This window comes from Salmo trutta, chromosome 31 (genome assembly GCF_901001165.1).
Source record: "Salmo trutta chromosome 31, fSalTru1.1, whole genome shotgun sequence".
Classification (NCBI taxonomy): Eukaryota; Metazoa; Chordata; class Actinopteri; order Salmoniformes; family Salmonidae; genus Salmo; species Salmo trutta.
Window position 1 is genome coordinate 27,990,552 of NC_042987.1, and position 123,469 is coordinate 28,114,020.

Sequence of the window (123,469 nt, forward strand, 5' to 3'; positions counted from 1 at the left end):
TCCCCGTTTCTCCCTGGGCCTTCTACCAAATAGGGCTATCTTCTGTATACCACCCCTACCTTGTCACAACACAACTGATTGGCTCAAACGCATTAAGAAGGAAAGAAATTCCACAAATTAACAAGGCACACCTGTTAATTGAAATGCATTCCAGGTGACTACCTCATGAAGCTGGTTGAGAGAATGCCAAGAGTTTGCCAAGCTGTCATCAAGGCAAAAGGTGGCTACTTTGAAGAATCTCAAATATAATATATACTTGTTTAACACCTTTTTGGTTACTACATGATTCCATATGTGTTATTTCATAGTTTTGATGTCCTCACTATTATTCTACAATGTAGAACATAGTAAAAATAAAGAAAAACCCTTGAATGAGTAGGTTTGTCCAAACTTTTTACTGGTACTGTACATCACAGAAGACTGAAATATAACAATTGCGCAGTGGTCTGAGGCACTGCATCTCAGTGCAAGAGGTGTCACTACAGTACCTGGTTCAAATCCAGGCTGTATCACATCAGGCCACTAGAGGGCAATTTGGTCATTAGACTGCAGGAAAGGCTACCTGTTTATTACTTTTGTACTGGTTATAAAATATACAGAAGTCATCTTTCATTGCAAAAATCTAGATGCTGAATTTACCACAGTGATCTAAGGATTTTCATAGGCTCCGATGAACTCAAAAGGTAAATTTGGTTAGGGTTCCAAAACAATAAAAGAAAACATGATTTGATAACCCACCCTTGATTATTTTCTAACCACACAATCTGAAGTACATGAAAGAGCTCAGTAGGGTAAGCCTACTTGAAATGCTGGCTGGGACAATTTCTAGAGGCATTCTACATATCATCCCTTTAATACTTTTACTGAAATACAATGGATTTCTTTTAACAATGTCCATTTTTTGAAACAGTGGAAGAGATTGCCAGAGCCTTATTGTTTGCATTGTTCCTCATCGTCATGTCAACAAGCTTTGTAGGTTGGCCACCTTTGTGAAAACAGTGTAACTTCAATGGGTGAGCGAGGTGAGGGGAAATATTTTGAACAAAAATAGAAATGCAACATGTAAAGTGTTGGTCCCATGTTTCATGAGCTAAAATAAAAGATCCCAGAAATTTTCCAAAATGCTAAAAAAGCTTATTTCTCTAAAACGCTGTGCACAGATGTATTTACATCCCTGTTAGTGAGCATTTCTAATTTGCCAAGATAATCCATCCTCCTGACAGGTGTGACATATCAAGAAGCTGATTGAACAGCATGAAAATTACACAGGTGTACCTTGTGCTGGGGACAATAAAAGGCCACCCTAAAATGTGAAGTTTTGTCACACAAGACAATGCCAAAGATTGCCTCAAATTTTGAGGGAGCGTGCAATTGGCATGCTGACTGCAGGAATGTCCACCAGAGCTGTTGCCAGATAATTTAATGTTAATTTCTCTACCATATGACACCTCCAAGGTTGTTTTAGACAATTTGGCAGTACGTCCAACCGACCTCACAACTGCAGATCAAGTGTAACCACGCGGGATCATTTGAGACCAACTACCCGGACATCTGATGAAACTGTGGGTTTGTACAACCAAATAATTTCTGCACAAACTGTCAGAATCTAGTCTCAGGGAAGCTAATCTGTGTGCTCGTCGTCCTCACCAGGGTCTTGACCTGACTGCATCGGCATCGTAACTGACTTCAGTGGGCAAATGCTCACCTTCGATGGCCACTGGCACGCTGGAGAAGTGTGTTCTTCACAGATGAATCCCATTTTCAACAGATGGCAGACGGCGTTGTGTGGACGAACGGTTTGCTGATGTCAACGTTGTGAACAGAGTGCCCCATGGTGGGGTTATGGTATGGGCAGGCATAAGCTACGGGCAACGAACACAATTGCATTTTAATCGATGGCAATTTGAATGCACAGAGATACCGTGACGAGATCCTGAGGCCCATTGTCGGGCCATTCATCCACAGCCATCACCTCATGTTTCAGCATGATAATGCATGGCCCATGTTGCAAGGATTTGTACACAATTCTTGGAATCTGAAAATGCCCCAGTTCTTCCATGGCCTGCATACTCACCAGAAATGTCACCCATTTAGCATGTTTGGGATGCTCTGGATTTTCGTGTACGACAACGTGTTCCAGTTCCCGCCAATATCTAGCAATTTCACACAGCCATTGAAGAGGAGTGGGACAACATTCCACAGGCCACAGCAGCCTGATCAACTCTATGTGAAGGAGATGTCGCACTGCATGAGGCAAATGGTGGTCACATCAGATGCTGACTGGTTATCTGATCCATGCCCTTACCTGTTATTTTTTTAAGGTATCTTTGACAAACAGATGCATATCTGTATTCCCAGTCATGTGGAATCCGTAGATTAGGGCCTAATGAATTTCAATTGACTGATTTCCTTATATGAACTGTAGCTCAGTAAAATCTTTGAAATTGTTGCATGTTGTGTTGCTCGTCATTAGCTGGTCGCGCTTCTTTGTGCCGACGTGGAACCAGTAATTACTAACTGCGTGTATCGCCGGGACAAATAAATGACTGCACAAGAATGAAAGTGCCAAATCAAAAGAAAAAAACAAGCCTTTATTTGTTATTTATACATTTAAATCGTGTGTTTTATTAATATTTGATACATGATATCTATTTGATCACACAGTACATTTTACAATTTTGTGTTTGAGAGCTGGCTTTCTGGTTGTTACGTCATTGATTCCACCCGGACTGTTTTAGTGGCTGGACAGTTACAGCTAGCTAGTTAGCGTAGCTGCTACAGAAACAAAATCCCGGACCCCGTAGCAAACAACTTCTCATGTAACTTTACACATCTCTTATACTGAGCTAAATTTATACAATTTCAACGAAGGGAAGAGTTTGTGGTCAAGATGGGAGTGCCGAAATTCTACCGATGGATTTCAGAGCGATACCCTTGCCTGAGTGAAGTTGTCAAGGAACATCAGGTATGATATCGATATTCTACTTTGCTATTTAATAACGTTACTGTTGCAGCTAGCTAGCAAGCGAAATATAGCAGGCCTATAACGGGTTCATACCCACGTATTGCTGTTTCCAATCTGCTGCACTCGCTACTGACATGATTATTATGGTAATACATAACCCAACATTTTATTGTAAATATTAACATAGCTATAGCTAGTTAGCCAACCAATAGTTACCAAGTAATTTCGTGTTTGACTCCATTTCCCTCAAGGTACTTATTTAGCCAGCCAGTTTGTTACTCCTACCAGCTCCGTTTAGATTATCATAACAATGAGTCTACAGTGTGTGAATAAGGCCTATGTTAGCTAAGTATACTTTAAGTTTGTCTAGTAGCTAAATAGAACATTATTCTGAATAACACATTGCAGTCGTCGACCTGATACAACACTGTCGAGATCACTGCCAGGTTAGCCCAAATGTATCGCCATCAGTGGTGGAAAAAGTACGCATTATATTAATAGGTGCGTGAATTGGACCATATTGATGTCCTGCCTGAGCGTTCGAAATGTAACGAGTACTTTTGGGTGTCTGGAAAATGTATGGGAGTAAAAAATACATTATCTTTAGGAATGTAGTGCAGTAAAAGTTGTCAGGAATATAAATAGTAAAGTACACATACCCACAAATAGTAGTACTAAGTAGTCCTTAAAAGTATTTGTATCTAAGTACTTTACATCACTGATTGGCAGGTATGGAGTAGGGAGTGGAATGTTGACCTCAGGCCACAGTAAAACTCTGTGACCATCTGCCCTGAGTCATGCTGGGGTTTAGCTACATGCGTGTTAACTCTGCATGTTAATGTTTCCTAAATAATAATGCACTTCTTCCTACTGTTTCCAGTTAATCCCACTAGATCATTTTTATCCTCAACTCATAAATACACATCCTCCATTATTCAAGGATTGACGCTATTATCCACTTGCTATAGGTTAATAGACATACTACTCCAACATCCCCCTTTCCCCCTCTCCTCCAGATTCCAGAGTTTGACAACCTCTACCTGGATATGAATGGCATCATCCACCAGTGCTCCCACCCCAACGACGAGGACGTCCACTTCCGTATCTCGGAGGAGAAGATCTTTGCGGACATCTTCCACTACCTGGAGGTGCTGTTCAGGATCATCAAGCCCAGGAAGGTGTTCTTCATGGCCGTGGACGGAGTGGCTCCCCGGGCCAAGATGAACCAGCAGAGAGGCAGGAGATTCAGGTAATGATCATGATGATAATAACTTTATTTGAACTTTATGTGCTGTATCTGTGACAGAGTGGCATAGGGATGGATCACACATCTTCATTAACGTGTTTCTTGTTAAGGTCGGCCAAAGAAGCAGAGGACAAGATAAAGAAGGCTCTAGAGAAAGGAGAGGTCCTACCCTCTGAGGCCCGCTTTGACTCTAACTGCATCACACCTGGTATGTAGCCTACTACACAATCAATCCACTTCTACACCTATCTATCTGTCAGCTCATACCCTCATCCAAATCCTAGGTTTTAGGATGTAGGTGTCATGAATGAAGGTGTTTGTATTCATTAGGGCACACCATAGCAAAATGTTTTCCAACAGAAAAGGAAATTAAGCTTTTTTCTTATTATTAAGTTCCGGTAGTCCCTCCCAGTTTTGGTCTGTTTTCTTTCGTTTGGTGCCTAATGAATACGACCCATCATATCTCTCCTGTAGGGACGGACTTCATGGCCAGGTTACAGGAGCAGCTCAAGTACTTTGTCAACAGTAAAGTGTCCACAGACAATGCCTGGAAAGGAGTTAACGTCTACCTTTCTGGACACGAGGTGAGGGCTGGGGGCTCTGTGTGTATGTCTCTGTGTGTGTTTCTGTTGCACATTTCCCAGATTTCCTCACAAATATTTCATAGTGTGTGTGACTTTACGTGTGTTTTCCTCGGTGACTGACTGTAACTAGGGCTGTGGCGGTCATTACATTTTGTCAGCTGGTTATTGTCTCGGAGCTCTATGGACTGCCGGTCTCACTGTAATTGACCGTTAATTAACAAACACATTTAGCGTCTCTAGGTCTCCACACATACAAGCCGCTGATGCCTGCCTTTCAAAACGTCAACATTTTAAGAAGTCTAATAAATTAATAGAATATACATCATCACAGTAAATCCATTATTTTAGGCAGGTGTAAAAAAACACTGAAATGAAGAAAATGTATTTCAGAAGAATATAATATTAGTTGGCCTGCTGTATGTTATCTGACTATGCGCCATGACATAGGCTGTAGGCTTGTTCATTTAGCAAACAAGATATGCTTATAAGTCCCATGCCATTATGTTATATTATATGATTTTATAGTAAGAAGATTATAAAATAGATGCTGAATAAAATAGAATGCATATTTTTCCATTCTGGAGCTAGAGTACGCATATGAAGTGGCTATGTTGAGCATAAAAGTGATAATTTGAAACGGGTCCTACAGTGCATTCGGAAAGTATTCAGACCCCTTTCCTTTTCCCACATTTTGTTATGTTACAGCCTTATTCCAAAATGAATTAAATGTTTTCCCTCATCAATCTACACACAATACCCCATAATGACTTAGTGAAAACAGGTTTTTAGAAATGTTTGTAAATACCTTATTTACATAAGTATTAAGGCCCTTTGCTATGAGACTTGAAATTGAGCTCAGGTGCCTCCTGTTTCCATTGATCATCCTTGAGATGTTTCTACAACTTGGAGTCAACCTGTGGTAAATTCAATTGATTTGATATGATTGACAGTGCATGTCAGAGCAAAAATCAAGCCATGAGGTTGAAGGAATTAGAGCTCTGAGACAGTCCATAGAGCTCCCAGACAGGATCGTGTCAAGGCACAGATCTGAGGAAGGGTACCAAAACATGTCTGCTGCATTGAATGTCCCAAAGAACGCAGTGGCCTCATCCCTACAGTGAAGCATGGTGGTGGCAGCATCATGCTCTGGGGATGTTTTTTAGCGGCAGGAACTGGGAAACTAGTCAGGCTAGAGGCAAATATGAAAGGAGCAAAGTACAGAGAGATACTTGATGAAAACCGTCTCCAGAGCACTCAGGACCTCAGACTGGGGCGAAGGTTCACCATCCAGCAGGACAACGACCCTAAGCACACAGCCAAGACAACGCAAGAGTGGCTTCGGGACAAGTCTCTGAATGTCCTTGAGTGGCCCAGCCAGAGCCCGGACATGAACCCAATCCAACATCTCTGGAGAGATCTGAAAATAGCTGTTCAGCGACGCTCCCTATCCAACCTGACAGAGCTTGAGATGATCTGTAGAAAAGAGTGGGAGAGACTCCCCAAATACAGGTGTGCCAAGCTTGTAGCGTCATACCCAAGAAGGTTCGAGGGTGTAATCGCTGCCAAAGGTGCTTCAACAAAGTACTGAGTGAAGGGTCTGAATACTTATGTAAATATATCAGTTTTTTTTATTTTTAATAAATTGGCAAACATTTCTAAACCTGTTTTTGCTTTGTCATTATGGGGTATTGTGTGTAGGTTGATGGGGGGGGGAATGATTTAATCAATTTTAGAATAAGGCTGTAACTTAACAATGTGGAAAAATTCAAGGGGTCTGAATACTTGCTGTATGCACTGTATATGCTAGCCTTAGAGTTATTTGGCAACTTTAGTTGTTAATGATGAAAACCTTCAAAAAAAACGGAAAAAAATCTGTTCAGGAACATCGATAGTGACATGTTTTTCCAACAGAACATATTTGATTAAACTATTGACAGCCCCTTTCTCTGCATTCTGGAGAAAGGAATGAAGGAGAGTGGGGAGGAGATGGAAACGCGGTGGTAAAATATTCTGTAGCTAAAGGTAATGTGTCAGCCTATTAATTTGGAAAATATAAAATTGCCCTATTACTTGGCTATTCAAAATCAAATACAAATTCACTATAATTGTTGGTTAACTCTGAATTTGTTTAATTTAGGCTAGACCAATTATGTACCAAAGATATCTTAAATCAGTTATGTTTTTCTGCCTTCAGTAATATGCGGGTAGGCAATGTATTTTATAACGATCATTATTTGAATTCAGTTTTATTTGCATAGGCTCATATATAGGCCTACGCATAATTCTGTAATATGCATATGGTGTTTTGAATGAATCATCACCTTAGAAAGCGCAGTCCATTTAGTTGTTTGAAACAACATCCACAACGACCATGTTTTCCACTCAGTTTCAACCTGTTGTTGAACTTCTTTCTTCAAATTGATCCTTCTCAGACGGTAATACGGTCACCTCAACAGCTCTGACTGTTTCCCTCTCAGACGGTAATACGGTCACCTCAACAGCTCTGACTGTTTCCCTCTCAGACGGTAATACAGTCACCTCAACAGCCCTGACTGTTTCCCTCTCAGACGGTAATACGGTCACCTCAACAGCTCTGACTGTTTCCCTCTCAGACGGTAATACGGTCACCTCAACAGCTCTGACTGTTTCCCTCTCAGACGGTAATACGGTCACCTCAACAGCCCTGACTGTTTCCCTCTCAGACGGTAATACGGTCACCTCAACAGCCCTGACTGTTTCCCTCTGACGGTAATACGGTCACTTCAACAGCCCTGACTGTTTCCCTCTCAGACGGTAATACGGTCACCTCAACAGCCCTGACTGTTTCCCTCTCAGACGGTAGTACTGTAAGCCTGTTTCCCTGTCAGACGGTAATACTGTAAGCCTGTTTCCCTGTCAGACGGTAGTACTGTAAGCCTGTTTCCCTGTCAGACGGTAGTACTGTAAGCCTGTTTCCCTGTCAGACGGTAGTACTGTAAACCTGTTTCCCTGTCAGACGGTAGTACTGTAAACCTGTTTCCCTGTCAGACGGTAGTACTGTAAGCCTGTTTCCCTGTCAGACGGTAGTACTGTAAGCCTGTTTCCCTGTCAGACGGTAGTACTGTAAGCCTGTTTCCCTGTCAGACGGTAGTACTGTAAGCCTGTTTCCCTGTCAGACGGTAGTACTGTAAGCCTGTTTCCCTGTCAGACTCCAGGAGAAGGAGAACATAAGATCATGGAGTTTATCCGCTGGGAAAACACCAAGCCAGACCACGACCCAAACACACGCCACTGTCTCTATGGCCTGGACGCTGACCTGGTGGGTGGCCTGTGTGTGTGTGTGTGTGTGAGAGAGAGATGGCACAGATGTGTATCAGGGAGGGTGTGTGATATGTATGTCTCTGGTCATTTTAGTGTCAGAGTTTTTTACAGTTCTCTTACTATGTACACACTCTGGTATGCTGTGATGTTAGGTCTGTTGTGTTAACTATGATATCTCTCTCCTCTCCTACAGATGATGTTAGGTCTGACCAGCCACGAGCCACACTTCTCCCTACTCAGAGAAGAGGTCCGCTTTGGAGGGAAGAAAAACCAGAAAAGGTGTCTGTGGGCATGTGCAAGAGAGAGTGCTGTGTATTTGTGCGTGTGTGTGTAAGCCAGAGGTATAAGGATGGGCACTTATTCCAATATCTGAACAGACGTTGGTATTCGATTACTTGTGTGTTCATTTTTTTTGAGAAATGGTAATTACAGGCACGCACATAACGGGGGTTCCTCAAGACCTGACACGGATCAATGCAAAACATTCACCAGAAAGCTATTTAGTTCTATCAGGGCGAAATTCAGACTTCTCTTTCACTGTTGCTGTTAGCCTAAAACTACCTGAGAATAGCAGCATGTCCGCTGGTGTTGTAGCTCACCTCTGCCCTCAGTATTTGCATCATTCTGATTGTTCAAGAGTATAAAGGATTTTTAAAATTATATAATTATGCTTTTTTTATAGAATTGACTATCCTGAAAACTGAAATGTCATAATATTATTTTAATAGTGAAATATACTGAACAAAAATATAAACACAACATGCACCAATTTTGAGTTATAGGTCATAACAAGTCTACTTAGTAACTTTGCTGTATTTTTGTTTATTTCTCACCTTGTATATTAATTCCATTCTTTTTTACTTTCTAGATGTGTGTCTTGTTAGATATTACTGCACTGTTGGCACAAGGAACATTTCGCTACACCAGCAATAACGTTTGCTAAACGTGTGTGTGCGACCAATAAAATTGGCTTTGAAATATGTATTTCACATGAATGGACGGGGTGCACCCGCTGGGGAGCCAGGCCACCCGCTGGGGAGCCAGGCCCAGCCAATCAGGATGAGTTTTTCCCTACAAAGGGGCTTTATTACAGACAGAAATACTCCTCAGTTTCATCAGCTGTCAGAGTGACTGGTCTCAGACGATCCCGCAGGTGAAGAAGCAGGATGTGGAGGTCCTGGGTTGGCATGGTTACACGTGGTCTGCGGTTGTGAGGCCGGTTAGATGTACTGCCAAATTCTTTAAAACGACATTAAAGGCAGGTTATGGTAGAGAAATGATCTGGCAACAGTTCTGGTGGACATTCCTGCTGTCAGCATGCCAATTACACACTCCCTCAACTTGAGGCATCTGTGGAATTGTGTTGTGTGACAAAACTGCACATTTTAGAGTGGCCTTTTATTGTCCCCATCACAAGGTGAACCTGTGTAATGATCATGCTGTTTAATCAGCTTGTGGATGGATTATCTTGGCAAAGGAGAAACGCTCACTAACATAGATGTGAACACATTTCTGTACATTTTAGAGAAATACGTTTTTGTGCATATGGAGCTGTTTCAGGGTTCTTTTATTTCAGCTCATCAAACCTGGGACCAACACTTTACATGTTGCGTTTTTATATTTTTGATCTGTATTATTTCCAATCCCCATCCCTAGTAACCAGTATGTATTCTCCTCCTGCAGAATAACTGCTCCAGAGGAGACAACCTTCCACCTACTGCACCTGTCACTATTTAGGGAGTACATAGACTACGAGTTCTCTGAAGTTAAGGTAAGACACATTCATACATTAAAATCCTGCTGGAGTGTGACCAATACAGTAGATGCAAAATATACTCCCCTAGAAGTAATCAAAACACACTATCAGTTCTCTATGAATGGTTTGAATAACAAGATTGTATGATTGGTTGTTCCTTACAGTAAGATCTCAACCTGTTGGTTATTTCTCAATAAGATCTCTTTCAATTGGTTGTTTGACAGAATAAGATCTCATTTGAGTACGACCTGGAGCGAATCATAGATGACTGGATCCTGATGGGCTTTCTTGTTGGAAATGACTTCATCCCTCATCTTCCTCATCTTCACATAAACCACGACGCCCTGCCTCTTCTCTACCGCACCTACATCAGTGTGCTGCCAACACTAGGAGGTGAGAACACACGGACAAGCTCATAAATTAGGGCTGACCCCATTTTGTCGACTGGTTTATTGTTTGGTCAATAGGCTGTTGGTTGACCAAGATTTTTTTAGTCAAGCAGTCGCAAATATATATATTTATGGCACACAAGACACCTGTCTGATTCGCGCCTGTCTGATTCGCGCCTGTCTCGGTGGACTAATCCATTGCGGAGGCCGTGTGAATGCCGCAGTCTAAAAAGAACAGTGTAACTAAGATGCACAGCGGACATCTCTCTCCAGAATGCGCTCTCTCCCGCCAATTCCTGCACATTCATTGTTTCATAACTTCATTGTGTGAATAGTTTGACCTTTGATTGTTAGTCTGTCAATTCCACATTACTTTTATCTACAGTGGTACATTTCTTGCTACTTCCCATGATTTCTAATCTACAATGTTTGTTTGGTTACGGTGATTTGTTATTGCATTCTGTATATACTGCTCAAAAAAATAAAGGGAACACTTAAATAACACATCCTAGATCTGAATGAATGAAATAATCTTATTAAATACTTTTTTCTTTACATAGTTGAATGTGCTGACAACAAAATCACACAAAAATAATCAATGGAAATCCAATTTATCAACCCATGGAGGTCTGGATTTGGAGTCACACTCAAAATTAAAGTGGAAAACCACACTACAGGCTGATCCAACTTTGATGTAATGTCCTTAAAACAAGTCAAAATGAGGCTCAGTAGTGTGTGTGTGTGTGTGTGTGGCCTCCACGTGCCTGTATGACCTCCCTACAACGCCTGGGCATGCTCCTGATGAGGTGGCGGATGGTCTCCTGAGGGATCTCCTCCCAGACCTGGACTAAAGCATCCGCCAACTCCTGGACAGTCTGTGGTGCAACGTGGCGTTGGTGAATGGAGCGAGACATGATGTCCCAGATGTGCTCAATTGGATTCAGGTCTGGGGAACGGGCGGGCCAGTCCATAGCATCAATGCCTTCCTCTTGCAGGAACTGCTGACACACTCCAGCCACATGAGGTCTAGCAATGTCTTGCATTAGGAGGAACCCAGGGCCAACCGCACCAGCATATGGTCTCACAAGGGGTCTGAGGATCTCATCTCGGTACCTAATGGCAGTCAGGCTACCTCTGGCGAACACATGGAGGGCTGTGCGGCCCCCTAAACAAATGCCACCCCACACCATGACTGATCCACCGCCAAACCGGTCATGCTGGAGGATGTTGCAGGCAGCAGAACGTTCTCCACGGCGTCTCCAGACTCTGTCACGTCTGTCACATGTGCTCAGTGTGAACCTGCTTTCATCTGTGAAGAGCACAGGGCGAATTTGCCATTCTTGGTGATCTCTGGCAAATGCCAAACGTCCTGCACGGTGTTGGGCTGTAAGCACAACCCCCACCTGTGGACGTCGGGCCCTCATACCACCCTCATGGAGTCTGTTTCTGACCGTTTGAGCAGACACATGCACATTTGTGGCCTGCTGGAGGTCATTTTGCAGGGCTCTGGCAGTGCTCCTCCTGCTCCTCCTTGCACAAAGGCGGAGGTAGCGGTCCTGCTGCTGGGTTGTTGCCCTCCTACGGCCTCCTCCACGTCTCCTGATGTACTGGCCTGTCTCCTGGTAGCGCCTCCATGCTCTGGACACTACGCTGACAGACACAGCAAACCTTCTTGCCACAGCGCGCATTGATGTGCCATCCTGGATGAGCTGCACTACCTGAGCCACTTGTGTGGGTTGTAGACTCCGTCTCATGCTACCACTAGAGTGAAAGCACCGCCAGCATTCAAAAGTGACCAAAACATCGGCCAGGAAGCATAGAAACTGAGAAGTAGTCTGTGGTCCCCACCTGCAGAACCACTCCTTTATTGGGGGTGTCTTGCTAATTGCCTATAATTTCCACCTGTTGTCTATTCTATTTGCACAACAGCATGTGACATTTATTGTCAATCAGTGTTGCTTCCTAAGTGGACAGTTTGATTTCACAGAAGTGTGATTGACTTGGAGTTACATTGTGTTGTTTAAGTGTTCCCTTTATTTTTTTGAGCTGTGTATAACATTTTACTGATAGTATAGTGAGTAATGAACTTGGTTGTCTTTTCTCATCACCAGGATACCTGAATGAGAATGGCCACCTGAACCTGGGTAACTTTGAGAAGTACCTGGAGAAACTGTCAGAGGTAAGAGAACCAGTAAACATCCACTATCAGTGGAATTATTTCATTACCATGCATTTCTGATTGTCAGTCTCACTCTTTCTCACACCTGTTTCGCAATCTCTCTCTACCCTTTCTCTCTTTGTCTTCTCTCTCTTCCTCTCCCCCAGTTTGACAGGGAGCACTTCAATGAGGTGTTTGTGGATCTGAAGTGGTTTGAGAGTAAGGTGGGGAACAAGTACTTGAACGAGGCGGCAGGGCTGGCAGCAGAGGAGGCTCACTGCAAGGATTCCAGGAAGAAAGACCTGGTGAGACATGACCACACACACACACACACACACACACACACAGATTCTACAAATACAGATTTTACAGATGCATGTATGAAGATCTTGCTGACCTGTGTGTGTGCAGAAAGACTCTCTGTGTCTGGCTGCACTGGATGAGGGCAAGGACAGAGGCCCCAGCAGAGGTTTTGAGGAGGATGGGGAGGAAGAAGACATGTTTGAAGCAGAGTTCCGACAGTACAAACGCACCTACTACATGACCAAGATGGGAGTGGAGGTGGTCTCAGAGTGAGTTGTATACCAAACCTTCTCCCAACATTCTCGAAATATTTTCCTACGACCTCTAACGGTTTTGAAATGCTCTTACAAAAGTTTCTGGCCCCCAAGCTGGGGTTACCTTGAATGTTTTTTTCCCTTGTTGATGAGCAAAGACGATGGCATTGTAGAGCTGTGACTGGGGCTGTTACAGTGACTGTATTTCCGCCACACCGGCAGACACCAGTCATGACCGAAGTCAGATTCCACGTGACTGAGTCACGGTAACTAGGCTTCTCCAAGACTGCGCCCTGATGCCGCTGGTGGTCATTAGCAAAGATTATCAGTAGCCTACCAAACTTTCTAACAGCCAGCCGGTACTCGGCGCTCCCTTTAATCACTCTGACATAAATACAATTGAAAATCGAATCAAAAAGGTAATAAGAGGCCTGGAATAGGATCACCTGTTGGGCATTGAGAGCCAGCTCCTCATAGCTGGTGGATGCATGGAGTTAAATAAGTGTTCCTCTTGCTTAACATTTCTATGGGCTATGCTGTTGCGTGAGAAAGAGGAGGATTCTATTCAGCTTTCTGAAGGCTAGGACTACTATATTTATTTCTTATATTAAGCTCATTGTTAATAAGCTGTATAAAGAATATATACTAAATTGATATATTCTTTCTTCAGCTTAAAGAGCGTACACCTAATATGTTCCCCCTGTTGAGGAAGTTTGTTATGCATTAAGGTTGAACCAAAAGATTACATGTAACAAATATGAAATGAAATACAAAAACAATTAAATACAGTGAGGGGAAAAGGGTATTTGATCCACTGCTGATTTTGTACGTTTGCCCACTGACAAAGAAATGATCAGTCTATAATTTTAATGCTAGGTTTATTTGAACAGTGAGAGACAGAATAACAACAAAAAAATCCAGAAAAACGCATGTCAAAAATGTTATAAATTGATTTGCATTTTAATGAGGGAAATAAGTATTTGACCCCTCTGCAAAACATGACTTAGTACTTGGTGGCAAAACCCTTGTTGGCAATCACAGAGGTCAGATGTTTCTTGTAGTTGGCCACCAGGTTTGCACACATCTCAGGAGGGATTTTGTCCCACTCTTCTTTGCAGATCTTCTCCAAGTCATTAAGGTTTCGAGGCTGACGTTTGGCAACTCGAACCTTCAGCTCCCTTCACAGATTTTCTATGGGATTAAGGTCTGGACACTGGCTAGGCCACTCCTGGACCTTAATGTGCTTCTTCTTGAGCCACTCCTTTGTTGCCTTGGCCGTGTGTTTTGGGTCATTGTCATGCTGGAATACCCATCCACGACCCATTTTCAATGCCCTGGCTGAGGGAAAGAGGTTCTCACCCAAGATTTGACGGTACATGGGCCCCGTCCATTGTCCCTTTGATGCGGTGAAGTTGTCCTGTCCCCTTAGCAGAAAAACACCCCCAAAGCATAATGTTTCCACCTCCATGTTTGACGGTGGGGATGGTGTTCTTGGGGTCATAGGCAGCATTCCTCCTCCTCCAAACACGGCGAGTTGAGTTGATGCCAAAGAGCTCCATTTTGGTCTCATCTGACGACAACACTTTCACCCAGTTGTCCTCTGAATCATTCAGGTGTTCATTGGCAAACTTCAGACGGGCATGTATATGTGCTTTCTTCAGCAGGGGGACCTTGAGGGCGCTGCAGGATTTCAGTCCTTCACGGCGTAGTGTGTTACCAATTGTTTTCTTGGTGACTATGGTCCCAGCTGCCTTGAGATCATTGACAAGATCCTCCCGTGTAGTTCTGGGCTGATTCCTCACTGTTCTCATGATCATTGCAACTCCACGAGGTGAGATCTTGCATGGAGCCCCAGGCCGAGGGAGATTGACAGTTCTTTTGTGTTTCTTCCATTTGCGAATAATCGCACCAACTGTTGTCACCTTCTCACCAAGCTGCTTAGCGATGGTCTTGTAGCCAATTCCAGCCTTGTGTAGGTCTACAATCTTGTCCCTGACATCCTTGGAGAGCTCTTTGGTCTTGGCCATGGTGGAGAGTTTGGAATCTGATTGATTGCTTCTGTGGACAGGTGTCTTTTATACAGGTAACAAACTGAGATTAGGAGCACTCCCTTTAAGAGTGTGCTCCTAATCTCAGCTCGTGTAGGATATATGAAATGGATTTAGTGTGATGGTGTAGGATATATGAAATGGATTTAGTGTGATGGTGTAGGATATATTAAATGGATTTAGTGGAATGGTGTAGGATATATTAAATGGATTTAGTGTGATGGTGTAGGCTATATTAAATGGATTTAGTGTGATGGTGTAGGCTATATTAAATGGATTTAGTGTGATGGTGTAGGATATATTAAATGGATTTAGTGTGATGGTGTAGGCTATATTAACCTGTTGAGGACAGACGTTCCGCCTGCGGAACCCCTAGCCAACAGCCAATGGCATTACACGGCGCGAAATACAAAACCAACTAAAATACCACAATTCAATTTTCTCAAACAATCAACTATTTTACACCATTTTAAAGATGAGACTCTCGTTAATCTAACCACATTGTCCGATTTCAAAAAGGCTTTACAGCGAAAGCAAAACATTAGATTATGTTAGGAGAGTACATAGACATTAAATAATCACACAGCCATTTTCCAAGCAAGCATATATGTCACATAAACCCAAACCACAGCTAAATGCAGCACTAACCTTTGATCTTCATCAGATGACACTCCTAGGACATTATGTTATACAATACATGCATGTTTTGTACAATCAAGTTCATATTTATATCAAAAACCAGCTTTTTACATTAGCATGTGATGTTCAGAACTAGCATACCCACTGAAAACTTCCGGTGAATTTAGTAAATTACTCATGATAAACGTTCACAAAATACATAACAATTATTTTAAGAATTATAGATACAGAACTCCTTTATGCAATCGCGGTGTCAGATTTTAAAATAGCTTTTCGGCAAAAGCACATTTTGCAATATTCTGAGTACATAGCTCGGCCATCACGGCTAGCTATTTTGACACCCACCAAGTTTGGGGCTCACAAAACTCAGAATTACTATTATAAAAATTGGATTACCTTTGCTGTTCTTCGTCAGAATGCACTCCCAGGACTTCTACTTCAACAACAACATGTTGTTTTGGTTCCAAATAATCCATAGTTATATTCAAATAGCTCCGTTTTGTTTGTGCGTTCAGGTCACTATCCGAAGGGTGACGCGCGAGCGTATTTCGTGACAAAATAATTCAATATATTCCATTACCGTACTTAGAAGCATGTCAAACACTGTTTAAAATCAATTTTTGTGCTATTTTTCTCGTAAAATAGCGATAATATTCCAACCGGGCAACGTTGTATTCATTCAAAGGCTGAAAGAAAAAAAATGGAGTAGTCTCGTGAACGCGCATCTCACTCTCACTGTCCCCAGGCTGACCACTTACAAATTCTGCTGCTGTTCTTTGCCCAGAGACAGGAGACACACCATTCCACTTTCTGGCGGCTTTAGAGAGCCAATGGAAGCCTTAGAAAATGTCACGTTACAGCACAGTTGCTGTATTTTTGATAGAGATGCAACAGAAGGACAACAAATTGTCAGACAGGGCACTTCATGTATGGAATCTTCTCAGGTTTTGGCCTGCCATATGAGTTCTGTTATACTCACAGACACCATTCAAACATTTTTTTTAACTTTAGAGTGTGAATATGCATATTCTAGTTTCTGGGCAGGAGTAGTAACCAGATTAAATCAGGTACGTTTTTTATCCGGCCGTGAAAATACTGCCCCCTATCCCAAAGAAATGATGGATTTAGTGTGATGGTGTAGGATATATTACATGGATTTAGTGTGAGGGTGTAGGCTATATTACATGGATTAGTGTGATGGTGTAGGCTATATTAAATGGATTTAGTGTGATGGTGTAGGATATATTAAATGGATTTAGTGTGATGGTGTAGGCTATATTAAATGGATTTAGTGTGATGGTGTAGGATATATTAAATGGATTTAGTGTGATGGTGTAGGATATATTACATGGATTTAGTGTGATGTGTAGGATATATTACATGGATTTAGTGTGATGGTGTAGGATATATTACATGGATTTAGTGTGATGGTGTAGGATATATTACATGGATTTAGTGTGATGGTGTAGGATATATTACATGGATTTAGTGTGATGGTGTAGGATATATTACATGGATTTAGTGTGATGGTGTAGGATATATTACATGGATTTAGTGTGATGGTGTAGCATATATTAAATGGATTTACTAGACTTTTTAAAATGTAGACGTTCCTAAGGTCCATCAGTGGCTGGTAGGCTGTGTGTGGAAGCCAGAGATGCTCAGCAAACATGTTTGTTAATTAACGCTCGGTCACCGTGAGACCGGCGGTGATTTGCATGACAATCACCGGCTGACACAATTTCATGACCGCCCTAGCCGTGACAATCTTTTAAACTTTTTTTTTTTGTATTGTTTTCAGTGAGTTTCTAGCCAACCAGGCATTGTGCTATGTGGAGGGAATCCAGTGGATCTTACATTACTACTACCATGGAGTCCAATCCTGGAGCTGGTAGGTTCCTGTCTCCCCTTTCTCCTGTCTCCCCTTTCTCCTGTCTCCTCTCTCCTGTCTCCCCTTTCTCCTGTCTCCCCTTTCTCCTGTCTCCTCTCTCCTGTCTCCCCTCTCTTTCCTCTCTCCTGTCTCCCCTCTCTTTCCTCTCTCCTGTCTCCCTCTCTTTCCTCTCTCCTGTCTCCCCTCTCTTTCCTCTCTCCTGTCTCCCCTCTCTTTCCTCTCTCCTGTCTCCCCTCTCTTTCCTCTCTCCTGTCTCCCCTCTCTTTCCTCTCTCCTGTCTCCCCTCTCTTTCCTCTCTCCTGTCTCCCCTCTCTTTCCTGTCCCCTGTCTCCCCTCTCTTTCCTGTCCCCTGTCTCCCCTCTCTTTCCTGTCTCCCCTCTTTCCTGTCTCCCCTCTCTCTCCTGTCTCCTCTCTCTCCTGTCTCCCATCTCTCCTGTCTCCTCTCGCGCGCTCTCCTGTTGATCTCTGTCTCTGCGTGTGTACTAATACCTCCCTCTGTCCTAGGTATTACCCGCACCACTATGCCCCCTTCCTGTCAGATGTGCGGAACATAGCCCATCTGAAGTTGACCTTTGACATGGGCAAGCCCTTCATGCCCTTCCAGCAGCTGCTGGGAGTCCTGCCTTCTGCCAGCAAAGACCTGCTGCCCCAGAGCTATAGGGTAACAGACAGACGCGCACATAGCAGCATTGTGGGGACCTATGACACACACACTTTCCCATAACACACACACACACACAGTTCTGATAGCTGTGTTTTGTTCTTTGTGCAGCACCTGATGACATCAGAGAATTCTAGCATCATTGAGTATTACCCTCTAGACTTCAAGACAGACCTTAATGGGAAACAGCAGGAGTGGGAGGCTGTGGTGCTCATCCCCTTCATCGACGAGGTACGTACACACACACACATAAATATAAGTAAATGACATACTTCATACATGTCTTATTTTGCTTATTTATTTGCACGTTTCCTTTCCAGAGATGTTTGCTTGCTGCGATGGAGCCTTATAACGATCACATGACCAAAGCTGAGAAGGCCCGCAACCGCCACACACAGTGTGCTGTGTACAGCTACGACGCTGAGCTAGACTACCTCTCTACCTCCACCCTGCCTGACCTGTTCCCCAACATCATGCACTGCCATGTCAGGTGAGACACACACACACACACACACACACTGGACACACTCGGTTATACACACGCACCTACCATGAGGCTAACATACAGTGATGTGATTGGTGGTTTCCAGAGTGACACCGGTTCCCATGGACGCGTGGCACGTGTCGTTGAGCCACGTGGGGCGCAGCATCAACAGCAGCCAGCTCTACTTCTGTGGCTTCCCCACCTTAAAGCACATCAGACACAAGGTACCACAGACAGACAGACTACAGTTCGCTACAGTAATAGCTAGGCTACTTTGATGATGTCTCTGTGACAAATTGCAAAGTGTGTGGTGTTTCATGAAACTTGTTCTCTACAATACCTTGCTACAACAAGTGACTACTTTGTTTAAAAGTTTCATCATGTCACTGTAAAGAGGCGCCGTTTCCGTGGAAACGTTCTCAACTGTGCGTTTGGTCTTATTGATCTGAATGGCCAGTGTTCAGTCCGCTGTTCTACAACACTCTAAAAGTGCTTGGTTTTGTCTCGTCTTATGTCAGCTGTTGTACCTGAACCTGGCCTTAGCTTCACATTCCAGCTCAGGCTTCGTCCATGTTATGAAGATGGATATTGATTGTGCACCTGCCGCTTACTCCAAGCTGGGCTTGTAACTGTGCGTTCATGTCGGAGTGGTCGAACAGCGAGCTCTTCATTGAGACAATCTATCCCTGGGCCATTCACTGCCACATCAAAATGAAACCAAGTTATCCTGCATCTTCAGCGGGCTATGTTGGGAAATGGGCTGTTAAAGGTGCTGTCTTTCTTCCGCATATCGTTTGTCATCTTTGGTGTGCCTATCAATGCACAGGCCCTTCCCCCCCCGCCCACTACTATCGGTAAAATAATTGTATTAAGTCATACAAAAGTTTTACTGCTCTTGGAAGTTTCAAATGCATCCTTTTCATTACTGAATGTGTAGTGTCAACAGTTATCCTGGGTTGAACTCAGTTGACCGAAGTTAGCTCGCTAACTGTTTTATCATGGCTGCCATTTACACCCCAGTATTGACAAAGATGATCGTTTTTTTCCAATCTTAGAATCTGAATACTTTGTATGTTTCATCTGTAGATGTGAAATGTGTGTCTTCTGTCTCATAGTTCTATAAGAAGAAACATGGAGTGGTGGTGTTCCAGCAGAGCAGCCGAGGAGAGAACATGATGCTGGAGATCATACCTAGCAAAGAGGAACCAGTGAGTGAAGACAGTCTTGTTTCTATGAAGAGTCAGACTGTTAGATATACAGTATGTGTCTGGAGCAGAGTAGTAGATATTGTTTTTCACCCCCTCCTCCCTCTCTCTATCCCTCTTTCTCACCCCCCCACCCCCACCATTTCAGGTGTGTGACAATGTGGCCTCTCTGGTCCTGGGTCGGTCTGTCTTTGTCAACTGGCCCCACCTAGAGGAGGCCAGGGTGGTAGCAGTGTCTGACGGGGAGAGCAAGTAAGAGTCACACTCAGTTCTCTTCATGTCTAATGAGGTCTGAACCACAGTACTAAACCTGAACTGTCCCTCAAAACCAAACACCTCAGGCTCTGGCCTCAGTTCTCATTAGACTATAACTTTGAAGTACACCGAGTTGTCAATATTCATCAATGTCTGTCTCCTTCCACTTCCAACCCTCCTTTCCCCTACATTTTCTCTCTTCTCTTTCCCTCCATCACTCATCCGTCCCTCTCAGGTTCTTCCTGGAGGAGCTGGCAGGGATGCAGAAGCTGTACGACAGGGACTCTCCTCCCCCCACTAAGGTCACCTACCTCAGTGACAAGGAACAGAAGGACTGGGTTAAGGACGTACAGGGCATCACTGAGCAGTAAGCATCTATTTGCCATCAAAGTGGAATAGTTTCAGTGAGGTATTGTGCATGTTTGATTTCTGCACCCTCTTTGGTAGAACACTTCTGAGTCTATTCCATTTTCTTAACTTGACTTTTATTTCACCAAGAAGTCCCATTTTGGTCAGAAGACCTCTTCCTCTAGGGAGACCTGACCACTCTCCCTACCATAATACCTCTGTTTCTTTCTCTCTCTCCTCCCACCTGTCTCCCCTCTCAGTTTCGGTAAGCGTAAGGGCATCACGGTGAATGAGACGGCAGTGGTTTTGTATACCCAGCTGCTGACAGGCAGGAAGTATGTACCTGGGCAGAGCGGACAGGTGCACCTGGAGAAACAGTGGGCCAAGCAGACACTGCCCTTCCCCTACCAGACCATCGTCAAGGTAAGCACAGGCGCGTACATACACAGGAAGACCTACTACACACACACACACGCACATGCTAGAGCTGGGCGTTATAGACACAAATCCATACTGTGATGAATTGGTGCGATAAGGATAAATAAAACGTTTAAACATTAATGTTGGGGAATGATCCTTTAAATAATACTAGTCTGATGGTTGGAGCCATCAATTGTCCCATAAAAGTCACCCTTATTATCAGACTTATTTCAAACCTTTCTCTGGTATAGGCTGCTTATCGTAATGAACAATATCAGGAAAGTGCCTACGATAAGGATGGTCGGTGTCTCACACACAACTCTCTCTCCCTCAGGACATCAAAGCCTTTGACTCGTCGTCCACTCGCTTCAAGACTCTGGAGGAGCTGTTTCCCCCGACGACCACGGTTTTCATGGTGGGGAACCCCTACTACGGTGCCATGGGAGAGGTCGGTACAACTTTGTTTCCTGTCTCTACTTTAATGCCAGTTGTTGTTGTTTTCCATTACCCTTTCCTCCTCTTAAAAACAATAGTCCTGACGAAGCTAAATGTGTGGAGTCATGAAATGAGAAGCCTTTCATGCTTTTCCCCTTTGGTCACACAGGTGCAGGAGTCCAGTGATGTCATCAAAGAGGGACGGGTGCGGGTGGTGTTCTCGGTGCCCTGTGAACCACCGATGGAATCCTTAATACAGAACCAGCATGTAAGTCATTCTCAAAACAACACCTCTCTCACACTCCTCCCCTGCCCCACCACATTACTAAACATGCACCCTTTCCAAGCTCACCCTCCTCTCTCTGTCTCTCTCTCTGTCTCTCTCTCTGTCTCTGTAGAAATACTGTGTGAAGTACAGTCCTGGCTACGTTCTGGCCTCACGCCTCGGCATCACCGGCTACCTCGTCTCCAGATTCTCTGGCAGCATCTTCGTCGGCAGAGGATCCAAGAAAAAGTCAGAGAACAATTTTCAGATGACAGCCTATTCTCTATTTGATTCACTACTGTTGATAATATAGGTTGGTTTGTATGTGTCTAATAAACCGTGTCTCTCTCCCTCCGTGTCTTCTGTTCTCGCTCCGTGTCTTCTATTCTCCCTCCGTGTCTTCTGTTCTCCCTCCGTGTCTTCTGTTCTCCCTCCGTGTCTTCTGTTCTCGCTCCGTGTCTTCTGTTCTCGCTCCGTGTCTTCTGTTCTCCCTCCGTGTCTTCTGTTCTCCCTCCGTGTCTTCTGTTCTCCCTCCGTGTCTTCTGTTCTCCCTCCGTGTCTTCTGTTCTCCCTCCGTGTCTTCTGTTCTCCCTCCGTGTCTTCTGTTCTCGCTCCGTGTCTTCTGTTCTCCCTCCGTGTCTTCTGTTCTCCCTCCGGATCTTCCTGTTCCTCCCTCCGTGTCTTCTGTTCTCCTCCGTGTCTTCTGTTCTCACCTCCGGTCTTCTGTTCTCCCTCCGTGTCTTCGGTTCTCCCTCCGTGTCTTCGGTTCTCCCCTCCGTGTCTTCTGTTCTCCCTCCGTGTCTTCTGTTCTCCGTCCGTGTCTTCTGTTCTCCCTCCGTGTCTTCTGTTATCCCTCCGTGTCTTCTGTTCTCCCTCCTGTCTTCTGTGTCTCCTCCCGTGTCTTCTGTTCTCCCCCGTGTCTTCTGTACTCCCCTCCGTGATCTTCTGTTTCTCCCCTCCGTGTCTTCTGTCTCCCCGCCGTGTCTTCTGTTCTTCCCTTCCGTGTCTTTCGTTCGCCCCCGTGGCTTCTTATTCTCCCTCCGTGTCTTCTGTTTTCCGCTCCGTGTCCTTCTGTTCTCCCCTCCGTGTCTTCTGTTCTCCCTCCGTGTCTGTCTGTTCTCCCTCCGTGTCTTCTGTTTCTCCCTCCGTGTCTTCTGTTCTCCCCTCCGTGTCTTCTGTTCTCCCTCCGTGGACTTCTGTTCTCGCCTCCGTGTCTTCTGTTCTCCTATCCGTGTCCTCTCTGTTTCTCCTCCTCCGTGTCTCTTCTCCCGTGTCTTCTGTACTCCCCTCCTCCGTGTCTTCTGTTCCTCCCTCCGTGTCGTCTGTTCTCCCTCCGTGTCTTCATGTTCTCCCTCCGTGTCTTCTGTTCTCCCTCCGTGTCTTCTGTTTCTCGCTCCTGTGTCTTACGGTGTCTTCCCTCCGTGGGTCTTCTGTACTCCCTCCGTGTCGTTCTGTTCGCTCCTCCGGGTCTTCCTTTCTCCCCTCCGTGTCCCTTCTGTTCTCCCTCCGTGTCATTCTGTTCTCGCCCGCTCCGTGTCTTCTGTTCTCACTCCGTGTCTTCTGTTCTCCCTCCGTGTCTTCTTCTGTTCCTCGGGGCTTCTGTCTCCGCTCCGTGTCTTCTGTTCTCGCTCCGTGTCTTCTGTTCTCCCTCCAGTGTCCTTCTGTTCTCCCTCCGTGTCTTCTGTTCTCCCTCCGTGTCTTCTGTCCGCTCCCGTGTCTTCTGTTCTCGCTCCGTGTCTTCTGTTCTCGCTCCGTGTCTTCTGTTCTCCCTCCGTGTCTTCTGTTCTCCCTCCGTGTCTTCTGTTCTCCCTCCGTGTCTTCTGTTCTCCCTCCGTCCACAGTCCCCATGGGGAGCAGAAGGCTAACGTGGGTCTGAACCTGAAGTTCAATAAGAAGAATGAGGAGGTGCCAGGTTACACCAAGAGAACCGAGAAGGAGTGGCTCTATTCTGTCGCTGTGGAGGATCTGATGGCTGAGTACTTGGATAGGTGTGTGTGAAACAGCATTGTGTGTGTTATTATTAGTGTGTGTGTGTGTGTGTGTGTGTGTGTAACCTGCCTTGTGTGTCTCCTGTAGGTTTTCTGAGGTGTTTGACCTGGTGTCCAGGAACAGTCACGACGATGTCTTCTACGAGGACGACATCTGGCCCGGAGTGGACCAAAACGGGTAAACATATTCATGCATTTAACATTCATCATTTCCACTGTCATACAGTCAGGACAGTTAAACTTGTCTGCTTGCAACACTTACACACTTAACACTTGCATTCAGATGTTCTTAAACACTCATAGAAAACACTAGGAGTAAGTTGGTGTGTAACGATGAAGTAGATCATAACAGTTCTAGTAATAATGAGGGTAGTGGTGATGGTAGTGGTGATGGGGATGATTTTCCGGCAGGGCGGAGAGGGTGAAGGAGATCACTTCCTGGTTGAAGACCCACCCAGTCGCCGACATCGCCCGGGCGTCATGTGACCTGCAGATCCTGGACACGGCCATCGTGGAGCAGATCGAGGAGGAGGTGGCTAAGGTAACTAGGGGCTGTCAATCATTCATCTGTCTTCCCTCGGCTCTGTCATCAATATTCTCTGTCAATCATTTATCAAGCATCCTTCACTCATGCTGCCAAACATACCCTCGTAAAACTGACTATCCTACCGATCCTTGACTTTGGCGATGTCATTTACAAAATAGCCTCCAACTCGACTCAGCAAATTGGATGCAGTCTATCACAGTGCCATCTGTTTTGTCACCAAAGCCCCATATACCACCCACCACTGCGACCTGTATGCTCTCGTTGGCTGGCCCTTGCTTCATATTCGTCACCAAACCCACTGGCTCCAGGTCATCTATAAGTCTTTGCTAGGTAAAGCTCCGCCTTATCTCAGCTCACTGGTCACCATAGCAGCACCCACTCGTAGCACGCGCTCCAGCAGGTATATCTCACTGGTCAACCCCAAAGCCTATTCCTGCTTTGGCCGCCTCTCCTTCCAGTTCTCTGCTGCCAATGACTGGAACAAACTGCAAAAATCACTGAAGCTGGAGACTCATATCTCCCTCACTAGCTTTAAGCACCAGCTGTCAGAGCAGCTCACAGATCACTGCACCTGTACATAGCCCATCTGTAAATAGCCCACCTACCTACCTCATCCCCATATTGTTATTTATTTTGTTGCTTCTTTGCACCCCAATATCTCTACTTGCACATCATCATCTGCACATCTATCACTCCAGTGTTAATGCTAAATTGTAATTATTTCACCACAATGGCCTATTTATTGCCTTACCTCCCTAATCTTACTACATTTGCACACGCTGTAAATAGATTTTTCTATTGTATTATTGACTGTATGCTTGTTTATTCCATGTGTAACTCTGTGTTGGTTGTGTCGCACTGCTTTGCTTTATCTTGGCCAGGTCGCAGTTGTAAATGAGAACTTGTTCTCAACTGGCCTACCTGGTTAAATAAAGATGTCTACTCTTGCTGTGTTTTTCTATGTATCATCACCTCTACCCTTGTTTTTCTATCAGTGAATAAGGTGGATGGACACACACTACTCGACAAGCCTTTCCTTTACTGTCAATGATTCATTGACTTTGTTTTGTTAGTGTTCCTGTAGTCCCTCTAACCTCCCTCTGTTTCTCAGGTCAAGAAGAGCACCAAGAAAGTGCGTGTGACCGTGAAGCCACATTTACTCTTCAGGGTGAGCATGTCTGTTACCTGTGTGTGGAGAGGAAAATGTAGGACTTTGTCTGTGTCATATATAGTGGGTGACAAGGACATTAAAACCTCCATATTGGTCCAACACACACAACTTCTCTAAATCCTGTAATGTGTGTGTGTCTCTCCAGCCCTTAGAGCAGCAGCACGGTGTGGTCCCTGACCCGGATGCAGAGTACCACCTGTTTGACCGGGTGGTCAACGTCAGAGAAAGCTTCTCTGTCCCCCTCGGCCTCAGAGGAACCATCATCGGCATCAAGGGAGGTGAGTAGTCACACACCCGCTGTCTGGTACGTCTCTCTCATATACAACACACCCACTGTCTGATACGTCTCTCTCTCATATACAACACACCCGCTGTCTGGTACGTCTCTCTCATATACAACACACCCACTGTCTGATACGTCTCTCTCTCATATACAACACACCCGCTGTCTGTTACGTCTCTCTCTCATATACAACACACCCGCTGTCTGATACGTCTCTCTCTCTCTCTCTCATATACAACACACCCGCTGTCTGTTACGTCTCTCTCTCTCTCTCTCTCATATACAACACACCCGCTGTCTGTTACGTCTCTCTCTCTCTCTCTCTCATATACAACACACCCGCTGTCTGATACGTCTCTCTCTCTCTCATATACAACACACCCGCTGTCTGTTACGTCTCTCTCTCATATACAACACACCCGCTGTCTGTTACGTCTCTCTCTCATATACAACACACCCGCTGTCTGATACGTCTCTCTCTCATATACAACACACCCGCTGTCTGTTACGTCTCTCTCTCATATACAACACACCCGCTGTCTGATACGTCTCTCTCTCTCTCTCATATACAACACACCCGCTGTCTGTTACGTCTCTCTCTCTCTCTCTCTCATATACAACACACCCGCTGTCTGATACGTCTCTCTCTCATATACAACACACCCGCTGTCTGATACGTCTCTCTCTCTCTCTCATATACAACACACCCGCTGTCTGTTACGTCTCTCTCTCATATACAACACACCCGCTGTCTGATACGTCTCTCTCTCATATACAACACACCCGCTGTCTGATACGTCTCTCTCTCATATACAACACACCCGCTGTCTGATACGTCTCTCTCTCTCTCTCTCATATACAACACACCCGCTGTCTGATACGTCTCTCTCTCATATACACACACCCGCTGTCTGTTACGTGTCTCTCTCTCTCTACTCCTCATATACCACACCCGCTGTCTGATACGTCTCTCTCTCCTCTCTCTCTCATATACAACACACCCGCTGTCTGATACGTCTCTCTCTCTCTCTATAACAACACAACCCCACTGTCTGTTACGTCTCTCTCTCTCATATACAACACACCCCCGCTGTCTGTTACGGCCTCTCTCTCTCATATACAACACAACACCAACACACAACCCGCTGTCTGTTACGTCTCTCCTCTCATCATATACAACACACACCCTACTGTCTGTTACAGTCTCTCTCTCATATACAACACACCCGCTGTCTGTTACGTCTCTCTCTCATATACAACACACCCGCTGTCTGTTACGTCTCTCTCTCATATACAACACACCCGCTCTCTGATACGTCTCTCTCTCATATACAACACACCCGCTGTCTGTTACGTCTCTCTCTCTCTCTCTCATATACAACACACCCGCTGTCTGTTACGTCTCTCTCTCTCTCTCTCATATACAACACACCCGCTGTCTGATACGTCTCACTCTCTCTCTCTCATATACAACACACCCACTGTCTGTTACGTCTCTCTCTCTCATATACAACACACCCGCTGTCTGTTACGTCTCTCTCTCATATACAACACACCCGCTGTCTGATACGTCTCTAAAGCGATGTTAACCTCTCTCCCGTGGCAGCTGATCGGGAGGCTGAGGTGTTGTATGAGGTAGTGTTTGATGAAGAGTTTGCTGGGGGACTTACTATCAGGTACAGTCTGTCTGTGTTCATTGTTTCATGTCTCTGTTAAGTGTTTCAGGCCTTGACTCAAAACATATTTTCTTTTAGGTTATGTGTTTTATATGCCAAGTACCTGTGTTTTGTGACTGTGGTTTGTTGTCTGATCTGACTGTTGTTCTGGGTGACTGTATTCTGCCTGACCGTGGTCTGTTGCCTGACCGTGGTCTGTTGCCTGACCGTGGTCTGTTGCCTGACCGTGGTCTGTTGCCTGACCGTGGTCTGTTGCCTGACCGTGGTCTGTTGCCTGACTAGGTGTGCGTCGGGCCGTGGCTACAGGCTGCCTCCGTGTGCCTTAATCAACTTGAGCCATGGATGCCGCTTTGAGCAGGGTTCCCACAAACTGACCGCCATCGTCAAGCCCCAGCCCGCCGCCTCCTCCCACCACTCTCACAACAAGGAACAGCTGTCTGGGCTCAACCACTCACCACGCTCACCCTTCATACCCACACAGGTAGGACTGGAGTAGAGCAAATTACACCTGTACTCATGTCACACACACACTCTCAAATAAGAATGGTTTAAATCTCTCACTCATTAGACTAAACCAGAATAGATCCTAGTGAATCGCCTCCAACTTTCTCTGTTTCTCACATTTTCCATGCATATCTCCCCCTCTCTGTATGTCTTGATGGAAACAACATTTCTCCCTCTCGCTCTCGCCCTCTCGCCCTTTCTCTCTCTGTCTCCGTCCTCTCTCTCTCCCCCTCTGTCTCTCTCTCCCCCTCTGTCTCTCTCTCCCCCCTCTCTCTCTCTCCTCTCCCCCTCTGTCTCTCTCTCCCCCTCTGTCTCTCTCTCTCCCCCTCTGTCTCTCTCTCCCCCCATCTGTCTCTCTCTCCCCCTCTGTCTCTCTCTCCCCCTCTCTCTCCCCCTCTCTCTCTCTCCCCCTCTCTCCCCCTCTCTCTCTCCCCCTCTGTCTCCCTCTGTCTCCCCCCCTCTGTCTCTCTCCTCTCCTCCTCTCCCCCTCTCTCTCCCCCTCTGTCTCCGTCTCTCTCTCTCTCTGTCTCTCTCTCTCTCTCTGTCTCTCTCTCTCTCTCTGTCTCTCTCTCTCTCCTCGTCTCTCTCTGTCTCGCCTCTCCTCTCTCTCTCTCTCTCTGTCTCTCTCTCTCTCTGTCTCTGTCTCTCTCTCTGTCTCTGTCTCTCTCTCTGTCTCTCTCTCTGTCTCTGTCTCTCTCTCTGTCTCTGTCTCTCTGTCTCTCTCTCTCTCTCTCTCTCTGTCTCTCTCTCTGTCTCTCTCTCTGTCTCTCTCTCTGTCTCTCTCTCTGTCTCCCCCTCTGTCTCCCCCTCTGTCTGTTTCTCTCAGCAGCAGAACGGCAGACAAAACATTCTCAGGGCAGACACTCAGGGGAACAAAAATGTGCACCACAATGCCCTCAGCCAGAAACACCAGCCGAAGGTAAGTCTGTGTTTGTTCTCTCTGGCTCTCTCTCTCTCTGTGTTTGTTCTCTCTCCTCTCTGGCTCTCTCTCTGTGTTTGAGTTTTTCTCTACAATGCCACATTTCTCTGTGGTGGAGTGTGTAACATCAATCTCTCTGTGGGTGCAGGGTAAAGATGAGGAGTTCAGTAATGTGTGGCAGTCTTTGCAGAGTTCTGGATTGCCCCAGAAACCCCCAGCCCACTGGCAACAAAATAATGTGAGTCCATTCATAAGTGTGTCTGTACCAGTGTCAATGTGAAGTGTTGCCATACTCACATTGTGAGTGTAGTAGTGTTTATTGTTGTTTTTGTTTGTGTGTGACTAAAGCTATTGTACATCTCTGTGTGTGTCTGTCCCCAGGCGTGTAATTCTGCCTGGGGTCCAGGGTCTCCTGGACAGGAAGGGCAGTTCCAGGGGCAACAGGGCAGGAACCAACCCCATAGTCAACAACAACAACCCCCCAAACCTGTAAGTCACCATTTCATTCTAACGTTTGAACTCTTATGCACCTACATCCCTAACCTTTGAACCCTACACATTCCTAAACATCGAACACATCTCTTTGGTCCTTACTTTAGCTCCCATCATCACCTCCAGCTGTAGACCAATAGCAGACAGTGACCAGGGTCCTCAGCAGGCAGCTTAGCCAGTGGAGTCAGGACTACAAATGAAATGAAACTAGTCAATAAAATGCACTTTGTGAAAGCTGATTTCAGTGTAGTGTTTATTACAAGGCTGTGTGTAGGGTTTATTACAAGGCTGTATGTAGGGTTTATTACAAGGCTGTGTGTGGGGTTTATTTTCGAGGCTGTGTGTGGGGTTTATTTTCGAGGCTGTGTGTGGGGTTTATTTTCGAGGCTGTGTGTGGGGTTTATTTTCGAGGCTGTGTGTGGGGTTTATTTTCGAGGCTGTGTGTGGGGTTTATTTTCGAGGCTGTGTGTGGGGTTTATTTTCGAGGCTGTGTGTGGGGTGTATTAACGAGGCTGTGTGTGGGGTGTATTAACGAGGCTGTGTGTGGGGTGTATTAACGAGGCTGTGTGTGGGGTGTATTAACGAGGCTGTGTGTGGGGTGTATTAACGAGGCTGTGTGTGGGGTGTATTAACGAGGCTGTGTGTGGGGTGTATTAACGAGGCTGTGTGTGGGGTGTATTAACGAGGCTGTGTGTGGGGTGTATTAACGAGGCTGTGTGTGGGGTGTATTAACGAGGCTGTGTGTGGGGTGTATTTACGAGGCTGTGTGTGGATGAAATAACATTTTGATGTTATCGGGAGATGAAGAGAGAGAGAGGGAGTTGAGATTTTTCTTATTTTTTATTGTTGAAAGATGTCAATGTGTGAGTTCTGTGAAGGGAAATGAGGTGTGTGTTTGTGTTTGTAAGTGTAAGTAAAACTTCATGTTATTTTATAGGGCCCAGCAGGAAGTATCAGACTGCTGAAGAGAAATGAAGATGTCAACACTCTGTTTCCTGCTCAGAACGCCACAAAGAAGGTACACACACACATATATATATATATATATATACACACTCGCGCACACACACACACATACACACACACAGACACACACACACCATCTTACCCACCTGTCTCCAGCAAACAGAGTTTGAGGAGTTGATTGCCAACCTGAAGATCACCAAGGGCAACGAGCCAACGAGCCAATCGGAGGAGCCGCTGTCTCCGCAGTCATTCGCTATGGTGGGTACTAGACTTGTACAGTCACTGGTCGGTGTTATACTGTGGTGCACTCAGGGTCCTCATCAAACTCTTCAATTACATTTATCCACTCATTCCTTGTGGTTTGTTGTAGGCTAATTGTGATTGGTTGTTCTCCTGTGTGTAGAAGGGGACTCTGGCCCTGAAGGAGATGCTGAACATTGGCTCTGCCCCTGACTCCACTAGTCTCTCCTCCTCCAACACACAGCAGCAGAACAGGAGAAGACCCACCAAGAAACTGGGTGAGTGGAAATACAGGGTTAACTACATGTTTAGATACAGGTGGAGCTATAATACAAATATTAAACCAGTTTTTCATCATTCCCCTTCTCGTCCTTACCCATCTTTCCTTTCAACTGTCCTTTCTCCCTCCTTCCACCTCTCCCCATATCGCCCTCCCTCCTCTCTTTTCATCCACTCTCTCCTTCTACCCTCATCCTCTCCACCTCCACCCTCTGTCTGTCTCAGCGGCGAGGATGGGAGACTTGGTGTTACCTGTGGCTGCAGCAGCAGTCCCTCCCCTGCAGGCCCACCAGCCCTCCTCCATGTGTCCCAGTGTGGCCTCAGAGCTGGCTAGGATCTGTATAGGTCTGGGCATGGCCCCACCTGACTTCACCTTCATACGCAGCAGACAGGTGAGGCACACACACACACGCATGTAGCAGACACACATATAGTAGGCAAGTACACACGGATGTTACATGAGCACACACACATGCATGAAGCTGGAACACACACACAGTGTTGTCATATTGTGGGCATATCCTTTTGCAACCTCCCTACAGTATCTCTCTGTTTCCCAGTTGTTTCCTGTCTAAGTCCACCTCCATTATGCGTCTTCCTGTCTCTCTCAGGGTTTGATGGTGTGCCAGGTGAAGCTCTCCAGTGGTCTGCTTGTCCACGGTCCTCAGAGTCACTCTGAGAACGAAGCCAAAGAGAAGGCAGCTCTCTTCGCCCTGCAGCGCCTTGTGAGTGTGGTGTGTGTCCCTACTGTACTTCTGCACGTGCCAAACTGTTTGTTTATTATTTTATTGTGTGTATTTTACTAATGTCTCCTATACTTCAGTGTTTTAACCTCTCTCTCCGTCTCCTGTAGAATTCGGTGGGATCTGGGTTCCCCATGCCTCCGCCTCTGTTCTCCGGGGTCGGCCAGATAAGAGGACCGCCCATGGGACCCATGCCTAACGTATTCGGCCAATCAGGTGAGACCTGCCGTCATGTGTGGCGTCTATATTGATACTAAAGTAGACTGTATCAGTACGACCTCTCTGGCTGTAGTTCTTCTGAATACTGGATGTGAACCCGTTCTCCCTCCAGGTGGTCTGTTAATCCCTCCTCAGGGGTATGGTCCTCTCCACTGGGGCATGCCCCTCCCGCCCCACCAGGGACAGCCCTTCTACGGGGGCACCTTCCCTGGTGCCCGGCCCCAGGCACCCTCCGTCCCCATCGGCTCACACAACCAGTTTGTCCCCCTGCAGGTAGGAGCTCCAGAACCTGTTTCTACGGGTCACACCAGAACCTGTTTCTACGGGTCACACCAGAACCTGTTTCTACGGGTCACACCAGAACCTGTTTCTATGGTTCACATTAAATATGGTTCAACTCAACCCAGTTTTTGATTATTAACTGTGTGTGTGTTCCCACACAATCCTAACCTCTATATTCTGACCTCTGTCAGGTGACTAAGAAGCGCGTGTCATCAGGCAAGAAGCCACAAGAGTTCTACAATGCAGCTCACATGGCGAGGAACCAAGCCCCAAGTAACAAAGCCCAGTCTGACTCCCAACCGTCCCTATCCCCGGCCCCCTCGGCACCCCCTGCAGCCCCCATCACACCCCCAAAGACCACCCAGGACCCCCCTGAGATGGCTGTGACCCCCTCCACGCCACAGACACCACGCCAGAACCCCACCCCAGGCCATGGCCACACCCCCAGCTCTGCCTCCAAGAGGAAACACAGGAAACTGGCGGTCAACTTCGAAGTGGCCAAAGTCCAAGAATGATCCGCTTCCTCCTCTGCTTGGGTGTTGGTTTTTAAGATGGTATTATCATGGTCCTGGTCTCAAATGGAACCCTGTGTGCTGCCCTACTTTTGACCAGAGTCCTATGTAGTTTTCCTATGGGGCTGTACTCAAAAGTAGTGCATTAGATGAGGAATAGGGTGTCATTGGGCTTCCATTTGAGATGCAGCCACAGTAACGACCAGGGGGGAGGAAGGAGGAGGGCCCCCCACCCAAGGCAATAAGGACTGATAAGTCACAATGACGTTTGCATCATGTTTGTAAGATGGGTCACTGTTGTCCCCAGTCTCTCCACACGCTGTGGTATGTGGTGTCCTTCTAGTTGGTCCGTTTATGATTGGAGCTTGGAATCAAGGGGTTAATCTGTTTTAATTATTTTCCCTCTGTTTGTATTCTCCATCTTAAGCCAAATGTTAGGCTCTTTTATTAAGGTCATTAGATTTTTGTCACAATTATGTATTTTAAGGTCTATTTTATGGTTTCTAATCGCTGACACAACAAATAACAGTTCGACATTCTGACTTGTGTCAAGCAAAATTTAGGATCACAAACGTATTCGGACACGCATAAAGACAACACAAACACATCACTATGACAAAATGATTGACATTTCTTCTCTACATTGTAACACAAAAACACCACATTTCTTCCCTCCATTAAGACTTGGCTCAGTCAGCTAACCGGTCCTGGTAATGTCCCAAAGCAGACCATTTTAATTTGATTTCAAACTGATTTGCTGCTGTTAGTTTGTTTTTAAAATATTTTTGCCCTCCACATTTCAATCTATGGATTTTATGCCTAGGCACCCTTTTGAAGATGTATTTGTAAACTATAAATGTTTTGTTGTTGCAGAGAGTACCAAGGCTGAATCATTACCTTGTAACCCACATGTACAGCTGCTTGAGTTTTACGAGCATGTTTTTGGGGCTCTCCCCACCACTTTAAACAGTGAGCCGATCTACTGAGTTGTCTCTCCGTGGGTTTTTAAACATCTGTACCGAAGCACACCTGTTGTACGTCATATTGTTTTCTTTCAGAATGAATTTGAGAGCTTGTATAAGAAAACCCCTCAAATACACCCCCCCCCATCTTAAAGTAAGTTATGGAAATGGGACTTGCTCTTTTCATGCTGGGACGTGCTGTACATATCCATTGAATAAAGAAATCTTTTGTTACCATGGCGTCGATAAATGTGTGTGTTAGTCAGTTTATTTTGTCATGGGTTTGAGTGGTAAAGGCATGCGTAACTCATGTGTACAGTAGGCCTGTATGTCTGTGTGGACATTGTAAAACAACTACATTAAATAACCTGTATGTATAAGTTTTTGACGGTTTTTACAAAACACTCATGTCTTGCAGGAATTGATTTACATGTGACGTCGTACCAGTACATACAGTGGGGGGAAAAGTATTTGATCCCCTGCTGATTTTGGACTTTTGCCCACTTACAAAGAAATTATCAGTCTATAATTTTAATAGTAGGTTTATTTGAACAGTGAGAGACAGAATAACAACAAAGAAATCCAGAAAAACGCATGTCAAAAATGTTATAAAATGATTTGCATTTTAATGAGGGAAATAAGTATTTGACCCCCTCTGCAAAACATGACTTAGTACTTGGTGGCAAAACCCTTGTTGGCAATCACAGAGGTCAGACGTTTCTTGTAGTTGGCCACCAGGTTTGCACACACCTCAGGAGGGATTTTGTCCCACTCCTCTTTGCAGATCTTCTCCAAGTCATTAAGGTTTCGAGACTGACGTTTGGCAACTCGAACCTTCAGCTCCCTCCACAGATTTTCTATGGGATTAAGGTCTGGAGACTGGCTAGGCCACTCCAGGACCTTAATGTGCTTCTTCTTGAGCCACTCCTTTGTTGCCTTGGCCGTGTGTGTTGGGTCATTGTCATGCTGGAATACCCATCCACGACCCATTTTCAATGCCCTGGCTGAGGGAAGGAGGTTCTCACCCAAGATTTGACGGTACATGGCCCCGTCCATCATCCCTTTGATGCGGTGAAGTTGTCCTGTCCCCTTAGCAGAAAAACACCCCCAAAGCATAATGTTTCCACCTCCATGTTTGACGGTGGAGATGGTGTTCTTGGGGTCATAGGCAGCATTCCTCCTCCAAACACAGCGAGTTGAGTTGATGTCGAAGAGCTCCATTTTGGTCTCATCTGACCACAACACTTTCACCAGTTGTCCTCTGAGTCATTCAGATATTCATTGGCAGACTTCAGACGGGCATGTATATGTATTCTTGAGCAGGGGGACCTTGCGGGTGCTGCAGGATTTCAGTCCTTCACGGTGTAGTGTGTTACCAATTGTTTTCTTGGTGACTATGGTCCCAGCTGCCTTGAGATCATTGACAAGATCCTCCCGTGTAGTTCTGGGCTGATTCCTCACCGTTCTCATGATCATTGCAACTCCACAAGGTGAGATCTTGCATGGAGCCCCAGGCCGAGGGAGATTGACAGTTATTTTGTGTTTCTTCCATTTGTGAATAATCGCACCAAATGTTGTCACCTTCTCACCAAGCTGCTTGGCGATGGTCTTGTAGCCCATTCCAGCCATGTGTAGGTCTACAATCTTGTCGCTGACATCCTTGGAGAGCTCTTTGGTCTTGGCCATGGTGGAGAGTTTGGAATCTGATTGATTGATTGCTTCTGTGGACAGGTGTCTTTTATACAGGTAACAAGCTGAGATTAGGAGCACTCCCTTTAAGAGTGTGCTCCTAATCTCAGCTCGTTACCTCTATAAAAGACACCTGGGAGCCAGAAATCTTTCTGATTGAGAGGGGGTCAAATACTTAATTCCCTCATTAAAATGCAAATCAATTTATAACATTTTTGACATGTGTTTTTCTGGATATTTTTGTTGTTATTCTGTCTCTCACTGTTCAAATAAACCTACCATTAAAATTATAGACTGATCCTTTCTTTGTCAGTGGGCAAACGTACAAAATCAGCAGGGGATCAAATACTTTTTTCCCCCACTGTAAGTATAGATAGCTCCCGCTCATGGTCATGTATTTTTTGCTAATGCAATTCGGTTACATGTTCTTTCTATTGGCCACCAGTGGGCAGTGCATGGCTACTGATGTCTTCCTCATGCAGAGTTCAGGCCAGTCTATGGCAGGGGTGGCCAACCCTCCTGGAAATCTAACTGGGTGTGCAGACCTTCGCTCCAACCCTGCTGAATGCACAGCATCATCCTACTTAATCAGCTGCTCATCAAGAGCTTCATCAGGTATGTTAAAATAGGGTTGGACTTAAAGCCTGCATAGTCTGTTGGGACATGACTATGGCATAGTACATTCATTTATAGGCACAGGTCAGACAGAACAATTTATATATTTATTTAGAGTAACTTGTTAAAGATGGCTGTAATAGAATCCCAAGCCAGACTCCCACCCACAACACACTATTTTCTGCTAAACAACATACTAATAGAACACAGTCTGAATACTTAACGCTATTGGCCCGTTTCTCTAAATAGCAAATTACAATCTCTCTGCCCATTTTGATACTGATCCAAACACATACTAAAGGTAATCTCTAATATTGTCCGATATATTGATGAATTGGTCTGATATAGGGACAGTATTGCATTTGTCCAGGACACAACACGGTGTGTATTAAGGACCAGTGGTGGTTGGTGTCATTTAAGGTCAGGGAGGATAATACTTTTCTATTACAGTATATTGGATGACTCATTCATATTCCATTTACCCAGCTCAATGCAACACCGATAGGTTTAGGCTACTAAACCGAACACAAATATAAACACAATATATAAAGTGTTGGTCCCATGTTTTTTCCAGAGAATTGAATGTTCATTTATCTACCATAAGCCGCCTCCAATGTCATTTTAGAAAATTTGGAAGTGCATCCAACCGGCCACACATACACATACCATTTGTGTCGTGTCGTGTGGGTGAGCGGTTTGCTGAAGTCAACATTGTGAACAGTGGGTTATGGTATGGACAGGTATAAGCTACGACAATGAACACATATTCATAGAGTCACCAAAGTGCAAACATTTAGTACGCATGGAAAGGGTACACCCTCATGGTCATTGTTAAGCAATGTATTTCCTTCTCCATCCACATTACCTTATATGCATCCTCCACATGCGCCGTTTAGCTAGCTCATCATTTACAGTTGGAAAACTTTCTTCTGTCTGTGTCTTATTTTAAAAAACAAACTCCATAACTTGGAAGTCCTGATTGCTAGGTCATTTTAAGATGTCAGGCTTGAAATTCCGTTCAGTCATTTCTACACAGTGACTCACTACCAAAACCAGACGCAACTGGTTTCAAGTGGCCAAGAGACATCATGTGATCTACTACTACTATCTAGTGGACGAACTGGGAATAAGACAGAGGATGTACAGTGTGTACATCAGTGGATAGGTAGAGACTTCAGCTTTCTCCTCATATGTATATCATTCATGTAAGACGGAAAATGAAGGTATGGCACGTTGCACAAGCCCTGCACTTTTAAGATGTCTGTGTTCCAATGGGAATTTGCACATGTTTAGAGTGCCACCATTAGGTAAAAGATCTGGTCTGCTGTATCTCGGGTTCTGTAGTAGTCACATTGTTTCTGACACCTTTATCTGAATTCCACAGTTCTTAGATTTCTAACAGTACAATTTACTTTATGAGGGTAGTATACACTATTATGCCTAGTTTAGAAAAGGCTACAGAGGGGTCAGAGTTTAACAGCTTAAGAAATGTTTTCAACAGAATCGGCAGAATGACTACAAATCAAATCAAATTTTATTGCTCACATACACATGATTAGCAGATGTTAATGCGAGTGTAGCGAATTCCGACAATGCAGTAATATCTAACATGTAATCTAACAATTCCCCAACTACCTAATACACAAATCTAAAGGGATGGAATAAGAATATGTACATATAGATATATGGATGAGCGATGGCCGAGCAGCTTAGGCAAGATGCAATAGATGGTATAAGATACAGTATTTACATATGAGTAATTTAAGATATGTGAACATTATTAAAATGGCATTGTTTAAAGTAAATAGTGATCCAATTATTAAAGTGGCCAATGATTTGAGTCTTTATGTTGGCAGCAGCCTTTCTGAGTTAGTGATTGCTGTTTAGCAGTCTGATGGCCTTGAGATAGAAGCTGTTCTTCAGTCTCTTGGTCCCAGCTTTGATGCACCTGTACTGACCTCTTCTTCTGGATGATAGTGGGGTGAACAGGCAGCGGCTCGGGTGGTTGTTGTCCTTGATTATCTTTTTTGGCCTTCCTGTGACATTGGGTGCTGTAGGTGTCATGGAGGGCAGGTAGTTTGCCCCCGGTGATGCGTTGTGCAGACCGCACCACCCTCTGGAGAGCCTTGTGGTTATGGGCGGTGCAGTTGCCATACCAGGCTGTGATAAAGCCCAACAGGATGCTCTCAATTGTGCATCTGTAAAAGTTTGTCAGGGTTTTGGGTGACAAGCCAAATTTCCATAGCCTCCTGAGGTTGAAGAGGCGTTGTTGCGCCGTCTTCACCACACTGTCTGTGTGGGTGGACCATTTCAGTTTGTCTGAGATGTGTATGCCGAAGAACTTAAAACTTTCCACCTTCTCCACTGCTGTCCCTTTGATGTGGATAGAGAGGTGCACCCTCTGCTGTTTCCTGAAGTCCATGATCATCTCCTTTGTTTTGTTGACGTTGAGTGAGAGTTTGTTTTCCTGACACCACACTCCCAGAGCCCTCACCTCCTCCCTGTATGCTGTCTTGTTGTTGTTGGTGATCAAGCCCACTACTGTTGTGTCGTCGGCAAACTTGATGATTGAGTTGGAGGCGTGCATGGCCACGCAGTCATGGGTGAACAGGAGGGGGCTGAGCATGCACCCTTGTGAAGGTGTACAGGAGGGGGCTGAGCATGCACCCTTGTGAAGGTGTACAGGAGGGGGCTGAGCATGCACCCTTGTGGGGCCCCAGTGTTGAGGATCAGCAGAATGAAGATGTTGTTTCCTACCTTCACCACCTGCGGGGCAGCCCGTCAGAAAGTCCAGGACCCAAATGCACAGGCCGGGGTTGAGACCCAGGGCCTCCAGCTTGATGATGAGCTTGGAGGGTACTGTGGTGTTGAATGCTGAGCTGTAGTCGATGAACAGCATTCTTACATAGGTATTCCTCTTGTCCAGATGGGATAGGGCAGTGTGCAGTGTGATGGCGATTGCATTGTCTGTGGACCTGTTGGGGCGGTATGCAAACCGAAGTGGGTCTAGGGTGGCCGATAAGGTGGAGGTGATATGATCCATGACTTGTCACTCAAAGCACTTCATGATGACAGAAGTGAGTGCTACGTGGCGATAGTCATTTAGTTCAGTTATCTTTGCCTTCTTGGGTACAGGAACACTGGTGGCCGTCTTGAAGCATGTGGGAACAGCAAACTGGGATAGGGAGCGATTGAATATGTCTGTAAACGCACCAGCCAGCTGCTTTGCGCATGCTCGGAGGACGCAGCAACGGACACCCTTGATCACTCGCAAACACAGTTCACTTTCATAGCAGCCACATACAAACAGCATGATCCCTTTGCTCGTTGTATAATTTCTTCTCGCATCTACGCGCTCTCCTCCTCTCACCTTTTCCCTTCGCAATTACTCAACACATTTGATGCACTGCAGTGCTAGCTAACTGTAGCTTATGCTTTCAGTACTAGATTAATTATGATTCTTTGATTGGGTGGACAACATGTCAGTTCATGCTGCAAGAGCTCTGATTGGTTGGAGGACATCCTTCGGAAGTTGTCATAATTACTGTGTAAGTCTATGGAAGGGGGTGAGAACCATGAGCCTCCAAGGTATTGTATTGAAGTCAATGTACCCAGAGGAGGACGGAAGCTAGCTGTCCTCTGGCTACACCATGGTGCTACCCTAGAGAGTGCTGTTGAGGCTACTGTAGAACTATTTGGTGACATTTGAATATATTTAGTATAGTTTAATCAAAAAGGATAACTTTCTAATGTTTCACTATTTTTATTTTATGAAATTCACTGAGGAGGATGGTCCTCCCCTTCCTCCTCTGAGGTGCCTCCACTGGTAGAGACACTGAATTTAAAAGTATTTTTCTTCCCTGAAATTACCATAACTTCTAGTTTACAGTACCAAAACATCTTCGTAGGAATATTTTTATCTTCAAGATAAAGCTGAAATTGTTACTTCCAGTCAACACATTCTCAAGGACTTCTTACAGAATTAGGACTCAGTTGTCTTGTTCTCCCAATCCATCAGGCAATTTAGGTTGAAATAAAAACACAGGGAATCCAAAAGTGAGTGATTACTGCACAAAAATGCAGGTTTGACTTTATTTTTTTCAAACACATTAGAAACTAAAAATAAGAACACAATTCTTCACATTGTTGTTGCCTGGAGACGTTTTTCTGCCAAAGAGAAAGGAACCCAGATGGAACAGAGAAGACAGCCATCATCAACGCTATTAAACATAAGGACTTTAAAAAAACACCTACTGTTATTGTTTCATAAATAGGCGCAGCATGATGAACAGACTTGGTGGAGAGAGAGAGAGATGGGGGTGATCAGAAGAGTGACGACGAGCCAGATGTCAGGGTTATATATATTGCCACTCTACCAATCTGTCTCTACCATTCTCATTCTGACGCTTTCTACTGATAAAGAAAAACAACCTCAGACAGGAGTGGGATGACAATCCATATAATCAATATGCCCAGAAGTCATACCAAAAAAGATGTTTTCCTTGTACCAAATATAACTTTTTATTTGTCTAATTTCACAAAACTCATATTTTGTGATATTTTCCAGGTAAAGGGCAGCCAAAGTTTACGACTTTATTTCAGAGAATGGAAACTACTGATTTAGCAAGTTTTATCTTACAAATATCATGATATTGAAAATGTTTACGCCCCAATAAAAATCCAAACAACTATAACGGCCTTTTAATCAATTTCCCTTCTTTGATAGTTAAATTAAAACCAGTGTGATCCAATTCACAATCACACTGCACTTGAAAAAAGCTTTTGTTGTTATACCCTAGGAACAAGAGTAACACAAAATTCTATGTACAGCTTGAGGTGATGTCTATACTAACCAGCCTCGGCATAGTCCACAGAGGATCCTATGAACATCATCATCATCAGTTTAGAAAGAGCAACACAACACTGCTCAAAGACACACAACAGTCTCTAAGGCAGTCCAGTAGCAGAGAGAGAGAGCGAGAGATTAAGAGAAAGAGGAAAGAGGTATAGAAATATAATAGGTGTTCTTTATTTATTTTTTCAAATGATAAAGATGATCTTGTTTTTCCTTTCAAAATAAAAGTCAGTTTGGGGTTTTGGTTTACATCTTGCTATGTGTGGAAAAAAAGACCCAAGAGCCCCTAAGTGCTAAATTAACTTCTGGGATTTGAACAATGGTCTTAACATAACACTTTTACGTCACCAGCTTGTCTTCCTCAAAACACAACCCAGTGACATATCAGTAACGATCTAATGAAACGTCAGTAGAGAGGACAGTACTGCCTATTCTTTCACATCTCTGAACACATTTATTTGTGCCTTTATGGGCATACATTGCAAAGTCCAAAAACATTAACTTGACATATGTATGTAATATCAGGTGAGGGTAGAGTGTGGGTCACAAAGAATCCAAAACTCACTCATGACATCAGTAAGATTATTTTCAAAGTAGATCACAAAGAACCAAAACATATCAAAATATCGATGTTTGGGAAAATGTGCTTCTGCCTTTCTTGTTTGAGTGACGGTCAGATGGTTTGGCCAGAGTGGGGGGTGGTGGTCAAGGAGTTTCTTCTGGGGTTGAGGGCAATGCCTTGGTCCAGTGAACGCAGAGTGGGACCGAATGTGGACCGGGTCAGGTTGCAGTCTGTTCCGGGGATGGTTTTGTGGAGGTTAGAGGTCAGATCAGGTCAGGAACAGAGGCTTGTCTCTCTGAAGAGCTCTGAAAGAAGACGAGATGGAGGAACCATGAGGAATAATAATCAATCAATCAATAATAATCAATGTCTCTTAACATGTGTTGAGACCCTTGCATTTGTGTTGTGAAATACAATTAAAATATAGTTTGATTGATTGATTGCAACTTGGGTTCAGACTGGAAGAGTGAAACAATATCACCTACTCCTGGAATACAAAGCTTGCTCAATGGAGAATCTCCATTCAAAGTACTTCTTAGTTCATAATTGGACCTCATCTATTTCTGGGAAACCTGCCCTAAAGGTCATACAGAGTATAAACTCCGTTCATACTCTCATATCTGCTGTGTTTCTCTATTGTCATACAATATAATAATGATGAGTATTCTGAGTGTGTGTGTGTGAATAGAATAATGGGTGTGTGTAGAGCTGTGGTGGTCATAACATTTTGTCAGCCAGTAACTGTCATGCAAATAACTGCCCGAGTGAATTCCTACCCGTTGCCACAGTATTCGCTGGTCCAGTCGAGGTGCTGGCTGGGCCCATTCCGACACACCTGTCTGTAGTCCATGGATGGGGATAGTCCCTGCCCACCGGACGAGTTGATCATGTTCTGGAATTCTGATTGGAGAGGGAATCCCTGGAAAAGAGAAGTCTAGCATTAGAGTCCATGTTTTCCGGTGTTATCCGTGTTATTCTACTCGGAGATACATTAAATTGCTAGAGTGGCCTAGGTCATAGATTCTAGAATGTGCCGATAATGGCAGCCATCTTGTTCATGGATACATTTCAATTCACTCTAATTGGAATGAATGGCAGAAGAGGCACAGGAGTTGCATCCAAACTTGGGAGCATGTATTGCACTGCCAAAGTGCATCTTAGTAGCATGTACAGTACATATGTTCTTTCCATGACATTAACTGACCAGGTGAATCCAGGTGAAAGCTATGATCCCTTATTGATGTCACTTGTTAAATCCACTTCAATCAGTGTAGATGAAGGGGAGGAGACAGATTAAAGAAGGATTTTTAAGACTTGAGACAACTGAGACATGGATTGTGTATGTGTGTCATTTAGAGAGTGATTGGGCAAGACAAAAGATTTACGTGACTTTGAATGGGGTATGGTAGTAGGTGCCAGGCGCCCCAGTTTGAGTGTGTCAAGAACTGCAATGCTGATGGGTTTTTCACGCTCAACAGTTTCCTGTGTGTATCAAGAATGTATCAAGAATGGTCCACCACCCAAAGGACATCCAGCCAACTTGGCACAATTGTGGGAAGCATTGGGGTTCCCACAGCTTCCCTGTGGAACGCTTTCGACACCTTGTAGAGTCCATGCGCCGACGAACTGAGACTGTTCTGAGGGCAAAAAGGGGTTCAACTCAATATTAGGAATGTGTTTTGTACACTCAGTGTACAGTCGTGGCCAAAACTTTTGAGAATGACACAAATATTAATTTCCAAAAAGTTTGCTGCTTCAGTGTCTTTAGATATTTTTGTCAGATGTTACTATGGAATACTGAAGTATAATTACAAGCATTTCATAAGTGTCCAAGGCTTTTACTGACAATTACATGAAGTTGATGCAAAGAGTCAATATTTGCAGTGTTGACCCTTCTTTTTCAAGACCTCTGCAATCCGCCCTGGCATGCTGTCAATTAACTTCTGGTCCACATACTGACTGACGGCAGCCCATTCTTGCATAATCAATGCTTGGAGTTTGTCAGAATTTGTGGGTTTTTGTTTGTCCACCCGCCTCTTGAGGATTGACCACAAGTTCTCAATGGGATTAAGGTCTGGGGAGTTTCCTGGACATGGACCCAAAATATCGATGTTTTGTTCCCCGAGCCACTTATAGTGAGGGAAAAAAGTATTTCATCCCCTGCTGATTTTGTACGTTTGCCCGCTGACAAAGAAATGATCAGTCTATAATTTTAATGGTAGGTTTATTTGAACAGTGAGAGACAGAATAACAACAAAAAAATCCAGAAAAACGCCTGTCAAAAATGATATAAATTGATTTGCATTTTAATGAGGGAAATAAGTATTTGACCCCTCTGCAAAACATGACTTAGTACTTGATGGAAAAACCCTTGTTGGCAATCACAGAGGTCAGATGTTTCTTGTAGTTGGCCACCAGGTTTGCACACATCTCGGGGGGATTTTGTCCCACTCCTCTTTGCAGATCTTCTCCAAGTCATTAAGGTTTTGAGGCTGACGTTTGGCAACTCGAACCTTCAGCTACCTCCACAGGTTTTAATTGGGATTAAGGTCTGGAGACTGGCTAGGCCATTCCAGGTCCTTAATGTGCTTCTTCTTGAGCCACTCCTTTGTTGCCTTGGCCGTGTGTTTTGGGTCATTGTCATGCTGGAATACCCATCCACGACCCATTCTCAATGCCCTGGCTGAGGGAAGGAGGTTCTCACCCAAGATTTGACGGTACATGGCCCCGTCCATCGTCCCTTTGATGTGGTGAAGTTGTCCTGTCCCCTTAGCAGCAAAACACCCCCAAAGAATAATGTTTCCACCTCCATGTTTGATGGTGGAGATGGTGTTCTTGGGGTCATAGGCAGCATTCCTCCTCCTCCAAACACGACGAGTTGACTTGATGCCAAAGAGCTCCATTTTGGTCTCATCTGACCACAACACTTTCACCCAGTTGTCCTCTGAATCATTCAGATGTTCATTGGCAAACTTCAGACGGGCATGTATATGTGCGTTCTTGAGCAGGGGGACCTTGTGGGCGCTGCAGGATTTCAGTTCTTCACGTGTAGTGTGTTACCAATTGTTTTCTTGGTGACTATGGTCCCAGCTGCCTTGAGATCATTGACAAGATCCTCCCATGTAGTTCTGGGCTGATTCCTCACCGTTCTCATGATCATTGCAACTCCACGAGGTGAGATCTTGTATGGAGCCCCAGGCCGAGGGAGATTGACAGTTCTTTTGTGTTTCTTCCATTTGCGAATAATCACACCAACTGTTGTCACCTTCTCACCAAGCTGCTTGGCGATGGTCTTGTAGCCCATTCCAGCTACAAGACTTTCTTGGGCACCCTGAAGCCTTCTTCACAACAATTGAACCTCTCTCCTTGAAGTTCTTGATGATCCGATGAATGGTTGATTTAGGTGCAATCTTACTGGCAGTAATGTCCTTGCCTGTGAAGCCCTTTTTGTACAAAGCAATGATGACGGCACGTGTTTCCTTGCAGGTAACCATGGTTGACAGAGGAAGAACAATGATTCCAAGCACCACCCTCCTTTTGAAGCTTCCAGTCTGTTATTTGAACTCAATCAGCATGACAGCGTGATCTCCAGCCTTGTCCTCGTCAACACTCACACCTGTGTTAACAAGAGAATCCCTGACATGATGTCAGCTGGTCCTTTTGTGGCAGGGCTGAAATGCAGTGGAAATGTTTTTGGGGGATTCAGTTCATTTGCACGGCAAAGAGGGACTTTGCAATTAATTGCAATTCATCTGCTCACTCTTCATAACATTCTGGAGTATATGCAAATTGCCATCATACAAACTGAGGCAGGAGACTTTGTGAAAATTAATATTTGTGTCATTCTCAAATCTTTTGGCCACGACTATATACTGTATGTGCACATATCATGTGAAATAAGCCAGACTTAGTTAGACACTTATCCCTCAGAAGAAGATGAGCGCCTTGCATTTACTGTGCATTCAGAAAGTATTCAGACCCCTTGACTTTTTCCACATTTTGTTACATTACAGCCTTATTCTAAAACTTATTAAATAGTTTTTTCCCCTCATCAATCTACACACAATACCCCATAATGACAAAGCAAAAACTGTTTTTTTGTTTTTTTTGCAAATTTATAAATAAAAAAAAACTGGAAATATCACATTTACACAAGTATTCTGACCCTTAGCTATGAGACTCGAAATTGAGTTTAAGTGCATCCTGTTTCCAATGATCATCCTTGAGATGTTTCTACAACTTGATTGGAGTCAACCTGTGGTAAATTCAATTGATTTGACATGATTTGGAAAGGCACACCTCTCTATATAAGCTTCCACAGTTGACAGTGCATGTCAGAGCAAAAACCAAGCCAAAACATGAGGTTGAAGGAATTGTCCGTAGAGCTCCAAGACAGGATTGGATCCTGTCTCAGCCTCCAGTATTTATGCTGCAATAGTTTATGTGTCGGGGGCTAGGGTCAGTCTGTTATATCTGGAGTATTTCTCCTGTCTTATCCAGTGTCCTGTGTGAATTTAAGTATGCTCTCTCTAATTCTCTCTCTTTTTCTCTCTTTAATTCTCTTTCTTTCTTTTTCTTTCTTTCTTTCTTTCTTTCTTTCTTTCTTTCTTTCTTTCTCTCTCTCTCTCGGAGGACCTGAGCCCTAGGACCATGCCCCAGGACTTCCTGGCCTGATGACTCCTTGCTGTCCCCAGTCCACCTGGCCGTGCTGCTGCTCCAATGTCAACTGTTCTGCCTTCGGCTATGGAACCTTGACCTGTTCACCGGACGTGCTACCTGTCCCAGACCTGCTGTTTTCAACTCTCTTGAGACAGCAGGAGCAGTAGAGATACTCTGAATGATCGACTATGAAAAGCCAACTGACATTTACTCCTGATATGCTGACCTGTTGTACCCTCTACAACCACTGTGATTATTATTATTTTACCCTGCTGGTCATCTATGAACATTTGAACATCTTGGCCATGTTCTGTTATAATCTCCACCCGGCACAGCCAGAAGAGGACTGGTCACCCCTCATAGCCTGGTTCCGCTCTAGGTTTCTTCCTAGGTTCTGGCCTTTCTAGGGAGTTTTTCCTATCCACTGTGCTTCTACACCTGCATTGCTTGCTGTTTGGGGTTTTAGGCTGGGTTTCTGTACAGCACTTTGTGACATCAGCTGATGTAAGAAGGGCTTTATAAATACATTTGATTGATTGATATAACTTGGATAACTGATCCGTGGATACTATGGATGGGAAAGTATTGTAGAATTCTAGAATTCTCTATAGCAATACTGTACACAGATACACTACATAAGAATCATTGAATTAAATAATCACCACTCATGTTAAGTTATAGTATGACACAAATAGGCTCTGATAGACATGAGTGCATCTTAAGTGCTCTGCCATAGTCCCTGTGCTGCACCCAGCCTGTGTGTGTCAGGTTGGATACTGCGACTACAAAAAATTAAGAATATCCATGCAAATGGACCAATAAAGCAAGTATTGTAGTATCCTCAATGTATAAGTTGGTTTTTGGATGGAGAGAGTCCATGGTAGAAGTGAGTGTACTCTGAGGAGGTGGACCCTAGCTAGCTGGGGTAGGGGGAGAGACAGAAGGTGGGAAGTAAGAAAGGAGTAGTTATTTTAATTATGGGAGCAGACATTTTGATGTTGGGGTTTCTTGAAGAGTTTTTCTTTTTTCTTTTGGGGGAGAAAGGCAGATAGAGGAGAGAGAGAGAGAGAGAGAGAGAGAGAGAGAGAGACAGAGCGTATGAAAGGGAAGTTAATCTGGGCGCTACGCTACAAACCCTTCTCTAAAAGAGAGGGGACAGAGAGGGGACAGCAGGTGGCTGAGTTCTCTTCCCCCTCCTCAGACTCTCACCTATTCAGGCATTGTTCCACAAATTCTTCTCCTTCACTCCATCACAAAGGCCCCATCTGCCCCTTTTGTATCTCTCTCTTTCCCTCCCTCTCCCCCTTTCCCCCACCTCCTCATACTCCCCCTTCCCCTACTCTCTTAGCTCAGGGGAAAAGTTTGAGCCCTGATGTTTTTTTTGTTTGCGCTCTCTCTCTAACAAAATATGCAAAATTGAGCGAGGAAGGATTATTACTCCCCGCGGGATTTAAAAGTCCCCAATAAAAGAGGGATCTGAGCGCTGGGGGCTTAGTGGCAACCAAACCCAAACCTCCGTTTAACCATTCTTCCCCTATTTTCTCCACGGACTGACACAGCCATACAGGCAGCCCCATACAGGCAGCCCCATACAGGCAGCCCCATACAGGCAGCTCATCTCAAATTGGACTTCAGACAAATTCATATTCTAATCCGTATGAAGACTTAGGCACCCCTCCACAACCTCCTCCTCCTCTCCTCAAATAAATGTTTGATCGGCCACAGCAACAGTTCATTTGCCTGCTGAGCAGAGATAAAGAGACAAATGGCAGTTCCTCTCTTTAAAAAAAACAACAACGATTCCCACAATGCTTACTGAATACCTAGAGTCTACAATCTCAAAGCTACAGCATAAAGACACTATCTTTCCGTTATGTTCTTCTAAGAAGGTTAAGTCATCTAACACATTGGACAGGTGAGAGTGGTAGGACACAGTCTAATCTCTCGTGGACACTGGACAGAGTATGTAAACGTAACCAAATTCCGTGAGCTTTTAGTTCTGGGTTAACTGAGATTAGACACAGTCAAACTAGGATACGTTGAGTAGTCTTTTCTATATTGATATAACTCGTCTAGGACGTGAGTGGCATAGAGAGTTAGGCTTGAAAGCCACATCACAGTAAAACATGATAATTCACCCCATCGCCTTTACCTAGAATCTCCAACAAACCCTCCCACGGGTCCTGTGTTGCTCAGTTGAGCACGGCGCTTGCAACGGCAGGGTTTTGGGTTTGATTCCCACGGGGGACCAGTATGAAAATGTATGCACTCACTACTGTAAGTTGCTCTGGATAAGAGCGTCTGCTAAATGACTCAAACGTAAATGTTGTTTTGTTGTTCATTCTAGGTAACAGAGACAGGAAATCAGAAGGTATGTTTCTTTCTCACTGAAGAGGTCTGGCACCTGTTCCCCTGGATAGCTGTTTCCATAACGACCTGGTCCCCTCAAACTAATGTCCGTCTCAAATGACACCAACCTATGGAGCTCTGGCCAAAAGTAGTACACTATTGGGAATAGACAGTGGGGCATGTTAGATGTGTCCCTCCTGCAGTCCTCTCTCTAACACAACTGTTCTGTGGTTGTTGATTGGTTTATTCATTCTTCTCTTTGTTTGTTGCTATTTTATTTCCAGGACAATGCACAACTTCTCTGTTGCAATAGTGAGGAAATTAGCCCATTGAGCTCCATTTTGTATTCTTGTATGTATTCTCTCTCTCTCTATAGAGAGAGAGAGAGAGAGAGAGAGAGAGAGAGAGACTCTTCCAATCTGTGTTGTTGACTAGCCTCTACAGAGAACTCATCTCATTTCCTGTGTGTGTGTCCTGTCCTGTCTGCTAGACTGGCTTCATCAGATAGCCCTGCCTGCCTGGTGTTTTGTCTCCACCACTGATGCATTCATCAATCTCAATGTGCTGCTGTTGGCGTCCTTATATCACATCATCAGCCTAATGCATTTGTTTATTACTGGGAGAAAATGGAAAATGGGGGATTGTGTGTGTGTTAGGGATGGTACAAACAACATTTTGTGAGGGGGAGGAACAGCCAGGCATCTGTGTGGTTGAGTCTGTTTCTGGTATAACATGGACTCTTAACAACATGATGAAACTTTGTTGCCCCTTGGAATAAATTCATGGGTACACTTGCAATGGCTGCCTGATATTCAAATGATGTTAACTGATGTGGCTCATGCAATGGAATGTATTTTTTGTCATGTCAGTTGAGTCGAATCAACAAATCACAGCACATTTTGATGGGTACACTTCCTGCTTTTACTTCCTGCTTTGCTCCTATGGGCACACTCGCAATGGCCGCCAGTCCACCCATTATGCCATCAATGACTTGAATGGGAGTCCCATTCTATTCATTCTATTTCTATGGCAGCACATGCGGTCAGAAGCGGAGGAAAGGAGAAAATGTGAAGAAGAATTGCTATTCTAAAGGTTATTACGTAGACCACGGTCATTTGGCTGGCCAATTACTGTCATCCAAAATTCCATGACCGTCACAGCCCTACTGTGTGTGTGTGTGTGTGTGTGTGTGTGTGTGTGTGTGTGTGTGTGTGTGTGTGTGTGTGTGTGTGTGTGTACAGTATCAGGCTGGCAGGTATGAATACATCCTGGCTTGCCCTCAATCTCTGGCCCTGAGGAACAGGAAGGGACCGGATGTGATTGTAAATAACATGAATCATATACAGTATAACATCATCATCAACCCATAACACACACACACCCCTTACATTCTCCATTTGATCTGGTTGTATCACGTATGCATGTTTATGTGAGTGTTAAGCGTATTACCACAATATGCATAATATGTAGTGTGGAACTCACCTGGACCATGAGTGTGTGTTTGTGTGTTGAACTCACCTGGGCCATGAGTGTGTGTTTGTGTGGTGTATGTACAGTGTGGAACTCACCTGGGCCAAGGAGGGCGAGTGCAGAGACAGCGGGTGTCCGCTGAGCTGTTGCTGGTGGTGCATTCCTAGGTGAGAGTGGGAGTGGAGGGGCGGGCTGATCTGGAGGGGAGGGGTTGTCGCCGCCGCCATACTGCCCAGAGACACTCCTCCTGGATGGGGTCCACTGGCCCGGGGGGCCACCCCCCTGGAGAGACCCTGGAGGGGGGGCAGGTGGGGGCTGAGGCCAGCCTGGTGCTGCTGGGACTGCTGTTGCTGTTGCTGGTGGTGGGGGTGGGGGTGGTGGCTCTGGTGGTGGTAGGGGTGGCTCATGTAGAGGCTGGGGTGGGAGTGATGGGGGTGGGGGTGCTGCTGGCCTGATCCGGGGAACACGGGCGGCTTGGGCCCCAGCATAGAGGAGGCCTGGGACACCTTGACCTCACCTGGATCATTGTAACTCTGGAAGGAGGGGAGAGAGAGAGAACAGGAGATGGAAGAGGGTGAAAGAGTGTAACAGTGTTACCTTATCAGAGTCATACAGTCATAGAGAATCAACTGACCACAGCTCTCATGAAGACTTATGTTTATGTCTGGTCCCTACCTGTGAGACCAGGCTTGCTCTGTATGCAGCCAGCTGCTTCAGGTACTCCTTCTTGGCAGTCTCTGTCTTCTTTTTGTACACCTATAAAAACACCAAGACAGAACAGTAAACATTTGCACTTTGGTTTCCGGAAGAAAAAAAAAATGGGGTTATTGTTTTTGTCATATGAATGTGTTATAATGCTTCATAAACATAATAGCTGTAGTTGGGGCATCTGGATAACACTCAAAAGGTTTCCAATTTATACAGGACTAGATTGTTCCTCTTCACTATCTATCCTTCTGTCTGTCTTTGCCTGTTTGTCTGTCATTATTTACCGATAATAAATCTGGTCTCTCTCCAGGAAGTACATTGTCCTGTCCTCAAACAGACATCCACCCTTATTCCTCCACCCTCACACACCCCTCTGGAGGTGTGTGCGTGTTTGCATGAGAATGTGTTTCTGTGTATGTGTGTGCGCGTGTGTGTAATAGGACAATAGCATAGCGCTTACTACAATAGAATAAATATGTAAAAGCTTGCTCTTCTATTTGCTTATGTCAAGAGGCCATTTGTTAGTCGAAACACACAGTAGCATGATTCACAGTAGCAGAGCCACAGGACCAGGGAGAGTCAATAACTTCTACTGTGAAACTGTGAAAAGGTTTGAAATTCTAAATTAAAACAAATAGCATTTTTGTGAGGACAATAAAGATTTATTCTAATCTAATTAATATATTCTAATCTATCCTACAGCATCAGTGGGGCTGTTCCTGTTTAATGAAGTCGAACAAGGAAGTGTACAGTGGAGTCTCACATTTTGGCCCTTTGTTCCGCAACCAAACAATCATGTCCTGCATTTTACCAACAACTTCAAACCCCACTAATTTAGAAAAAAAGGTTGATTTGTCCTGTATTTCAGTCAGACATTACAACCAGTCACGTTGCGCTAATGAAAAGATATACACTGCCTTCAGAAAGTATTTACAAACACTTGACATTCCCACATTTTGTTGTGTTACAGCCTGAATTTAAAATGGATTCAATTGAGATATTTTGTCAGTGGCCTACACACAATACACCATAATGTCAAAGTAGAATGATGTTTTTCGAAATGTTTCAAATTCTTTAAAAATGAAGGGCTGAAATGTCTTGAGTCAACAAGTATTCAATCCCTTTTATAGCAAGCCTACATAAGTTCAGGAGTAAACACAACAAGTCACATAATAAGTTGCATGGACTCAATCTGTGTGCAATAAGTGTTTAACATGATTTTTGAATGACTACCTCATCTCTATACCCCCCCACATACAAGTATCTGTAAGGTCCATCAGTCGAGCAGTGAATTTCAAACACATATTCAACCACAAAAACCAGGGAGGTTTTCCAATGCCTCGCAAAGAAGGGCACTTATTGGTAGATTGGTAAAAAAAGGCAGACATTGAATATCCCTTTGAGCATGGTGAAGCTATTAATTACACTTTGATCAATACACCCAGTCACTACAAAGATAGAGGCGTCCTTCCTAACTCAGTTGCAGGAGAGTAAGGAAACCGCTCAGGGATTTCACCATGAGGTCAATGGTAACTTTAAAACAGTTACAGAGTTTAATGGCTTTGATAGGACAAAACTGAGGATAGATCAACAACATTGTAGTTACTCCACAATACTAACCTAATTGACAGAGTGAAAAGAAGGAAGAGCCTGTACAACAAGGCGCTAAAGTAATCCTGCAAAAAATGTGGCAAAGCAATTCACTTTTTGTTCTGAATACAGTGTTATGTTTGGGGCAAATCCAATACAACACTTTACGGAGTAGCACTCTCCATATATTCAAGCATCGTGGTGGCTTCATCAGTTTATGCTTGTAATCATTAAGGACTGCAGAGTTTTTCAGTAACTAAAATAAATGAAATAGAGCTAAGCACAGACAAAATCCTAGAGGAAAACCTGGTTCAGTCTGATTTCCACCAGACACTGGGAGATGAATTCACCTTTCAGCAGGACAATAACCTAAAACACAAGGCCAAATCTACACTGGAGTTAATTACCAAGAAGACATTGAATGTTCCTGTTTTGACTTAAGTCTACTTGAAAATCTATTGCAAAACCTGAAAATGGTTGTTTTGTAATCATCAACAACCAATTTGACAGAGCTTGAAGAATTTTGAAAAGAATAATGGGCAAATGTTGCACAATCCAGGTTTGGAAAGCTCTTTTGAGACTTACCCAGAAAGACACAGCTGTTATCGCTTTGTCAATATGCGGTATTGTGTGTAGATGGGTGAGAAAAACAATCAATTTAATCCTTTATAATTCAGGCTGTAACACAACAAAATGTGGAATAAGTCAAGGTGTATGAATACTTTGTGAAGGCCCTGTATGTCATAAAGATGTAGTAGCCTACTGGTGATGTTAAACACTTCTCCAATAGTTGCTGAGATTTGATATTTTGCACAGCCAAGACGAGACATAGGCCAATGTCATAGGCCAATGGTCAACCAATCATATTTCTCAAATCCTTCCAGGCTAAATTCCATCTAGAACCATAGGCCTAACTACTTAAAAAAAAGTGTGCTTTTGATGAAGAGCTACAAAATTAAATAGCTGTATTAGACTGAAAGATAGATGGTCATTCTGTCAAATTTGTGAGGCACTCCATGCTCATTAGTTGCTCATTCAACATTTTCTGCTACTTCAATCAAGCCTGTTTTAAATGTTTTTATTCATGTAGGCTACACTGTCCTGCAAATGTCCCGCTAAATCAACCTTTTGTCCCACATTTAGGTATTTTAAATGTGGTCACCCTAACTATAGGTGTTATACCTGTTTCTGTTCCTCTCCGAGGCCGTCCCACATGGAGGCCACTATCTTGGATACCTCTCCAAAAGTAGCATTGGGGTTGGAGCCCTTGATGGCTGCCTGGGTGTCTCTGAAGAACAGAGCGTAGGCAGAAACTGGCTTCGAGGGTTCGTTGGGGTCCTTCTTCTTCTTCTTCTTGGGGGTCTTGGGCTTTTTGGGCGTCTCGACCGCTGCCGGTCGCTTCTCTGCCTGCTGGGAGGAGAGATAGAAATGGTCAGACTAAATGGGTTTCTGGAGAGAGGAGAATTAGTGTGGAATCGGTGTAATTGATTGATTAGATGATGGAACAAGATGGAAATGAAGGGTGAATATGCTAAACATACTGTAGGGCCCAGACTTTTCCTGACAATAGGAGCTGAGCAGGAAAATGTAAAACACATGCTGTATGCTACCTAACGTACACTGTAAAACCAAGTGTTTTGGATCTGAACACATAACTAGACACTTTTCTGGAACACTTTTTAAACGCATCAAGGCATTTAGTATTTCAATGAAAACGTGTCACAGTGTTTAGATTGTAAAATAATTAAGGGTTCTATCTTTAATATCTCAAATATTTTTCATTGTGCTCCTAAATTTCTTTGTGTGCAGACATGTGCTCCTTGTAAAAAAGGTCAGCGTAGAGCCCTACGATTGAAAATACATGTTTTTTTCCGGTTCAGCTGAAATTGAGGTAAGGTGACAGACAACACTGATCTGAATAAAAGGCATGTGAAGTCACATCCATTTCTAATGACTAAATGCACTCTAAACGGGACCACGGGAAGGTAAACACTAGTGTTTACCTGGTTGGAAACTGACCAGAAAAGGTTGACTATCATGTTTAATCTTAGATTCTAAACGCCTGTGCTTAAGATGAGAAGACTTAATGGCAAGTCTAAATGCCTTATGTTTAAACACTGATGTTTTGGTTATAAACGTGTGACTTATTTCATGGTTTTACAGTGTACGTACCAAAAATATTGCTGAACATTCTGAAACATTTCTCTCAATTTACATGATCTTGGTCAATAGGAATGTACCGTATGAAACAATTTGCTTTTATTGTCAGATAGTGAACATGACCCTGAGTGTGAGAGTTTGGAAACAGATCAAATACATAGTGTCTGAATGAAAGGACCTTGACAGATGGTAGTACCAGTAGTTACAATTATGCCAGACTTTTCCTTCTCCATCACTGTGTTGAATATGTTTATTTTATACTGATAACACAAAAATAGCCATCCAGCTGAATAGCGCACTGCACATTTCTGAAATGTTGACTGCATTCGATTTTATATTCCACTAAATTAAACATGATCATTTTTCCAGATTGTTTAATTTTCTAAAGGATAGTTATTTGCAGTTAAAACATGCGGTGAAAATATGGGTGTGTAATATGGCAAAGGTGTTTGGGAAAAGTACCCTTTAGATTGATTTACATAGTATTGCATACACATGGCAAATGGCACCATTATATTAGCAATCACATAAGCATTAAGATAGCATCTCTCCACGGTGACTTTTTTCTCCAGGGAAAAGGGTAAACAAATGCAATGGCGCAAAGGTTACAGATGACTCACCCTTATACAAATGTGTGTGTGTGTGTGTGTGTGTGTGTATGTATGTGTGCGCGCGCGTGTGTGTGTGCGTGCGTGCGTGTGTGTGTTTGTGATTAAATAGAATAGTGGGTGTGTGTAGGGCTGTGGCAGTCATGAAATTTTGTCAGCCGGTAACTGTCATCCAAATAACTGTTGGTCTCACATTAATTGACCTTTAATTAACATAAACACGTTTAGCATCTCCGACTTCCACGCATAACCTACAAGCCACTCTACTTTTTAAAAAGTAGAATAAATATATTTACTATAACCTACACCATCACAATAAATCCATTATTTATTTTAGGCAGGACTAAAGAAAAATTACGATATGAAGAAAATGTTTTTCAGAATATTCTGAGTCGTCCTTATGTTAAGGCCTTGATCTGGCTAGGCCGTATGGCTATGGGCTACATTAGTTCATTTAGCGGACAAGATTTGCTAATAATTCCTGTGGCATTATTTTATATTATTTTATAGTGGGGCGGCAGCGTAGCCTGGTGGTTAGAGCGTTGGACTAGTAACTGAAAGGTTGCAAGTTCGAATCCCCGAGCTGACAAGGTACAAATCTGTCGTTCTGCCCCTGAACAAGGCAATGGACTTGCCTAGTAAAATAAAACAACCCACTGTTCCTAGGCTGTCATTGAAAATAAGAATTTGTTCTTAACTGACTTGCCTAGTTAAATAAAATAGTAAGATGATTTCCAAGGGAGTGAGCACATGTGGCTATTCTGTGTTGAATGGTTAAAGTGATCATTTGAAACAGATCATCAAAACATATGGGCCAGGCTACAAGAAAGGCTGCAAGAAACTATGATTTGAAAAAGTAACAAAAAAATGTAAGCAATGTTTCTTGCCTTAGATTGCACACGCTGTGCCTCATTCACAATTGATACTATTCTCTCAACTTCATCTTGTCTTTACATAAACTAAATAATATATCTGAAATTAGTTTTGACTTAGAATAGGCCATTATCATGCACCTGTCAGAACAAGGGCAAGGTAACAAAAAAAAATAATGAGAATGGAGGACGCTTTTCCCGCGGTTCCTTTTCATGCCAGCCAGGTAGGCTACTCTTGTTGGAAAGCGAAAGCAATGTGTTTAATATTAGGAAAGGTGAGAAATAAATATAGTAGGCCTAGCCTATTGAAAGATGATTGGATCCTTCTCTTTTTAATAGAGGCCATCAAAACCTTTCTCACGCAATTGCATACCATAGCACAGTGGTTCCCAACCTGGAGTACTAGGACCCCTGGGGGTACTCTGCCCATCCACAGGGGTACTTGAGAAGACTCATGAGACCATAGGGCTACTGGTAAAATACACATGAGGGGTTACTTTTGGGGAACTCCGGGCAGAGCAAAATTCAGTTGGTATAGTAACTGATAAAGGTTGGGAACCACTGGCATAGCCTATAACACTTATTTCATTCCATGCATCAACCAGGTATGAGGAGCTGGCTCTCACTACCCAACAGGTGATCCTATTCCACTCAAACCCTGAATGCCAGGGCTCTCATGAAGTGTTTGATTTGATTTACGATTGCATTTGCATTGATGTCAGAGTAGTTTGAGGGACAATACAGTGCTGAGTACCAGACCATTGGGACCTGATGGAGGAACAATAGAGTACATTAGTGACTGGCCGTTTGGTAAGCTACTAATGAGCATCACAGCGCAGTTTTGAAGAAGCCTAGTTACCGTGACTCAACGCGGTCCTGACTCGTGACTGCTGGTGTGGTGGTAATACGGTCACCGTAACAGCCCTAGGTGTGTGTGGCTGTCTGTATTAGAAAGAAGCAAAAAAATGTTGGTACTTGTGTATGCGTGCGTTTGAGGGCGTCAACATCGGTGTGTGTGTGTGTGTACGAGGGCGTCAACATCGGTGTGTGTGTGTGTACGAGGGCGTCAACATCAGTGTGTGTGTGTACTAGGGTGTCAACATCAGTGTGTGTGTGTACTAGGGCGTCAACATCGGTGTGTGTGTGTACGAGGGCGTCAACATCGGTGTGTGTGTGTACTAGGGCGTCAACATCGGTGTGTGTGTGTACTAGGGCGTCAACATCGGTGTGTGTGTGTGTGAGGGCGCCGAAATCAGTGTGTGTGTGTGAGAGAGGCGTCGACATCAGTGTGTGTGTGTGTGTGTGAGGACGTCGACATCAGTGTGTGTGTGTGAGGACGTCGACATCAGTGTGTGTGTGTGTGTGTGTGTGTGTGTGTGTGTGTGTGTGTATGAGAGAGGCGTCGACATCAGTGTGTGCGTGTGTGTGAGGACGTCTACATCAGTGTGTGTGTGTGAGGACGTCGACATCAGTGTGTGTGTGTGTATGTGTGTGTGAGAGAGGCGTTGACATCAGTGTGTGTGTGTGAGGACGTCAACATCAGTGTGTGTGTGTATGTGAGAGAGGCGTCGACATCAGTGTGTGTGTGTGTGGGCGTCGACATCAGTGTGTGTGTGTGAGGGCGTCGACATCAGTGTGTGTGTGTGTGGGCGTCGACATCAGTGTGTGTGTGTGAGGGCGTCGACATCAGTGTGTGTGTGTGAGGGCGTCGACATCAGTGTGTGTGTGTGTGGGCGTCGACATCAGTGTGTGTGTGTGAGGGCGTCGACATCAGTGTGTGTGTGTGTGGGCGTCGACATCAGTGTGTGTGTGTGAGGGCGTCGACATCAGTGTGTGTGTGTGAGGGCGTCGACATCAGTGTGTGTGTGTGAGGGCGTCGACATCAGTGTGTGTGTGTGAGGGCGTCGACATCAGTGTGTGTGTGTGAGGGCGTCGACATCAGTGTGTGTGTGTGAGGGCGTCGACATCAGTGTGTGTGTGTGAGGGCGTCGACATCAGTGTGTGTGTGTGTGTGGGCGTCGACATCAGTGTGTGTGTGTGAGGGCGTCGACATCAGTGTGTGTGTGTGTGGGCGTCGACATCAGTGTGTGTGTGTGAGGGCGTCGACATCAGTGTGTGTGTGTGAGGGCGTCGACATCAGTGTGTGTGTGTGAGGGCGTCGACATCAGTGTGTGTGCCAATCACTCTTCTCACCTTTATTGACTCTTCATTGTCATCCTCATGAACAGAGCTAGAAGGAGAGGGTGTGGCAGACTTGCTCCCAGGAGGAGATGGGGAATTATGGGTAACGTTGTTTCCGCTCAGTCCCAACTGGGTGTTGAGTTGTGATTGGTTGATGGTGGTCAGCTGACTCTGATGTCCCATGCCTGATTGGCTCCTGGATCTGAGTGCTTCCATTGGTTGATGGCTGCTGTACCGAGAATCGGAGTTGACCATTTGTTGCATCTGAGGGGAAAAATGTAGAGTTGTTTTTAAATGGCATTAAAATAGCATACAATAATGCTACTTTTAACTCTCTTTAACCCACTCCTAGAAACGCTCTTGTAACAGCTCTGCTCAGTCACACTCACTCACCAATGGTCCTTCACACACACCTTTGTTTCAACCATGACTGAAATCCTAACTAACATTCTTCAGCACGAAAACAATGTAATTTTTGTCTTTCCATAGGAAACACGGTTGTAGGTTTGGATTGAATAGCCTCTTCACTGTGCCCCCCCCCCCCCCCCAAGAGTGTGGCCAGGTCACCTGATACCACAGAGACTGACAGGTGACCTGGGCGACCCCTCACACCTGCTATTGTCGCCGACACCATGTCATACACAATGTCCCCGACACCATGTCATACACAATGTCCCCGACACCATGTCATACACAATGCCCCCGACACCATGTCATACACAATGTCCCCGACACCATGTCATACACAATGTCCCCGACACCATGTCATACACAATGTCCCCGACACCATGTCATACACAATGTCCCCGACACCATGTCATACACAATGTCCCCGACACCATGTCATACACAATGCCCCCGACACCATGTCATACACAATGTCCCCGACACCATGTCATACACAATGTCCCCGACACCATGTCATACACAATGCCCCCGACACCATGTCATACACAATGTCCCCGACACCATGTCATACACAATGTCCCCGACACCATGTCATACACAATGTCCCCGACACCATGTCATACACAATGTCCCCGACACCATGTCATACACAATGTCCCCAACACCATGTCATACACAATGTCCCCGACACCATGTCATACACAATGCCCCCGACACCATGTCATACACAATGTCCCCGATGGGTGAGGTTTGGGAGGAGAGGCTCACCTCAACACCAGGACAGGTGAGGTTTGGGAGGAGAGACTCACCTCAACACCAGGACAGGTGAGGTTTGGGAGGAGAGAATCACCTCAACACCAGGACAGGTGAGGTTTGGGAGGAGAGGCTCACCTCAACACCAGGACAGGTGGGGTTTGGGAGGAGAGGCTCACCTCAACACCAGGACAGGTGAGGCTTGGGAGGAGAGGCTCACCTCAACACCAGGACAGGTGAGGTTTGGGAGGAGAGGCTCACCTCAACACCAGGACAGGTGAGGTTTGGGAGGAGAGGCTCACCTCAACACCAGGACAGGTGAGGCTTGGGAGGAGAGGCTCACCTCAACACCAGGACAGGTGAGGTTTGGGAGGAGAGGCTCACCTCAACACCAGGACAGGTGAGGTTTGGGAGGAGAGGCTCACCTCAACACCAGGACAGGTGAGGTTTGAGAGGAGAGGCTCACCTCAACACCAGGACAGGTGAGGTTTGGGAGGAGAGGCTCACCTCAACACCAGGACAGGTGACTCCTGTTAACTCTATAATCTACAGAGATTAGCTCCATCCATCCCCTCCAGCCAACTAACACCTTCACCCCTTATATCACCAATGACCCCATGACCTCTACTGCCTCTTCTCTCTTCTTTTTGAAGAACAGGTGAATAACACACTCTCTTTTTCCTACAGGCTACTTCCTGTGGCCAACCACTTAACACCTCCTCGTCTCCTTATACAGATGTGTGACTGTTGGTACCGCCAGATAGAGCACATCATCGCAAAAGTTTAGTAACTGTCGGTTACCGTGGAAAACAGCCTAATCCCCATGGTGACGTGAGGGAACTTTCCGAAGTATCGGAGAGGTGAGTCACAAGCCAGGTCATCATTATGACATTAATATGAATGGATACCAAAGATTCTTTTATCTTTGTCTGACTAACAATCCTACCTTATGGTATCAAAAACGTGGGTGGATTTAATTGGGGGAAAAAACTGCAAACTAGTGCATTACGAACAGGAAATTGGCGGTAGTGGAATGCTGGTAAAAAGCTAGATGTTTCGTTTTTTTATGTAAAAGAGATTGAGGTAGTCGGGCTCATGACTGGCTAAGTGACATATCAGTTAAAAAAAATCACATCCCAGAACTGAATTTCTCTTTGACAATTTCCCTATTAATCGAACACTTACTCAAATGGAGTTCATTATAATCACCTATCGGTGGTTAATAACAATATGGCCAGAGACTGAGAGAATGAAGGCTAAACGTATAGAAGACATGGATACATCAGTCCAGCCTCTTTCATTCCTTGCCACGGCAACAAGCTCTCAGCCTCGTTGCCTGGCAACCATAATTCATAGCCACTCTAAATGGATGTTCTGTGAGAACATTAAGGTGAATGGGAACAAAATACCCGTTGTCAATCTGGGGAGTCTTTCAGCCAGCAGGTCATCCAACCCAGCTCCTTTTCCCTTCTTGCAAAAAACAACAACAACAATTTACGAATGTTGAGCAATAGAAAACACTAATGTTTAAGTTACTTAGTGAATGTGAAACATAATATTTTTTTTATTTTACAAGGCAAGTCAGTTAAGAACAAATTCTTATTTTCAATGACAGCCTAGGAACAGTGGGTTAACTGCCTGTTCAGGGGCAGAACGACAGATTATTACCTTGTCAGCTTGGGGATTCGAGCCAAGATGTTTTAGTTACTTAGTGAATGTGAAACATAATATGGTGGTAGCCAAGATGTTTTAGTTACTTAGTGAATGTGAAAATAATATGGTCGTAGCCAAGATGTTTTAGTTACTTAGTGAATGTGAAACATAATATGGTCGTAGCCAAGATGTTTTAGTTACTTAGTGAATGTGAAACATAATATGGTCGTAGCCAAGATGTTTTAGTTACTTAGTGAATGTGAAACATAATATGGTCGTAGCCAAGATGTTTTAGTTACTTAGTGAATGTGAAACATAATATGGTGGTAGCCAAGATGTTTTAGTTACTTAGTGAATGTGAAAATAATATGGTCATAGCCAAGATGTTTTAGTTACTTAGTGAATGTGAAAATAATATGGTCGTAGCCAAGATGTTTTAGTTACTTAGTGAATGTGAAAATAATATGGTCGTAGCCAAGATGTTTTAGTTACTTAGTGAATGTGAAACATAATATGGTCATAGCCAAGATGTTTTAGTTACTTAGTGAATGTGAAAATAATATGGTCGTAGCCAAGATGTTTTAGTTACTTAGTGAATGTGAAACATAATATGGTCATAGCCAAGATGTTTTAGTTACTTAGTGAATGTGAAAATAATATGGTCATAGCCAAGATGTTTTAGTTACTTAGTGAATGTGAAAATAATATGGTCGTAGCCAAGATGTTTTAGTTACTTAGTGAATGTGAAAATAATATGGTCGTAGCCAAGATGTTTTAGTAACTTAGTGAATGTGAAAATAATATGGTCGTAGCCAAGATGTTTTAGTAACTTAGTGAATGTGAAAATAATATGGTCGTAGCCAAGATGTTTTAGTTACTTAGTGAATGTGAAAATAATATGGTCGTAGCCAAGATGTTTTAGTAACTTAGTGAATGTGAAAATAATATGGTCGTAGCCAAGATGTTTTAGTTACTTAGTGAATGTGAAAATAATATGGTCATAGCCAAGATGTTTTAGTTACTTAGTGAATGTGAAAATAATATGGTCGTAGCCAAGATGTTTTAGTTACTTAGTGAATGTGAAACATAATATGGTCGTAGCCAAGATGTTTTAGTTACTTAGTGAATGTGAAACATAATATGGTCGTAGCTAAGATGTTTTAGTTACTTAGTGAATGTGAAACATAATATGGTCGTAGCCAAGATGTTTTAGTTACTTAGTGAATGTGAAGCATAATATGGTCGTAGCCAAGATGTTTTAGTTACTTAGTGAATGTGAAACATAATATGGTCGTAGCCAAGATGTTTTAGTTACTTAGTGAATGTGAAAATAATATGGTCGTAGCCAAGATGTTTTAGTTACTTAGTGAATGTGAAACATAATATGGTCGTAGCCAAGATGTTTTAGTTACTTAGTGAATGTGAAACATAATATGGTCGTAGCCAAGATGTTTTAGTTACTTAGTGAATGTGAAACATAATATGGTCGTAGCCAAGATGTTTGGCCTAAAGTGGAAAATAAGCTGATATGTCCAGCCTTGGAAATCATTAAGTCCCACATTGAAAAGGGAAATTGGGTTATATGGTTTAAGAGTGGGGCTATGAGGTTCAATATCCCTGGCTAGTAGGACCCGGTAGCTAAACAGGTCTGATTCATGGAAATAAATATGCACTAGGGAAAATCAGAAAGACCATGTAGACCGCACACGGTGAAACCACGTAGCTCCTCAGTGGTGGAAGTGCTGATGACACATTATATTCAATATGGTGAACATGGCCAAAGGCAGAACGAATAATGGCTGAGAGCGGAGGTGAGAAGTTTCACTTTGACAAGAATGGGAGATTATCTCCAATACCTATGCAGAGTAGGTAACCACGGTTAGTCATGTCACCTTTCACATTGTGAGGTTTCTGCAAGGAAAGACAAATCTAAAAGTTAAAGTTTCGTTTCTTCACTTTTTGAAAAGTCAAGACTTGCATTGAGTGTATTTCTTCTGAATGTCACCCCACCAGATTGTTTTCAATTTCTAGTGAATAAATATCAGGGGAAAACTCCCCATCAACCATCTAAAAACCAATGGATCATCCATTAGTACAGCAGAGATCCAGTGGGGTGTCCAGGCTTTTGTTCTATCCCAGCACCAACACACCTGATTGAACCAACCGACCACTCGTCAAGCCCTCCATTACTTGGATCAGGTGTGTTGTTGCTGGGATGGAACATATGCCTGCACCCACAGCTGCCCTCCAGAGCAGAAAATGGCACACTGCTTGCTAGTGGCATCAGGCTAGACTCACCACAGACAGGGTGCTGGACATCAGGCTGCCATTTTGGCTCAACAGCCCTCCATCCTGGCCCATCATGTCCATTCCCTGCAGGTGGAAGGGGTGCATGCCACTCTGGGAGTGAGAGGGGGCCAGCGGGTGGTAGGAGCCAGACTCCGACTCTGGTAGGTGGGGGTGCAGCATGTGTTCTGGGATGGTGGGAGGTGTGATGGGGGGAATGTTGAAGTCTTCATCCCCCAAACTGGGCACTGGGTAGGACTGCTAAAGAAGAGGAGCGGGAAAAACAGAATATGTTAGAGAAATAATAATATAACAATATTATAATTTAGGAGAAATGTTTTAGTGGATGCAAGTCCAACCAAACTGAGCACTCAAACACATTAGGCCTAAGAGCACAGTAGAGGTGGATGCTACACATTGGTAGTAGTGGATGAGATGAGTTTTCCCTGTACAATGTAAAGCTCTTTGAGCGTCTGAAAATCAATCCAATTCATTATTATTACAGTATTATACTACAGCTTAACTACAGCACTGCGATGCAGAACATGCAGATGGCATCAGATAATTATAGTAGTCATTAATAGATTACTATAGTTCCCTGAGTCTTTATTAAGACTGCAGTGGGACTTCTGTAAATACCTCCTAAATTAGTTATATTATTAGAAGGCAATTAGGATTAATGATGTAAATGCATTAGCATGATTTTGAATGATTCAGGCTAAATAAAAGGGGGTTTGAGGGTATGTAAATGTAGGTAAAAAAGTCCCTCATTAACGTCTAATTAAAAGGCTTATTTTAATGCGTCTTCACAGTCAGTTCCACTTGGCTGTGCAGGATGATCTGTCTCCCTCTCAATCTCTTTGGACCCCTTTTGAGCTCGAAAAATGTATAGCAGACAAGTAAATGAAAGGCAATAAAAATCTGAAGCAAACCATAAATGATTCTGTAAACACTGCAAAAAACTGCACTCACCTCGAATCAACAGGAAATGTGTGTTAAGGTCTACATCTGTACCAGTGGAGGCTAGTGGGAGGAGCTATAGGAGGATGGGTTCATTGTAATGACTGGAATGGAGTAGATGGAACGGAGTAAAACATGTGGTTTCCATATGTTTGATGTGTTTGATATCGTTCCATTGATGCCATTCCTGTCTTTACAATGAGCCTGTCCTCCTATAGCTTCTCCCACCAACCTCCTCTGATCTATACAGCTCTGAAATAGGAACCATTTCCATAAAGAGAGAAAGAACTATTCAACACATCAAATTGCTCTTGATCAATTAGACCCACACAATTTAGTTTTACTCGGTGAAGCTTTCCAAAAGACAACAGCACAACAAATCACACTTCTGATACAACTTAAAATGTTTTATTTTTCTCTCTACCCCAGAAGTGTCTTTTTCCTAGTTTCATCAGAGGGCTCAGGAGTTCCGTTCTGTCTCTACTACCTCCTCGTTGATTCCCTCCAAGATTTTCATTACCACTAATTTACAGCTTTTATTTGCTGAAAACAAAATGGAGCTGACAGACAGCCAACTCCAGGCAATTAGGCAGAGAATCAGTTCCAAAACCCATCTCTACTGAAATACCAGCCCAACTGTTCTTTTAAAAGACGGTAATAATCGTTTTAATGAGCTTCCTTCAGCTTCTCTCTCTCTCTCTCTCGCTCTCGCTCTCTCTCTGCTAAAAGCCAACATTTTGCATTCATTTGCATATTTGATTGTGTTTCCTCTCACAGATGTCGAAGTTGGTTGGTTGGTAGGAAATATGTTGGCACAATTCATACAGTAAGGTTTTCAGGAACGCAAAATGATTTTGCTGTCATAAAAAAAAAGATTATCATAATGGTTGTTGCCTGGGCGTTACTTGATGATATTGATATTGCTTCAAATTTGACAAATGATTTTGTTTTGCTTATCATTTCTCTATACATAGGCCTACAGACAGACCTTACATTGGGACATAAAAGGCCAAGTCAATGTCGTGTCAAAGGCGTTTCAAAGTATGGACATAAAACATTGATAATTACATAACAACAAACAAGACAGTTACATAACTAACTTCCTGTGCAGAATTCTGATGTAGTTGTTTTTAAACTCTGTGGCCCTCCTAGAAAAACACTCAATATACAGTATGCACCCATCTACTCTGGTTTTCTAATAGCTCACACTGAAGAGAGTCATGGGAGAACTTGAGTCGAGGCCAGACACACAGCAATGTTACATGTGTAACATGAGAGTGATGGTTACCACGTGATCAAGAGGAGAGAAGAGAGACAAACCATCAATGGATAGAGAAAGAGACAGACAGACAGAGAGAAAGAGATGTACTATATTGTAAACCTGTAAATCAGGGATGGGCAACTTTGATGAGTGTGGGGGCCACAAAAAATCTGAACTCTTTACCCACATCCATACCCACACATCCGGTCAGAGCGGGCCCTAGCCTTTTGGGGGCCCTAAGTGCAATTTTGTTTGAGGCCCACCCCCACCCAAATTACTATTCTAACTCTGAACAATAAGTTGAAACCCCAACTGAGTTCCAACATTTTAAAATGTTTTATTTGGAAATTCAACCGCGGGTCTACAAAAGTGGGTCCCGGGCCACCAGTTGCTCATCCCTGTTATAAATCCTCCTGTCCATTAGTGACATCATCTGTTATAAAGGTGAGGAATTGGATGTTCAGGGTCACAGCATCAGGGGGTAAGATATCAATACAGCGACACTTGTTACTGTTCAGTCTATTTCATCTCGGAGACTATGATGAAGACAAACACAATGTGTTGTTTCATGTTGTCCTCACTTTAACACATCTACAGTGAATACAAATAAAAAGATAAGTAACATATTGTACCTTTAAGTGTTACAAAAGTGGCAAAAAAGGCTCTTAGAATTTTTTGTAGTCAAGGTGTTAAGTTAAGAACCCTACAGTAAAGATACAGTATGCCCACACAGCAGTAGCCTTGTGATTAGGGGTGCACATTTTGGGGAATATTCAGAGGTGGACACTTTCCGTGTGAATTAACGGGAATATGCTAATGAATATTAATACCATTTAAATCTAGATGTTTTTTGCATTGGATATATTTACCATATCATATGCAGACAGAAACATAAAGCTTATCATATTAGGAATCAAGGTAAGACCCAGTTGCAGACTGTCGAAGTAACAATGTTTATTGTAGCAACAGGGGCATGCAAAGACACGCAGGGGTTGATAATCTTGGGTAAGGCAAAGGTATAGGATGGCAGGCAGACTCAGGGTCAGGCAGAGTTCAGTAATCCAGAGGTGGAGCAAAGGTACAGGACAGGAGGCAGGTTCAGGGTCAGGGACAGGCAGACAGGTCAGGCAGGTGGGTACAGGGTCAGGACAGGCAAAGGTCAAAAACCAGGAGGATGAGAAAAGAGAGTCTGGGAAAAATAGGAGCTGACAGGAAAATGCTGGCAAGCTTGAACAAACAAGACGAACTGGCAACAAACAGACAGAGAACAGAGGTATAAATACACAGGGGATAATTGGGAAGATGGGCGACAGCTGGAGGCGGGTGGAGGACAGGTGAAACAGATCAGGGTGTGACATATCATAAGTAGACATAATTGCAAACTATTAAATCCTTCCAATAGAAATTTTAAAAAAACTATTTAGTTATGAATGTAACTTGAATTAAATTAATCTTCACATGGGATGATTACACTGAACAACAAAATAAAGGGAATATTGAATGATCCCCAATGATCCATCACATCTCCCAAAAACGTTTTCAACATACATCTGTAAAATGATGAGTCTAGAAACTAAAGCTTTGGTTGTCTTCCTCTCAGGCTTCCATGTCTTCTCCCTGGACCTCATCAATGTCCACCTCTTTAACATCAGACTCTGAGGCCTCATCTTCACTGTCACTTTCCAACCTTGTTGAGGATGGCTCGTTGTCAGGCTCAAAAAGCCAATTTTTGAACCCTTGTATTGGTCAGCCTGTTGCGTGCTTTGGTGTGCGTGTTCCCAAACAAGGACCAGTTGCGCTCTGGAGGCGGCTGATGTTGGTGGGATTTGGAGGATGATGGAGGCAACAGGGGAAAGAGCCTCAGATCCACAAAGTCCCTTCCACCAGGTGGCTGATGAGATATGTTGGCATGGCTGCCATATTGCATCTCCATCCCAAAGCCCTTGCTTGGAAGTGTACTTCGCCAGACTGCCAAGAACCTTGCCCTCATCCAGGCCAAGGTGGTGAGACACGGTAGTGATGACACCATAGGCCCTGTTGATCTCTGCACCAGACAGGATGCTCTTGCCAGCATACTTGGGGTCCAACAAGTACGCTGTAACGTGTATGGGCTTCAGGCAGAAATCTTCACTCTTTTTGATGTATTTCAGAACTGCAGTTTCCTCTGCTTGGAGCAACAGTGAAGTGGGCAGGGCAGTACGGATTTCTTCTCTTACATCTGCAAGCAGAGTCTGAACATCAGACAGGATGGCATTGTCTCCCTCAATCCGTGCAATGGCTACTGCTATAGGTTTCAGGAGTTTCAGGCTGCTTTACCACTCTCTCCCAAAATACATCATCCAGGAGGATCCTCTTGATGGGGCTGTCCATATCGGCAGACTGTGATATGGCCATTTCTTGGAGACTCCTTCCCCTCCAGGAGACAAAAATTATGACAACACCACCCAAATGGGTGTTGCTGGGCAGCTTCAATGTGGTGCTCTTATTCTTCTCACTTTGCTTGGTGAGGTAGATTGCTGCTATAACTTAATGACCCTTCACATACCTAACCATTTCCTTGGCTCTCTTGTAGAGTGTATCCATTGTTTTCAGTGCCATGATGTCCTTGGGGAGCAGATTCAATACATGAGCAGCACAGCCAATGGGTTTGATTGGAGGGTAGGACTACTCCACTTTAGACCAAGCAGCCTTCGTGTTCGCAGCATTGTCTGTCACCAGTGCAAATAACTTTTGTGGTCCAAGGTCATTGATGACTGCCTTCAGCTCATCTGCAATGTAGAGACCGGTGTGTCTGTTGTCCCTTGTGTCTGTGCTCTTGTAGAATACTGGTTTTGTGGTGGAGATTATGTAGTTAATTATTCCTTACCCACGAACATTCGACCACCCATCAGAGATGATTGCAATACAGTCTGCTTTCTCTATGATTTGCTTGACCTTCATTTGAACTCTGTTGAACTCTGCATCCAGCAAATGAGTAGATAAAGCATGTCTGTTTGGAGGGGTGTATGCTGAGTGAAGAACATTCAGAAATCTCTTCCAACACACATTGCCTGTGAGCAACAGAGGTGAACCAGTTGCAAGACATTCATCAGCATTTCTCTGACTACGTTCCTCCATTGAGCCAAAAATACTTCTGATTCCAGGAGGACCATGAGCTGTTGCTATCGATAAGGTGTCTGATTAATAATTTTCACCTCAAATAGAAGTAGAGGGACTTTTGTCAGAGGTTGCTTGTTGTGAGAGCTGAGGGAACTTTATGCACTTGGCCAGATGATTCTGCATCTTTGTTGCATTCTTCACATATGATTCACATATAACATTAGCTGCAGTGAAATGTCTCCACACATTAGATAGTGCCCGTGGCGTTTTCCTGTAAAGATTGATAAAATAATTGTAAAAAAAAAATAAAATAAAAAATCCATGTACAGATAAATAGTTAAGCAGTTAGATTAAACAACTCCTATGTAAGATAAATGTTTTGAAATGAAACATGTATGGAAACAGGTGAATTAACACTCCTCAGTTAGCAGGCTCAAGCAAACTAAAACCCACATGGTAGCAAAAACTAACTAGCAGAAACTGTTAAGAAGTTATAAATGATTTAAAAACACTTCGCTGTAGGCTACTATTTACTAGTTAACAAAAAATAATGTATGTCATTGTTACGAATCCCTTTGGCCCTGCAGTCTAGGGGGGATGGAAACGAGACCCGTAACATAACTCATGCAAATTATAATAGTGAAAAGGAACAGTGAGAACAAAAACCACAGACAACTTAAATCTACCGTCAAACTCTTAGGGTTTATTTTTAAACACACGGTAAAGGGGGGCGGGAAAAGGGGCTGAGCTGGACCCAAGGAAATAAATAAGTATCCATAAACACCCCTAAGCTAGACTACCTGCTTGAACAACGGCTAGCTCACTAGCCAATAAAATACAGTGGGTGGTCCGCCCAGTTCTAACTAGTGTACTTAGACAAAGTACTCCTACGGGTATTGTATGCCCATGGGAGACTTGTCTTGGTACCTTTTCCCACCATCAAACAAACAGTCAACACGTTAACAAAACAATACTCACAGGTACCGGACAAATGTGACATGTAGGAGAAAAATCCAAAGAGAGAGAGATGGAGAGAGATGGAGAGAGATGGAGAGAGATGGAGAGAGATGGAGAGAGATGGAGAGAGATGGAGAGAGATGGAGAGAGATGGGGACACAGAGAGATTGAATGACAGAGAGATTGAGCTTCTGACTGGGTTTTTAAACCAAGGGAAAGGGGCTGTGATAGGGTAATGGAAAAGGAGCAGGTGTCTTCTGATTAGCAACTGATTGGTGACTGATGATTGCCACCTGTGAGGGGAGAAGGAGAGAAAAGAAATACACACACAGGATACACACACAGGATACCTGTATCCGTAACAGTCATATAAAATAAATTCACCCCACCCAGTACTGTAATCAAAACTTACCAGAAAGCATGTAGTCCTTGGCTCAGCCAGTGTAGTAGTTTGGGCTCAATAGCATCTCATTAGTGTGCAAGATCTTAAGAATCAGCTGTACATGTGATGGAAGAATGCACTGTACATGTGATGGAAGAATGCACTGTGCATGCAGTGTTGCAATTCCATTGAATTGGGGATAGTTTAACCAAAATATGCCACAAGACCTACAATTGCCTTACGTGTATCCCACAAAAAAGGTTCACTGTTATAAGCTACGTTTTTTGATGAATTTAAGCAAAATTCTCAGAATTCCTGGGCTTAACTTCACATGGAAAATATCCGGAAACATTCTGGAAATTTACCAGAAAGTTTCTGACCCTTTGCAACCCTACTTGTGATAATTAGCACCCTAAAGTAAAAAAAAACGTTTTAAACTAACATTATCTGAAGGTGTTATTACTAAGTAGTTGTTTTTCATTTGTCCTTTAGAAACAAAAAGCCCATTGCCTCGTGAGCATATTTTCTTATACCAAGCCTTGTCCTGAATAAATTAAATGTTCTTCTTTCTGTCATTCTCTTCAATCGCCCATTGTCCCTTTCAGTTGAGAACAATGGTAATTCCCTTTCTGCTCAGAACTATGCAAATGCCTGCTAGTGGGCCTATTTTGATTAACCCCATTCAAATATATTGTATTCTTATTACAAATGCACCATTCAAATGGAAATGTTCTCCTAACATTAGTCTCTAGAATGACAATGATTAGCAACAGTTGCAGAGCCTTCACCTTAGTTGAAAAAACAGACTAATGACTTATAAGTCAACTTCAACCAACATCAAATCATGAAATGGTTTTTCTATTTGAAAATGTGTAACAACAGATGGGTGCAGTGCAGACCAGCCATCTTCAAAATAATTTGATCATATTGAGATATTTCTCTCCTTTCATTTCACTCATATCTAGTCAACACATCATTAATAATGCTGTAAGATGTAGTGTGTGGTAGAGGGGTGGGAGATGGGGAATTCCCTCCAACCAAGTTAAGGCCCCCACACCGCCTACACATGCAGTTTTTATGATGAATAATTCTTGTTTTATTTTTGCCTAAAAATGTTCCACTCAGCACTTGACCTACCCATAAACCATTGGCCCAATCTGGAAAGGTACTCTCTTTTTTTATCGGGGATCAACTGTTTCATTGTTTGAGATAAAAGTTGAGATAAATACAAAAAAACGAATGAAAATATCTATTTTAGATTTGTCTAAGATAAGCCTGAGTAAAATAATCAACATGGACTAAAAAACAACAAATAAATAAAAATTAAATACACTCAATATTTATTGTTTTAACAAAATGAGATAATTTTGCCTCAACAGCATAAAAAGCTTCCATATGAAACAGTCCCCCTCCCTTTCAATTCACATTGAAATATGATTTATTGGCATGACAATCTGCGAGCTGCAATGTTGCCAACACAATTAATAATGAAACAACTTCTTTCTGCCTCTCTATTTTTCCTTCTTTAATACTCTCACCAAATACTACCGAGCACAGACCTAGAAGATGTGAGACTAGTTCAGGTTTCACAATAAGAAGAAATCCACCTAACACCTACTGAACCAATGAAGGGGACATGCAGAATCAAACATACTGTACCTAGTTCTGGGACAGGGTTTCAAACATTTTGGATTCTACATTGAAATGTGTTTAAGTCATAACTCTATAACACCTTTGATTTTAGACTCGGATAGATGTTAGGGCTTTATACTCTATTCTGTGTTGTTTTTCTGCCTCGCCTGTTTGAGAGCAGCGCTGTGCTGTTGCTTAACCCTGTCTGCTGCCGAGATGTTCAAGGTGAACAGAACTGTTGCTGCCAATAAAACGAATTACCTGATCCCAAAGGTGTGGATGAGGTATGTGTATGTGTGTGTGTGTGTGTGTGTGTGTGTGTGTGTGTGTGTGTGTGTGTGTGTGTGTGTGTGTGTGTGTGTGTGTGTGTGTGTGTGTGTGTGTGTGTGTGTGTGTGTGTGAATTACAGTATCTTTCATAATGAATAATTCTTCAACTTCATCATCAATATGCCAAAGTAAAGTAATAAGGGCTTTTGATTTGCAGTATGATGCAGGCCTGGGTCGAAATGTTGTCATAAAACACACCTTGGAGAGATTAGATCGAAGTGTGTAGTCTTTCTTTTTATACGAGTGAGGATTTGAACTTTCATCAACTGACAAGTGCCTGCCTTGTGTCTGAGCCCTGAAACCCACTGGTGGTGAATTTGTTGTTGTGTATTTACCCAGGGTAGCCGGGGTCCATCGGAGTGAGCGGGGCCATCTCGTTTCCACAGTGGTCCAGTCTGTTTGGCGCTGAGATGCGTTTGGTGGGGGTTGGGAGGCACACGGAACTACCAGAGGGAACAGAAAGTTAAAGGGTCACCACAGGGTCATAGAAGGATGGAAGGAAGAACCCTTAGACACAGATCTTGGATCAGCTCAGCATCCTCAAACGAGGCCATTAACCATCTGGGTGGGAACGTAAAACTAACCTTAGGTTAGCTTCTAGAGAACAATGATAAACATGTTCTCTGGACAATCAGGATGCTTTATCTAACCATACAGGCCACGGTTAATCGAATATTCAAGTATCTGAATGGACATTACTATTTGATCATTTTCACATTTTAGTCATTTAGCAATGCTCTTATCCAGAGCGACTTACGATCACTTGCGAGAGTCTTAAATAAAAATACAATTATAGGCCTATTTTAACAATGAAAAGGGTTTTAAAATCAAATTACATTATCTAGATGACATTGCTACACACAAGGACATTTGAAATTCCTAATTTAATAAAACAAACTTTTGAATTGAGTTTTTATGACGTGCACCCCATAAAAAAGACATACAACAGGGAATGTGAATTACTGTGTGGATTATAATTCATAGACATTTTTGTAGGGGTTGATAAATTTTTTAAAGGGAAAATCAGGTCTGAAATTTCAAAGTGGAAATTACAAACTTCAGAAGCCTTTTTAAACCTCAAATCCACTAAACATTTTACATTTGCTTTGCAGGAAAGTTCTCCACCAAAAGGGTGATCAAATTAAGATCCTACATCTGTATGTCTTCACACCCCAGAGGTAAATACATGGGTGAAGCACCTTTGGTAGCCATTACAGCTGTGAATTATTTTAAATAAGATTCTACCAACTTTGCACAACTCTTAGGGCAACATATATCCATTGTTTTTGTCAAAATTGCTCAAACTCAGTAAATTTGGTTGGGAATCATAGATGGATAGCAATATTCAAACATTGTCTCTGATTGTCAAGCAAATTTAAGTCAGGACTGCGACTGAACCACCCAGGAACACTCAACACATCTGGACAACTAAAGAAACACTCAACACCTCTTGGAAAGCCATTCTGGGGTGTTTTTAGCATTAAAGTTTGTGTAATTGTCCCGCTGAAAAATAAAACTATTATAGAATTAGGTTTTCAGAAGACTGAATGAAGCGGGGTTTCCTCTAAGTTTTACCACAGTCCTAATTAAAGGAGTCTAAGTAAACCAGTATCAATATTTTCAGTAAATAAAATAACTGTTGTCATGGATATGGGAGACTGTGTGAGTGGCATGCAGTAGATTAAATTATGTCTAATCAAAATTGATAGAAATTATGCAAATTGCTGATGTAGAATGGCATAGCAATGGTGGGTCATAACAGATGTATACATCCATCATTCATTTTCATGAATTATTCACATTGACTGAGATAGTTCTGTAAGATATTGTGGTGATTGACTTCAGCATATTACTCTGATTACATGACTATGAAAAACATTACAAAAAAAGAAAAAAAGTACCAGGCATGCTGTGCACACCTCAGTAAATGTGTTTCTGACTATAGCGAAGGTGAAGACAGTTTCATATATGCGTGCAAAGGGTGTGAATTGCTCTGAAACGATACTTTCAGACATTAATATGAGTCAGAACAGAAACCAAAAACAATCGTTCCCCAGCCCAATATTTTAGGAACCTGACTGAAATTTTGATTTTTTGGGGATAAATGTAATTGTAACGACTGTCGTAGCGAGGAGACCAAAGCACAGCGTGTTGAGTGCTCATTAGAGGAAACCCCGTTTTTTATTTTTATAATGACTTTTTATTTTAACACAGAACACTAAAGAAAATAACAAAAGCGAAAACGATCAGCTCACAGTTCTGTCAGGTACATAGACTAAACAGAATACAACTACCCACAAACACAGGTGGAAAAAAACCCTACTTAAGTATGATCTCCAATTAGAGACAACGAGGACCAGCTGCCTCTAATTGGAGATCCTCCCAAAAAACAACAACATAGAAATAGAAAACTAGAACTAAACATAGATATAGAAAACATAGAAAAAAAACCTGTCACGCCCTGACCCACTCTACCATAGAAAATAACATCTTACTATGGTCAGGACGTGACAGTAATTTTCACTTGTATAACTAATTCATGACACTTCTACTTCGTAATGACAAGAAATGAAACAGAGTGAAAAAGGGTTAACTGCAATGTAAGCAATAGAATATGTGTTGCTACATATGATGCCTATTAGCTAAATTACCAGTCCTTTCATTGAGATTGCCCCTTTTGCAGACAGTAAATATGGGATTGAAGAAGTTGAGCTTTAATGGAACAATTTGTCATTGTTGTAAATAAATTATTGGTATAATGTTCTTGAATAACATTCATATTGAGTGATATAGTATAGCGCAACTTGTTATTAGACTGCACAATCATCCCTTGAAAATGCCTGGGTACAGTATCCTATTAAGAGCTATTTGTGAAACCACAGTCTCCAATTCGTTAGCTCCATCGCCCTACAGCCCCTAGACTAAGGGAAGGGAGGGAAGCTACGGCTAATTAACACAAAGCCTTTAGTTAATTAATAAAGTAAGTTAATTACCCATTTCCAACAGACAGGAACACTGTGTTTGAACTAAAACACAATAAAGGTGAAATTAAAACAACATGAAATAATATCTGAGCGCCATCAGCTAGGACTTGACATTGGGGAGATTTGATTAACCAATCTTGCTCAATTTTGCATGCCTTCTCAAACAGCTACAAAAGTCTTCTCTTGAGTTGGGCTCGGGGATGGAACAGCTGTTGAACATCAGAGCTTGTGGTTGTTTGTGGGGGAAAGGTGGGGTGTGTGTGTGTGTGTGTGTGTGTGTGTGTGTGTGTGTGTGTGTGTGTGTGTGTGTGTGTGTGTGTGTGTGTGTGTATCTGTTGATATGTGTGTGTATCTGTTGATATGGGGTAAGGATGTTAGGGACAATACAGATTGAATCACAATAATTGTTTGCCAAAAATGTAATTTTTGTAATGCCAATCCTTTGTATGAACTGCAACATTATTACACATATTATTAGTTAAATGTGGAAATAAATAAAGATATATATTTTTAAATAACTGTATACATTACAATGGAGGTGAGGGCGTTGGAAATGCTTTGGTCAGTTAATCTGCTTCTGTTCTGTGGGTGGCACTGTGTAAAGAATAAAGAATGGGTCCTAGGATATAAGTGGACTAGGGTGGTCTGCCAGTCACTCAAGTGTAATATATTATAAAAAATAAAGTGAACTGGATGGAATATGGGGAATTTTTTAATCTTCAACATAGAAATGCTACCAAAAAGAATTTACTGAAACTTGTTACAAATGACAGAGTAACCCATGATTCACCAAACTATATTTTGAAAGAGGAAGCAAAGTACTTTAAGCATATGTTTTCATTTCAGTCTCCTCCATCTCCACTAACCGAAGTCAATTGTATGGATTTTTCCCCTATTAATAATGTAAAATTAACAGCTGTACAGAAAGGCTCATGTGAAGGCCACATTACAGAGGAGGAACTTCTTGGTGCAATTAAAGCCCGTAAGTCTAGGAAAACTCCTGGGCTGGATGGCATACCAGTTGAGGTATACTACACCTTTTTTATGTGCTCAGGGGAGCTTTATAAGCATGTTTTAACCACTGCTATAAAAATGGTAGATTATCAGATACTCAACAAGGTGGTCTGAGTTCATTATTACTGAAACAGGACCCAAGTGGTAAATATAAAGATCTAGTTTATTTAAAACATTGGAATCCCCTTAAACTTCAGTGTTGTGATGCAAAAATTCTAGCAAAGTGCAAAGCGCATAGAATTAAAAAGGTATTGTGGGATATTATTCATACTAATCAGACAGGTTTTTTTTACATGGATGATACATTGGAGATAATTTAAGAAAGGTACTGGAAACAATAGAACACTATGAAAAATCTGGGAAATCAGGCCTGGTATTCATAGCTGACTTTGAAAAGGCTTTTGATAAAGTACAACTGGAATTTATATATAAATGCATGGAATATTTCCATTTTGGAGAATCTCTTTTACAATGAGTAAAAGTTATGTATATTAACCCTAGGTGTAGAATAGTAAATAATGGCTACTTCTCAGAAAGTATTAAACTGTCAAGAGGAGTAAAACAAGGTTGTCCACTATCGGCATATCTATTTATTATGACCATCAAAATGTTAGCTATTAAAATCAGATCAAACAATTATATCAAGGTTCTAGATACTAGATTACGTATTGGATCACAAAAAAATACAACTTTTACATTACCGTGTAGTTTACCAATAAAATGGTCTGATGGTGAAGTGGACATACTCGGTATTCATATCCCGAAATAAAGAAATTATCTCAATACATTACATTTTAATAGAAAGTTGGCAAAAATAGATAAGATCTTGCTACCGTGGAAAGGAAAATACCAGTCTATTTGTGGGGAAAAAATCACCCTGATTAACTCTTTAGTCATATCCCAGTTTACCTATTTGCTTATGTCCTTGCCTACACCTAGCAACATGTTTTTTAAATTATATAAGCAAAAAATATTCAATTTAAATTTGGAACGGCAAGCCAGACAAAATTAAATGGGCCTATTCATATAATGAATATGAATTCGGAGATCATAAATTATTAAATATTAAAGCATTAGACCATTAGATTAAAGGCTTCCGTCATACAAAAGTTACACTTGAATCCGGACTGGTTCTCTAGCAGATTAGTAAGAATGTCTCACCGAATGTTAAAAAATAGCCTTTTCCCCTTTATTCAGATTACAACCTCTCACTTTTGGTTATTTGAAAATGAAATCAAACATAGCTATTTTTAAAACAAGCCATAGAAAGTTGGTTGCAATTTCAGTTTAATCCACCAGAAAAGACAATAACAAATATTACAACAAATATTATGGTTAAACTCAAATATACTAATTGATTAAAAAAAACTATATTTTTGGGAAAAAAGGTTTAAAAAGATATAATCTTTGTAAATGATATCATACATAGGACTGGTGGAGTTATGTCACACATGCAGCTGACAGAAATATATGGAAATGTCTGCTCTACCCAAAATTACAACCAACTAATTGCAGCATTACCGCAAAAAAATGGAAGAGGCAAGTGGAACGGGGAGAAAGTAAGGAACTTGACTGTCGGCCCTGCATTAAAGACCAAAATTGGCTAAAGAACATTGTGATAAATCAAAAAGTATACCAGTTTCATTTAAGGACCAAAACATTGACAGCTGTGCCATATAGATTGCAAAATAGTTAGAAGAGATTTTCGAGAGATTTTCGATGTACCGATTCCATGGCACATGGTTTATGAACTGGTACACAAAACAAAGCTGGATTCCAATTAACCAAGGGTTTTCCAATTAACATTTTTATAAAAAATTCTTGCAACCAATAGATTGTTATATATGGGGGATACAACCATCCCAGCTTTGCTAATAAGAGACAGAATTATTAGATAATTTATTTTGGTACTGTCCACGTGTAGCTTGTTTTTTGTCGCAGGATCATGAATGGCTGAAAAATTGCAACATTTGCCTGGAGCACTGTCAATCGATAAATTGTCAATCGATAAATAATATAATAATACTATTAGCAAAAATGTTATCTTTAATTTACAATGTGTAGAATCTATGAGAATATAAAGGTTCAGAACTTTTGTGAAACATCACAGCACTGTTGAAAAATATATGGCAAATAAACTGGATGGTGTTCAGAGATAGATGGGAGGGGTTGAGTGGAGCTGAATGATGGGACTAAAAACAAACAAAAGACAACTATTGTAAAATATACTGTGTCCATAAAATGTATATAGTATGCATAAGCTGGAAGTAGAAGCCTAAGTGTTGTTGTCCATTAGTTTACTCCAATTAGGGGAGGGATGGTAGGGTTACGGGAAAATAATAAAGGAAAATAGATTTTATAGACAGTATCAGTCAAACGTTTGGACACACCTACTCATTCAAGGGTTTTTCTTTATTTTTACTCTTTTCTACATTGTAGAATAATAGTGAAGACATCAAAACTATGAAATAACACATATGGAATCATGTAGTAACCCAAAAAGTGTTAAACAAATCAAAATATATTTTAGAGTTGAGATTCTTCAAAGTAGCCACCCTTTGCCTTGAGTAAAGTACTTTAACAGCTGCAGCCTGAATAATTGGTCTTTAGTTTGTAGATTTCTTAGCCATTTCGACGTGGGAACTCCCGCCCCTGTGTTTTTTACTCATTGTACATTTTGTCATGAGTCCTTTTATTAACTCTGTGGAAAGGGGCGTTCCATGACGTTTGGGTATAGTGTCTGTGCTCATGGGGGCGTGGCCACTGACCGATCATAAGTTACTATGAAAAACAACTCTCATTTAGAAGACTAAGATCACATTGTTATCTTTCCAAAAGTATTCTTATGCTTAATCATTTATTTTATACAACATTCAGATGCAAACCCCATAATTGAGAAGTGTATACAAACAAAGAAACAGTAATGTGTGTCTCCTGTCCTTCATGAGGTCACCAAATGAAACAAACTGGACATGACTGTTCCTTAAGCATCCACAGACCAATCCAACTGCTTGGAATACAGGAATACTGTTCAATTATGTACAAGTGTCTCTCTGTGTTCCACAGTCACATTCCAATCTCGATATTACAGAGCCCAGAAGCAGAGTATTTTACGACCGCCATAAAGCGGCCCCCTCCACCTCTGCGGGAGAGAGAGGGCGCTGTAGAGCGGAACCACTGTATCCTGATCCTTCAGATATTCACAGGAGAGTTATGACAAAACTTTCAAAGTTCTTGAAATTTTCCAGATTGACTGACCTTCATGTCTTAAAGTAATGATGGACTGTCATTTCTCTTTGCTCATTTGAGCTGTTCTTGCCAAAATATGGACTTGGTCTTTTACCAAATAGGGCTATCTTCTGTATACCAACCCTACCTTGTCCCAACTTTTAACAAGGTACACCTGTTATTTGAAATGCATTCCAGGTGACTACCTCATGAAGCTGGTTGAGAGAATACCAAGAGTGTGCTAAGCTGTCATCAAGGCAAAGGGTGGCTACTTTGAAGAACCTCAAATATTAAATATATTTTGATTTGTTTTAACAGTTTTTTGGTTATTACATGATTACAAATGTTTTATTTCATAGTTTTGATATCTTCACTATTATTCTACAATGTAAAAAATAGTTAAAAAAAAATTTATATATATATATAGGGGATTGGAAATGATGCAGACAATGACATTGATGGAAGCCACAATCTATCTGCAATATTAAAGCTAATTAACCTGCAAAAAAATGTTTTCATTCAAAATTACTAAAAATATAATAAAATAAAAAGCTGATGGGTGGGCCTGGAGAAATGTCACCACTCTCAAATTCATAGACAGAGCAATGGATGTAAGGACTGGCCATCCATGATATCAAAATGATAGTTTTAACCATATTATGAGGCTATACAGTGTTTGTTTACATTTACATCGTTTATAAACATTGGAGTAAAGAAGCTTATATTTTGGGTTCTGATGGAGTACGACAGTTGAACTAATCTCAAGAGGCATTTATAAGTTATATTCTTCAAGAATCAATGGGTACATATCATTAATTTAGAAGTCCAAAAATGAATGCAGCAACTGCTGATTGCCCCTTTAAGTCATATTCTTCAATAATCTGTGGGTATACTATATTATATAATTCATTTGTAAACCCCAAAATTGATGTAGCAACTAAGGATTCTAGCTTTAAGGGCTTAGCACTAACCCACCTCACACACACACACACACGCTCATGCACACATGCACAAACACACACACACACAAACACAGTTAGTCTACACCTGTTGTCTACAAAGCATGTGACAAATACCATTTTATTTTATTTGACACACACACACACACACTTCCAATCCCTTTGCTAACCATTAACTTGTGCACTGGGCCATATCTAAGTGGTATTTACACTTATCACACGGCCCACTGTTACATGCTGCCTGCTCAAAATGTGATTCACCTGAGGCCAACCCCAACAATAACAGAGACACACCACCAGTATCCTGAAACAATCTACCATCCTCCTAGGGAAGCTACACTACATGACCAAAAGTATGTGGACACCTGCTCGTCGAACATCTCATTCCAAAATCATGGCCATTAATATGGAGTTGGCCCCACTTTGCTGCTATAACAGCCTCCACTCTTTTGGGAAGGCTTTCCACTAGATGTTGAAACATTCTTGCTCAGCCACAAGAGCATTAGTGAGGTTGGGCACTGATGTTGGGCGATTAGGCCTGGCTCGCAGTTGGTATTCCAATTCATCCCAAAGGTGTTCGATGGGGTTGAGGTCAGGGCTCTGTGCAGGCCAGTCAAGTTCTTCCACACCGATCTCGATAAACCATTTCTGTATGGACCTCGCTTTGTGCACGGGGGCATTGTCATGCTGAAACAAGAAAGGGACTGCCACAAAGTTCGTCTAGAATGTCATTGTATACTGTAGAGTTAAGATTTCCATTCACTGGAACTAAGGGGCCTGAACCATGAAAAACAGCCCCAGACCATTATTCCTCCTCCTCCAAACTATACAGTTGGCACTATGCATTGGGGCATGTAGCATGTTCCTGGTATCAACAAAATCCAGATTCGTCCGTCAGACTGCCAGATGGTGAAGCGTGATTCATCACTCCAGAGAACATGTTTCCACTGCTCCAGAGTCCAATGGCTGTGAGCTTTACACCACTCCAGCCGACGCTTGGCATTGCGCATGTTGATCTTAGGCTTGTGTGCGGCTGCTTGGCCATGGAAACCCATTTCATGAAGCTCCCGACAAACAGTTCTTGTGCTGACGTTGCTTCCAGGGGCAGTTTAGAACTCGGTAGTGAGTGTTGCAACCGAGGACAGACGAGTTTTACGCGCTACACGCTTCAGCACTCAACGGTCCCGTTCTGTGAGCTTGTGTGGCCTACCACCAGTGGTGGAAAAAGTACCCAACTGTCATCCTTGAGTAAAAGTAAAGATACCTTAATAGAAAATGACTGAAGTAACAGTAAGTCACCCAGTAAAATTCTACTTGAGTAAAAGTCTAAAAAGTATTTTGTTTAAAATATACTTAAGTATCAAAAGTAAAAGTATAAATCATTTCAAATTCCTTATATTTTGCAAACATGATGACATCATTTACAAATGAAGCATGTGTGTTTAGTAAGTCCTTCAGATCAGAGGCAGTAGGGATGACCAGGGATGTTCTCTGTTTAGTGAGTCTTCCAGATCAGAGGCAGTAGGGATGACCAGGGATGTTCTCTGTTTAGTGAGTCCTCCAGATCAGAGGCAGTAGGGATGACCAGGGATGTTCTCTGTTTAGTGAGTCTTCCAGATCAGAGGCAGTAGGGATGACCAGGGATGTTCTCTGTTTAGTGAGTCCTCCAGATCAGAGGCAGTAGGGATGACCAGGGATGTTCTCTGTTTAGTGAGTCCTCCAGATCAGAGGCAGTAGGGATGACCAGGGATGTTCTCTGTTTAGTGAGTCCTCCAGATCAGAGGCAGTGGGGATGACCAGGGATGTTCTCTGTTTAGTGAGTCCTCCAGATCAGAGGCAGTAGGGATGACCAGGGATGTTCTCTGTTTAGTGAGTCCACCAGATCAGAGGCAGTAGGGATGACCAGGGATGTTCTCTGTTTAGTAAGTCCTCTAGATCAGAGGCAGTAGGGATGACCAGGGATGTTCGGTTGATAAGTGTGTGAATTGGACTATTTTCCTGTCCTGCTAAGCATTCAAAATGTAACGAGTACTTTTGGGTGTCAAGGAAAATGTACGGAGTAAAAAGTACAATATTTTCTTAAGGAATAAAAGTAAAAAGTAAAAGTAGTCAAAAATATAAATAGTAAAGTACAGATACACCAAAAAACGACTTAAGTAGTTCTTTAAAATATTTTTACTTAAGTACTTTACACCACTGCCTACCACTTCGCGGCTGAGCCGATGTTGCTCCTAGACGTTTCCACTTCACAATAACAGCACTTACAGTTGACCGGGGCAGCTTTAGCAGGGCAGACATTTGATGAACTGACTTGTTGGTAAGGTGGCGTTGTATGACGGTGCCACATTGAAAGTCACTGAGCTCTTCAGTAAGACCATTCTACTGCCAGTGTTTGTCTATGGAGATTGCATGACTGTGTGCTCGATTTTATACACCTGTCAGCAACAGCTATGGCAGAAACAGCCGAATCCACTAATTTGAAGGGGCGTCCACACACTTTTGGTGATGTATTATAGTTAGCACTCACACTATAATACATGGAGAAACAGCCTGCAACACATGTACACATGAAAGCTAAATGCCCCTCTTTTCAGTGATAAATGTTCATTTATAGGCCTTTTGAAGCTGGAATCCCGAATGGTGAATTTGCCATGTCCGTTTGGGATATTAAAACAACCTCAAGACACCGCAAACAATGAACACTGTTTTTTTCCCCCTCGGACATCATTGCACGCGATAAAACAGCAGAATATGTTCCGCAAAATGTTTTTACCCCGCTTCTCACCTCCGTTTGGACACTCCTCAACTCTGTTTCGTATAACAATAACAAAGGGACTGGGGAGAACAGTGGCGCTGGTTCCCCTAATGCGGATTCCATCTTTAAGCAGCTGTATACTCTATCAGACCTGGGTTCAGGTACTATTTGATCGTTTGCAGTTTTGGGACTATTCTATTGGCTCATTAAGCCAGGCAAGCTCAAACAGTCACAGCTTGGCTGAAGCTAGGTAGAACTGTAAGTTGAACTGGAAATAAAATAAAATCTCTCTAACAACAAAACAACTGTGCAGTTAGTGGCTTTATTTGATTAGGCTGCAACGAGGTTTAAATGCACTGTTTACATGTTATAATAGTCCCTGATTATGGTGGCGACTGATAGTGGGCGCTAATTTAGCGATGCGTCAGCTTAAATGTGTCTAATTAGGATTTAAAACAAAAGCACAGGGAAGAGTAATTAACCCACCTGGTTGGTTGGCACAAAGTCCAGGCCAGCCTCTGGCATGCCCAGGAACATGGCCTCACTGTCGTACTGCAAACACACAGACAACACAACAACACAGTTAGAGTGCTGTTCACTTTACTTAGGAAAATGAGACGGAGACAGAGATAGAGGGGGAAGACAAAGAGGGGGAGAGAGAGAGTGAGACAGAGATAGAGGGGGAAGACAAAGAGGGGGGGAGAGAGAGGGAGACAGAGATAGAGGGGGAAGACAAAGAGGGGAGAGAGAGAGGGAGACAGAGATAGAGGGGGAAGACAAAGAGGGGAGAGAGAGAGGGAGACAGAGATAGAGGGGGAAGACAGAGAGGGGGAGCGAGAGAGGGAGACAGAGATAGAGGGGGAAGACAGAGAGGGGGAGAGAGAGAGTGAGACAGAGAGAGAGGGGGAAGACAAAGAGGGGGAGAGAGAGAAGGAGACAGAGATAGAGGGGGAAGACAGAGAGGGGAGAGAGAGAGGGAGACAGAGATAGAGGGGGATGACAAAGAGGGGGAGAGAGAGAGTGAGACAGAGATAGAGGGGGAAGACAGAGGGGAGAGAGAGAGGGAGACAGAGATAGAGGGGGAAGACAAAGAGGGGAGAGAGAGAGGGAGACAGAGATAGAGGGAGAAGACAGAGAGGGGAGAGAGAGAGGGAGACAGCGATAGAGGGGGAAGACAAAGAGGGGGAGAGAGAGAGGGAGACAGAGATAGAGGGGGAAGACAGAGAGGGGAGAGGGAGACAGAGATAGAGGGGGAAGACAGAGAGGGGAGAGAGAAAGGGAGACAGAGATAGAGGGGGAAGACAAAGAGGGGGAGAGAGAGAGTGAGACAGAGATAGAGGGGGAAGACAGAGAGGGGAGAGAGAGAGGGAGACAGAGATAGAGGGGGAAGACAGAGAGGGGAGAGAGAGAGGGAGACAGAGATAGTGGGGGAAGACAAAGAGGGGAGAGAGAGAGGGAGACAGAGATAGAGGGGGAAGACAGAGAGGGGAGAGAGAGAGGGAGACAGAGATAGAGGGGGAAGACAGAGAGGGGAGAGAGAGAGGGAGACAGAGATAGAGGGGGAAGACAAAGAGGGGAGAGGGAGGGGGAGACAGAGATAGAGGGGGGAGACAGAGAGGGAAGAGAGAGAGGGAGACAGAGATAGAGGGGGAAGACAGACAGGGGAGAGGGAGACAGAGATAGAGGGGGAAGACAGAGAGGGGAGAGAGAGAGGGAGACAGAGATAGAGGGGGAAGACAAAGAGGGGAGAGAGAGAGGGAGACAGAGATAGAGGGGGAAGACAGAGAGGGGGAGAGAGAGAGTGAGACAGAGATAGAGGGGGAAGACAGAGAGGGGAGCGAGAGAGGGAGACAGAGATAGAGGGGGAAAACAGAGAGGGGAGCGAGAGTGGGAGACAGAGATAGAGGGGGAAGACAGAGAGGGGAGAGAGAGGGAGACAGAGATAGAGGGGGAAGACAGAGAGGGGAGAGAGAGAGGGAGACAGAGATAGAGGGGGAAGACAAAGAGGGGAGAGAGAGAGGGAGACAGAGATAGAGGGGGAAGACAGAGAGGGGAGAGAGAGAGGGAGACAGAGATAGAGGGGGAAGACAGAGAGGGGAGAGAGAGAGGGAGACAGAGATAGAGGGGGAAGACAAAGAGGGGAGAGAGAGAGGGAGACAGAGATAGAGGGGGAAGACAGAGAGGGGAGAGCGAGAGGGAGACAGAGATAGAGATATAAAGGGGTGAGTGCAATGCTTACTGTTAATTTCTAATCGTTTTTGTTGATGTTGTTAAATTAGTTTCTTCTCAGTTTTGTTTATTGTTTATTTCACTTATTTAGGCAATGTAAACATACATTTCCCATGCCAATAAATCTCCTTTGAATTGAATTGAGAGAGAAAAACGAAAGAAGAACATTACAAAAGACAGGGGTAGAGGAAGAGAGAGTATTATATTAGTCATGCAAACTGATGTTTTCCTTTTGTTGTTGTCTTTGTTCAGGGTTATTGTCTTTCCCTTTTCGGACAACTTCCCTTTGAAGGCCTTGTTCTCATCCTTATCGACTCGAAATGTCAGCAATTTGAAGCAATTAGCACACTAGTAATTACAAGCCACAAAGGAAAGGCTTGAATGCAATCCTTTCATGTGCAATCTGTTATAAAACAGAAAAGCCCCTCTGTCTGTCTGTCTGTCCATGCTGCATCCCCACTTACACTATACTGCTTTGAGTTAGGCCTGTAGTGATTCACACCACACACACACACACACACACACACACACACACACACACACACACACACACACACACACACACACACACACACACACACACACACACACACACACACACACACACACACACACACACACACTTTGTAAGCAATGGAAATGGAGATTTACTAGTATAGCTAAAATGCACATTCAAGTCTTAACATGAAAATGGACTGTAAAATGAAGGATGCTATATAACCGGTTAATGTACATTCCATACAGTGAGGCAAGCATCTGTCATTCATGGATACACATACACTACACAGACTACACACAGACTACACACAGACTACACACAGACTACACACAGACTACACATAGACTACACACAGACTACACACAGACTACACACAGACTACACACAGACTACACACAGACTACACACAGACCTTATATCAGGTTGTAAGGAGACAATAGAATAAGACAAAGTGATCTGTGTTAAAATACTTGAGTGCAATTGATTCAACGTCAACGTTTCTTGTGATTCAGTGCATATGTCCAGTATGATCTCATTCAGCCAGTTGTTCTTGAATAAACACTGAGCCCCATGGGTTTGGCAGTGTTCCAGTTTAAATGTACGTACTGCTTTGCCTTTTTCCCCCTCTACCCTCTTAACATCTGTGATCTCTTAGTTCAGGGTGACTTGCTCCACTTCTAACACATTATTAGTCTCAAAACAAATAAGCTACTTTTCTTTTGATGCCAGTATGTATTAGTGAAATGGGTCTGTAATAGGGAACTGTTTTGAATCCCCAGCCCAACTTGTGGAGTGTTCAAAAAATTCTGTCCCTTTCTTTAAAGTGTGTTTTAGATGAGTAAATGGTAAAGGAGTCGTCCAAAACCAGCTGTATGGCACACCAGTCTTGCTATAACCTCACTCACTCAGTGTGAGAGTAGAACTAAACTGAGCCTGACCACAAATGGCTTCCAACAGACTGACATTTCCATAGGGTCATTAACAAATAACATCTCCTTATAGGGCATTTGTTCATATCTGCATTGGATACAAGATACAGAGTTGTGATTGGTGCTAGGACAGTTTTAGTACGAGCTGATTGGACAAAGAGCTCTGTCTCAACCTCAGCAGTAGCATCCTGTTGGAACCATCCCATGCACCTGTCCTGTCCTACAAGGGACCACACTGTCCGTAAAAGACGCCACCTTTAGAAAAAGCTAAGCCCATCCACACAGGTAGACACTGGACAAACGACTGCTCACCATTCGCCAGCTGTCACACCAATGCAAATGAGCGATCGGATGACTAAATCAACAAAAAGCCAAAACAGGGTGTCATGGCTGACCTCTTGTAAGACAATTCCCCCCCCCCCCTCTCTCTCTCTCTCTCTCTCTCTCTCTCTCTCTCTCTCTCTCTCTCTCTCCAGAGTTCAGAATGGAGCGTCTGCCTGGCAGTCCAAGGAAAGGGGAGGCTGTAGGGTTAGTAACACAGACACTCATTCCTCCAAATGAACCAACACCTCTGCATTATTAATCATTACATGGAACAGACTCACAACAGCAGCACTGGAAAAACTATCTATACAAGTTCTATGAGACCTGACTCTCTTGCACAGTATAACATGTGGTCTCAACAGTGTTTTTCTCTCTCTCTCTCAATTCAATTCAAAGGGCTTTATTGGCATGGGAAACATATGTTTACATTGCCAAAGTAAGTGAAATAGATCATAAACAAAAGTGAAATAAACAATATAAAATGAACAAGAAACATTACACTCACAAAAGTTCCAAAGAAATAGAGACATTTCAAATGTCATATTATGACTATATACAGTGTTATAACGATGTGGAAATAGTTAAAGTACAAAAGAGAAAATAAATAAACATAAATATGGGTTGTATTTACAATGTTGTTTGCCCTTTTCTTGTGGCAACAGGTCACAAATCTTGCTGCTGTGATGGCACACTGTGGTGTTCCACCCAGTAGATATGGGAGTTTATCAAAATTGGATTTGTTTTCAAATTCTTTGTGGATCTGTGTAATCTGAGGGAAATATGTGTCTCTAATATGGTCATACATTGGGCAAGAGGTTAGGAAGTGCAGCTCAGTTTCCACCTAATTTTGTGGGCAGTGTGCACATAGCCTGTCTTCTCTTGAGAGCCAGGTCCGTACATAGTCAAAGCTTAATACTGGGTCAGTCACAGTGGTAAGATATTCTGCCACTGTTGTACTCTCTGTTTTTTTGTTGATTCTTTCCAATGTGTCAAGAAATTATGTATTTGTTTTCTCATGATTTGGTTGGGTCTAATTGTGTTGCTGTTCTGGGCCTCTGTGGGTTCTGTTTGTGTTTGTGAGCAGAGCCCCAGGACCAGCTTGCTTAGGGGGCTCTTCTGCAGGTTCGTCTCTTTGTTGGTGATGGCTTTGTTATGGAAGGTTTGGGAATCTCTTCTTTTTAGGTGGTTGTAGAATTTAACAGCTCTTTTTTGGAATTTGATAATTAGCGGGTATCGGCCTAATTCTGTTCTGCATGCATTATTTGGTGTTTTACGTTGTACACAGAGGATATTTTTGCAGAATTCTGCATGCAGAGTCTCAATTTGGTGTTTGTCTCATTTTGTGAATTCTTGGTTGGTGAGCGGACCCCAGACCTCACAACCATAAAGGGCAATGGGTTCTATAACTGATTCAAGTATTTTAGCCAGATCCTAATTGGTATGTTGAATTGTATGTTCCCTTTGATGGGGTAGAAGGCCCTTCTTGCCTTGTCTCTCAGATTGTTCACAGCTTTGTGGAAGTTACCTGTGGAGCTGATATTTAGGCCGAGGTACGTATAGTTTTTTGTGTGCTCTAGGGCGACGGTGTCTAGATGGAATTGGTATTTAGTGTCCTGGCAACTGGACCTGTATTGGAACACCATTAATTTTGTCTTACTGAGATTTACTGTCAAGGCCCAGGTCTGACAGAATCTGTGCAGAAGATCTAGGTGCTGCTGTAGGACCTCCTTGGTTGGGGACAGAAGCACCAGATCATCAGCAAACAGTAGACATTTGACTTCAGATTCTAGTAGGGTGAGACCGGGTGCTGCAGACTGTTCTAGTGCCCTTACGAATTTGTTTATATGTTGAAGAGGGTCGGGCTCAAACTGCATCCCTGTCTCACCCCACCGCCCTGTGGAAAGAAATGTGTGTGTTGTTTGCCAATTGTAACCGCACACTTGTTGTTTGTGTACATGGATTTTATAATGTCTTATGTTTTTCCCCCAACACCTGTCGTACGGTAGTTTGGTAAAAAGCCAACTTGACATTTGCTAAGTATATTGTTTTCACTGAGGAAATGTAAGAGTCTGCTGTTAATGATAATGCAGAGGATTTTCCCAAGGTTGCTGTTGACACATATTCCACGGTAGTTATTGGGGTCAAATTTATCTCTACTTTTGTGGATTGGGGTGATCAGTCCTTGGTTCGAAATATTGGGGAAGATGCCAGAGCTGAGGATGATGTTAAAGAGTTGAATTATAGCCAATTGTAATTTGTGGTCGGTATATTTTATCATTTCACTTAGGATACCATCAACACCACAGGCTTTTTGGGGTTGGAGGGTTTGTATGTTGTCCTCTAGTTCATTCAATGTAATTGGAGAATCCAGTGGGTTCTGGTAGTCTTTAATAGTTGATTCTAAGATTTGTATTTGATCATTCTTCATCAAACCATTTCTCTCTCTCACTCACTCCCCCCTCTTCTTCCATAAAGTTACATAAGGATGGGAGTAAACTGTAAACTGTAGAGCATAGCCTACATAAACACCCAAGCTAATTAACCAATACATCGACATGCTGTGAGACCAAACAAACACATGGGGGAGTGCTACTTTTGTTAGCCTCAGTGACTTATGCTACTGTTAGATAAACCCCAAATGTGTTCTGATTTTGATAAATATAGGCTAACAGCCATTTCATGTAATAAGTGGTGCATATAGAAACTCTGACCCCTATAATGACTGGAGTCATCTGACCCCGCCCATTCACTCAAATAAACCAATAGATGCTCTTTGCTGTCAACTATAAAGAGTGTCAGCATCCCATTGTTTGGTTCAGGAGTTCCTCCCAACAGTAATAGTCAGTCAAAGTGGTCGTTGTGACAACAGTTTCTCCCGCTGCCTTTTTCAATATACTAAACACTGTTGCGCTGTGGGTGTGGCATCTTCCTCATCAAATATACAGTAAACATTGTATAAGGCAAAACTAGAGAATAACCCAAGCAGACTAGACTAGACCAATGAGAGAGAACCCATTTGATCTGAATGTATTTCTGTTGAACAGTTGGGTCATTACCGTGATGTTTATAGCCCCTGACAGGTCTTGTAGATTCCATTTTTTATTGGATGGTGTATATTGACCCCTTTGTCAAATTGGCTTTATCCATTTGCTTTTCCTGGCGCGGGATGATATGTGCCGAACTGACAGATCTCCTGCTCGCTGATACATACTGTAATGAAATAGAGTGAGTTCTATTTTCTGCCTCTGCACCTGTGCTCTTTCCTTTATTGCTTGGTTGTACTCGATAGGCTCCTATGACGCAGATGGGCGTAATCTCCTTCATTGTTATAGTCTTTTTGGTCATAGAGGTGTAGAGGATGATTAAATGTTGTGACGTACACACAGTGTCGTTCCATGGAAGCTATGCTATGCTAACGCTAGTTTTCAGTGCAGTCTCTTCAGTGTCTGCAAACAGACCGACGCAGAGGACATACCTGTCTAGAATATCAGTCTGACAGAGTCCAAAAAAAAGAAGTGGAAATTGTGATGATTTTTGTCATTTTCTTTCCATCTTACGCGTTCAGATGTGAATCAGACGGCGGAACCTATTTCACTCTTCATCGGTTTTTCTCTGAGGCCGGAGAAGAGGAACATAAGAGGCTCCTATATTCTGGGAGCTTTTTATGTTGCAACCAAAGGCTTATCTTAATAAAGTATGTCTCTATATGCAGTGGGTAACATTGCTGTTTCACTACCAACATACCCAAAATAAAAATGAGGCCCAAATACTACTACAGGTTACTTTGTGTGGACTGCAACTCAAGACCTAAAACACCACTACAATGCTTGATAACACTTTATTTTGCTGTATGCACACATATCCTCATATCTCAAATGTATCATCCCACTGATGGCTTGCCTCTGAAGCTAAGCAGGGTTGGTCCTGGTCAGTCCCTGGATGGGAGAGCAGATGCTGCTGGAAGTGGTGTTGGTGGGCCAGTAGGAGGCACTCTTTCCTCTGGTCTAAAAAACATCCCAATGCCCCAGGGCAGTGATTGGAGACACTGATTGGGCTGTCTTTCAGATGGGACGTTAAACGGGTGTCCTGACTCTCTGTGGTCACTAAAGATCCCATTGTACTTATTGTTAGAGTAGAGGTGTCAACCCTGGTGTCCTGGCAAAATTCCCAATCTGGCCCTCATACCATCATGGCCACCTAATCATCCCCAGCTTCCAATTGGCTCCTTCATCCCCCTCCTCTCCCCTGTAACTATTCACCAGGTTGTTGCTGTAAATAAGAATGTGTTCTCAGTCAACTTACCTGGTAAAATAACGATAAAGTATTAGTGTCTTCACATACTATTGCAGCATGTTAGCTTCCCCCCAACACCATATGCAGTGCTACGTCAAGATCCTATCCATCACCATTACCGTCCATTCATTCTCTATCTACAACACTGCACATCTCTGTGGTCTTTCTCTCTATCACTCTAACATCACAGTGGGTCTGATCTGATAGTGTTTCATTTCCAGCATCACATGTGCCTGTGTGGGGAGGGCTGTTGATATCAGGCAGCCCTACCCTGTGAGGAGCATGACTGGGTTTGTTGTCAAACCAAATTACACACACTCTCTCCGTGGATAAACCCTAGTCTGAATAACAAGCAGCTAGCTAAGTGGGTCAGGGTCGCCATGGAGAGAGAGAGAGAGAGAGGAGGGGAGTGGGGGGAAGGGAAGGGAAGAGAGAGGGGGAAGGGAGGGAGGGAGAGGGGGAATAGAGATGAGGGAGGGGGAATAGAGAGAGGAATAAGGGTAGAGGGAGAAATAAAAGAGGAAAGGGAAAAGAGAGAGAGGGGAGAAACAAGAGAGAGGAAGGAATGGGGTAGAGTGAGCGAACAAGGGGGAGAAAGAGCAAAAGGGGGATGAAAAAGAGAGAGGGGTGGGAGAGGGAGAAGGGGGAGGAGTGTGGATCTCAGTTTCTGCTCCCCCAGTATTCAATATCAAGTGTGGCATTAATCTTGGACTCCAAATCATAGCCTTGATTAACAACCTCCGTCTGTGGCACAATACATCTCCAAGTGATTCTCTCTCTCTGTCTCTCTTTCTCCCTTCTTTTTTCCCAAATGCCAATTTGGTGAGGGTCTGGAGTAAGGCTGAGTGTGTCTTCTTCTATGTCCCAGCACTGTAATTGATGACTATAACAGCCAGGCCACTTCATGACTACCTATCTGACTATAACAGCCAGGCCACTTCATGACTACCTATCTGACTATAACAGCCAGGCCACTTCATGACTACCTATCTGACTATAACAGCCAGGCCACTTCATGACTACCTATCTGACTATAACAGCCACTTTCATGACTACCTATCTGACTATAACAGCCACTTTCATGACTACCTATCTGACTATAACAGCCAGGCCACTTCATGACTACCTATCTGACTATAACAGCCACTTTCATGACTACCTATCTGACTATAACAGCCACTTTCATGACTACCTATCAAGCCCTGCTGTGACTCATATCACTGGGTAGAGGGAGAAAGTGAGTGAGAGAGGGAGTGAGAGAGGGAGTAGGGATTCAGGCCCTGCTGTGACTCATATCACTGGGTAGAGGGAGAGAGTGAGTGAGAGAGGGAGTGAGAGAGGGAGTGAGAGAGGGAGTAGGGATTCAGGCCTATATAAATCATAGCCTGGTAGTGTTTCACTCTCTCTGGCACTGCCTCGTAAAGACAGGAGTGAGTGCTGTAAGGAGCTGTAATTCATAGTGGTAAAAATGTGAGTTTATAACGACAGAGGATAAGGGGGTTTTAATGGAAAAAACGATAACGATGTTTCATATAATCAAAACATTATGATGATTTAACACCAGTGTTTGAGTTATGCCCTCAGTCAGGATTTGACACTTTCCTTTTAATCTGTGAAGAAAATTAGGTTTGATATCACCTTTCAATTTCATGAACGTTTCTCAGACCCTGCATAATCTAAGATACATTTTTTATTTGCTTGTTTGATCTTGTAAGTACAGTACATGTATTTCTGATGTTGTGATTGTACCTGCTGTAGTGTGAGGAATCACACTGTGCAGCGTGTTTAGACCAAGGTAAAGTTGATCAGTTTATCTCAGGATGCTACAGCTGAAAGTTAGATCAGTTAATCTCAGGATGCTACAGCTGAAAGTTGATCAGTTTATCTCAGGATGCTACAGCTGAAAGTTGATCAGTTTATCTCAGGATGCTACAGCTGAAAGTTAGATCAGTTAATCTCAGGATGCTACAGCTGAAAGTTGATCAGTTTATCTCAGGATGCTACAGCTGAAAGTTAGATCAGTTTATCTCAGGATGCTACAGCTGAAAGTTGATCAGTTTATCTCTGGATGCTACAGCTGAAAGTTAGATCAGTTTATCTCAGGATGCTACAGCTGAAAGTTAGATCAGTTTATCTCAGGATGCTTCAGCTGAAAGTTGATCAGTTTATCTCAGGATGCTACAGCTGAAAGTTAGATCAGTTTATCTCAGGATGCTACAGCTGAAAGTTGATCAGTTTATCTCAGGATGCTACAGCTGAAAGTTGATCAGTTTATCTCAGGATGCTACAGTTAGATCAGTTTATCTCAGGATGCTACAGCTGAAAGTTAGATCGGTTTATCTCAGGATGCTACAGCTGAAAGTTTATAAACTGATCTCAGGATGCTACAGCTGAAAGTTAGATCAGTTTATCTCAGGATGCTACAGCTGAAAGTTGATCAGTTTATCTCAGGATGCTACAGCTGAAAGTTGATCAGTTTATCTCATGATGCTACAGCTGAAAGTTAGATCAGTTTATCTCAGGATGCTACAGCTGAAAGTTGATCAGTTTATCTCATGATGCTACAGCTGAAAGTTAGATCAGTTAATCTCAGGATGCTACAGCTGAAAGTTGATCAGTTTATCTCAGGATGCTACAGCTGAAAGTTAGATCAGTTTATCTCAGGATGCTACAGCTGAAAGTTGATCAGTTTATCTCAGGATGCTACAGCTGAAAGTTAGATCAGTTGATTTCTAGTGCTTTTTTGTTATGCTTCTTTGAATTGGTGAGGGTGGTTTCTGTGCTGCTTTATGCCAAGGCACAATGTGGAGCAATATGACGATATACCTTGTGCTGAAAGATAACCTCATTTGAGCAAGTCTGCAGCAACAGGTAATGTGAATTATTATGTGGATTATAATAATGGACATTTTTGTAGGGGTTGATACATTTTATGTAAGGGAAAATCAAGTCTTAAACTTCAAAGTGGAAATTACAAACTTCAGAAGCCCTTTTAAAATTCAAATACACTGCAAGTTAAACATCTGTAGGGGCTGCCAGAGATAACAGACGAAAACACAAACACACAAACACGCAGACACACAATCAGAAATAACTCAACAATTACATTTAATCACTTACAGTATGATGACACACAAGGTATATTACAAAACTATTTATACAGAATACCAACTGCGACCAACCACACTGCGACCAACCACACTGCGCAAACACACAATCACTACTTGGTACAATGAACAAATACCAACCCAGGGACATGATAACAGGCTGGTAACTAAGTTCTCATTTCAGCCATTATGTTTCCCCAACATAACCCTTTGTCAATGTCCCATTAAATTAATCTAAAATCTAACTTCCAGCCCAATTAATTCAGATGTTGGGTGAATCCTTCTCTTAGCATAACGCCTTGCACAGTGCCTCATTAAAATATGAATCAGCATCCCTTTCAATTTAGATGCCCTCTCTTTCTCTCCACATCTCTCTCTCTCTCTCGTCACCTCTTGTGACACCTGCTTAACACAACAGGTAACATGCTTATTAGATCATTAACAAGCAGTTTTTTTTCCCCCAATGCAACAAACTGACAGACCCCACATTTCCATCTTCTCAAGTCTGATTTACAGAATCTGAATTCTGAATAGAAAATAATTCCACCATCTGTTATGAAGATCAAAACTGACTTCGGGAGTCTTGTTCAGTCATTAAGCTTTTAATCAGGAAATCACCATGGGACAATTATAAACGCATCTCCACCAGAATCAAGCAACTGATACATCATTTAACCTGAGACCATACTGACAGACAGTTGCTGATATGTATAATCTTTATGATTATATTTTCCAGTACAGCTGGAGACGGATAGTAAGGGCATAGACAAAGGTTTGGCAGGGGGTAAATGTCACGGACACCGGCGTCACGCTTCCAGACAAACTAAACACCTTCTTTGCCCGCTTTGAGGATAATACAGTGCCAACGACGCGGCTCGCTAACAAGGACTGCGCCCTCCTTCTCCGAGGCCGACGTGAGTTAAACATTTAAACGTGTTAACCCTTGCAAGGCTGCTGGCCCAAATGGCATCCCTAGCCGGGCCCTCAGAGCATGCGCAGACCAGCTGGCTGGTGTGTTTACGGACATATTCAACCAATCCCTATCCCAGTCTGTTGTCCCCACATGATTCAAGATGGCTACCATTGTTCCTGTACCCAAGAAGGCAAAGATAACTGAACTAAATTACTACCGCCCCGTTAGCACTCACTTCTGTCATCATGAAGTGCTTTGAGAGGCTAATCAAGGATCATAGGGAGCACCCCCTATCCACATCAAAGGGACAGCAGTGAATAAAGTGGAACGTTTTAAGTTCCTGGGCGTACACATCACAGACAAACTGAAATGGTCCACCCACACAGACAGTGTGGTGAAGAAGGCGCAACAGCGCCTCTTCAACCTTAGGAAGCTGAAGAAATTTGGCTTGTCACCCAAAACCCTGACAAACTTTTACAGATGCACAATCAAGAGCATCCTGTCGGGCTGTATCACAGCCTGGTATTGCAACTGCTCCTTCCTCAACCGCAAGGCTCTCCAGAGGGTGGTGTGGTCTGCACAACCTATCACCGGGGGATAACTACCTGCCCTCCATGACACCTACAGCACCCGATGTCACAGGAAGGCCAAAAAGATCATCGATCACAACCACCCAAGCCACTGCCTGTTCACACTGCTATCATCCAGAAGAAGAGGTCAGTACAGGTGCATTAAAGCTGGGACCGAGAGATTGAAGAACAGCTTCTATCTCAAGGCCATCAGACTGCTAAACAGCAATCACTCTCAGAGAGGCTGCTGCCTACATTGAGACCCAATCACTGGCCACTTTAATAACTGGATCACTATTCACTTTAAACAATGCCACTTTAAATAATGCCACTTTAATAATATTTACATATCTTACATTACTCTGAATCACATGTATATACTGTATTTTATACCATCTATTGCACCTTGCCTATGCCACTCGGCCATCGCTCATCCATATACTTATATGAACATATTCTCATTCACTCCTTTAGATTTGTGTGTATAAGGTAGTTGTTGAGGAATTATTAGATTACTTGTGAGATATTACTGCACTGTCGGAACTAGAAGCACAAGCATTTCGCTACACTCGCATTAACATCTGCTATCCATGTGTATGTGACCAATAAAATGTGATTTGATTTGATGTGGTCTGGAGTCGGGAGCTTAGACCGCTACACAGCCCCGGGCACTGATATGTACGATCAACTGTCTGTCTGTTGGAACCATCATAAATGAAGGAGAATTGGCATAATCTCATAGGGAACCTGTGTAACATGGAGAGTGTTCTGTAACATGTACAGTATTAACTATTAACTCATATGTGCCACTTCAACAAAGACGTAATACTAGAATGAACAAGGGGTCTCTACTAACAAGAAGTGACATCATTCCAAAAGGATCCGCTACAGAAGGATATGAGACCTCGTCATTGATGTTACTGCTAAAAGCTATTCTTGAATCCGATTTAACTTGATTCAGCTTCACTTCCTTTAGTTGAATTGACTTATCATAAGTCCATCGGTATAGCTAAACGACTAAAAGTCAAATGTAATAAATCAGCTACAATGAAGCCTTAGCTAGCTAGTACCACCATAGTTTCACATGTCCGTTTTTTACATGGGATTTTCCCTCATGTGAATTGTTTTTGTAATTGTTAACAACAACACAATACCATGTTTATTTTTCACCACTGTCAGCTACACCTCATCTCCCATCCAGGACCAACCCTGCTTCAGAAATAAACCAGCAGTGGGATGCAGGGTGTATTTCTGCTGTAATGAATGTGCCAAAACATGCAACTGGGAAAAAGGCAGAGAAAGCAAAGGCCAGGGTAACATAACCAAAGACCAAAGGCCAGGGTAACATAACCAAAGACCAAAAGCCAGGGTAACATAACCAAAGACCAAAAGCCAGGGTAACATAACCAAAGACCAAAGGCCAGGGTAACATAACCAAAGACCAAAGGCCAGGGTAACATAACCAAAGACCAAAGGCCAGGGTAACATAACCAAAGACCAAAGGCCAGGGTAACATAACCAAAGACCAAAGGCCAGGGTAACATAACCAAAGACCAAAGGCCAGGGTAACATAACCAAAGATAGGGAAAATTGCAGGAAAGAGGGAGGAGTTTTATTTAATTGCGCAATCATTTTAAAAAAACTATCTTTTTACCGTCCATTTACAATTCATTTGCACTCGCATTTAAAAAATATTACCTTGAAATATTTTGTTTTACTATCAATACTTTTGGGTTTATGTTTTGCTTTCAATATCATTATTTTTGATTGTAATAAGAATAATTTTTGTTCTCGACTTCAGGCGTTTTCCTTGATGTTAATGGCACAAAAGTAAGTCACTCACTAAAGGATTGCATCGTATAATAACACTATTACTGGAATGCTTGAATCCTTCATTGAAACATTAACAAGGCAACAGTAAACATGTTGTTCCCCACAAATTATGCAGACACAATTAGTGACAACAATTCAAGCTCAAACAGGACAGGAGATTTGCTTGTTCAAAGTTTGGAATTTCAATTCATTACTATAGCACCTCCCTTGTGCCTATCAGTGTTATTTTGTAAATGCCTGATCTCTATGGCAAGACGCATTATTCACCCAAGTTTAGTCAAAATCAGGCCAGTGCTGACTGATATTTTTAGGCTATACAGTGCTTGTTTACATTTACTTTGTTTACAAACATTGGAGTAAATGTTGAGTCTTCTTACTTGTGAAACTACAAATTAGATTTTCACTTTCACATGTGAAAAACGTTTGTATGACTGCTAACCATGATTAAACAAAGGCAACAGTAAACATGTAGTCTACCACAAATGATGTAGCGCCCCCCTTTGGCCAATCAGCGTATGGCAAGATGCATCATTCAACCAAGTTTCTTAAAAATCGGGCCAGTTGTGTCTGAGATATTGCTTGTGACTAACGTATGTACAGTTCATTATTATAACGCCCCCTTGGGCCAATCAGAGTCATTTTGTAAATGCCGGATCCCTATGGCAAGACGCTTCATTCACCCAAGAGATTTTCACATGTGAAACGACAAATCTGATTTTCACATGTGAATACTGCTCCATTCCAGTCTTGGAAGGCTGAAACACTTCTGTTTTTTGTTTCTACATGGAAGTTAATTGCACTTACCTGGTGTCCCAGGTCTGAATAAGTCCCTGGTTAGAACGAGACGATGAAAACCGGAAGAGTTATGACGTTTTGTTTGTTTCGGTTTTCGTAAAGTTTTTTTTAGGCTGTTCGGGCACACAATTTTCTTTGTTTGAGGCAAGTCAAAGTTAGATAGCTGAAGTCTACACCCCTTCGTCTGTGATTGGTCAACAGTACTACTCCTGGTAGGATTGGGAGCTATGGACAGGATTCTTCAATGAAGCTAGACATGTTGTCGTTCAATAAGCGATGACTAGTTTTCATGCATTTATTTTTACTTGAGAAATACTGCAACATCTTAGTTAATTAATTACAGATTTCTTCATTAATCTTAGATTCATTCTATCTATTCTGAGGAACACTGGCTATGATGTTGCTATGGCGTCTCAAGAGGGACAAACAGTAATATTGCCACTTCTTTCTCATTTTTCAAGCAAATAACTTTTAAGGGAGTATGCGAGGCATAGACATTTGCTGGGAGAAAACCGAACCTAGTATGCCTTTAGTCCCTATCGCTATACGAACTGCAACACACCTAGTGTTTCATGCGTACATTTACATATAGATTAACATGTAGATGTAGATTAACATATAGATAGGTGTAATATAAACAGGAACGCACACAGATGTGATACGACTCAGTAGGGGTGTCAGGTGAGGAAAACAAACCCAGAGAGAGTCATATGCATCTGGGATAGCCTAGGCTACAATCACAGAGCTGGGCTACAGTAAGATAACTAGACAATGCAGGGGTGCAACTTTCACTGGGGACAAGGGGGACATGTCCCTCCACACATTCTGAAATTGCATTTTTGTCCCCCCCAGTTTCATCATTGGAATGTGATACAAAACAAGGCAACGGTGTGCTTTAGGACCATGCGGATGCCCCCGAGCGGTCGGGTAGGCTGTCCCCCACACTTCTAAAACCAAAGTTGCGCCCCTGCTTTGATGTATAGCAGTCAAACTACTTAGTCTAAACTGAATCTGAGTCTTTTTAGATCCCAATCCCTTTAAACAAAGAGAACTAGGAAAAGGGAAAAAGCACACAGAACACCATAGCCACAGATCTATAATCAGCTTTATCTTACTCATGCCTAATCTTAACCATTAGGGGCACTAATCAGTCACTCCAGGATTTCGCAGAGATTTTTTGTCATATTTGCAAATCAAGCATTTTGCCCCGGAAATTCTGACATTTTGCATGGCAATTTGCGATGATTTTGTCCAATTTGTTGCAAAAATGCACTGACGAGGTAAAAGGTTTGCTGACGTGTGGCTTGATTGAACCATATTATGCAGTAAATGTGCGGTGATTGGTTGAAATAGCGAGCCCTCTTTTTGTACTGCTGTGATGGGTCCGTTTTATATGATAATATTGCTATTATTTGACAGTTTTATGCAGAAATAGTGCGGTGATCGGTGGATTTTCCAAGTCCCCGTGCAATATGCAGAGAATTGTTGAATTAGAAAAAATATGTGATATCATGGAATACTGGAGGGACTGAATAATGCAAAACTGACTTTAGCTCAGTATCTTATTTGGGAATCTACATCCTATCAATTCACTCGTGAGCTTCAATAGACCTAATCTCTCCCTACACCTCAGGATCTGCCACTACAGTATAGTAACCAGACTCCTTTGTTTGTACGGGGTTCTCTCTTTTTAACCTGTGTTTAATTACAATAGTGCAGCTGTTGCTGGTTTACACAAAGAGGTAATATATCTGTCATGTCACCCTGCCTCCATGGCGCCTGCTGTTTATACAGAACAGAGTACAGGACAGAACCCATTACCCACGCTACAGCCATAGTCCCCGTTACCATGGCTACTGTACAGTAGACTACTGCAGGGGTTCCAAAAGTTTTTCACTCTGGGCCCCCCTTCCAGCATTAGGGAACCCCCCCCCCCCCGCGCACTCACAACGTCTATTTCTATGGGCACAAGTACTGTTCATGACACAAACTGTTCACACCCCTCTTGTTGGTAGAGAGAATTTAGCACGTTTAAAGCTTATTTCCTGCAATTCTATACATTTTGCCATGTCTAATGTGTATTCATGTGATATTTGAGTGACAAAAAAATTACAACAAATCTAAGGGGCTAAAAAACCTACATTAAAAAATGTTAGCTGACATGGTCTAGTTGATCTGGACATTTCTGACAAGCTATAAATAGCTCTCTAAGGTACACAATGACTAACATGACAATAGGAACTGATGATGCGCTACCAAATATCGAAATTCCACCTTGTGCATTCTACTACTACAACTTTTAAGAGTACGTTTAAAGCTGGACTGAGTTCCTTTAAAAAAAAAAAATTGTGGGAGTAGGGAGAAATAGCCCCTCTTGTGCCGAGACACTGATTTAAGGATTTGGGGAAGGTGAGCTGATACTAGATCAGTGCCGATGTGTGTCAGTGTGGGACAGAACAGACATGAGCAGGGTACAGGCGTTGCTGTTACTATGGAAATGGGATGGACAGTGTTATTAGGATGAAAGGCAGATGTTATCATCAGATAGCCCAGAGACCATAGGGCCAGGAGTTTTCCCTGACCACAGCCATATACACTGTGTATACAAAACATTAACAACACCAGCCCTTTCCATGACATAGACTGACCAGGTGAATCCAGGTTAAAGCTATGATCCCTTATTGATGTCACTTGTTTAATCCACTTCAATCAATGTAGATGAAATGGAGGAGACTGTTTAAAGAAGGATTTAAGCCTTGAGACATGGATTGTGTATGTGGGCCATTCAGAGGCTGAATGGGCAAGAGTGCCTTTGAATGGGGTATAGTAGTATGTGCCAGTCGCACAGGTTTGTGTCAAGAACGGAAACACTGCTGGGTTTTTCACGTTCAACAGTTTCCCTTGTGTATCAAGAAAGATCCACCACCCAAAGGACATCCAACTTAACACAACTGTGGGAAGCATTGGAGTCAACATGGGCCACCATCCCTGTGGAACGCTTTCGACACCTCGTAGAGTCCATGCCCCAACAAACTGAGGGCAAATGGCGGTGTAACTCAATATTAGGAAGGTGTTCCTAATGTCTGGTATAGTCAGTGTAGATAGATGTCTCTTCAGGAAAAACTCCAGGCACTCGTTATAACCTAAAGAGTAGATATGGGCAGGCCACAGACATGGGTGGGTACATGTCATTTCAGGTCAGGCAGGGAATATTTCACCAGAAAATGTGATTCTCTTTAAACCCCAAAATATAATTTTCCCTCAACATTTAGCTACATTTAAAATGTCCAAAAACCCTAAAAGCAGTCCCATATAAAAAGTAAAAGCTATTTCATAAACAGCGAGCAAGAGCCCTATACTTATGCATGGATAAGCATCTTTCTTATGGAAGATTATCTTGTGTAGGTTAAGCCACAAGGTTCCTTTTTAAAGCAGCCTGGTTAGGAAGCCTTTTTCAGGCCCGGCTCTCGCCCTCCATACTAAACCACTGAGAGCCTCTGACTAATGCAAAACTAAATTGGATATGACTCTCAGCTGGTTTCCTAGTGAAATGGCCTGTATGTTAGTCCTCTCTCTCTCTGTTTCCTCCTATTTTCCTCTCCTTTCCAGTTCTTCTCATGATAATATAGAACATTATAATATATTATATTATTATTATAGCACACATTATTATCAAATCCTATCCTTTTCTATATTGCATAGTCACAACATATAAATCCTTGCTTATTTGATTATGGCTGTAAATTGATATTGATGATGACGTTTACATAATGCATAGAGAACAACATGGCAACCCAGTAAACGGACTACCATACGTTGTAATCAGGTAACTATTGTATATAATACGGAAACAACCAGTTATACAGTGGTGCCACAGTAGTCAGTACTGTGGTAAATTCATAAATATCTACCAATATATCAATAAAAAACCTATTGACTGATCTTCTGGCTTTTGAAATGAAAGCGCATGGGTGCCTGCCGCTTCGGAGCAGTGAACTCCACCATGAGCTCTGAATTACAGCAGTTTCCCTCAAAGTCAAACATGCAATTACTCTCTCAACGACTGCTATTCTGGCTCGATGGTAAGTTCAAATACAGCTTTTCAAAGGCCACATACTGTATATAGTAGACTAAAAACACAGAACGACAGCACACTTAAGAGAATTACAACTGTTCAGAATGAAGGAGGATAGGGAAACAGGTATATGGATAACTGTTCAGAATGAAGGAGGATAGGGAAACAGATATATGGATAACTGTTCAGAATGAAGGAGGATAGGGAAACAGATAAATGAATAACTGTTCAGAATGAAGGAGGATAGGGAAACAGGTATATGGATAACTGTTCAGAATGAAGGAGGATAGGGAAACAGGTTTATGGATAGAGGCCCAACCCATCTTCTGACCTATATAATGTGTAAGTATGGATAGATCATTCAATAAAGATCTGGAGTTCAAACAATAACAAAGCGGTCACCCCGCCACTGAATTTGGTCAACGACTGAGGGTTGGCACAGGTGGAAATATAACCTCTCTCAAATTCATAGACATAGATGCAAGTACTGCCCACCCATGAGATCAAATGTATAGTTTTAGCCATGTTTTGAGGCTTTACATTGTTTGTTTACAAACAATGGAGTAAAAAAAGCATATATTTGGGGTTCTGAACAGGTACAACAGTTAAACTAAGTTCATGAGGTTTTCATAAGTTATATTCTCGAAAAATCAATGGGTAAACAACATTAATATAAAAGTCAAAAAATGTATGTAGCAATAGCAGATTAATTTAGTATGTTCACTATAAAGGACTGCTATATATTTATCTCTATGTCTTTAGAATTGCAAAGAGAACGGCTCTGCTCTGCAGTATACTCTGTAACAGTAGCCAATACACTGAGCATACAAAACATTAAGAACACCTTCCTAATATTGAGTTGCACCATAGTAGTGTTAACCATAGTAGTCAATCATGTTAACCATAGTAGTGTTAACCATAGTAGTGTTAACCATAGTAGTGTTAACCATAGTAGTCAATCATGTTAACCATAGTAGTGTTAACCATAGTAGTCAATCATGTTAACCATAGTAGTGTTAACCATAGTAGTCAATCATGTTAACCATAGTAGTGTTAACCATAGTAGTGTTAACCATAGTAGTGTTAACCATAGTAGTCAATCATGTTAACCATAGTAGTGTTAACCATAGTAGTCAATCATGTTAACCATAGTAGTCAATCATGTTAACCATAGTAGTCAATCATGTTAACCATAGTAGTCAATCATGTTAACCATAGTAGTCAATCATGTTAACCATAGTAGTCAATCATGTTAACCATAGTAGTCAATCATGTTAATCATAGTAGTCAATCATGTTCACCATTGTAGACAATCATGTTAACCATAGTAGTCAATCATGTTAACCATAGTAGTCAATCATGTTCACCATTGTAGTCAATCATGTTTCTACTATAATAAAGCAATTCTTAAAATCTCTCCAAAAGCTCCAGCCACCACAAAAAGTCACTTAATCCAAACACTAAGAAAACAGAGGGAAGAATTATCTTCATGTGAAAATGATGGCAATATGTTTTGCTTGGAGATTAAACCAAACAATTAGGCTATTCTGGATCCGTTATTCACGCCCCATCTGTTTGGACTGTATTCTCAAACCAGGAGCCTAATCACTCTTTCATATCTTTGGGCACACTCAAGCCAGGGAAGTGTGTGTGTGAGTGTGTGTCATCGCTGTGTGTTTGTGTGTGCATGCATGATTGTGCGTGTGCGTTCCCACGCGTGTACGTCCGCCTTTGTAGGACGGATCCCAATCACCATTCAGTGCCAGAGATGCGATACGGACAGGGTGAAACACGGATAACCGCGCCAAACTGGAACCAACAGACGTCCAGATTTTATGATCATTATGTTCAGCGACTTAATTAGCTGATCCTTTGGCTTTGTCTATGCAACACTACATCCACCACAATGCCAAGGAGAAGTAGCTAATTATATAGGATTGAGGCAGTGTGTTTTGTATCACATCTTACACATCTTAAGTTGGAGGTTGTCTTTGTGTTAGCGTCATACAGATGTAAGATCTGAATCTGATCACCCTGTTGCAGGATAACTTATATTTTATTTGTAGGTTTAAAAAATCTTCTAAAGTTTGTAATTTCCAGACTTGATTTGCCCTTACGAAAAATGTATCAACCGCTAGAAAAATGTCCATAATTATAATTCACATAATAATTCACATTTTCCTTTGCTGCAGGATTATTTTCCTGCTGTAGGATACTGGATCAAATTAAGATTTGACACCTGAATGGTTGAGAAAACCATATTAGAATCATTGTTGACATATTTAACAGTCACAGAGATGGTAAACACACACAGGTCATTTTGACCGCTGACTTTTCAATGCAGGGATGCTGAATTTATGAATGCCACACTGTGCCATATCATCCATTCACTGTCATTATCCAAATGTTCTGACTCTCATTGACTAGAACGATCTAACTCTATCTCTGCTAACGTGCTCAAAATCACAGACACAGTAAAAAACTATTCCACAGTTACCTCAGCCAAAAGGAAATTCCTTTGACCATTAAAAAAGTCAGCTCCAGTTTCATTTGTAGTACTTAAAGCTAGAATCCTTAACTGAAACAATAACAAAGCAAATCAAATCAAAATGCCATTGACAAAAAAATACAGTAGAATAGAATACAGTATATACAGCTGAAGTCGGAAGTTTACATACACTTAGGTTGGAGTCAATAAAACTCGTTTTGCAACCACTCCACAAATTTCGAATTAAAAAAAATATAGTTTTGGCAAGTCGGTTAGGACATCTACTTTAATGCATGACACAAGTAATTTTTCCAACAATTGTTTACAGACAGAATATTTAACTTATCATTCACTGTATCACAATTCCAATGGGTCAGAAGTTTACATACACTAAGTTGACTGTGCCTTAAAACAGCTTGGAAAATTCCAGTAAATTATGTCATGACTTTAGAAGCTTCTGATAGGCTAATTGACATCATTTGAGTCAATTGGAGGTGTACCTGTGGATGTATTTCAAAGCCTACCTTCAAACTCAGTGCCTCTTTGCTTGACATCATGGGAAAATCAAAAGAAATCAGCCAAGACCTCAGAAAAAAAATTGCTGACCTCCACAAGTCTGGTTCATCCTTGGGAGCAACTTCTAAATGCCTGAAGGTACCACGTTCATCTGTACAAACAATAGTACGCAAGTATAAACACCATGGGACCACGCAGCCGTCATACTGCTCAGGAAGGAGACGCGTTCTGTCTCCTAGAGATTAACGTACTTTGGTGCGAAAAGTGTAAATCAATCCCAGAACAACAGCAAAGGACCTTGTGAAGATGCTGGAGGAAACAGGTACAAAAGTATCTATATCCACAGTAAAACAAGTCCTATATCGACATAACCTGAAAGGCCGCTCAGCAAGGAAGAAGCCACTGCTCCAAAACCGCCATAAAAAAGCCAGACTACGGTTTGCAACTGCACATGGGGACAAAGATCTTACTTTTTGGAGAATTGTCCTCTGGTCTGATGAAACAAAAATAGAACTGTTTGGCCATAATGATCATCGTTATGTTTGGAGGAAAAGGGGGGAGGCTTGCAAGCACAAGAACACCATCCCAACCATGAAACACGTGGGTGGCAGCATCATGTTGTGGGGGTGCTTTGCTGCAGGAGGGACTGGTGCACTTCACAAAATAGGTGGCATCATAAGGAGGGGAAATTATGTGGATATATTGAAGCAACATCTCAAGACATCAGTCAGGAAGTTAAAGCTTGATCGCAAATGGGTCTTCCAAATGGACAATGACCCCAAGCATACTTCCAAAGTTGTGGCAAAATGCATTAATGACAACAAAGTCAAGGTATTGGAGTGGCCATCACAAAACCTTGACCTCAATCCTATAGACAATTTGTGGGCAGAACTAAAAAAGCATGTGCAAGCAAGGAGGCCTGCAAACCTGACTCAGTTACACCAGCTCTGTCAGGAGGAATGGGCCAAAATTCACCCAACTTATTGTGGGAAGCTTGTGGAAGGCTACCCGAAACATTTGACCCAAGTTAAACAATTTAAAGGCAATGCTACCAAATACTAATTGAGTGCATGTAAACTTCTGACCCACTGGGAATGTGATGAAAGAAATAAAAGCTGAAATAAATCATTCTCTCTACTATTATTCTGACATTTCACATTCTTAAAATTAAGTGGTGATCCTAACTGACCTAAGACAGGGGAATTTTTATGAGGATTAATTGTCAGGGATTGTGAAAAACTGAGTTTAAATGTATTTGGCTAAGGTGTATGTAAACTTCCAACTTCAACTGTACATATGAGATGAGTAAAGCAGTTTGTAACATCATTAAAGTGACTAGTGTTCCATTATTAAAGTGGCCAGTGATTCAATGTCTATGTACACGGGGCCTCTAAGGTGCAGGGTTGAGTAACCGGGTGGTAGCCGGCTAGCGATGGCTTTTTAACAGTCTGATGGCCTTGAGATAAAAGCTGTTTTTCAGTCTCTCGGTCCCAGCTTTGATACACCTATACTGACCTCGCCTTCTGGATGATAGTGGGGTGAACAGGCTGTGGCTTCGGGTGGTTGATGTCCTTGACGATCTTTTGACCTTCCTGTGACATCGGGTGCTGTAGGTGTCCTGGAGGGCAGGCAGTGTGTCTCCGGTGATGCATTGTGCAGACCTCACTACCCTCTGGAGAGCCCTGCGGTTGCGGGCGGCGCAGTTACCGTACCTGGTGGTGATACAGCCTGACAGGATGCTCTCAATTGTGCATCTGTAAATGTTTCTGAGGGTCTTAGGGGCCAAGCCTAATTTCTTCAGTTTCCTGAGGTTGAAGAGGCGCTGTTGTGCCTTCTTCACCACACTGTCTGTGTGGGTGGACCATTTCAGATTGTCAGTGATGTGTACGTCGAGGAACTTGAAGCTTTCCACCTTCTTCACTGCTGTCCTGTTGATGTGGATAGGGGCATGTTCCCTCTGCTGTTTCCTGAAGTCCACGATCAGCACCTTCATTTTGTTGACGTTGAGGCCGAGGTTATTTTCTTGGCACCACACTCTGAGGGCCCTCACCTCCTCCCTGTAGGTTGTCTCGTCATTGCTGGTAATCAGGCCTACTACTTTTGTGTCGTCTGCAAACTTGATGATTGTGTTGGAGGCGTGCGTGGCCACACAGTCATGGATGAACAGGGAGTACCGGAGGGGACTGAGCACGCACCCTTGTGGGGCCCCAGTGTTGAGGATCAGCGATGTGGAGGTGTTGTTTCCTACCTTCACCACCTGGGGGCAGCCCGTCAAGAAGTCCAGGACCCAGTTGCACAGGGCGGGGTTTAGACCCAGGGCCCCAAGCTTAATGATGAGCTTGGAGGGTACTATGGTGTTGAAGGCTGAACTATAGTCAATGAACTGCATTCTGACGTAGGTATTCCTCTTGTCCAGGTGCGATAGGGCAGTGTGCAGTGCGATGGCGATAGCATCGTCTGTAGATCTATTGGGCGGTAGGCAAATTGAAGTGGGTCTAGGATGTCAGGTAAGGTGGAGGTGATATGATCCTTAACTAGCCTCTCAAACCACTTCATTATGACAGAAGTGAGTGCTACGGCAGTCACACGCCTCTCTTTTAGTAAAAAGCTGGGGAATGAGCCTGGAGAAATGGAACCACTGATGAGGCATTCATATGTTATATTCTTCAAGAATCAAAAATGTATGTAGCAACTAAGGATTCTAGCTTCAAAACATGAGAAATTCATAACATCCCAAATCCGCATCTAACCTGGCATGACATCATCAGGTGATGATTCAGCTCAGTTCCATTCTATGGCATGTTGTTCCATGAGTCAATCATCAAACAACAATCAGAAACAGGCTGTCTTCCTATTGTAATGCTTAGTGGAAAAACTCAGCAATACGGCAAGGCACAAACGGATATGGATAAACAACCCAATAACCTCTGATATGAATCATGCCCTTTTTAATCTTAATGACTAATCAGAATCAGATCAACTTCTGATAGCAAACTGTGTGTGTGTGTTTACAGTAGCACCATAGTACCATCATAGCCAGCCCTCTGAGTTTCTCTATCTGTCGATAGGCACACATGATGCGCAATTAAATCCTTCATTGCTGTTGGGCTGAAACTGTCAATCAGAGGGCCCATGCCTTTCGACAGCGCCCAGTGAACCGTGGACCGCTGGCCGCAGCACAGGGACACACAGCGTCCCTGCTATTGTTACCAGCAAGCACGAATTCAGACGCAATTAGGCCCGGCTTTTTAGGAAGCCCTCAGCATAGTGAGCCTCGTGCTCTGCTCTGTGGTAGCTCGTTGAGAGAGAGTGAAAGAGAGAGATAGCGAGAGAGATAGAGGGACATAGAGAGAGACAGACAGAGAGAGAGACCGACAGACAGACAGACAGACAGACAGACAGACAGACAGACAGACAGACAGACAGACAGGGAGAGAGACAGACAGGGAGAGAGAGAGAGAGAGATAGAGAGACAGACAGACAGACAGACAGACAGACAGACAGACAGACAGACAGACAGACAGACAGACAGACAGACAGACAGACAGACAGACAGACAGACAAACACACAAAGAGACAGAGAAAGACAGAGAGAGACAGAGAGAGACAGAGACAGAGAGAGAGAGAGAAATGTCTCTAATCTTTTGAAACTTGTGAGAGTAATGTTTACCGTTCATTTCTGATTGTTTATTTGACTTTTGTTTATTATCTATTTCACTTGCTTTGGCAATGTAAACATATGTTTCCAATGCCAATAAAGCCCTTAAATTGAAATTGAATTGCGAGAGAGAAGAAGACTATATAATACTATATAACCAGGCACAAGACTTATGTATCCAGGCTCATTTTATTTTCTATTCTAGTATATCCTATGGATTGAATGATGGTAATACATAAATAAACACTTTCGAAGCATACTACATTCAGGAAAGTAACGTGAAGTAATTATGTGTCAGAGTTGACCTGATATCAAGCATTCCTCATGATGTTAGTAGACAGGAAAAGCATCTACGCAGAAGGAGCAGCCATAGTGGGCTTTTTGTCATGTGTGGATTCTGTACCACTACTTAAGTGTGAATAGTATGCATAGCACCCAGTGTAGGTTAAGTGAGAGCATTGCACTTACACTTACAGTGCTTAGCAACCAACACAACATGCATGTTGATTACATATGTGGAGCTATACAACCCAGGTCTGATTGAGATGGTGTGACTAAACACTTTAACATACAACACATGTTACTTGCATAAACCCTGCACATACCAAATCAAATTATATTGGTCACATACACATATTTAGCAGATGTTATTGTGGGTGTATACAAAAGTATTTTCGTCCTGTCGATGTGGATAGGGGCTTGCTCCCTCTGCTGTCTCCTGAAGTCCACGATCAGCTCTTTTGTTTTGTTGATGTTGAGGGAGAGGTTATTTTCCTGGCACCACTCCGTCAGGGCGCACACCTCCTCCCTGTAGGCTGTCTACTACTGTTGTGTCGTCTGCAAACTTGATGATTGAGTTGGAGGCGTGCGTGGCCACACAGTCATGGGTGAACAGGCAGTACAGCAGGGGGCTGAGCACATACCCTTGTGGATCAGTGAAGTGGAGGTGTTGTTTCCTACCTTCACCACCTGGGTGTGGCCTGTCACGAAGTCCAGGACCCAGTTGCACAGGGCGGGGTTTAGACCCAAGGCCCCAAGCTTAATGATGAGCTTGGAGGGTACTATTTTGAAGGCTGAGCTATAGTCAATGAACAGCATTCTTACATAGGTATTCGTCTTTGTTCAAATGGGATAGGGCAGTGTGCAGTGCGATGGCGATTGCATCGTCTGTGGATCTGTTGGGGTGGTATGCAAACTGAAGTGGGTCTAGGGTGTCAGGTAAGGTGGAGGTGATATGATCCTTAACTAGCCTCTCAAAGCACTTCATGATGACATAAGTGAGTGCTATGGGGCGATAGTCATTGAGGTCAGTTACCTTTGCTTTCGTGGTTACAGGAAGAATGGTGGACATCTTGAAGCAAGTAGGGACAGCAGACTGGGATAGGGAAAGATTTAATATGTCCGTAAACACTCCAGACAGCTGGTCTGCGCATGCTCTGAGGACACGACTAGGGATCCCGTCTGGGCTGGCAGCCTAGTGAGGGTTAACACGCTTAAATGTCTTACTCACGTTGGTCACGGAGAAAGAGAGCCCACAGTCCTTGGGAGCGGGTGAAGAAGGTGTTTAGCTTGTCCTGGAGCAAGACGTTGGTGTCCGCGACGTGGCTGGTTTTCCCTTTGTAGTCCGTGATTGTCTGTAGACCCTGCCACATACGTCTCGTGTCTGAGCTGTTGAATTGCAACTCCACTTTGTCTCTGTACTGACGTTATGCCTGTTTGATAACTACACTGTTTGTATTCGACCATATTCTCAGTCACCTTGCCATGGTTAAATACGGGGGTTCACTCTTTCAGTTTTTTGCGAATGCTGCCATCTAGCCACGGTTTCTGGTTTGGGTAGGTTTTAATAGTCACAGTGGGAACAACATCGCTTATACACTTCCTGATGAACTCAGTCACCGTGTCCGTGAATACTCAAAACAATCTTGAAGCATGGATTCCGATTGATCAGACCAGTGTTGCATAGACCTTAGCACAGGTACTTCCTGTTTGAGTTTATACCTATTGGAAGGGAGGAGCAAAATGGAGTCGTGAACTGATTTGCCCTGAGGGAGGGTGGGGGAGGGCCTTGTAGGCATCCCGGAAGGAGGAGTAGCAGTGATCGAGCGTTTTAGCAGCGCGAGTACTACAGTCAATGTGTTGATAGAACTTCGGTAGCGTTTTCCTCAAATTTGCTTTGTTAAAATCCCCAGCTGCAATAAATGCTGCCTCAGGATATGTGCTTTCCAGTTTGCATAAAGTCCAGTGTAGTTCCTTGAGGCTATCAGCTTGAGGAGGAATATACACGGCTGTGACTATAACTGAAGAGAATTATCTTGGGAGGTTATACGGTCGGCATTTGATTGTGAGGTATTCTAGGTTGGGTGAACAAAAGGACTTGAGTTTCTGTACGTTATCACAATCACACCATGAGTAGTTAATCATGAACTATACACCCCGCCTTTCTTCTTCCCGGAGAGTTCTTTATTCCGGTCTGCGCGATGAACTGAGAACCCAGATGGCTGTATGGACGGGGACAGTATATCCGGAGAGAGCCATGATTCCGTGAAACAGAGTATGTTACAGTCCATGATGTCTCTCTGGAAGGAGAATGTATCAACCGAGAGGGATAGGCTACTCCATGACCCGTGTTCATGAGGCGTCTCAAAGTAAGAGTGCTGATCTAGGATCAGGTTCCCCCTGTCCATATAATCTTATTCATTATGATCTAAAATGCAACACTGATCCTAGATCAGCACTTCTACCCTGATATGCTTTATGAATATTGCCTAGGACTGAGGAGGATTCCCTCAAAGAACACTGCTGTCTTACTTTAAATGTGTGCCTACAATGCCTCCTTTAAAACCACTGTGCATCCCTGGGCAGGGTTTTTAGTTCACGGGTTGGTGAAGATCATTCAATCCCTTCCAGCTTTACAACCAAAGGTCTGTTTGAGCATTGACCCAACCATAGGAGTCTACAAACTGATGACTATGGCAAACAACATAAAGAATACTAACTGGGCTACATGTACAGTTGGAGTTAGTAGTCAAGCATTCTGACGTATGAAATGTTGTTGATGTTTCTAATCTCTGTCAATGTCATTGCCTAAAGACAAAGGCACATTTCCACAATGTGTGGATTAGAATCTGTCCATAGTACGTGGATCCACACACTTGAGTTTGTTGTTGACATAAACTGTTGACTCTAGTCATAACCAGGTAGATATCCCTCAGTGTAATGTCACAGCTTATGAAGCCTTAATAAAGGTTTATAACAGGCTTCTGAAGCTTTATAACATGCTTATGAATCACAAAGTAACATTCATACAGCAATTTACTGTTCACAAAAGACAACAGTGTTATCTTGTGAATGTATCCATGTTGTACAGTAAATATATCTTAGTTGGGATCTGGATTCTGTGATTGGCAGATTTACAGCATTGCTTTGAAGTAGTGAAAAGAACAAACCAGATTGATATCTAGGCATGTAGTCAGGTTTACATTCATCTTCCTCTCAACACATTTAGAACAGTGCAGTACACACATCTTAGGCAGTGCCTCCAGGTAAGTGTAAATGGAATGTAAGGTTTCTCCTGCATAGGAAACTGAGGCACCACCTAAGTCCTTTTTTGAGTCAGGAAAAACCCTGGAATGTTACTGTAGTATAACTTAATTGAATCAGAGACTACTGCTGCCACAGCGATGTACAGTGCCGTGAAAGAGAATTTGTCCCCTTTCTGATATTTTTGTTACTGAAGATCTTCAACCAAAACCTAATATTACATACCTGAGTTTACAAATAACAAAAAAAAACATATACTTAGTTTATTGATTTAATTAACAAAGTTATGCAACAACCAGTTCCCTTGTGTGAAAAAGTAATTGCCCCATTACACTCAATAACTGGTTGTTGTGCCACCTTTAGCTGCAATGACTGCAACCAAATGCTTCCTGTAGTTGTTGATCAGTCTCTCACATCGCTGTGGAGGAATGCAGAACTGCTTTAACTCAGCAACACTTGTGGGTTTTCAAGCATGAACTGCTCGTTTCAAGTCCTGCCACAACATTTCAATTGGGATTAGGTCTGGACTTTGAATCGGCCATTTTAAAACTTCAAATGTGTTGCTTTTTAACCATTTTCATGTAGACTTGATTGTGTGTTTTGGATCATTGTCAAAAATTTGCCAAAAAAACAAAACAAGTAGAAATACATTTTCATAGCAAGTTAAACAAGGAGGTCTGGAACTATTGTCCGACATCAATCAGTAAGTTGCCTTACAAAGATTACTATGCTTGACAGATACTAGGAGCTCAACATTCTCTCTGTAGGTAGGATGAGAAATGTCAATGCCATAAATGGACCATAAATGTAAATATAGATGCAGATAATATTCAAAACGTGAGCCAGCTCTCTGTGGATGAGGCTGACAATGAGCCTAACTGCTGTGCTCCTGTGCTCCCTGCCTGTTCTAGGACTGTGCTGTGCAGACCTGGGTTCAAATACAATTTGAAATCATGTCAAATACTTTATCTGTGCTCGACTGAACTTGCCTTGCTTAATGGACCAATAGAATAGTCCCACAACTGTAAACACTGCCCATCTGGCACTCCAAGCAAGCTAGAGCAAACACTCAAAGATATCAAATAGTATTTGAACCCAGTTCTGTGGCGCTGTGTGTGCTTGGTTAGTAAACACAAAGGACAGAGTATTAATGTCGGGGTCGACTTCCCAGAGCCCCTCAGAGTTCCAGGACCACCAAAGAGCTCAGTAATTTGGACTTAATTTAAAATGCCTGAGGCTAAGACAAACGCACAGACACACACGTAGAGAGATGACACACACGTACACACACAGAGCAATGATACAAACACTCACACTCATACAGAACGATGACACACACACGCACATACACAGAGCAATGATACAAACACTCACACTCATACAGAACGGACACACACACGCACACACACAGAGCAATGATACAAACACTCACACTCATACAGAACGATGACACACACACGCACACACACACACAGACAGACAGACACCACAGTGTCAGTGCAACTGAGTAAAGTCCATGACAAGAATGCAGAACTGACATATCAGATTTATCATCTTAGATGAGAACCAGGAAGCAAAATGGCTGCACTCAGGGCACGTTGTAGAGTGTTTACACGAAGCCCCATTTCTTCAACCATCTCGGAATCAATGAAAACTGTCACAAAAACAAAAGTTACCCAGCCATCAATAAAAGCTCTGAAGTGTCATTCAGTCTTTCTGCAATTGTAGAAAATAAGAGCAAACAACCCCATCTCCCATAGCAACTACGATTTGATGATGTTATTACATTACAGTATCATAATCATAACAAGACATAAAATTATGGACCACTCTCTCTTTCCTCAATTACTTTGCATCAACTAAATGGTAAGTGATCGTGAACTCATGTTCATGAATAATATTTTAGGCGAGGGAGTCTGACAGAATAGCTAATCAAACAGCCAATCTACTGTCAAGAGAAATGGGCCTAAATCAAACTATGATTCTGAATTAAACTAGAGGTGAATAAAACCTCTGCTTAGACATAGCAGCAGTCACAACAGTGATCCCCGGTCAGAAATATTTTAAGTATTAGATGAATTGTTGCAGATAACAGTGCAGTCAGTATAGGACTGCCTCCATCTCTGGGTATTCACACATACAGATACCTCAAACAGCAGCACACAGGCCATCTCTGTCTGTTTGCACTGGACATACCTCACTCCCCTCTCACAATCACATCTCTCTTTCACCCTCTCTCTCTCTCTCTCTCTCTCTCTCTCTCTCTCTCTCTCTCTACCACACAGATTTATATCTCACTCTCTTTCATTCCCTCTGTCTGTATTTCTCTTGCTCTACACCCTCACTCTCTCCCTCCCTCTCTCTCCCACACCCTCTCTCTCATTCCCTCTGATTCTCTCTCTTTCTCTCTCTCTCTCCCACACCCTCTCTCTCATTCTCTCTCTCCCTCCCTCTCTCTGGATATAGCACACTTCTCTTTTTTCTCCTTTTCTGCCAGTCCATCTCTTTCTCTCTTTCTCTCTCTCTACCTCTATGAACCTCCCTACCCCCCATTTCATTACTCTGAATGCTAAAATGGAAAATCTTGGATAGTGTTTACACTACATGGACTTTCTCAACCAGTACAATTCAATATTTCGGATTATATCTATAGGACTTCCTCCATCTCTCTTTCTCTCTCTATCTCCCTCTCTTACATTTTCATTGCAGATAGTTATGAGATCTTATATAAAAAAGACAGAGTAGTGAATCAAAAGGCATAGGAAGAAATAGTACAACCCCCAACCCCCAACCCCCAACCCCCACTCTGCTCTAAACCCCCCACCATCCCTTCAACATCCCTACCCCCATACGCTCTCTCTCTCTCTCTCTCTCTCTCTCTCTCTCTCTGTCTGTCTCTCTCTGTCTCTCTCTCTCTCTCTGTCTCTCTCTCTCTCTCTGTCTCTCTCTCTCTCTCTCACACACACACACACACAGACACACACACACACACATACACACACACATACACACACACACACACACAGACACACTCACACACACACATACACACACACACACACACACAGACACACTCACACACACACACACACATACACACACACACACACACACACACACACACACACACACACACACACACACACACACACACACACACACACACACATACACACACACACACATACACTTACACTTACACACACACACTCACACACACACACACACAGAAAGAGAATAGTATTATTATGCAGGACAGGCCTTCTTCAGACAATCTTAATGTGAAAGTCAATTTAAAGTGTGTGTTTGAAAGCAGACTAAATAACAATGTTTTTATTATAGTGAGATGATGTGTATAAACAAGACGAGGGTTCAGTTACAGCGCGTAATAGAGGCACAGCTACTTCATATAACCCGAGGTATAGGACTGCATTGAACATAAGGCATTTTTGTAATGGTTATTCTATCCTAAAACCTGTAACTGATGCAATCAGAAACATCAGCCCATGTTGGCATCAACGGAGATAAAAACTAAGTTGAGCACTTTGAAAGCAACTTCACTGACAGGGATGCGCTGCGTTCATCACCAGTTTATACGTACTGACAAAGGATAAAACAAGCAATCATTTTTTATATAACATATGACATTAAATAATAATACATTTTGTGCATGAGTGTTTGTTCCTGTTATCACTGCTTTCAAATGAATGGACAGAAAGTCATTTTATTTCAGGGCAATGCGTAACGGCTATAAACAGAGTTCACTTTCTGAACAGCGTTTTTACGCATCTCCATAACATTGTGCGCAATGAAACCAATAACCTAGGTTTCTATAACCTTGTCCAGATGCCACTCACCTTATTACAGTACGGGGAATCGGGATACTGCAAGGGTCCCAATCGGGAAGAATCTGTTGCTGATAAAGACTGTGGTGGAGGTGGATATACTCTCACGTCCATTTTAGTAAAACATCAATCTCCACACAAGCTTTTCCACTCAGGCTTCTACTTTCGATTCCTCAAAAGTTGAAGGCTCTATAAAGACTGATGGACGAAGTCGGAAAGAGTGTAGGGTTTGAATCTGAAAATGGCAAACTATTATGCTCTCACATGCGTTCGCGGTTTTTCAGGAGAAAGAAAAACTTATATTATCAACGCACTATGAACGACGGACTTGGTAAACGGGTAAACGCAGTTAAAATGTTGTAACTTTCAAAATATGTAAGCTATCACTCTATTGTTGAAGAAGTTATTGCGCGTCTTTCTCTTTCTGACAGATGCATTTGCAGCGACAGTAGTTGTTTCTATCCAGCGGCTACCGTCATCTGCAAGCGAATGGGGCATGGTAGGATTGCCTGTTCACTTGTGATTCATACAAAGGACTTTACAGACGGGGCAGGGGCAAGAGTGCGGCTATGGCGACGTGCTCCACCTAGGGGGCGCAATGGGGAATGCAGCGTCTGCGTCGGTTGCATGCCGCAGTAAATTTGTTTTCAGTTTGGATAGGCTATTGGTTTGCTTCTCAATACCTCTTCGACGGAAGGTCCTATCATGATTAGGGTGATATATCTAAAAACAGATGACGATAGAGAGCAAGGTACAGCCTTTTTTGTGCCTTTTTTCCCATTCTGTTTTCAAAAAATGACTTTCAGTTGGTTTCAAGGGGAGAATAGTATGTTGCTGCTGCCAAGGGAGCGTCTTAAAAGTGCAATCAGCTGAACATGGTGTTTACAGAAAAACCTTCAATTACATTAAAAAATGTGATCTTGTTAACTTTTTACCCCTTTTTCGTGATATCCAATTGTTACAGTCGTGTCCCATCGCTGCAACTCCGGTACTGACTCGGGAGAGGCAAAGGTCGAGAGCCATGCGACCTCTGAAACACAACCCTGCCAGGCCACACTGCTTCTTGACACGCTTCTCGCTTAACCCGGAAGCCAGCCACACCAATGGGTCGGAGGAAAAACCGTACAACTGGTGACCGAAGTCAGCGTGCATGCGCCCAGCCCGCCACAAGGAGTCGCAAGTGCACGATGGGACAAGGACATCCCAGCAGGCCAAACCCTCCCCTAACCCAGACGACGCTGGGCCAATTGTGCGCCGCCTCATAAGTTTCCCAGTCGCGGTTGGCTGTGACACAGCCTGGGATCAAACCCGGGTCTGTAGTGATGCCTCAAACACTGCGATGCAGTGCCTTAGATTGCTGCGCCACTTGGGAGGCTCCAATATTGTTTATTCTTGATGTATTTTTTGTAAAAATACTTGCACAAAAAACATGAATAGGCCTGGTATCTTTCTCACTCGTACAAAACCTACTGTAGCTTACTTGCATGACTTACAGAGCTAAAATTACTTGTAGCAAAGTCACTGATGTCCGTAATCACTAAAGTCCCCTCCTGTACTCCCAGTTCACCTACAACTGCGTGGCCGAGCACAACTCCAACACCCTCATTAAGTGTTGGAGCTGATCATGGATCATGGACTACAGGAAACGGAGGGCTGAGCACGCCTCCATTCACATCCACGAGGCTGTACAGGAGCGGGTCGAGAGCTTTAAGTTCCTCTGTGTCCACATCACTAAGGACATATAATGTACCTAACACACTAACAAAGTCGTGAAAATGGATGACAACACCTCTTCCCCCTCAGGAGATTGAAAAGATTTGTCATGAGCCCTCAGATCCTCAAAGGTTCTACAGCTGCACCATTGAGAGCATCTTGACTGGCTGCATCACCCCCTGGTATGGCAACTGCTTGGCATCTGACTGCAAGACGCTACAGAGGGTAGTTTGTACGGCCCAGTACATCACTGGGGCCGAGCTCAATGCCATCCAGGACCTCTATACAAGGCGGTGTCAGAGGCAAGACCTGACCAGGGTGGTTCATTGTCATTCAGCTGTCAGTCGACATTCTACTGTAAAATCCAAAATGCTCTTCTTCTCTCCTCTTGCTCTCCCTTGGTGGTATTTTCCAAAGATAAGACCTCTGTTGTGGTCCATTTTAATAAACCAGAAACATGTAGTACTAAGACAGGATGTAGATTCTTGAGTCAGGTTGACAAAGGACATCCAGCCAACTTGAAACAACTGTGGGAAGCGTTAGAGTCAACATGGGCCAGCATCCCTGTAGAACGCTTTTGACACCTTGTAGAGTCCATGCCCCGACAAATTGAGGCTGTTCTGAGGGCAAAGGGGGTGTAACTCAGTATTAGGAAGGTGTTCCTGATGTTTGGTGAACTCAGTGTATATACAGGCTTTAAAGAAACAGAAAAAGAGCGTGAGACAGAGCGAGAGAGACAGAGAGAGAGAAATTGTGTGAGAGAGAGAAATTGAATTGTGTGTGAGAGAGAGAGAGAAAAGTAATAAGATAGATCTGTCTTCTGCTCATTGTAAAGATTATATAAAGAGGCAGAGAGGTCAATATGACCTTTGTACAGTAAGCACCAGCTTAACTCCGTAGTGTAGACTTCCTCTTAGATCTTACCCATAATGCATTGGTTTATATAGGGTGTTGTGTAATTGCCCCATTTCGGTCATTTAGGTCATTATACTCATCTGAAAATACAAATTCATACTACATAAAACACGTAGGTAGTGGTCGAGGCAGAGGGACCATGGAGTGACATATGAGTAGATAGATAAAGATTATGATATTGGTCAATGACTGTCAGATAGGATCTTCTAACATTTCCAACAGCATTACTACACAACACAGGACTGACATACATTTTTTTATTTTTTTATCATCACTTTGGTTCTATTTTTTCAAGTATGTGGTGAATTTTGACCAAACTCCAAACTGGTACCACTTGTAACACAGCCAGTTTTACATTCAAAACCTTTCACTGTGCATTAATTTTGTTAGTAGACATCTTTCACCACATAACCATTGATCCAAAACATGAGTTTACTGTGAAATATAATGAGAACATTGGTTTAATCCCCAAAACACAACATACTGTAATATCTTCCTGAATTTAGTTATTTTAACAACCAGTTAATCCAATCGCAAAATTATTTAAATACGTGTTTCAAAATTGGCCTTTGAATGTAGTATGCTACAGTACTGTAAATTACAGTACATTGCACTGTTTTCACATTAGGCCATTAAAATTGACTGAATATATAATGTCCATGATATCTACAGTATGCCATGTGTGATCATTGAAGACATCTTTCACAACGTAATAATCTTATATTTTAGCAAACACTTTTATCTAGAGCAACTTTCAGTAGTGAGCATATACATTTTTCATAGTGGTCCCCCATGGGAATCAAACCCACTACCCTGGTGTTGCAAGCACCATGCTCTACCAACGGAGCTACACGGGACTATGATTTTTTAAAATGAAATATCAGGTTTAGCAGGCACTAGTTTGCATCAAGCCTGTCTTGAGCATTTGGTTATAGGTTCTCATCAAAATCACAGTAAATATTCCCATTGTTCATGCACCTGGGGGGAAAGGCTGTTGGCATGGCGAATCCAAACCTGGCATAGGTCTGAATTTAAAGCATTGCATGGCCTGAAGGAGGATGGTACGCTCATGGGGATGGGAATAATACTTCTTTCACCTTTATTGTAATAGTGTATTGTATTTTACAGTATTGTATGGTACTTATGTATTGTAGTGGTCCTGTACTTGGCTCAGTTCATAAGAGCATGGCACTAGCAATACCAGAGGTGTTGGTTTGATTCCCACTGGGGTCATATACCAAGATGTGCGGACTGTCGTCACATAAAAGTGTCTGCTGCGTAATCAAATCAAATCAAATGTATTTATATAGCCCTTCTTACATCAGCTGATATCTCAAAGTGCTGTACAGAATTGTAATGGCATCTATTACGGTATTACAGTATTGTAATACCCTCCTGCCATCAATAAGACCCCAGCAACTTCATTTTGGATACATGTTTACTGAATAGGGGATGCATTTTTCTTGTTTTGGACTTTCTGGATTATTTGCATATTGGTATTGTATTGATATTGTATTACTGCACTGCTAGAAACACACGCATTTTGCTGCACCTGCTGTAACATCCAGTGGTGTAAAGTACTTAAAGTACTCGTTAAGTTGTTTTTGGGGGTATCTGTACTTTACTTTACTATTTATATTTTTGCCAACTTTTACTTTTACTTCACTACATTCCTAAAGAAAATAATGTACTTTTTACTCCAAACATTTTTCCTGACACCCAAAAGTACTTTTCAATTTTTACCGGAAAATGGTTCAATTCACACACTTATCAAGAGAGCATCCCTGGTCATCCCTACTGCCTCTGATCTGGCGGACTCACTAAACACAAATTCTTTGTTTGTAAATTACTGTCTGAGTGTTGGAGTGTGCCCCTGGCTATCCATCAATAAAATAAAATAAAAGACAATTGTGCTGTCTGGTTTGCTTAATATAAGCAATTTGAAATGATTTATACTTTTACTTTTACTGTTGTGTACATTTGAGCAATTCCATTTACTTTTGATACTTAATTAAGTATATTTAAAACCAAATACTTTTAGACTTTTACTCAAGTAGTATTTTACTCTGTGACTTTCACTTTTACTTGAGTCATGGTTACTTTTTCCACCAATGGTAACATCTGCTAATCTGTGTACGCAACCAATAAACTTTGATTTGATTTGTTACATACAGTACATCTCTCATCTTGTCAATATCCGATAGTCATCATAGTAGTGCATCGACTACATACAGTATCACGCTTTTTATGTTTCTGCTTTACAGACATACATTTTCATTACGTAGGTCAAAACCTGTAGTAGACAAACCAGTTGACATGTTAAATCTATAGGTTTACCAAACGTTTACATGATCATCAGTTAACAGCAGTCGGATTAAGCAATAGTAAAATGTATTTTAACAAAAGAAAAATAATAATATCTAAAGTAATGTGAGCATTGCATTGTGAAAGGCAATTAATTACTTTATATGAATATGTATTGCAATGTGAAACATGTATTTCTAGATGAAACACTGATTAAAATTGATGAAAAAGAGACTATGATTTTGTGTGTTGTACTTAGTCAAATGAAAATGTGCAAAGAGTTTGGAAACAACTGCTTTTTTATGATCTGTTTTGAGTTTTGTACTAAGAGTTGTGAAAATTGCACCAAAGCGATAAAAAAACAGTAAAACGTTGAGTTGAATTTTAGTGCCTTCGGAAAGTATTCAGTGCCTTCGGAAAGTATTCACTTCAAAGTATTGACTTTTAAGTATTCACATTTTGTTACATTACAGTTTTATTCTAAAATGGATAATAAAAGTAAAAAATCCTCAGCAATCTACACACAGCACCCCATAATGACAAAGCAAAAAGCGTTTTTTATTTATTTTTTGCAAATTGATAAACAAATTAAAACCAGAAATGCCTTATTTACATAAGTATTCTGATCCTTTGCTATGAGACTCGAAATTGAGCTCAAATGCATCCTGTTTCCATTGATCATCCTTGAGATATTTCTACAACTTGAGTGGAGTCCACCTGTGGGAAATTCAATTGATTGGACATGATTTGGAAAGGAACACACCTGTCTATATAAGGTCCCACAGTTGACAGTACATGTCAGAGCAAAAACCAAGTCATGAGGTTGAAGGAATTGTCTGTAGAGCTCCGAGACAGGATTGTGTCGAGGCACAGATCTGGGGAAGGGTACCAAAACATTTCTGTAGCATTGAAGGTCCCCAAGAACACAGTGGCCTCCATCATTCTTAAATGGAAGAAGTTTGGCACCACCAAGACTCTTCCTAGAGCTGGCCACCCGGCCAAACTGAGCAATTGGGGGAGAGGGGCCTTGGTCAGGGAGGTGACCAAGAACCCAATGGTCACTCTGACAGAGCTCTAAAGTTCCTCTGTGGAGATGGGAGAACCTTCCAAACGGACAGCCATCTCTGCAGCACTCCACCAATCAGGCCTTTATGGTAGTGGCCAGACAGAAGCCACTCCTCAGTAAAAGGCACATGACAGCCCGCTTGGAGTTTGCCAAAAGGCACCTAAAGGACTCTCAGACCATGAAAAACAAGATTCTCTGGTCTGATGAAACCAAAATTGAACTCTTTGGCCTGATTGCCAAGTGTCACATGTGGAGGAAACCTGACACCATCCCGGTGAAGCATTGTGGTGGCAACATCATGCTGTGGACATGTTTTCAGCGGCAGGGACTGGGAGACTAGTCAGGAGAGGGAAAGATGAACGGAGCAAAGTACAGGGAGATCCTTGATGAAAACCAGCTCCAGAGCGCTCTGGACCTCAGACTGGGGCAAAGCTTCACCTTCCAACAGGGCAATGACTGTAAGCACACAGCCAAAACAACGTAGGAGTGGCTTCGGTACAAATCTCTGAATGTCCTTGAGTGATCCAGCCAGAGCCCGAACTTGAACCCGATCAAACATCTCTGGAGAGACCTGAAAATAGCTGTGCAGCTTCCCATCCAACCTAACAGAGCTTGAGAGGATCTGCAGAGAAGAATGGGAGAAACTCCCCAAATACAGGTGTGCCAACCTTGTAGCGTCATACACAAGAATACTCAAGGCTGTAATTGCTGCCAAAGGTGCTTCAACAAAGTACTGAGTAAAGGGTCTGAATACTTATGTAAATATGATATTTCAGTTTTTTAAGTTAAGAAATAAATTTGCAAACATTTTTCAAACCTGTTTTTGCTTTGTCATTATGGGGTATTGTGTGTAGATTGATGAGCGAAAAAAAATATTTAATCAATTTTAGAATAAGGCTGTAACGTAACAAAATGTGGAAAAAGTCAAGGGGTCTGAATACATTCCGAAGGCACTGTACTGTATAGTGTGAGTGCCCTCTGTGCATTTAGATATGGCTGCTGTGGTGGAGGCAATGTGGAATGCCAGCTCAAAGCAGCTGTCCGATTCATGTCTTGTCAGCACCTTTTCATTCACTGACTGTTAATCTCAATACAATATGACAAAGCAAGCCTCTAAAACGCTTTGGCTTCATCACATTTTTGGGTGGGAAGTCTCGCTCCCCTGTTTAGCACCCTGATCAAGGTTGGTACACTGAAAAGCGTTGGTTACACTTTATTTTACTTTGAGGTCCACTATCTTGTTAAAATGATCGAGTATATTGGTTATGACAGATGATTTATAAATTAATTACTCATTCGTTCTGAGTTTGTTAAAACACAAATAAGAAATATAAACTACTGTACAGGAACAGTTTATAGACATTGATGATTATAGGCTACTTCTAGGTCTACTTCTGGTTCTACTTCTACTTCTAGTTCTAGTTCTACTTCTAGTTCTACTTCTACTTCTAGTTCTAGTTCTAGTTCTAGTTCTACTTCTACTTCTAC

At 42.8% G+C, this 123,469-nt stretch overlaps 2 protein-coding genes across 7 annotated transcripts; one reads left to right on the plus strand and one right to left on the minus strand.

Annotated features, from left to right (window-relative positions):
• The first annotated feature begins 2,731 nt into the window (after window positions 1-2,731).
• LOC115169861 (5'-3' exoribonuclease 1) lies at window positions 2,732-33,639 on the plus strand. 3 transcript variants are annotated; one of them, XM_029725911.1, is made up of 41 exons: window positions 2,732-2,965; window positions 3,982-4,214; window positions 4,322-4,419; window positions 4,686-4,795; window positions 7,983-8,093; window positions 8,289-8,374; window positions 9,779-9,866; window positions 10,076-10,244; window positions 12,352-12,419; window positions 12,566-12,703; window positions 12,810-12,970; window positions 17,444-17,533; window positions 18,038-18,194; window positions 18,306-18,425; window positions 18,515-18,684; window positions 18,785-18,902; window positions 19,794-19,886; window positions 20,032-20,135; window positions 20,374-20,505; window positions 20,747-20,909; window positions 21,241-21,354; window positions 21,511-21,609; window positions 21,740-21,855; window positions 23,448-23,594; window positions 23,683-23,772; window positions 24,006-24,135; window positions 25,253-25,309; window positions 25,458-25,590; window positions 27,202-27,271; window positions 27,554-27,752; window positions 28,602-28,694; window positions 28,843-28,932; window positions 29,076-29,183; window positions 30,124-30,204; window positions 30,309-30,410; window positions 30,556-30,670; window positions 30,897-31,063; window positions 31,283-31,405; window positions 31,525-31,630; window positions 31,746-31,906; window positions 32,107-33,639. In XM_029725911.1, the coding sequence occupies exons 1-41, from the start codon at window positions 2,891-2,893 to the stop codon at window positions 32,428-32,430; spliced, it is 5,109 nt and encodes a 1,702-aa protein (XP_029581771.1). In that variant the 5' UTR covers window positions 2,732-2,890; the 3' UTR covers window positions 32,431-33,639. The 3 variants fall into 3 exon arrangements, with proteins under 3 accessions (XP_029581771.1, XP_029581774.1, XP_029581773.1); XM_029725914.1 differs by having other exon boundaries at window positions 2,733-2,965; window positions 31,283-31,396; XM_029725913.1 differs by having other exon boundaries at window positions 2,733-2,965; window positions 28,605-28,694.
• Window positions 33,640-39,750: 6,111 nt separating this feature from the next.
• Window positions 39,751-116,492, minus strand: LOC115169862 (thymocyte selection-associated high mobility group box protein TOX). Of its 4 annotated transcripts, none has more exons than XM_029725916.1 (10): window positions 115,996-116,492; window positions 82,854-82,919; window positions 71,763-71,870; window positions 62,820-63,065; window positions 57,720-57,971; window positions 53,069-53,296; window positions 50,264-50,344; window positions 49,687-50,121; window positions 41,887-42,029; window positions 39,751-41,415 (listed from the first exon to the last, which is right to left on the minus strand). In XM_029725916.1, the coding sequence occupies exons 1-10, from the start codon at window positions 116,095-116,097 to the stop codon at window positions 41,379-41,381; spliced, it is 1,698 nt and encodes a 565-aa protein (XP_029581776.1). In that variant the 5' UTR covers window positions 116,098-116,492; the 3' UTR covers window positions 39,751-41,378. The 4 variants fall into 4 exon arrangements, with proteins under 4 accessions (XP_029581776.1, XP_029581777.1, XP_029581775.1 ...); XM_029725917.1 differs by having other exon boundaries at window positions 53,069-53,293; window positions 62,820-63,068; XM_029725915.1 differs by having other exon boundaries at window positions 62,820-63,068.
• Between the last annotated feature and the right edge of the window lie 6,977 nt (window positions 116,493-123,469).

Coding starts and splice junctions, on each gene's coding strand:
- LOC115169861 (XM_029725911.1), top strand. CDS start 2,891: ATGGGAGTGCCGAAATTCTACCGATGGATTTCAGAGCGATACCCTTGC. Junction 18,426..18,514: donor TCATCCCCTTCATCGACGAG/GTACGTACACAC, acceptor TTTCCTTTCCAG/AGATGTTTGCTTGCTGCGAT. Junction 25,591..27,201: donor CATCATCGGCATCAAGGGAG/GTGAGTAGTCAC, acceptor CTCCCGTGGCAG/CTGATCGGGAGGCTGAGGTG.
- LOC115169862 (XM_029725915.1), bottom strand. CDS start 116,097: ATGGACGTGAGAGTATATCCACCTCCACCACAGTCTTTATCAGCAACA. Junction 82,920..115,995: donor ATTCCCCGTACTGTAATAAG/GTGAGTGGCATC, acceptor GTGTGTTTGCAG/TACGACAGTGAGGCCATGTT. Junction 42,030..49,686: donor ACTCGCCCTCCTTGGCCCAG/GTGAGTTCCACA, acceptor TCTCTTTTCCAG/GGATTCCCTCTCCAATCAGA.